The sequence below is a fragment of the Archocentrus centrarchus genome, chromosome 16, assembly GCF_007364275.1.
Source record: "Archocentrus centrarchus isolate MPI-CPG fArcCen1 chromosome 16, fArcCen1, whole genome shotgun sequence".
Classification (NCBI taxonomy): domain Eukaryota; kingdom Metazoa; phylum Chordata; class Actinopteri; order Cichliformes; family Cichlidae; genus Archocentrus; species Archocentrus centrarchus.
Window position 1 is genome coordinate 32,337,624 of NC_044361.1, and position 142,820 is coordinate 32,480,443.

Sequence of the window (142,820 nt, forward strand, 5' to 3'; positions counted from 1 at the left end):
TTTTGTCCTGTCTCTCTCCCCTCACTCCAACTGGTCATGGCAGATGGCTGCCCCTCCCTGAGCCTGGCTCTGCTGTTTCTTCCTGTTGAAAGGGAGTTTTCTGTCATGATCCTGGGTCCACTGACTTTTTGTTGTAGTTAGTTTTTTGAATTGTGTTTTCCTTTAGAGCTTCCTTTGTTTTTTCCCTTTCCTGGTTTTGCTATTGGTTATGTTTGATTACTTGTTCCCCAGTGTCTCCTGCTGTGGTGTGTAAAGTCCGTGTCTTGCTTTTTTCTTCTTGCTTCCTGTTTTATTTTGACAGTCTTCTGTTCCTCATGTGTTTTGTTCTGTTTTACTTCCTTTGTATTACTGGTATCATTGTGTTCACCTGTGTTCCCAGCTGTCTTCACTCCCCTCATCATCCTTGTGTATTTAAGCCCTGAGTTTCCTCCCTGTCATCTGTTTCCTCCTGTGTGCTTCCTGTTCTGGATTCATGGTTATGCTTTTGGTCAAGTCAGCAAGTTGTAGTTTGTGCTGCTGGCTCCTGACCAGCCCTTGCTTGTTCAACTCCTGCTAATAAATGTTAAATTTTAAATGAAGCTTTTTGCCTTGTGTGTCCTGCATTGGGTCCTCTGCCTTACCTGTCATAGCGTTTCATGACATTTTCCTTGTGTAAAACTAGTGCAATTCTTGTCTTTTGAAGTAATTAAAATATATACTGTACAACCATTCCATTCTGGAAAAAAAAACTGTTCAAAGAAATCATTCAAAGCTCCAAATTACTGTGAGCTTCATGCCCACAATGAGGAGGTGTCTGTCCTCCTGTAGAGAGATCATGGTTGTTCCACTGGCTAAAAAAAATGCTGTTAATGTCCATACAGTCCTTTGCAAATAAGCAATACAGACAAAAAAGATGTAGCTCATTCAATTATTCCAAAATGTGTGCGTGTACATATATTATTGATTGATTTGTTAAACTGAATGACTATTTTTAATAAGCTGAAGAAATTCTCACAGCTTGTGATGAAAGTCATTTTGTGTTAGCAGGAAAGTTTAAAGCTTTCTTTTTAAAGTGTTTCTTGAGAGCAGCTCAGTGGTTTTCTGTGGTTCTGACAGGACAGTGATGATATGAACATGAGGATGTTATAAGTTATGATGTACTATAACACATTAAACCACCCAGCAGTGTATATTTTTGAAGATAGTATCAATACAAAAACATTATTTAACATATCCGAACAAGACAATTTCTTATTTTTTGTTTTTTGTTTTTTTCATTTGAATACATGTTGCTGATCAAACATATTCTCTAAAGTAATGTCTTGATTGATGGACCATTAATTGTATTGGAGTCTTTTTATAGTTGTTGTTACTTCAATTCAATTCAATTTTATTTATATAGCGCAAAATCACATCAAACCGGTCACCTCAAGGCACGTTGTATTGTGGGTAAAGACCCTCAAATACCGGTGAAAACTCATACAGGCAGTAAGCCGAGAGGATACAAGAATATCTATCCCAGCTCACGTGCTGCAGTGAGTAGGGCCACTTCCTTGGCTCTGCTTGCTGTGCTGCACGATGTATCATCCCTCCTTTTTAATTACATCATAGTCATTATGGCTCACGACACGTCGCAGTACACATAGGGCCTTGGGGGGCATGTGTGTCACACAGTGGTTAGTGAGTGGAGTTGGAGTCTTCTCCTCCATTTCATTTACACTTAGACACTGAGGACGGGGAGGCAGTGTGGATGAGCGCTGTTGGTCAGTGCTCATGTTACATCTGTCCCTCCAATTTCAATAGCACTGTAGTTTTCACACAGTCATACATTCTTTTAATACACCCAATACATCGCGGTCTCTGCTTTCATAATCAAGGTTCTTGGTCCTGCACCTAATCACTCACCTATGGGCTGTTGCGGTGATTAAACCCAGACCATTAAAGCCTGGAGCTTCTTACAGGACAACACCAGATCTTTGCACAGCAAGCAGTAACAAGCTTGGCACCTTTAAACCTTCTCATTATTTGGATTATTGTGTTCTTGGCAACTTACTTATTTCTCTCCCTGCTCCAGCATGCCAGCAGCTGACTGATTCAGAGACTAGACGTGCACTTACAGTGGTGCGAGAAAGAAGAGAGTGACAGAGATGTGAGGTGACTGCTGCTTCAGTCACAATCAAATCCTGCCACTAAGATTGTTGTGTGAAAATAAAGATACCTTTAACCTTACCACCATGTTCTGCATCTGTGTCCAGGTTTAATGGAACTTAACACAATTGAATTAATGCAATTAAAAAGTAGGTGGAGCCTGAAAGGGGTTCCGACATCCAAAGTGATATTTTGCTGTGCAGCTGTGTGTCTGTGGTAAAATAGTTTGATTTTACTGTTCCCATATCACTATATATTCAGTGTATTGGTGTGTTTTGCGCTATAAGCTCACACGTTGCTAAATGCAGCACTCTGATTGGTCAGATCTGTTTGTCTGTGTAGATTCTCAGTCATCCAGGTCATAGTAGTCTCTGGAGCTTGAAAAAGGCGACTGGACTTCTTTTTGTTTCTTGAAGACGTTTCACCTCTCATCCGAAAGGCTTCTTCAGTTCTCAACCAAATGGTGGAGAGACCCAGGTATTTAAACCCCTGTGGGCGTAGTCCCCTGGAGGTGGTTATGACCCTCTATTGATCATGTGCGTGAACACATGTGCCCAGGTGTGAAGAGGGCGTGGGTCATATTTAATCAGTGGTTTCAGTTGAAACCAATTTAAGAGACTACTATGACCTGGATGACTGAGAATCTACACAGACATATTGCCTTGCACTTTGGGAGGAACACCCTTCAATTGGTGCGGGAGTATGAAAGGGACTCAAGAAAGCTAGCGGACTACAGGAACCACCTTCGCTTCAACTTGAGATGCAGACAGTCCAGACTGGTTCCCAAGAGTTTGCACCTTGGGTCCACAGTAAAAGGACATAGAGCTGACCAAATTCTATGGAGAGCACAGAACCACCTTTTAAGTGAAAGGATAAGACAGGTCCATTTCACCATAGATGCACTCCAGAACAAAATCCACCAGACTCAGCAGAAACTCTCATCACTCTTACCTCACACCATCGCAGAAGAAGTTTCTACATTTGTGGACAAAGCCCAGCTCGCACAACACATCAAAGGCAAGGAAAGACAACTACGTAAATTTCAAACTCTGCAAACCAAGGCATACCATTCATCTGTTAACAAACAGGACGACACGATAAGCAAGGGAAACCAAGGAAAGTGGGTGAAGAACCTATCAGACAGGGTCCTCACCAAACCAGAAGAAAATGTGCTAGCCAAAGGACTCAACTTTGCCATAGCCCCACAACAGCTTCCTATAGTAGACCTCATCACAGCAACAGAAACCGCTATAAGAAATAACAAACTTTCTCATCCTGAAGCAGAACAGATCAGGATGAAAGTTTCAGCCACTCTCTCCAGTGCAAGACTTCCTCCATCCAACCTCACCATTCAGGAGAAGAAGGCCATCACAGCCCTAAGCAAGGATCAAAACATCACCATACTGCCAGCCGACAAGGGGAGGTGCACGGTTGTGCTGAATTCATCGGATTACCACAACAAAATTACTACACTCCTCAGTGACAACAATACTTATGAGGTCTTGAGACGTGATCCCACAAGCAACTACAAGAAAAAAGTTGTTTGCTGCCTGCAACAACTTGAAAAGGAAAAAGCCATTGACCGCCCCACTTACTACCGCCTGTACCCTGGAGAAGCCACTCCATGCATTTATGGACTCCCAAAGATCCACAAAGAAGGAGTCCCACTTCGACCCATCATCAGCAGTATAAACTCGGTCACCTACAACATTTCCAAACACCTCGCCACCATCTTATCACCGCTTGTTGGCATCACACCCCACCACATTGAAAACTCTACAGATTTTACTAACAAGGTCCAGAATCTTGTACTGGATCCAGATGAAACCATGGTGTCCTTTGATGTGGTTTCACTTTTCACTTGCATACCCACAACTGAGGCAGTGGAGACCGTCAGAAGACGACTACAGGAAGACGATTCCTTACTGAACAGAACCAGCCTCACCCCAGATCAGATTTGTGCACTTTTAGATCTCTGCCTTACCACAACATATTTTAAATACAATGATGGATTCTACAGACAGAAGCATGGATGTGCCATGGGCTCCCCAGTGTCTCCCATTGTAGCCAACCTTTACATGGAGGAAGTGGAAAGTAAAGCTCTTGGTTCTTTCAAAGGGATGGCACCTAGCCACTGGTACAGATATGTAGATGACACCTGGGTCAAAATCAAAACCCATGAAGTAGAAGCCTTCACTCGTCACATCAACTCAGTGGATAAATACATACGTTTTACCAGGGAGGACACCAGAGATAACAAGTTACCATTCCTGGACTGTGCGGTGCTTATCGAGGAAGATGGAAGCCTCAACATTGAAGTTTACCGGAAGCCCACACACACAGACCAGTATCTCCTCTTTGACTCCCACCACCCTCTGGAACACAAACTTGGGGTGATCAGGACCCTACAACACCGTGCGGAAAGTGTTCCCTCTAAGGCAGAAGGGAAGCATAAGGAACACACACACATTAAGAAAGCCCTCAAAACATGCGGTTACCCCAACTGGGCCTTCATCAAATCAGCTAAGATGCACAGGAATGAAGGCCAAACACAAACTACAGAGAATAGGAAGGACAAGAGGAACAACATTGTCATCCCATATGTGTCGGGCTTATCAGAGAAACTCAGAAGAATTTTCTCCAAGCATGACATCTCAGTATACTTCAAACCAAGTCACACCCTAAGACAAAAACTGGTTCATCCCAAGGACAAACCCGCCAAACACAAGATCAGCGATGTAGTGTATGCTGTTCAGTGCAGTGAAGAGTGCTCGGACCTCTACATTGGTGAAACCAAACAGCCTCTTCACAAACGAATGGCACAACATAGAAGAGCCACCTCGACAGGACAAGATTCAGCAGTACATCTGCATCTGAAGGAAAAAGGGCACTCTTTTGAGGATGCCAATGTTCACATTTTGGACAGGGAAAACAGATGGTTTGAAAGAGGAGTGAAAGAAGCCATCTATGTCCACTGTGAACAACCATCATTGAACAGAGGAGGTGGATTACGTCACCAACTTTCCCCCGCTTACAGTGCTGTCCTGAGCTCCCTTCCCAGACGTCTCAACCCCCATTCACACCTTTGTTCCAGTGACCTCAATAGGCCACAGGAAACAATGGAGCGGAGTCCTAAATTGGTTTCAACTGAAACCACTGATTAAATATGACCCACGCCCTCTTCACACCTGGGCACATGTGTTCACGCACATGATCAATAGAGGGTCATAACCACCTCCAGGGGACTACGCCCACAGGGGTTTAAATACCTGGGTCTCTCCACCATTTGGTTGAGAACTGAAGAAGCCTTTCGGATGAGAGGTGAAACGTCTTCAAGAAACAAAAAGAAGTCCAGTCGCCTTTTTCAAGCTCCAGAGTCAGATCTGTTTGTTTGCTTGCAAAAGTCAGAAAACTCAAAGTTGATCCGAAAAAAGAAATAAATGCCACAAATTTGTCCTGTGAAATGACGCGGTCAGTGTGAACGGTTGAATTAAAAACAGGTGAGTGCAAAAAATATTTTTAACTCATGAAACATTTGCACAAAATTTACGAATGAGGTGTGTAAATACTTTTCGACAGGTAGGAACCAGTGAAGCTTGTGAGTTTAATTTTAGTCATAGATGGATGTAATGGAGAATCCACCCATTTTTCAAAATAAAGTGGCCTGAGGGCCAAGAGTTTGAGACTCCTGCCATATAGAAAATATAAAGGGCTTTGTGGTATTACTTTAGTAATGATTATGATTTTTTTTTTATTAGTCAAAGAAGCTAAAATATGATTAAAGACTGATGTTTTTATCTAACTTAGACTTACTTCTTCTTGTAGCATCAAACTTCAAACAGGGTTTATAAAGTTTAATTTTTTTCTTTTTTTTTTTTTTGTTGTTGTTGTCTTGGACAGTGTTTGGCAAAAAAAAGAAGAAGAAGAAGAAGAAAAAAGCTAGTTCCAAGAGTTCCAGCCATAAATGTCAAGGGCCAAAGTGACATTGCACCAACCATTAACATCCAAGGTATAGCCTTGGTAACACTCCAGGATGATGTGACCAGGATTTCTGAGGACATGTCTATTGGTACACTCATGGCACTGCTCCAAGTGTCAGATCCTGATGAGGGGGAAAATGCTGTTGTGTGGTTGATGTTCCATTTCAGTGCCAGCCTGTGAGTGCTCAGAACAGGAAATACTTCCTGCAGACAACAAACCTGCTGGATTATGAGCATGTTAAAAAATTACAGGATTTAAATTATTGCTGTGGATTCTGGCAACCCAACTCTGTCTCCCCCACTGTCCAGGTTACATAAATATAAATAAGGCATCAAACTTTACTCTGCACCTTTTGAGGCAGAAAATAAATGGACAGCTTGTCTATGGCATCATTGATTGTTTTGCCAAAAAGTGCTCTGAAATTGATGCCTACACTGGGGAGGTTTGTGCAATCTCAGGATGAGACAGAGCATTATGAGTACTGTGTCGCAGTACCAGGCGTGGGTGTTCCCAGTAAAACCGGCACTGCAACAGTGGTGATACATGTTAATGCTGATGGGCTACAGCTTCTCTGTTGTAGAGAACATGGCTCCACTCACTCCTGCTGGTGTAGCGACTGTCTTAGATATAGATAAGGATGAAATTTCCAAAATGAGGGTGTTTATGGAACCTGACAAATGGCATTCAAAATGGCAAAGGAACGATCTGCCTAAAGCCTGTCGGTGGTGGTGACCCTTCCTTGATTCTCCTGTGTGTGTAATCAAGCATCTTGGATAAGAATAATAGTGCTCCATATGTCATCAAACCAGCGAACTCCTCCTACCTCCTACCTCACACCTTTCACCCCACCAGGTGATAGAGGCTGAGGACACTGGCACTCTACTCAATGCTGAACTAGATTATTTTATTGTGGGAGGAAATCCACATGGTCTGTTTAAAATATTTCCTAACAGTGGACAGATCACACTGGCACAGGAACTGACTGGCAGGTGCAGTGGGCCACATCAGCTGGTGTTGAAAGTCTCTGATAAAGGTAAACATCCTCTCCACACCACTGCACTTGGCCATGTTTTGTCAATGATCCCAATTCTAATATCTCCCTTGTTGAGGTGCTGGTCACACACAGCCTCTCCACCCCTTTGGACAGAGATGTTGCTGAAGATCCCAACTGTCCCCTTGTTCAGCATAGCAATATCCTGTATGGTCATTAGCCTCTACAATGTTTAATACTTACAACTAGGCTGTTTTTAAAAATAACTTTTACAATCCTTCTACACAGTTCTTTTTATCATCATTACATCACTATTAAATTTCACAGCTTGGCATCAACCCCGGTGGACCAGATAGTATTAAAATCTGACCTTAAAAATGTAAAATGTATAAATACAGATTTATAAATAAATACATAAACACATTTTTATGCCTACAAAGAAAGCTAGTCTAGGGGACCCGGGTGGCTCAGTGGTGGAGCAGAAAACCGCATGTACAGGTTGCGGTGCAGTCAGCACCGCAACCTGTACATAAGTAGTTCTCCACTTATGACGGGGCTGTAGACCAGGTAGGTACCTGCGGGTGAAGTGACTCCAGAAGTGGTCGGCAAGCACCTGACTGTCTCCATTTGCGTCGTTTCAGCAGGTCGCTGGAACCGTAGACGGCTTGTGGTAGCGAAGCGTCTCGCCGCCCCATGAATAGGAGATTCGGGGTAATCGGGTCAGGATCGGCCAAGTCAGAGGATGCGTAACCAAGAAAGAAAAGAAGAAGAAAGAAAGAAAGAGCTTTATTTGTCACATACATTTACATGCAGTGAAATTCATTCTCTGCATTTAACCCATCACACACATGGAGTATGTAGTACACACAGCACAGCATGGAGCAGAGGGCAGCCAAAGGGCGCCAGGGGAGCAACCTGGGGGGGTGGGCTTGCTCAGGGACCCACAGTGATGCCAGCCCGAGGATTTGAACCAGGGTCCTCTCAGTGATGAACCCTCTTCTTCTCCCCTAGGCCACCACTCCAGGGGGCTTAGAGTTGAGGATACCCTCAACTTCAGTGAGCACAGTCATTAAGACCTCCTCTGGGAGGACTTGGTCCTTCAGGATAGTCTGGAGGGAGACCTTAACCGATTTAATTTCCCTCTCCCACACTCCCCCGAAGTGTGGAGCGAGAGGGGGGTTGAATCTGAACAGGATGCACTGTTTGGCCAACTGTTCCTTGAGCAATGGCTCAAGAGCTTCGAAAGCTTGCTGGAGCTCCTTCTCGCCACCACGGAAATTGGTGCCTCTGTCACAGAGTATCTCGTAGGGCTTGCCCCAGCGCGCTATGAAGCGACGGAGGGCGAGGAGAAAAGAATCCGTGTCCATACTCGGCATCAAGTCGAGATGGACGCAGCGGGTCGTGAGACATTTAAACACAATGCTCCAACGCTTCTCTTGCCGCCTTCCTATCTTGACCGTGTATGGACCAAAGCAGTCCACTCCGGTCGACCAGAAAGGAGGTTTGTTGAGTCGCAGGCGCGCAGCAGGTAGGTCGGCCATTTTGGGAACCGTAGGCTTGCTACGCCATCTGCAGCACTCGATACAGTGTCGCTGATGCTTCCTGATGGCTTGGCGGCCTCTGAGGATCCAATACGACCTCCTGATCTCCGCGAAGACTCTCTCGGGACCTGCGTGCCGGAGACGATTATCGTAATCCTTCACCAGGAGCTGCGTGAAGGGATGATCTGGCACAAGGATGACGGGACTGCTCTGCTAAACCGAGCTCTTCTGCCGTGAAAGCATGGCTGATGGCGTATTTCACCCGAGTGTCGGTAGGATTACACACCTCGAACGAGATGGATGCTCCCTTAAGCTTCACCACATCTTGTCTGATAGTGCGGAGTGGCAGAACTTCGTCCTCTCTCTGCAACCCAAGATACCTGGCGGCGGCAGGGAGAAGGATGGTTCTTTGAGAGCCGTCATCCCGTACGGCGTGAGTGTCCAGCGTCTTGCCTCCGCTATGTAGTTGAACAGGAACGACCTTCAGCATGATGCGACTGGAGTGACTGGACTGACCTACATAAACCAGACTGGAAGATGTAGGACCATTGAAGAGGCTCGGACCGGCTTGGATAGCCACCTCATGCAAGACAAGAAGGTGTTGCTCGTTGCAGGTGGAGCAAGGCTTCTTCAAGGTGCAGCTCTCTGGCTTGTGACCACGCCCACATCGCCAGCATTTACTCTTCTCCTTAATCCAAGCACCTTTCTCAGCTGTGCGGAGTTTAGCAAACTCTGCGCAAGCACTGAGGTAGTGTTCTTGGTTGGAGCAGAAGGGACAACAGGGCTTAAAACGCTCACGCTTCTTGGAGACTTTGCCGGGGTTTGAACGGGCTGGAGAGGTGGCAGAACCTTGTGGTGGCTCGGAGCTCTCAGACTGGTTAGTTACATAGATAGTGGCAGACTTAGACTGCTGGGGCTTGGCAGCCTTGTACTTGCGCTTGAACTGAGTGAATTCCGGTTTGGAGGCCCCGGTAGCCGATCTAGCCACCTGTATGGCTTGCACTTGGCGTTCCAGCCAATCAGAAAAGTCAGGGAGCGTGTATGTCCGATCGCTGCCGCTGCGGATGATCCCTTTAGACAGGCAATGCTCAGCGAAGCGATCTCGATAGGTGGCAGGCAGCTTGCTTAGCAGTGTGTCCACGTGTGAGCCACATCTCAGCTCGGCTCGAGAGGCACCGTCGATAGTGCTTAGTAGGCCCACTAGTGTGCTGACAGCGGATGAGAAGTCCTCAAAGGCCTGGGCGTCACCAGGCTTGATAGGGGGAGAGTTCAGGATGGCCTTCATCTCTCCTTGGACAAGCTGGCGCGGCTGACCGTAGCGCTGTTCGAGGGCGTGCATGGCACTCGTATATGGTGCTGGGTCGTGTACATACCTCTTAGCCACCTGATAGGCGTTTGGTAGTTTAAGGAGGTCGAGAAGTACTTGGTACTTGTAGTCCTCGGTTAGGTGCTTGTGTGGACTTAACACGCTGTCCAGTCCCTTCTTCGTCATGATGAAGTCACTCTCCTTTCCAGAGCTGAATGGGATAAGTTTAGGCTTGGGAATGCCGTAGGAAGAGGCAATGGCCATTTCCAGGATGCCGGGAGCTGGTAACCCCGGTGCTGGCCCCGGTGGTGGAACGGGTTGTCCATAGGGTGTTAGCGATGGCATCGTGGGCATGTGCCCGGCTGGCGGGAGTGATGTATGATAGGGGTAATACACTCCGGATGAGTAAAATGCAGGCGGGTAGACAGGGTACTGAGGGTAGGACCGGTATTGCGGTGGAGGAGGTAGCGAATGCTGAACAGGCGGAGGAAAAGGATTACTCGGTGAGGCAGGGGGTGGATGGTTGACGGGCTGTACCGGCTGAGCCTGAGGTATAATAAGCTGTGACGCAGACCTTGGTAGATAGCCATCCTGCCGTTGAGGAGTATGGGGTGCAGAATTGGGATCGGAGATCCATCCATCATCCATAGATGCTTGTGCCGGGGCCTGGAGGATTGGCGGGGTAAGCATGGCTTGGTCTTGTGCACGTGACTCTCCAGTCTGAAGTGGAAGGCTCGGCTGACGCGAAGGGGAGCTACTCGGTAACACTGGCTGCTGTGGGGGCTCTACGTCGGCTGCAGTAGTGTTGCGAGCGGGGCTGTGCAATGGTGTCGACCGATAGCTGCCGGCAGGGTTGTCAAGGGTTAGCCTTGGCAAGCTAGTGTGATGTGGAGGATAGTGATAGCAAGATGGAGGATATGATGGCTGACCAGCTGGCACACTGTGTGCGTAGGGTGGGCGTTTAGCGCTGTCCATCACAAGCTGCAACTCCCGTAGCTGTGTGGTCAGGTCATTGTAGCGTGCTTCAATGCGATGCCATTGCTCCTCTTCATCTGTCCTCTGCATGGTTGGCGTAGACGTGATAACGTCGGTAGGCACTAGCTGGCTAGCTGGTTGAGTCTCAGTAGCCTGATGAAGATGTCGCTCAAAGGGAGGCAGCTGTGTGGCGGGGAAACTGAGCTCGTAATCCCTAAGATGCCCTGGGAGCTGTCTCACTCTCTGGAGGCGGACTTGGTTGTCGTCTTCTCTGTCATCACCTTGAAGGGTCGCCATAGCGCCGTGGGCGGTCATCCGGCTCGAAGGACCACTTGTGACGGACGTGTGCGTAGATGGCTGGTCGACCCCCCCTTGGCTATGTGCTCCAGTCAGAGAACAGCTGCGACTTCAGGTGATATTGAGAGATTTATTGACAGACAAGCATCACAGTTGGATTCTTCATTGAACTGTTGCATACACTTTCTATGTATGGTGAATAAAGGTCCAAGTGCGGGTGCCAGAATACAGGTGTGTGTGTGTGTGTGTGTGTGTGTGTGGTTTCTGTGAAGTAAAAGTATACAGAAAGGTAATTAGGAACTATACAACCACGTTCTACATTATGCTAAATTATGCAGAATATACACATTGAGTCACATTACACGGTATACATAATAATACAGTTGCACCTAGTAACACTAATGTGACAGAGAAACTAAATTACTGCAAGTGGCAAGTAATGGCAGAACAATATAGGTGACAACTAGGCACCCGTAGAGCAATTCAAGCACAATACACTTGGTGACCAAAAGGTGGCGCTTTGAAACCACAAATAGCAAAGCAGTGTTGCCGTTGGAAAGCTTAGAAAGACGACTGTTCCCATGGCAATGCATCGAACCGTACTTAAGGCCAATACAACATTCAGAAGCTAATTACTGCTTCAAACACATACAGAACGGTGGAAATAACACCACAGGTCAGAAATACTAGTTAGGTACTCCCAAACCCGACTATTAATGCAGCTACAACTCAAGAAATAAGCATTTAGCGAGCCATTTAAGACTTAGACATTTCCCCATTAAAGTGAACTAGGGCTCGCGGTAGACCAACGTTACACGGTTAACAGACTAAACAGCATGTAACAAACACCAGCGGATGAAATACAGCATGAATACAGACAAAACCGATGCACTTACATCGTCATCAACGCACACGTACACACAACGATACTGCCAGTATGGTGAAATGCCGGAGCGGCACGGCAACTGTCTGCTAGCTAAGTAACCTCAAAGTCATGCGAGCACACAAGTGCGTGGGTACGTCACCACTGACGTCTCTGGCGTTATGACGCTGCTCCAGCAGGGAGTTTTCCACACAACGCATCCGGTGTGAAAGGGCCTTAAGCTAAGATGAGTGGCACTTCATAACATACACTTTCCCACTGTTCTGGGCATGTGTATGTTGTAAAATGATGTTTATTATTTGGGTATAAAGGGCCCGGCTCTGATTTGTTCCGCTAGTGACTGTGTGTAATTATCTATTGGTGTTGTTTGTTTGTCTGTTTTTTGCCTGGATATGTTTATGTATGCACTGTGTTTACGCTTTATTTACAATGTACAAAGATGTTTTCCAGCTTCTTGCAAAACCTACGAGATGGTCCGCCGCAGCTTCCGCTACAGTCAGCCTCACATTCTGGAAAAGGCAGCAGCCATTAAAAATCCTGCCCCGTGTCGTACAAGAAGGAAGCGGGTAAGACGTGTTGGATTGTATTGTTGGTCTGCTGTATTTGTGTAGTTAGCTTGTAAATGCAGTTTTATTTTTGGAAAATATTACTTATTGTTTTTTTAACTTTATAAAAAATCTGGCTTCTTTTGAACAACCCAAAATGTCTATAAAAAGGTGATGCAGTGAAGGTGAAAATAATTAACATTGAATGTTTACAGTTTTAGCAGCTGTAACATTTTGGGACCTAAAAGATAAAAAGTGTATAATCAGTTTAAATGTGCCTCAAGGGTTAATGACCAAAATCACTGAAGTACTTTTATCAATGTTACATTTTTTCAAAGTACTTGTTCATTTGTCTTTTATTCACAGGATGCACAGGAGTTGGTACTTTGTCAGATAACCATTGTTTTTGATGACAAAGATGGGCTGATTATTTTTTTTTTTTTGCATTCAGGGTCTTATCTGCTATGTGTGCATTCAAAGTCAAGAGACTCAAACTTTAAGTGTAGTTTCCTGATTTTTTACAATATTTCATATAGTTTCATAATGACTTAATGTGTGCTCTGTGTTAACAGCTGCTGAAGGCGAGGGCGAGTGTCCTGGCAGTGAAGGAGGTTGCCTTCTGGGACGGTGTCACCACTGACCTCATGTTGGATGAGGAGGATGGCGTGTGGGGCTGGATTAAGACCCCCAAGCTTCCCCAGCCAGGAGCTCAGTGACCTCTGAGCCAAACTGCAAGACAGACTAGAAGCTCACCATAAATACAACACCGTGCACCATAAGTGTTTGTATGCTGGACCATGCTCTGAGAGAAAGCCACCACCACATGGCCCAGAAGTAGCAAAGCATTATATGTCATAATGTTTTTGCTTTCTTTATATATATATATGGATTATATGATATGTGTGTGTGTGTGTGTGTGTGTGTGTGTGTATGTGCATATTGCTTTGTAAATAAAAAAAAGAAATTCAAACTTGTGCCTCACAATTTGTTTCTTTTAATTGAATTCCTTTTAGTTGAGGTTATTAGCATGGCATGAATACAACATAACATACAAGGTATATCACAGAAATAATAATTAAAAATAATTTTTATTACTGGGTTATTATTTATTAGGGAGGGGCTTACCCTTTATAAAGGCCAATGGGGAACAGATCAGGCAGCCAATCACATGTGAATGATGAATTGTGATGTCATTTTTTTCATCCAATGATAGAGAAGCCACGTGGGTCTGTTGCCGCTGCTTCGGCTTGCAGCGCTGCTATTCATATGTAAAATAGAGTCGTTAACACCTCCCCCATACCTCTACACTCCGCTGCTTCTGGTGGTACGTAAATGACCATATCAGTCTCAGGCGAACGAAAATGTGCTCCCCCGTATGCTGACGAAAGCTGCCGTTTACTAGCGGCGCCCGCGTCAGCATACGGGGACGAATATGCCTCTTTTCGTGCAGTGTACTTTCTCCTTTTTCAAATGTTTCTTGGAAAAATAGTGTTGTGTACACCTATATTATTGCATGTATAATTTACATATATATATGTTTTATAATCATGGACGTGGACAAACCACCAAACAAAATGGCTTGAGTCTTTTATGAAGCATAATGACCATGTCATTCAAGGCTGTAGGGCTTACTTTATCAGCTAGCCGCACTGGTACTAGTACAAAGGAGTATTAGGGCCACATTGAGAAAAAAAATAAATTGTGCATTTTGAGAATAAATTCAAACCTTTGAGAAAAAAAGTTGAAATGCGCAGATTAAAGTCGTTTCAAGTCAAACAACTGTCACGACACGTCTGTTATACTCTCCAGAATGTCTTGTATTATGCGTTAGTGAAACAATACTTTAGAATTGGTTTTAGTAACAAGGAAATGATTTCTCTTTTAGTACATAAACAGGATGTAGTGATAAGTATGAGGACGTTAAAGAGAGTGCAGAAAGCTGCATCTGCTCAGAAGGAAAAACCACACAAACTGGCAATGGTTAAATGGAAGGACGGCTGCACCGTCATACAGTACAGAGGGGACATGTAGAACCACAAGACACAATAACACAGCTGATGAAGTTGTTTCTACCCAAGGCATTTTGTAGAGTATAGCAGCTGTGGCCGTTATTTGACACAGTAAGAAGGCTTTATGTACACACAACATGGTGACAGCGGAGGACTTCGCTGTCGCTATATCGCTTTATGGGGCAAAAAAAAAAAAAAAAAAAAAGCTAAGTTGGCAACATGAGCCCTAGCGCGGCTTTGTTTATGCTGCTAAACTAAACCGGAAACACGTCACTGAGATCTGTGAAAAGGGCGCACTGAGGTCCATTTGCTTTTAAGGGGTTGTTCCAGCTGTCGGCACTAACCTAGTGATAGTGACAATTCAGTATTGAGCGGCACAGGAATGCTTTAAAAAAATTTGAAAACTGAAAATACAGGAAAAATACGGGATGACGCCGGGACAGAGGGGTAAAATACGGGAATTTCCCGGCCAAAACGGGAGACTTGACAGATATGGGCTGACTGTGTCGCTCTCTGGCCGTCACTGCTTCACTCGATCGCCACAAACAAACACAGCGTGGCCCCGTCCCCCTTCTTCTCTCAGCCGGGGGTGCGGGTCGAGTGAAGCAGTGATGGCGTGAGCGCTGTTATGTTTACCTAATGTGTGGAGGCGTTAGGACGGACGAGACGAGACCGTGTTATGTTATAGCGGAACTCCATCTTGTTTATTCATTCCTGCTCTGTATCAATACACAGGACAATACCAACGCAGGCAACTCAATGCTGCCCTCTACAGGCCAGGAGTGTGTAACATACATCACATCTCCCTTCTTTCAAAAGAACACTATTTAAACCTGACAATCAGAGAAACACTCTAAGCTTCAAAAGAAAGACTTTCAAGAATCTTTTCGGGCTTTGCTTTTAAATATTTCCTCCTCAATAAAACAATATTTCCACAAAGTGTTCTTGACTCTTTTCAAACAGTTTTTCTGTGTTAAACCAACTTTTTTTTTTTTTTTTTTTCAGAATTGACAACAGAACTAACAGCAACTCAACATATCTTCACTTTCCTCCTCTTTTTACATTAAATAACATTTTGGTGGTTTAATTACTCTAACAAAGCCTGATGTTTTCACTGGAACTGTATCAGTCTCTATTGGCTCCACAGTATCTTTTACAGGGGAGTTAACAGGTCTTCTCAATGCCAAAGAGGTTTCTTCCAAGTCATCAGCAGCTGTTGCGCAGTCTTCCTGCTCTGCACTGACTATTTCAGGAATCCTGTCCTCTGTTGTCTTCAGCAGATGTCTCCTGTTCCTTCTGTAGGTGCGGCCTTCAGGTGTCTGGATCACAAAGGATCTGGGCTGACCCAGGCTCTGTTTCACAACAGCTGGTTGCCATGTTTTCCCAACTCTGAATCTTACAGTTTCACCTTCCTGTACTTCAGGCAAATTTCTTGCTGTACGGTCAAAATAGTGTTTCTGACTCCATTGTCTTTTCTTCAACTGTTTGTGTACTCCCTTGTAAAGCTGAGGTTTTAGCAGTTGAGTAGCTGTTGGCAGCTTGGTTTTCAACCTGCGACCCATCAGCAGTTGTGCAGGTGACAGGTGCACCCCGTCCAAAGGAGAATTTCTGTACTCCACTAGAGCCAAATATGGGTCTCTGTCACTCTCTCTTGCTTTTTTCAACAAGTTTTTTACGGTTTGAACCGCTCTTTCACTTTGACCATTAGACTGTGGAAAGCCTGGGCTAGACGTTGTGTGTCTGAACTCCCAGTTCTTTGCAAACTCCTTGAACTCTTCACTTGCGAACTGTGGACCATTGTCAGACATTACTTCATCTGGAATTCCATGTCTAGCAAACATGGACTTCACAGCTACAATGACATGGTTACTAGTTGTTTGTGACAGTCTGGCAATCTCTGGAAATTTTGAGTAATAATCTACACACAGTAAATATTCAGCATCATCAAAGTGAAACAAATCCACACCTACTTTTGCCCAAGATCGATCTGGAATGCCATGGCAAACAAGTGGTTCTTTTACATTGCATCCTTTAAACTTATTACAGACAGCACATTTCAACACAACATCTTCTATGTCTCTAGACATGTTTGGCCAGAATAGGACATCCCTGGCTCGTTCTTTGCACTTTACAATGCCAAGGTGAGCTTCATGAATCTTTTAAAGCATTTCTGCTCTCATTTTCTGAGGAACCACAAGGCTTGAGTTTTTGAACATAAGTCCTTCAGAATAAGTTAATTCATCTCTGAATGTCCAGTACTTCTTCAGTTCTGCTGGAACACGGCTAATCTGCTCAGGCCATCCATTCTGAACTGCTTTCTTGACTCTTTGTAGCTCATCATCTTGTTCTGTTGCATCTTTGAACTGACTCGGTTTGTCCGCAGAGACCGGCAGGTATGTTGTCAGGAGGTTAATTTCCAAGTCCTCCTCCAATAGCTCTTCAGTCTGTTCCTGTAGATAAGCTCTGCTGAGTGCATCTGCAATGTACAATTCTTTTCCAGGTTTGTAAACCACATGCAAATCATAAGCTTGCTTTCTCATTAGCATTCTTTGCAGTCTGGGTGGTGCTTTGTTGAGTCCTTTTTTGAATACTGCTTCTAGTGGCTTATGATCAGACTCCACTTTTACTCTTTTCCCAAAAAGGTACTGTTTGAACTTTTCACACCCATACACAATAGCTAAGAGTTCCTTTTCCATTTGCGCATATTTCTTCTGTGTGTCAGTTAGAGACCTTGAGCCATATGCTATGGGTTGACCCTCTTGCACAATGACGGCTCCCAGTCCTTCTGAACTTGCATCTACAGACAGTGTGACTTCTTTATTTACATCATAAAACTTTAACACAGGTGTATTGCTGACCATTGTTTGCAGCTGTGCAAAACTCAGCTGTTGTTGTGAGTCCCAGTGCCACTCAACACCATTTTCCACCAGCTTCCTGAGTGGTGCGCTTACCTCAGACAGGTTTGGGATGAATTTTGATAGGTACTGCACCATACCTAAAAATCTCATCAATGCTGCTTTATCCTCTGGTTTTGGCATTTCTGTGATTGCTCTGACCTTTTCTTTGTCTGGCTTCAGGCCTTCTGCAGTAAGAGTATGACCAATATACTGAATCTCGCTCATTCCAATCTTGCACTTGTCTTTGTTCAGCTTGAGGTTGATGCTTCTGATTCTTTCCAAGAGCTGTCGCAGTCTTTTGTCATGTTGTTCCCTGTCTTGGCCCCAGACCAGAATATCATCCATGACATTCACGACTCCTTCAAGGTCCTCAAGTCTCTGAGCAATGCATTTTTGGAACACTTCAGGTGCTGATGAGATCCCAAAAGGAAGTCTTTTGAATCTATAGCGACCAAACGGTGTGTTAAATGTGCACAACACAGAGCTCTCTTCATCTAATTGAATTTGCCAAAATCCATGATTTGCGTCCAGTACTGAAAAGATTTTTGCATTTGGCATCTCTGCAATGACTTCTTCCACTGTTCGAAGTGGGAAGTGTTCCCTTTTTATGGCTTTATTAAGGTCCCGGGGATCAATGCAAATTCTTAGTTTTTTGTTCGTCTTTTGTACTGTAACCATACTGTTAACCCAATCAGTAGGCTCTGTTTGTTTTTCAACTACACCCAGTGCCTCCATTCTTTCCAGTTCAGCTTTGATATCATCTTTCAGTGCTAGGGGTACTTTCCTGGGTGGATACACTACTGGATTAACAGCTGGATCAATCTGAATGTGATGTTCTCCAGGCACACACCCTAAACCCTCAAACACATCTTGGTACTCTTTCAGGATATCCATTTCTTCCTCGAAATCCACTTTGTAGACTCTCTGTATCAGTCCCATCTGTGTACATGAATCTCCTCCTAGGATAGCAGGCAGGTCGGCCTCTATTATCTGAAACTCCAACTCACATACTTTGCTTTTGTAGTGACAATTCAGCTTTATCATGCCCAACGGCACCATCTTCTGGCGGGAATATGTCAGTAACTTAACACTGGACCCCTGCAATGAAATGTTATTTTTAGTTACTTTTCTCAAAGCCGTGACAGGCAGAACATTGCAGTCTGCGCCAGTGTCAAGTCTAAACGTGAGCTTTTGGCCATTAACTTTAATAACTTCTGTCCACTTTTTCTTTCTTTTGTGAGTGAAGCACTCATTTGGGTTTATCTTGGACTCAATTGCTCCAACAAACATCTCTTTGTCAGTCTTTCCGATCTCGTTGACAGTTTTCTCCCTTTTTTGGAAGCCTTCACTTTGTTTCTTGGTACGACACATTCGACCAAGTGGTTTCTTCGTGAGCATACTTTGCACCTTTGACCATAGGCAGGACATTTACGGGGCTCATGTTTGTATCCACATTTACTACACTCACTTTTTTCACAGAGGCTGCCTTCTTTGGGTTTTTTACTTAGCTTACTGAGCTTTTTACTTAGCTTACTGAGCTTATTTAGTGCCACATCATTTTCCTCCTGTAGGGCTTTCAGATGACTTTGTGTAGCTTCGTTGGCTCTGCAAATATCAACAGCTTTGCTCAAAGTTAAGTCATGCTCTCTGAGGAGTCTAGCTCTCACTTGATCATTTGTCACTCCACAAACAATACGATCTCTTATCAGTGAATCTGTAAGCACCCCAAACTCATAGTCTTTTGCCTTATTTTTCAGGTCTGTTACATTTGCATCGATCGGCTCCGCCTCTCCCTGGGCTCTTGTAAAAAACACATGTCTCAGATATATGATGTTCTTCCTTGGCTCCCAATATGTTCTGAACTTTTCTTTGAGAACATCCAAATCATCTACATCAGGGGTGTCCAAACTTTTTGGACAGAGGGCCACACATGGAAAAATATACAAAAGGCCGGGCCACTTAGTTCAGGACAAATTTTATATATCACAAGTTATTAAACCAAACACATGTGAATAATCATTGACATTGCCTGGATCACAGTTTTTTATTAATGATTTTTCAATTTTTCATTTATTCTGCTGCTTTACAGGTCTTTTCACTGTTGGCAGCCTCACATTGCTTCTTACTCGGGATCATGATTCCCTCTTCACACCCCTGTATAAAAATGGGGAAATATAAGGGGGAAAGAGGAAGGGTATATGTGAGCTTGTTATGCAAATATGTATGTGGGCTTGTTAACAGATTTATGTTTGTTGCAAAATGTTATCAACTTAAATTGACTGAATTTATAAATTAATTACTTATTTACACATGATTATATAATAATGTATTTTTACCTCACCTAAAATGGGAACAGTGCTGCACTCAGTGGGAGCAGTGATGCTGTGCTTTGGCCTGAAGGATGGCTGGCAGATCAGGAGTAAGTTTGGTGGTTGAGATGCGGAGGACATCACAGAGATGGCTGTCAGTCATTTTGGTTCTCAGTCTGCTTTTGTTCAGAGTTAATAATGAAAATGTTTGCTCATATGTATGTGGAGCCAAACAGACTCATCATTCTTTTTGCATGGCATCTCATCAGAGGAAACTTGTCCTTTTCCACGCTCTGATAGAAGTCAGGTAGGGACAAAAGCTGGTGTTGATTTCTCAGAGAATCAACACCAGCTTTTGTCCCTACCTGACAAAAGCTGGTGTTGATTCTCTGAGAAATCAACACCAGCCACTCTCCACGTGGCCTCTCCATCCTACATCTGTGAGTGATGTGTATTCTGTGTGTGTGTGTGTGTGTGTTTGTGTATGGGGAGGGGGAGGGGGGGGGGGCATATGACCAGGAAAAATCCTGGAAGAAGAGAGCCAGCTGTCCGCTGGCTCAATAGGCACCCCGACCTCCCACACCCCAGCACAGGGCAGGGGGAGGTGAGCCCGGGGCCGCGGTGACAGCATCCCGGAGCACTGCAGCACCCGAGGTTGGCGCCCTCGCCCCCACCGCAGAGGGCGGCCCGCTCCTCCTAGATGCCCATTCACTCAACAATAGACACAAACAGGCGACAGGACATACTGGCCTGGGCATGGAAATGCAGTGCCCAGTCCCCCCCAACCACCCCACCGCGGCCCCATCCCCCACCCCACCCCCCTGCAATGCAGGCACCCCAGGGCCCCAAAAGCGTAGACCGGACATCCCGACGTCAGGCCAACCCACCCCACCCGGCGGCGCGGCCGGGACAGCAGAGGCCCCCCCCGCGCCAGGGGGGGCCCACCGGGAGCCGGCGTGGCCCCAGTGCCGGGGCCCCAGACCCCAGCCCCCAAGCCATACAGGGAAGACCAGCCAACCGACCGAGGGCCGGCACCACCCCCCCAAGCACCCCGCCCACACCCCAGGACCGAAGGCAGCACCATCCAAGCCCCCACCACCATCAACCAGGACAGGCACACAGACATCACCAGAAGGTCGCCCCAGGACCCCAGCCTCAGGAGGCTACCAGCTACCCAGGCCCCCAGAGTCCGCCCCCACCCCCCCACAAAGCACATCAGGAGCAGAGCCCGCAGCCCACCACCCCCACTAAGTAATGGATCTGAGCAGTGGGAACCAAAGAGAGTCAAATTCCTCCAATTTGTTTTTAGAAGAAGCAGACATTCTCTCTAAACTAACATGATCTACTAATAAATTTCTGTACTGAGTAATACATAGTTTATTTTTTGTCTTCCAGTTCATGAGGATCATCTTCTTAGCGATGCACAAGGCAGTAAGAACTATGTGTGATATATTTAACTCCATAATTAATTCACTGACATCACCTAAGATGCATAGTCTGGGGGAAGTTGGGATATGACAGCTAAACCATGTGGATAGATCTTCACAAATCCTCTGCCAAAATCTCTGAACTGGTACACAAGACCACAGAGCGTGTAGATGATTATCCTCTGAATTGCTTGTACAGTGGGTGCATATGTTTGAGTGTGTAAGGCCCATTTGGAACATCCTTTGTCCAGTGTAGTATGTTCTATGGAGAATCTTATATTGTACAAGTTGTATTTGGGGTCTTTTAGTCATTTTGAAGATATTTAAACATATTTCTGTCCATAAATTTTGATCCAGGTTGACAGAAAGATCACGCTCCCATTTTGTAATTGGGAGGGAAACTGAATCATCAGTTTTTATTAATAATTTATATAATTTTGATAACAATTTTGGGGTACAGAGGTTAAGAAATTCTGTTACCCAAGTAGGCATTTCTAGATTCAATTGATTAAGGTTAAATCTTCCCTGTAGGACGGACTTAACTTGTTGATATTCCAGAAATCTACCGTTGCCAATTCTATATTTTGATATAAGTTCTTGGAACGTGATAAAATTTCCATCTTGGATAATATGTTCTAAGTTATTTATACCCTTATCACGCCATAACGGAAAATTCAGCATTTTCTTTTTCTGACAAATATCTGGATTGTTCCAAATGGGTGTTAGTTTACAGGGGATGAGTGAAGACTTAGTTATCTTTAAAAATTCCCACCAGGCTGTCAGAGAGGTATTTATACTAAGGACTTTATAGCAGTTATGATGTTTAATACTGGAACTAATGAAAGGTAAATCTGAGATTTTTATTTTTCCACAAAACGCCTGTTCTAGATCCAGCCATGGGTTGTCTAATGAATTGGATTTGATCCACTTTGAAATATACTGCAATCTACTGCTTAAGAAATAGTAATAAAAGTTTGGTAATTCTAGACCTCCACTGTGTTTTGGCTTTTGTAAAGTTTTTAAGCTTATTCTTGACGGTTTGTTTTTCCATAAAAATTTTGAGATGTTTGAATCTAGTGACTTGAACCAAGGAATAGAAGGTTTATTAGGGATCAATGAAAATAGATAATTAATTTTTGGTAAAACCATCATTTTAATGGCAGCAACTCTCCCCATGAGTGATATAGGTAAACTGTTCCAACGTGTGAGATCATCCTCTATTGTTTTTAATAAGGGGATATGATTTAATCGTACCAAGTCTGAGAGCCTGGTGGAAAAATTTATGCCTAAATATCTAATATTTCCTGACTTTAGTGGGGTCCTAGAGGTTCTCTGGAAATTACAATTCAGAGGCAAAACTGTTGATTTACTCCAATTGATAGAGTAATCAGATATAGATGAGAACTTATCTATCAGTGTGATAGTCTTCAAAAGAGAGCCTTGTGAATTCCCAAGGAAAAGTAATACATCATCAGCATAAAGGCTAAGTTTATGGTTCATATTTTCAGTTTGAATCCCTTTAATATTTGCATTTTGACGGATTGCTGCTGCTAGCGGCTCAATGAAAATTACAAAAAGAGAGGGAGAGAGTGGGCAGCCCTGCCTAGTGCCCCTCTGCAGACTGAAACTTTGTGAAATGAGATCATTTGTCCTAACACGCGCATTCGGAGAGCTGTGTAGTGTTCTGATCCAGTTTACAAAGGATGAACCGAATCCAAATTTTTGCAGAACTGCTAGTAAGAATTTCCAATTTACCCGATCAAATGCCTTCTCTGCATCTAAAGACACGATTGTCGTCTCTAATTTGTTAATAGAACAATAGTCTATTATATTTATCAGTCGACGTGTATTATTGGCTGAGTGCCGACCCTTGATAAAGCCTGTTTGATCTGGATGTACAATAAATGGAGTAATACTTTCTAATCTTTTGGCAAGGGCTTTGCAAATTATTTTAAGATCTACATTAATGAGAGAGATTGGCCTGTAGCTGGATGGGAGTGTGGGGTCTTTGCCTGGTTTAAGAAGCAGGCTAATGTTAGCAGAGTTTAAGGTTGGAGATAAGATGTGGTCATTCTGAATCTGAGTTACCATTCTGAAAAAAATGGGAGCTAGCTCAGACCAAAATTCTTTATAAAACTCGGCTGGAAAACCATCTGGGCCTGGGGCTTTATTATTTGGGAGATGCTGTAGGGCTTCACTAAGTTCAGACAATGAAAGAGGTAAATCCAGAGCTGCAGCCTGGCTGTCATTTAGTTTTGGTAGATTTATATTATTAAGAAATTCTTCAATTTCAGTATCAGATGGGTTAATCTGTGGTGAATATAAGGCTTCATAGAAGTCTCTGAAAGAGTTATTTATTTGTTGTGGGTCATGAGTAATAATACCAGTCGAGTCTTTAATAGAAAAAATAGCTGTTTTTTCTTTATTCAGTTTTAATTGCTTGGCCAGGAATTTTCCAGATTTATTTCCATGCTCAAAGTTTTCCAAACGCAGCCTCTGCAACATAAATTGTGTCCTTTTATCAATTATTTCATTTAGCTCCAGTTTCAGTTTCCTCAGGCTGATAATTGTATGTTCTTGTGGTGAAGTGGCATAGGCAGTTTCTAAAGATTTAATTTTTTGTTCTAATTCTAACACAAGTGCTTTTTCTTTATTTTTCCTATGCGAGCAGTAAGATATTATTTTGCCCCGCATTACTGCCTTTCCTGCTTCCCAAAGAACACATGGTGATATTCCTGGAATATCATTATATTCTAAGTATGCTGACCATTCCTTTTTGAAATAATTAATAAAATCTTCTTCTTTAAGTAATGATGTATTAAATCTCCAGTTCCTGATTGGTGGTGTGACTCTTTTCTGTGTCAGAGACATAGACACCGGTGCATGATCGCTAATAGTGATAGGGTGAATCTGAGTGTCTGTGATATCCATCATTATGGAGCTGCTAACTAAAAAGTAATCTAAGCGGGAATGAGATTTGTGTACTGGTGAGAAATAACTATAATCTCTCAAAGTAGGGTGATGTGAACGCCAAGCATCGCAAAGTCCAAAATCCTTCATGTACTGTTTAAGAATGTCTGCAGACTGCCAGTTCCTCTGACTCACTGCTGTACTGAGCCTGTCAATATCTGCATTAAGTACCAGGTTGAAGTCTCCTCCTATTACAAGTGTGGTGTCAGAGTGATCTGAGAGTGAAGTGAACAAAGCATGAAAGAAGGAGGGGTCATCAACATTTGGCCCATATATACTAGCAATACATAAATCTGTATTCTGTATAGATAAATTAAGTATTACAAATCTACCTTCAGGGTCTATTGTACTGTTGCTAATGTTAAAGTTTATCTTCTTGTTAATCAATATAGCTACACCTCTTTGTTTGGAGTTATAGCAGGCTGAGTACGTGTGAGGGAACTGTGGAGAGGAAAGAGTGAGCACAGATGTTTTGGACACATGTGTCTCCTGTAGAAAAACAACATCTGCTTTTAAGTCTTTTAACCGATTAAAAATTTTTAGTCTCTTTTCCCTCGAACCAGCCCCGTGCACATTCCATGAGACAAATCTGAGTGTGCTCATATTTAAACTAACTGATGGACTGTTGTGTGCTCACTAAGGATGTGTGTGTGTGTGTACATATGTTCTGTATGTTGGCGTGTGCCCTTTATATTGATGTGTGCGTGTGTATGTGCGCTGTATGTTGGTGTGTGTGCATCTGCGCTGTATGTTAGTGTAGTAAACTGTAGCATTGTAAGTGACGTAAACATATTGCTGAGTGCAGAAAGAAAAAAGACGTGTAAAAAGTGACCTAAGTGACATAAGAATGAAATTAGATGAGGGGAAAACAAAACAGAACAAACAAACAAACAAACGATCACGGTACTATGCTGGAAAAGCACTCTTGATTTCGGACAGCGTGGGGAAGTGCGCAAAATTAAAGTTGCGTAACTGTGCCTCAAAGAGACGGAGTTTCACGCAGAATGCCTTCATCTGCATATAAAGTTGTGGTACAAGCTGGTCTTTGCCTTGTAGGCTCTTGTTAAGTGAGTTAAGATGATCGGTAAGATCAACTAAAAATGCTAGGTCGGCCAACCATAAAGGATCACTCAGCTCATGAAGCGGGCGGTCCTTTTCTTTCAAAAACTGGTCAATTTCCGACCTCAGGGCATAAAACCGCTGCAGCACGGAGCCGCGACTTAGCCAGCGCACATCACAATGGTACAGCAGGTCTCCGTATTCAGCATCGATGTCTGATAGGAACGCTTGAAATTCTCTGTGGTACAGCCCTCGTGCTCGAATTATGTTTACCGTTTTCACAACAGTGTTCATCACATCGCCGAGCTGGACTGTCTTGGAGCAGAGGGCTTCTTGGTGAATGATACAATGCATTTTCACAGCCTCACCTCCACTCTCTTTAACCTTGGCACACACCATAGAGGCCATTCCTTTGCGCTCTCCGGTCATAGCTGGGGCTCCATCCGTTGTAACTCCACACAACTTGTCCCATTTAAGTCCCATGTTGTCAACTGCATCTGATACCGCTTCAAAAATGTCCTTACCCGTCGTTGTGCCCTTTAGACTTCTAAGATCAAGCAGCTCCTCCGTGATGCAAAAATTATCATCAACTCCCCGCAAAAAAATTAACAGCTGTGCGGTGTCTGTGGCATCTGTGCTCTCATCACATGCTATCGAGTAAAAATCAAAAGCGCAAGCTTTATCTGACATTTGATGTTTTAAGTCAGCAGACAAGTCTTCTATTCGCCGCACAACTGTGTTTCTGGACATGCTCACGCTGCTGAATTCCTGCAGTTTTTCCGGGCACATTATTCCTGCAACTTTAGTGAGGCACTGTTTTATGAAGTCTCCATCTGAGAAAGGTTTCCCGTGTTGTGCAATGAGTTGAGCTATCTCGTAGCTAGCCACTGTGGCATTTTCTTGTGCCTTATTAGCACGAAAAAAATACTGTTGCTGAGCTAACAGGCTGGCTGCCATTTGCTTAACTTTATGTTCTCGTTCGGCACCAGTGTAGGATGCATACGTCTGATGTTTGGTTTCATAGTGTCTTCGTAAATTATACTCTTTCATCACTGCCACAGTCTCAGTACAAATCAAGCAGACACACTTCCCTTTCACTTCTATAAAAAAGTATTCATTTGCCCACCGTGTCTGAAATCTTCTGCATTCACGCGCTACCTTACGTTTCTTCATAGACGCCATTTTTTGTCTGCCCTGACATTTTTCTTCACTTATCTTGTTTTGTTGAGAAACTGCCTTGTTCAAGATAGTAGCTCCACCTAGTGTTAAAAAAAGTGCAGTGCAGTCAAGCAGAAATTTGACGCTTGGGCCATATTGTATTATACTTATTTTAATTTGCTGCGGGCCAATTAAAAATGAACGGCGGGCCGCAGTTGGCCCGCGGGCCGTAGTTTGGACACCCCTGATCTACATCATCATCAAAGTCCATGGTATTAAATACCTTTAAAGCTTCGTCTCCAGCCACATGTAGAAAGGTTGCACATTTCACCTTTTCCGACTTTTCAGAGATCCCGCTTGCTACGAGGAAGAGCTCAAACTTTTGTAACCACGAACGCCAGTTTTCTGCCAGGTTTCCTTCCAACAGCAGGCTGTTCGGCGGCTTCTGTTGCTCCATATTCTCTGTCTTTTCCTTACTTTATTCTGACACCATGTTATGTTTACTTAATGTGTGGAAGCGTTAGGACGGACGACACGAGACCGTGTTATGTTATAGCGGAACTCCATCTTGTTTATTCATTCCTGCTCTGTATCAATACACAGGACAATACCAACGCAGGCAACTCAATGCTGCCCTCTACAGGCCAGGAGTGTATAACATACATCACAAGCGCGAGTCACTCAGCCGGGTTCATTCATTCATGCATGTACAGTTTTGGCGTGGTTACGGCCAACAGTAACAAAACTGAATTATTATAAATAAAGGCGACTTTTGCTGGCAGCCTCTCACCAAACCTTTCAATCTCACTGACACTGCCACATCAAGATTAACGCCGAAGCGTATGTCCTAATATTAAAAAGTTTTGCGAGATCCCACAAAACTTTTGCGAGATCTCGCAAAAGTAACTCGGGATCTCGCAAAAGTGCCACTTTTTTTTCTTTTTTTTCCCATGACCCTTGCCGGGTTCCGTAATTTACAGCATTTATAGTGTTTACAAAAGTAAAAATTTATGCAAAAACACACACACACCTGAGGAGTCCTGCAAGGAACATGAGGCTGAGACGGTAGATGGCTCCAGGACCATCTCTGAAGAGGCCTGTGTGGTTGCAGAGGTAGATGGCCCCTCATCAGACTCCAGGACCATGTCTGTGGCTGCTGTGGAAGTATCTGACTCCTCATTTTGGACAGTGGGTGAATGAAATACAATTTATTTTAAAGCAGTTTGTGTTGTGTGGCCTGGGATCAGTCTGTCCCTCGCCTCGCCCCCCTCCCCCTTGCCTCCTCTTACACACAACCTGTATGACTCTCACTCCGCAGCAAGTTGACGTGACAGTGAGGGCGCCCCAGCGCCCAATCCACTAATCTGACATGGAAATGAGCGGTAGTCTAACCCTAACCCTCTACCTAACCCCCAAAACTGGCAAGTTTTGTTTTGAGTTTTTTGGGGGGGGTTTTTGACGGCGCTCGTGCGCCCTCAAATAGATTGCGCCCTGGGCAGTCGCCCACATTGCCCATAGCAAAAACCGGCCCTGCATAACCATCTTAAAGATTATTCTTCATGTTCGGCTGCTTTCAGCACTGCTGGTATTTGTTTAGACTCTTTCGCTCCAGTTGATCTTTCAGAGTTAACTTCAGTAGTTACTTCCTCCAAACCAGCAACATGTTTCTTAGATCCCATTCCTACTAGACTGCTCAAAGACATTTTTCCAATTATTGATGCTTCAATCTTAAAAATAATCAATCTGTCTTTATTAGTGTGCTATGTGCCACAGGCCTTCAAGGTGGCTGTAATTAAACCTCTACTTAAAAAGCCATCACTGACCCAGCTGTCTTAGCTAATTATAGGCCAATCTCCAACCTTCCTTTTCTCTCAAAGATTCTTGAAAGAGTAGTTGTAAAACAGCTAACTGATCATCTGCAGAGGAACGGTTTATTTGAAGAGTTTCAGTCAGGTTTCAGAATTCATCACAGTACAGAAACAGCATTAGTGAAGGTTACAAATGATCTTCTTAGAGCCTCTGACAGTGGACTCATCTCTGTTCTTGTCCTGTTGGACCTCAGTGCAGCTTTGATACTGTTGACCATAACATTTTATTACAGAGATTAGAGCATACTATAGGTATTAAAGTATGGAGAGAAAATTGACTCAAAATATCTGTGTCTGTAATGCTGGATTTGTGCGTAACTTGCTGGAGTTGTAATTTTTTGTAATACACAAATCACCTGATACACACGGACAAAACTAAAGTTACCCACGAATCACCTGATACACATGCACAAAACTAAATTTACGCACGAATCACCTGATACACACGCACAAAACTAAAGTTACCCACGAATCACCTGATACACACGCACAAAACTAAAGTTACGCACGAATCACCTGATACACACGCACAAAACTAAAGTTACCCACTAATCACCTGATACACACGCACAAAACTAAAGTTACCCACGAATCACCTGATACACACGCACAAAACTAAAGTTACGCACGAATCACCTGATACACACGGACAAAACGACAGTTACAAAGTTTTTGAGACACATTTCACGATTCCAGAGAGCTCCCAGATTCGTGCGTAACTTGGTGCGTTTAAATGCTGGTGCAAAGCTGGGTCATCTGATTTTTTTTCGGGGTCTAGTGTTTTTTTCCACTGAACTTATTTCACTCTATACTTATGCTGAAGTGGCAAAGACGATTTTCTGTGGAAGATGGGATACTTCATGTACATTTCATGTACATTTGTTAACAGTATATATATGGGGAGATTCCTAAAAATGATCAGTGAATGGGGTTCAAGCCTACATGCTGGTCGACATCATAAAAATATCCGAGCCTGGAGATAAATTTAGAGATAACTTTCATAGATTTGGAATGTACTGTCTTAAGCTGTACTGTCTTAGCTACCAACAGCTAAAGTAGCTTAGCTCACATAAAGATGAGTTCTAGCTAACAGAGAAATGCATGGAGAACTGTACCAAACTACTTGACACATAAAACACTATCTGAAATAATCTAAAAATACTCATTATTATCGGATAGCAAAGTGTGCAGGTTTTAACTTTAAATGACTTCTGAGGGTAGACCACCGTGATGCCCCGCCATAACCATCTCCTACTCTTCCTTCGTGCCTCTCAGAGTTTGACTGGCTGTTTTCCCAGCCAGAGAAGCACTGCACCACCTAGTGGTCGTTTCTTTTAACCAAGTAATTACATTTGCACAGCTCACAAATATAAACAGTCTTAGAATATTAAAAAGTAGATGTAGGTGTATGTGTTATAACTAAAGGGTGCTGAGGTATCCCATCTTCCACAGAAAATCGTCTCCAGAAACAGTCTCCAGAAACAAAAACGTATGCAAAGATATAGATGTGAGTGGGAAGATGGACATGCATGGCTGAACATGGCTGATCAGTGGGGTTGAGTTTAAGGCGGGCTATCTGATATAAGGCAGCGTGGATCAGGAGAGCAACACTGCAGAAACATAAGAGGTCAGAAAAGCCAGGCATCAGTGTCACAGTGCTTCATACCACAGTCATCTCCAGACACTGATATGTACAGAACATTATGTTATTATTGATTAAGTTTCCTATTGTGCCTTAGAAGACTATTGTGATTTGACTGATTGTTTAGGATGTTGATCATTATTTGAATATACAGTAGTATTAGTATATATAGCCATTGAAAGAACAAATCATGTCAAGATTAACAGTAAACCTCTGATTCTTGAGACTTGGGCAAAATCATGCCCCACCAATAATTTTAACAAATATGTAAAAAGCAAACATATTTTTATAAAAGTTACATACTGCAGTTTTAAGAGTTACATTAAGTTCCATCCATCCATTCACTTCAGCTTATCCTGTTTAGGGTCGCGGTGGGGGCTGGAGCCTATCCCAGCTGACAAAGGGCGAGAGGCAGAGTACTTAGAGTTACATTAAGTTCTCAACTTATTTAGTTCATTAGTGCACACTCTACACAAACAGATCAGATTAGGTGCTAGTGCTACTGTCATGTGGTAGATCATACAGTATATCATTTACTGGGTTAACTGTGCAATAACTTGTGTGGAAGTTGTGTTTTGTTGCACTTTGTTATATATTTGCTTATATATATATATAAGCTTATATATATAAGTTGCTTGCATTTACCTGTAATTACGTGTAAAGCATGCAAGCTGCCCTCGCAGTGGTCGCGATGGAGAGTCTTGTCGCTGCCGGTAGGTTATTTGGCCACAAGGGGGCTCTGATGTAACACCAAATTCATTTAGTCTGGCTAAAATGAAGTTAATGTGTATTATCATTGCCTGGGTCATTCAGATGTCCTTATCTTGCCCTGTTCAAACTATCACTGTTAGATTTAATGTAACCAGATTATTTAGTTAATTATTAGTGTGTTAGGATGATTTGCTTTCCCATATTGGGAATTTATATGTGTATTTTTCTTTCCCATTCCATTTAGAACCACACACACACACCTACATCACCATGCCCGCATACTCTTTAGACTCACTCCTGTATGAAGTGCCATGCAACTTGTAAGTGATCCATCCTTTTGACAAACATTAAAGTCTATCTGGAATAAACTCTCTGTGCCATACTGTGCCTGTCTTGAGAAGAGCTATCAAACCAGCCCTCCCGGAGAAACCTCTACAACAGAAATATAATGTCACAGAGGTGTTCAATTGCATTTAGGTCAGGTGAGAGTGTGGGCCAGTCAATAGTATTACATTCTTCATCCTCCAGGAACCGTGTCTATTCTCTCCCCACATGAGGCTGGGTATTGTTGTCCATCAGGAGGAACCCAGGACCTACTGCACCAGTGTAGGGTCTGATGGGTCCGAGGATTTCATCCCGATACCTAATAGCAGTCAGGGTGCCATTGTTTGTAGAGGTCTGTGTTAAGTTGTATATAAAAAAAAAAAAAAAAATTATTTGAATGAATAATTGCTCCATTTGATTTGACTGTGTTGAAAGCTGTTTGGGCCAGTTAAGTAAATGACATACATGCTTGCTTTAATGTGAAACCCATTAGTTTAAAACTGTTGAACAAATAGATTTGATTTAGTTCTGAAATCTTTAAAAACAGTAAGGATAAAATCATGAGCATTCTTGGGTAAAAAATGTATAAATATTAATTACAGGTATGTGTTAAATAATGGTGACATTGCTTTTTTTTGTTTATCAAGAGGTACTTTAATGTGAATTTGTGTTGGAACAAATAAAGTATAATTGAATGAGTTGGCCAGTGTCCTCTGTGGAATCCAAGCCAGTTTGAGTTGCGGCTGACACTGAAACTGGGAAATTTGATAAAGCACTCGACAGTCTGTGTATCCCTCCATGGATTTGCCTCCCCAGACCATCACTGACCCACCACCAAGCTAGTAATGCTGGACGATGTTACTGGCAGCATAATGTTCTCCATGGCTTTTCCAAACCCTTTCACTTTTGTCACATGTGCTCAGGGTGAACCTGCTGTCATCTGTGCCAATTCTGGTATTCTATGGCAAACTGCCAATCAGGCTCCATGCTCCTGGACAGTGAGGACAGGGCACACTAGAAGACATCAGGCCCTCAGGCACCCCAGAAACTCTGTTTCTGATTGTTTGCTCAGAGACATTCAACACCAGTGAATACTGGAGTTCATTTTGTAGCACTGGCAGTGCTCATCCTGTTCCTCCTTGCACAAAGGAGCAGATACCGGTCCTGCTGATGGGTTAAGGACCTTCTACGGCACTGTCCAGCGGTCCTAGAGTACATGCCTGTCTCCTGAAATCTCCCAAGTGCTCTTCAGACTGTGCTGGGAGACACAGCAAACCTTCTGGCAACGGTACGCATTGATGTGCCATCCTGGAGGAGTTGAACTACCTGTACAACATCTGTAGGATCCAGTTATCACTTCATGACACTGAGTGATGCTGTCCAAATACAAAATTAGTGAAAAAAAAAAGAAAAGATGAGGAGGGGAAAAAATGTGAGTGGCCTCCACCTGTAATATCAATCCTGTTTTGGGCATTGTCTCATTGTTGCCCCTCTAGTGCACCTGTGGTTAATTTCATTAACACCAAAACAGCTGAAACTGATTAATGATGGTTAACTTAGCAGATCAGTATCCCAAAATTTTAACTGTCTTGATGCTAAACTCTGATTAAAAAAGGTTCCTTTCATTTTTTTGAGCAGTATAGAAAAGCACTGAATGAGAGAGTTAAATCCACCCACTTATAAGTATGTATGTATTTCTGTGTAAATTGACAGCTCTGTTATTAATACAGATGAGAATCTGATGGATTATATTATTCCATTAAATTCATAATTAGATGTGCATAGGATAGCTTTAGTTTTAATTCTTTCAGCTGCAGACCTCGTGGTGTTTAACAGTCTGAGAGTAAAGATTAAAGCAGAATTCAAACACAGGCTCAGTCTACATCTACGTCTAAAATAAAGTCCACAAGTTCAGACTCAGAGAGATTTATATAACAATAAAAAACTGTTCTAAAAAGAAAAATCAAGGAATAAATTTGTATCCATATTTCTCAATGATGCTCATCAGGAAAAGGTAAAGACCTCTGGGAACATTTTGAGCTGATCTCTCCTAATAAGGTATGCACATAGTAATAAATCATTACTAGTAATAAGCAGTGTAATAGTAATAAATGTGATGACCTGTCAGCTGTACCTGAGTGAACCAAACATTGGATGATTGGAGAACGCCCTAAATTATTGGGAAGGAAAGAAAACTGTACGTCCCACCTTGTATAAACTTGCTGTGTCTTTTCTCAGTACCCCAGTTTCATCTGTGCCCTGAACGCAAAATCATCTAAGAAAGAAAGAACCTGAAGCCCAGCACTGTGGAAAAGATGTTGTTTAAAAATCAAAATGAACAAATAAAATGTCCTAGTGACATAAGCACAGTTACAAACCAAGTAAAACAATCACATTCATATCACAAACCTCTCCCTAATTAGTTTACACTTTGCCCCTTGACCCCACCACTGTATCATAAATACAGACACCATGTTAATAATGTTAAATAGATAAAATTGAATTAAATTGAATAAGTTCAGAATTTATATGTTGGCATCACAAACATCATTTTTTCATTTATTCAGTTCAAAGCTTCACACACCACAGCCACAGTGATTATAATCACTCTGCTTGTTTTACATTTATTGTCCACTTGGTGGCGCAGCAGAGCAAATAAAGCACCATGAAGCTTCAATACTTCATGAAGCTTCATCTCACCATCACTAGTTGAAGGTGATGCTATCAGGAAGCTGCTGCTACGCATTCTGCTGCTGCTTGCTTCACGCCCCAAATCAAAATGGTGTTTGCCGTAAAGCGGATGATGGTCCTGAGATACCGTAAATACACAGAAAACTATTTTACTCCAGTCTAAACACGGAAGATTTATTGACTTGAAGTTTTCTGTAAAAATCTTGAGGAAAACTGCCAGAAGAATAAAGTTTACAGCAATAAATTCAGATTATTTGTGCTCAACAATCCTTTCATGAAAGCAGCTGTTTTTATCCCTTTAGTGTTTCTGCAGGTCTTCCTGTTCACTGACAAACGTCTAGTAAATAAGAGAATTACAGATTTATTCTGTCTGTGGGAAATTACAGCCATAAACCTGAGTATTCAGTCACACACAAGCGGCTCTTGTCTGTGAATGTGATGCTTCCTTTGAATTATGGAGCTTTCTGTTGTTCATTAATTCAGTGTTTATTAAATTCATTGATCTGTCATTGTTGCCTTGGGAGAGCAGAGGATAATTAAAGTTAGACAACCTCACGCTCTCTCCTCACATCTGAGCCACAGGTAACGTTGATGTAAATCCGGTGTTGTGCCAAAAAGTGATCGTCTGCCAAAAAGTGATTGCCAGAAAATGATTGCCCATATTTAAACTTTTATAAATGACTTGCTGACCCATAATCTGTGCAAAATATGTCAACGATATCTCTCGTGAATGATATCAAGTCACTCTGAGTAAGAAATAACATTTCTGTCACAAGGTAGAAGCTGCAATCAGTTTTTGAGTGACCAAAGAGGACTGGATTTATTATAATGTACGTGCAATAATGCAGAGTCATAAACATACGTGAATAACAGGTAATTTCTTCATTTTATATCTAAGCCCTTCATAAATCCTATTGACTACACTCTATTCACCAATATGAGCAAAGACATTACACATAAAAGCACATAGAAACATCCTGGCAGATGATCACTTTTTGGCACAACACCGGTAACATCTGTTTCTTCCCGTTAGTCAGGCGGGCTGACTGATGGGAGGAGACAGAGAGACGAACGCGGAAGTTTTTTCCACCTTCAGCATTAAGAAAAAAGTATCAGAGAGCAGCGGCTCACACGAAGCTCCTTCACAAACACTGAAGGATGATTTTCCATCAACGCTGACTGCAGGTGTGCAGATTTAAGGTGAATTATTGAAGGTAATTATTAAGTTCTGGTTCCTTTAAGTTCACCTTCGTGGTTCTGCCTCCTTGTTGGACTCGTTTTCCTGCGTGTGCAGCGGGGAATAAGATATTATAATAATAAGTGATATTAGATAACGTAACTGTTGCTGGTTCTAAGCAGAGGTGCAGAGCTCTGTGATAAAGAACCGCAGGCCACGATCACGGTTCTTCGCTGTGGGAGACCGCAAATAAATCAGCCGCAGTTCTTCCGCTTTCCAAGTGTTATGTTAGCGCTCCTCTGTTGCTGAGACTTTTCAAAGGACCGAAAACAACCTGTGATAGTTTTATATATGTCAACGTTATGTAGAGCACTTTTACACATCACAGTTTGATTTGTTATATCATGTTTTTTAAGACAAAGTGAGTGTGTGTGTGTGTGTGTGTGTGTGTGTGTGTGTGTGTGTGTGTGTGTGGTGGTGTCTTGTATTATTTGAAGAAATTAAGAGAAATGAAGCTCCAGTTGCATTCAGGATGTGTTCCTTTACTCTTCTTGTGAATTTTGCTGGTAATCCACGTCTTCATTCATGATTCACTTGCATTAGAAATTCGTTCAAATCTTCAGTGTGACCTGCACTACGATCCAACTGAGTTTCACTCGATGTGTGTCTAGTATTCTGCAAAATAAATAAATAAATGTTACACATAAAATTAATGTATAAGGTGAGGTAAATTGTTTCAAACAAAAGAAACCGCCTGAAGCCCAGCACTGTGGCAAAGCCGTTATTTCTAAATAAAATATCCCTAGTGCCACCTATCGGAACTACGGTGAAATGCACCAAAGCCTCGCTTTGCCACGGTCTCGTGTTGTGATTGTTTTGAACCAGGTTTCGGAGCAGTGTTTTGAAACATCTGCTCTTTGGAGCCTCGACACCAGGGGCGTGGTGGCCATCGGGAGGTTCGGGAGTTTTCCCTAACAGCCGATTGTTTCCAGGCCGAACCGGCCGGTGATCAGAAGTTTTTTTAAAATTTTTTTTACCCAATTAAGCACAGCAGCGCTCGCGCGGCCACAAGTGCAGACAGTGATGGTTGGTTGCGAACGTTTCGGCTCTAAGAGCTGGCTCTTTTTTCATCAGGAGGAGCTATAAACACAACAGCCCAGCAGTGTTAATCCGGTCTTTAAGTCTGACGTCATTTCCGGGTCCAAATGCTCCTAAATATACAGCCAGGGGCGGGGTGGCCATCGGGAGGTTCGGGACGTTTCCCGAACGGCCGGTCGTTTCCAGGCCGAACCGGGCGGTGATCAGATTTTTTTTTTTACCCAATTAAGCACAGCAGGGCTTGCGTTGCAGCTCTCGCGGCCACAGGTGCAGACAGTGAAGGTCGGTCGGAGCTGGCTCTTTGAAGTGAATGACAGGAGCTGGCTCTTCACTGAGAGCCCAGCCAGCACGTCAGAGGTGAAGAGCGAGACACCCATACCTACCTGTCAAGTCTCCCGTTTTGGCCGGAAAACTCCCGTATTTTACCCCTCTGTCCTGCCGTCTTCCCGTATTATTATTTTCCTGTAAATTTCCCGTATTTTATATATTTTTAAAAAGTATTCCTCTGCCGCTCCAAACTGAATTGTCACTAGCCTCGCGAGAACTGCCACCTGCAGTAGCCTTGGTGGCAGTTTTCGCAAGGTTAGTGCCGACAGCTGGAACATCCCCCTAAAAGCAACTGGACCTCGGTTGGGCTATCGCCGTGTTTTGCGTACACAAAGCCTTCTACCTACGTCTCTGTATGCTTTGGCATCGCCCAGACCTCACTTTGTCTCCACCCTCAAACCCCCGAACCTCACTTAAACACCGAGCCTGCCCACCCGCTTTCTTCTGCTCCCATCCCCGGTCTTCACTTCGGCCTTTGAGAGAGGCTACAGCGAGACCTTACACAAGTTGGCAACAGTGGCCCAGTTAAAGGAGGAGGGTTGAACGTAACTAACAGTCGCACACCACAGTGTTTTCGTTAAATTTGATATTCTAACATTAAACAATACGGGACAAAAGTTGATCTATGTAATGAGGGTCTAGGCAAAGCATTAAAGTTATTAAAGTTCATTTGTAGTTCTAAACATATTTAGGGTGTTTTTTTTCTTCACTTTTTGTCTCTCCAAAGATGTTTTTCCTCTCTCCCTCAGCCTCGACTGCAACTACAGTATATGAACAATTATGCAAATTAGGCCTTGACGTCACAGCAACTTTCAGCAGCGTAAAATTTCCCGTATTTTTATATAGAAAATTTGACAGGTCTGAAGACACCAGACTGGGGCGGGGGCTTGGGGGGGGGGGGGGGGGGGGGGGGGGGGGGTGCGATCGTATAAAAGGCCTCTCCAAAGCAAGCTCCCGGGCTGATTTTCAACCCCAGCCCGCCCCTGTATACAGCAATGGCGTAACCAATGACTGTTTGTTGCAGGTCAAAGTCAAAATAGAGTGGCATCCTGCTTTCATTCATTTCTTATTACACAGAACTAGATGCAATTACAACTTTTCCACCTCCAGATGACTCTTAGAAATGCTGGTAAACAATGCATATATACTGTAATTTTAATGTACTAGGTTCTTATTTAAAAAGTGCAAAACTCAGTGCATGACCTGTGCTTCCACATAAGCATGTTAAGCTCATTTATAATTGGACTTAGCTCTTTGAAATTTTACTTAACTATAAACTCTCTGGGTTGTAACATACTTCCCTAATACATAAAGTTAACACTGACAGTCTGGCATTAACACAAAAACACTGATAATCTGGAACTATGCATCATTCTATGCTTATAAAACTCATCAAGCCACATCAGGAGTTATACAAAGTAGATTGGGAGACATCTGCTCCAGCCTCTGACGGGGACGGTCGCATTCTATCTCTCTCCCTGCCCTCCCTATCTTTCCTGCTTGCTGCTTGCTGTGAGAGCGTCTCTTGCACACTGTTCGAATAAGAATAAGATTGAGAGCAATATGGATTTGGCAAACTGGGCCTTCAAGACCATGGATCGAATTTTTTCCACTATGAGATCTGGGAAAGGGGAGCCTGCGTGTCCGAGTGGAACAGACCCGGTTGGATACGTCATCGACTCTTGGAGCTCGTGGAGACCTGTGTGCTTCTCGGCCCTAGAGGTGGAAGACGTGGAAGACGCTTACATATTTGGCTATCTGGTAGCGGTATCTTTTCTGTTTGGGCTTGGAGGATACCTGATTTACCGTGAAATCAAGAAAACCTGGACGGCAGTTCGACATCTGCAGAGGCTGCCGACCCAGGTGGATGGGCTGACCAGAATGGTACAGACTCAGACTCAAAGCCTGATGAACCTGAGCCGTAGACTTGGGGAGTAGCAGGTGAGAGGGGTTCGATCTGGAGATAAGGTACGGTTCTGCTCAGTGAGGACGGTAACTAATGAATTTGGATTATTGGATTTATTGAATGGTTTCCCAGTGAGACTGAAGGCTGTTGAAAAAACAAGCAGCCTGTTCCAAAACAACACCTGCATTATCAGAATTCGGCTCCCTAGCCGGCCTTGGCTGGCAATCATATCTCTCCAGAACTATGTGTGAAGGCCGCACTCCCCCTCAGCCCTCTCTGTGATTTGTGAAGCTGGATCTGGTGTACCAAGGCTGCTGATGAACTTCCATCACTATCAGCAAACTGTTTGCCTGGGAGCTGGCATCTGGGCTCCACAATGCCCCCACCCTCTCGTCTCCGTCTGCGTCCCCTCCTGACCCTGACCCTACCCACCATACTGCTATCCCGGCTTTATATGTGCAATATGCTTTTTGCTGAGGTGTTTTTTGGAACCTCGTAAGGTGTTCTTTATGAACACAGTATGAGATGATTTTTTTGAACCTAACTATCCCAATGTATCTCTTTCTGTCTCTCTGCTAAAGGTAGCGCCGTTGTGAAACGGTTGCATGACCTCAGACATCTGTCCCCCCCTGTCTGTGTTATGTTTTTGTTTTGGATGGATGTTCTGTTAACTGCAATTTCCCCATTTGTGGGACTAATAAAGGCATTCTTGATTCTTGATTCTTGATACATATGAATGAGGTGATCAATATGATAATTTCGGTCCTTTTAATCACATTTTAAGCGTGAATTCAACATCGAGAGGAAAATGCTCATTATCGCAAGAAAGACGATCATTAACGCGAGACTAGCAAGGCAAGCGGCGCGGCTCAGCTCTACCGCTTTTTCCGATCGCAGCTCAACGGTCCTCAAAAAAACAGTCATCGCAAGTCACACCAATCATCCTACGCAGTGACTAAGCAATCTGAGCATGATGAACAGCTTAAGGCTTTAACTCGCAGTTGTTTCAACTGGATACCGACCTGTAAAGCAATTGTAGAGTGGAAGAGTAAGAAGCACACCAACACTCAGGTCTTTCTCCAGACTGCGTATACGCGGGAGCAGGAAGTTGCACTAGCTTATGCAGCCGGGACTGAGAGGTGCACAAAGGTTCCGCTCCTCCACAATATCATTTAAACAGGACTACTTATGCAAAGTAAACAATTATAAACTCAATGCTCATGTAGGATATAAGGGAACACTTTTAAAGTGACATTTAGAATTGTAACTTTTAAACACTAATGTGGTTACATCATTTAGATGGGCCACACACTCCCCAACAACAAAAGTGACTCCTGGCACTTGACTTTAATAACTCAAAAACCTCTTATAACCCTTAAGAGTCTCTTATCATAAGGAACGTCTCAAGAAATATCTTTTCAAGTGTCTTTTTGTCCATTTCTCTTTTTTTTTTCACAGTTCAAGCACAGGGGATGGGGTATGCACCTGGTAAGTATGATGTTAGGAGTGTAGAGTAGAAGGGTTGGGGGTAAGAAGAACAATAATATAAAAAAGGATACTGTGCACGCTGAACGCCGATTGCGTTTACCATCGGGCGAGGCTGGTATGTGGGGCGACCCAGTGATGGGTATGTGAAGACCATGTGTGGACGCCTCTGTAGTTCAGGACTGGACACTGGCTCGGGATCGGGTACTGGTCGAGAAGCAGGATCTGTGATATCCTCCTCTTGATGAAGGGGTTGGGTTTCCTCCAATCTGTCATCCTGTTCACTGTCAGAGTTTTCCCCTTCTATAGCAATGTCTCTTATTTGTTCTGGTTGACGATAAGGTCCCTCCGATCGACATGTCTGACTTGGGATGGACCTGTTTTGTGATTCACTCCAACCTTGTTGACCGGGATGCTGACTCCCGATTTGTGCATGTCTGGTCACACGAAGCCAGTAGAGAGGCGCATCATCTTCAGAGTCACTTGCCTCGGGACTTAATATCTGTGCAGGAGTTTTTTATCTTTCTGCTGGGTTCCTGTTTCTCTTTTGTTTTCGTGAGGCTTCGTGAGGGTCTTGGGCTATATCTGCTGGTAGGTCATTCACTTTTAATAGCAAGTTTCTATGCAGAGTAGGAATGGGATGATTTCCAGTTTCTGGGCTTACTTTGTAGACCGGGTTCTCTGCAACTTGCTCTCTCACAATGTAGACCATCTGCTCCCAATAGGGCCTTAGTTTGCCAGGGCCTCCTCTTTCACTAAGATTACGTACAAGTACTCTGTCTCCAGGCTGCAAGGTTACTCCTTTGCATTTCTTGTCATAGTTTGTTTTTCCCCTGAAACTTGACTGTTGACTGTTTGCACATGCTATTCTGTAAGCCTCTGTCATTTTTCCTGCCCACTTCTCGGCATATCCCTGTGGCGTCTCACCTCCATCTTCTGCCATAAGGCCAAAGAGGAGATCTGCTGGGAGACGGGGGTGTCTACCATACAACAGGTAATATGGGGAAAGCCTGTGGCCTCGTGCCTTGTGCAATTATAGGCATGGATGATATGGGGGAGGTGGTCTTTCCAGTTATGCTTTTCTTTCTCCCCTAGTGTGTGGAGCATTTGCAGCAATGTCCGGTTTAGTCTTTCAGTAGGGTTGCATTGTGGGTGGTAGGGAGACGTCCGGGAGTGACCTACACCTGCCAGCTGTCTGAGAGATTTAAAAAGTTAATTTTCAAATTCCCTGCCTTGATCGTGGTGGAGTTTGGTGGGATATCCAAATTTGGGAATGAAGTCGTTGAAGAGCCGATCTGCTGCTGTTTTAGCTGCTTTATTCTTGGTGGGATAGGCTTATCCGAACCGGGTGAAGTGGTCAACCACCACTAAAATGTACTCAAACCCACCTTTGGAAGCTTCTAAGTGTAAGAAATCTATGCACACAAGCTCCAGGGGTGAACTGGATGTTATACTACCCATTGGGGCCCTCTCATGTGTTGCTGGCTTTTTCTGTTTGCATGGACACTTTCTGGTGACGTACTCTTCTACCTCTTTCTTCATAAAAGGCCAATAAAACCGCTCTCTGGCTAGACCGAGGACTTTTTCCACTCCAACATGACCCATGTTATTATGAAGGTGTGTCAGAGCTGTCTGCGGATAAGTAGCTGGTAGGACAAGTTGTTTGCGTGTTGTTGTCTTTCTGTACAGGAGGCCATTGTCTATGTGCAATCTGCTCCACTCTCTCAAAAGCGTCTTAGTGTTTGTATCAAGTTTACCTTTGTTGTCCTCATTTGGTGTAATATTGTCTTCCTTCATCTTCAGGACTTTTCCAATGACAGGATCTTGGCGCTGTCCCTGAACCAATTCATCATGGCTGATTGTGTGGAAGGACTCTCTGAGAGGCTGGCTAGATGAGGCTAGGTTGAGGGCTGCTACCCAAGGCACATCTCCCTGCTTAGCTCTCCTGCTCCCTTCCCATACTGCTCCAACTGCTTCCTCTGAAAGCTCCTCAGAACACTCCTTCATGAAGGTATTGACGTCAAGGGGGCAGCGAGAAAGCACATCCGCATCAGTGTTGGCTTTCACTGATCGATACTTTATGTCAAATTGCTAGTCTGCTAAGTGCCCCACCCAACGGTGTCCCACTGCATTTAGTTTTGCTGTGCTTAGGACATACGTTAGAGGATTATTGTCCATGAAAATGGTGAAATGCGGGGCATAGAAAAGATAGTCCTTAAACTTGTCACAAACTGCCCACTTGAGGGCTAAAAACTCGAGTTTGCCGCTATGCAAGTGGTAGTTTTGTTTGGCGGGTGTCAATGTGCGGGACCCGTACCCAGTTACTCTCATCTTGTCATCCTGCTTTTGATAAAGGACTGCTCCCAGGCCTTTTTGAGATGCATCCGTGTGGAGTATGAAGGGACGGGTGAAGTCCGGGTATGCTAACACTGGTGGTTGGGTCAGCATGTCGATCAGCTGTTCGAGTATCTTTTGGTGTTCCCTGTTCCATTGTACTGGAGCTTGAGATGGTTGTTGAGGGTGCTTCACCCTACCTCTGAACGGTTTAGTCTGGGCTGTGTCAGATTGGATTTGGAGTAGGTCGTACAGGGCAATGCGTGAAAAGTCCTGTACAATGCGTGAAAAGTCCTGTACATATGCCCGATAGTAGCTCAGGAACCCCAAAAGCTGTCGCACAGCCCCAACTGTTTGTGGTCTTTTGTGTTTGAGTGCCTGTACTGCCTCAATGTCTTTGGGATCCACCTTCACGCCATCTGCAGACACCAAGCGCCAAACATATTGGACCTCTCTGCGGAACAACTTGCACTTCTCAGGTTTTAGTTTTACTCCATGACGCTGTAAAGCTTGCAACACTTTGCGCAACACTTGGACATGTTCATCAAATGACTTGGAGAAGCATAACACATCGTCCAGATAGGGGATGCAGCATTCATCCCTGAGTGTATCGAGCATCTCCTCCATGTTCCGGTGGAAAGCTGCTGGTGCATTTGACAGCCCGAAGGGTATTCGTACCCACTCGTAAAGGCCCCATGGTGTGGTGAAGGCAGTCAGGTACCTGGACCCTTCTGCTATGAAACCCTGATGGTAGGCTTTACCCTGATCCAGGATTGAGAACCAGCTGTAGCCCCCAAGTGAGTCTGTGAGATCCTGGATTCGAGGGAGTGGATGACGATCTGGCACCGTTTTGTTGTTAAGAAGGGGGTAGTCAATACACAACCATAGAGTTCCATCCTTCTTTCTCACGCAGATCACAGGGGCTGCTAAGGTGACTGTGACTTTTACGATCCATCCTTTGATTAGTAGTTCTTGGATATACTCCTTGACTTCACGGTAAAAGGGCTTCGGGATGGAGGCATAGGCCCTTTGGACTGGCGTGTCGTCTTTGAGTCGGATGTCCATTTACAATGACGGGATACAGCCTATGTCGCTGCTGTCACGGGAAAACGCTTCACACTCTTCCCTCAGCACCTTCTCCACTGCCTGTTACTGGTCTGGACTCAGGTGAGGAAGATTGACTGGTGGTGACCAGGACTCAGCACGAGAGGCCTTAGGAGAGGTAGATTGGTCCACCTCCAGAGATGTTACTGTGGCTGGCATGGTTTGGGGCAACTCTACAGTGTCTTGTGCTATTACTTTAGCGACATGCTGGATCGTGCCTAGTGTGGTTCTTTTTGGTAAAATTACATCATGCTTTGAATGGTTGGAGATGGGGATCCTAACGACGGGTTTTAGGTTGTTATTAATCTCTAGGAGTCCTTCTCCAACACTCAAATGTCTTAGGGCGACATTCTCTTCTGCAGGTTCATAAAGCGCAAGGGGGTCAGAGGTATCAAAGTTCTGGGGCACCCTACACCAAACCTGTACTGCTTTACCTGCTGGAATGGTTACATTGTCCTTACCAACTCTTACTGTGACTGGGTCACAGTCACCATTTTGTGGCACTCGAATAAAACTAACCATGGCCACAACTTGTTCTTCATCCACACCAAAAGCTCGGCGTAGGAGACTCAGTAATGTGACATTAGCATCTTCATCTGGGGGAGGGTCAGACTACTTACAGTACTAGGAAGGGGGCCTACACAGTTAGATTTGGATCCTCGTGACCAGAAAGAGTGACTGTGAGTTCAACCCACCCATCATAAGGAACGGCTTGGCCATTGACTGCATACACTTCTAGTCCATCATCTAGAAGCTCTTGTAGTGGTCTAACTGGATATCTGGGAATGTGTGTTTTCGCCCACTGTCTGTCTACTATGCTCACTTGGGAACCCGAGTCAAATAATGCTGACACTGGATAACCATTAATCAAACATTTCAGGAGACTCTTCTTCCCGACCAAGGGAACTTTACAACCCGCAGTAGTTCGACGGGGGGGGCGTATAGGATTTGTTCCTCTTGCGTTTGGTTTGTTCTCCAGTCTGTTTACGAGGTTGCTTGACAGACATTACTGGCTGGGACTGGGGCCTGGTACCGGTCTCTGGCTGTCCCTCAACAGAGACCAATTCCAGTTTCCCTGAAACTTGGTGCGCTTTAAGCATCCAACTGCTCTATGGCCTAGTTCACCACACACAAAGCAGTGACTACAGTCCTGTAACTCCTGTTCACTGCACTTTGGGCAAAGGGCTCCCCTCTTAGTGGAAGCTGTAGGCCGATTGGTTGAAGGCTGGTGGTGGCTACTGGGTTGTGGTGGAGGAGAATATGGATGGGTATGAGGAGAAACTTGGACAGGCGCTGATGGGGAAAAGTGGTGGGGGTTCACCGCTTTCAGTTCCATTAGACTGGCCACCATGTTGGTCAGAGTCTCTACTTGGGCAGTGAGTTGTTTGATTGTCTGAGAGGTTTGGTGTTCCTTGGTTTTCTTTTCCTCAGTTTCAGCCGCTACACTTTGAGCATGTATTGTCTTTTGACGGGGTGTTTGGCCTAATCTCCACTGGTGTTCATTCTCATCACTAATTATTTTTGTGACTTCGCTAAGGATCTCTTCATCTATGACATTCTTATTCAGGGTGAGGGGTCTCAGTCTCTGTCTCATGTCAGCATACTTAACCCCCAGGCCTTGGTAGACTGTGTGCAGGAACACTTCCTGAATGGTTTTCGGGTCATAGGAAATGTCTACGTTGGCCTGTCTTGACTGGAAGGTTAGCTTTTGTTTGAGCCCAATCATCCGATACAAAAACTGCTGGGGTGATTCTTGCTCACTTTGCCTAGCACACATTAACTCCTGAAACATCTCAGTCGTTGCCTTTTCTCCCAGGTGGGACCTGAGGAAGCCTTGGAGTTCAGGGAGAGACAGTTCATCTTTGAGCATGAGCATGTCCCTGAAGGTGCCAGGTTTGACGATTCTAAGTACTCCCCTGACAATTTCTGTTTCGGTAACCCCTTCTTTTAGTCCCTCATTGATTTGCTTTGTGAGGCTGTTATAGCTGATTTCAGAACTATTGTCTCCTATTTGTCCTCCAAATACTTTGAATTCTCTACGTGGGAGGTAGGAAAGGTCTCTTATGTTAACTGCTCTCTCTGGGCTGAGGTGTGAGCAGCTGAGGGAGTCAGGGTGGTTTTGACCACCGGTCATTACAGCTGGTCAGGGAACGGCTGCTTCGTACTGTTTCAGTCTCTCCCCCAGATCCTCATACACTTTCCTCAGGTCCTCTATCGACTGTGTCTCTGTACTTACATTTGCACGGATGTCTGTTTGGTTTTCAGGGGAGGCTGGTGGTTCTGGTGGCAAATTTGATGGATGGGGACTAGGCATGTTTGGCAGTGCAGCTCCAGAGGGATTATCTACTGCTCTGACTTGAATGGCTTGGCTGACTAAGTCGTTTAATGACAGCAGATGGCTCATGCCTTCGTCCTCAAGTCCTAGGAGAGTCTCTGACTGGATGTAGGAGGTGAGATAGTCCATGCAGCCTTCAATATCATCCTGGCTGAAAGGTGCTGTGTCTTGGCTGTCCGCAGCTAGGTTCCTTGCTAGCTCAAAAAGTTTAGTGTCTGAGAGCAGGAACAAGTGCCTCCTAATGCTCCATGCGAGTTCCTTCCGTGCAGTTGACATGTGTGTTTTCTCTGGTGTAGCTCTGTAGCAAATGGAGTGCGTTGCCTTTTTGTTGCAGCTGTGCAGCTCCCTGATGAGGCAAAGATCCTTCTCACCTTGATCTTCCTCCGTGGACACTCACTGGCTTGCGTGGCCAAAGTAATGCCTAGGTCGTGGTTGTCTTGTGGTTCTGTTATCACTGGATCCCCCTAAGACTCAAAAGGAGGGATCCCGGACGAACCCCCACAGTTTGTTGCAGGTCCCAGCTGACACAGGGACTCCGGTAACAAAAAGAGTGTCTGTAAAGCAATTGTAGAGTGGAAGAGTAAGAAGCACACCAACACTCAGGTCTTTCTCCAGACTGCGTATATTAATAATTTTCTTTCAACTCATTTACAATACATTTCAGTGCTTTAAATGTCCAGTACAAACCATCAAAATAGATAAAGTCAAAATGGAGTGGCATCCTGCTTTCATTCATTTCTTATTACACAGAACTAGATGCAATTATAACTTTTCCACCTCCAGATGACTCTTAGAAATGCTGGTAAACAATGCATATATACTGTAGTTTTAATGTACTAATGTACAATGCATATATACTGTAGTTTTAATGTACAGTGCATCACCTGTGCTTCCACATAAGCATGTTAAGCTCATTTATAATTGGACTTAGCTCTTTGAAATTTTACTTAACTATTAACTCTCTGGGTTGTAACATACTTCCCTAATACATAAAGTTAACACTGACAGTCTGGCATTAACACAAAAACACTGATAATCTGGAACTATGCATCATTCTATGCTTATAAAACTCATCAAGCCACATCAGGAGTTATACAAAGTAGATTGGGAGACATTTACATATGAATGAGGTGATCAATATGATAATTTCGGTCCTTTTAATCACATTTTAAGCGTGAATTCAACATCGAGAGGAAAATGCTCATTATCGCGAGAAAGACGATCATTAACGCGAGACTAGCAAAGCGAGTGGCGCGGCTCAGCTCTACCGCTGTTTCCGATCGCAGCTCAACAGTCCTCAATAAAACAGTCATCACGATCATCCTACGCAGTGACTAAGCAATCTGAGCATGATGAACAGCTAAGGCTTTAACTCGCAGTTGTTTCAACTGGATACCGACCTGTAAAGCAATTGTAGAGTGGAAGAGTAAGAAGCACACCAACACTCAGGTCTTTCTCCAGACTGCGTATACGCGCGAGCAGGAAGTTGCACTAGCTTATGCAGCCGGGACTGAGAGGTGCACAAAGGTTCCGCTCCTCCACAATATCATTTAAACAGGACTACTTATGCAAAGTAAACAATTATAAACTCAATGCTCATGTAGGATATAAGTGAACACGTATAAAGTGACATTTAGAATTGCAACTTTTAAACACTAATGTGGTTACATCATTTAGATGGGCGACATGTTCACTATTAAAGATGATCGTAACATACCTTATCAACTGCAGTTATTTCCGCTTCTCTTTCTCATCAGTAAAGTGACAGTGTTTTGTTTTTTTTAAAAATAAATGTTAGTTTTCATCAACGGCCCTTTTTTCATGACAAAAATGAGACGATAACTAAATAAAAACTACCTAAAAGGATAAAAATGAGGATCGGGGAAAGGGGAACCTGCGTGTCCAAGTGGAACAAACCCCGTTGGACACGTCATCGATTGGCGACATGTTCACTATTAAAGATGATCGTAACATACCTTATCAACTGCAGTTATTTCCGCTTCTCTTTCTCATCAGTAAAGTGACAGCTGAGTGTTTTGTTTTTTAAAAAAATAAATGTTAGTTTTCATCAACGGCCCTTTTTTCATGACAAAAATGAGACGATAACTAAATAAAAACTACCTAAAAGGATAAAAATGAGGACAAAATTAATTGACACTTTTATCAACGAATGAAAACCATGCTTGTTGGGGAGGGCATCCAATCAGAACTGATTTCATTTTGTGACAGGGCGGGGCAAGTTAGGAAAACATCCAATCAAACACACAGTTGTACAAATTTGCTCTAAACCCAGGAAGGACAAACTAGCCTGTGATTTATCCTTCCTTCCGATAGAACTAAACATTATATAAACAATGTCAGCAGGGAGAAAGAGAAGAGCCGATGTATGGACACATTTGTCCTTTGACGTTGTTAGAAACAAAACGATGTGTAAACCATGTGGGGCGACTATCTCGGGTAAAAACACGACAAATCTTAAACAACATCTGCAAACCAGTCATGCAGATCTCCATGCAAAGGTAAGCATTTTAATGTCATGCAGGGTAAAGTGTTTTTCCCAGTTTAGGTTTGTGTTTAGATAAAATCTCCACACCGCGGTGGATTAGCCTGTCCTAATCTTAGTACTGAACACTGCCCTGTACCTTTCAGAGCGCGTCCTGCTGTAAAACGCTCGTATTATCTCAGTAAGGTGGTGTTAATGATCAGGTGTGTGGGAAGCAGGTGAAACACTAATGTTAATATTATTGATTTTAATAAATGTTTAATTTTGTGTAAGTGTGTATAATGACTAATTCAAGGGAATAGAAGAAAAAGCATTTACATTTTACACCCTGTATATTTTAGTCGACTATATTCTTAAGATAATTAGTCGACTAAAACTAAAACTATTGAGATGACTAAATTATGACTAAAACTAAATCAAAATTTGCTGTCAAAATTAACACTGCATCCCAGCCAGCACACCATTAGGAGAGGTGAAGGGCGAGACGCCAACTGGGGGGGGGGGGGGGGGGGGGGGGGGGGTGATCTTTTTTCCCCCTTTTGCTGCTCTGTTGTACGATCTAATAAAAGGCCTCTCCAAACCAAGCTCCCGGGCTGAATTTCAACCCCAGCCTGCCCCTGCTCGACACAGTGTAGAAGAGTCTATGAGGGGCCGTGAGGGACATTATTACTGAAGCCCTCTCACACACACTACTGAAATGTTCTCACACACACTAATCTCCCAAATTTCCCCTCTGTGGGACAATAAAGGCTGTTCTTCTTCACACACACTACTGAACCACTCTCACACACACTGCTGACACGCTCTCACACACACTGCTGACACGCTCTCACACACACTGCTGACACGCTCTCACACACACTACTGAAACGCTCTCACACACACTGCTGAAACGCTCTCACACACACTGCTGAAACGCTCTCACTCACACTGCTGAAACGCTCTCACACACACTACTGACACGCTCTCACACACACTACTGAAACGCTCTCACACACACTACTGATGGCGACGGCAGCATTGCAAATCATGCTCTCACATCACTTGTCACCAAGAAATTAGATTGCGACCGTCCTTGTCAGAGAGCATAACCATTCTATCTCTCTCCCTGCCCTCCCCATCTCTCCTGCTTGCTGCTTGCTGTAAGAGCGTCTCTTACACACTGTCTGAGTAAGAATAAGATTGAGAGCAACATGGATCTGGCAAACTGGGCCCTAAACACCCATGATCGAATTTTCTCCACTATGAGATCGGGGAAAGGGGAACCTGCGTGTCCAAGTGGAACAAACCCCGTTGGACACGTCATCGATTCTTGGGGCTCATGGAGACCTGTGCACCTCTCAGCGCTGGAGGTCGAGGACGTGGAAGACGTATACATATTCGGCTATTTGGTAGCGGTATCTCTTCTGTTTGGGCTCGGAGGATACCTGATTTACCGGGAAATTAAGAAAATCTGGGCAGCAGTTCGACATTTGCCGAGGCTGCAGATCCAGGTGGATGGGCTATGCAGAGCCGTACAGACTCAGACTCAAAGCCTGGTGGTCCTGAGCCGTAAGCGGACGGGTAGTCCAGCTGAGAACGTGCTCACAGGCGAGAGGGGTTAGATCTGGAGATAAGGTTCGGTTCTGCATGGCGAGGACGGTAACTAATGAATTTGGAATATTGGATTTACTGAATGGGTTCCCCAGTGAAACTGAAGGCTGTTGGAAAAAAAACAAGCAGCCTGTTCCAAAACAACATCTGCATTATCAGGAATTCGGCTCCTTAGCCGGCCTTGGGCTGGTAATCATATCTCTCCGGGACAATGTGTGACGGTCGCTCTCCCCATCAGCCCTCTCTGTGATTTGTGTGAGCTGGAACTGGTGTACCACAGCCGCTGATGAACTTCCATCACTATCAGCAAACTTTTTGGCTAGGAGCTGGCATCTGGCTCCACAATGCCCCCACCCTCTCATCTCCGTCTGCATCCCCCTTCTGCCCCTCCCTTACCCACCATATTGCTATCCTGGCTTTAAATGTGCAAATAGGCTTTGCTAAGGTGGTTTTTTTTTTTGGACCCTGGTATGGTGCTCATTTTGAGCACCGTACCAGATGACTTTTTTTTAACCTACCTACCCCATGATGTGTGTTTGTTTCCTTTTCCGGGGACTGATTGTTGCGGCGGCGCCAGTGAAAAACGGCAGCGGCTGCGGACACCCATCTCCCCTATGTCAGTCTTGTCTGTTTTTTTCCTCTGGATGGTTGTTCCGAACCCAATTTCATTATATTATGACGGAATGTCGTTATATAATTTGTTGTATGATGATTAATTTCATTGTATGTATAATGACAATAAAGTTCTATTCTATTCTATAAATTGGAGCAATTTAAAAATTTTCAAAGCAGTCAGTATCAGACAAGGCAATAAAGATGAAGAGTCAGAAGATTTTACTGGAACTGACAGAAATCTTGCTGTTAGGTCTCCTCTACGAACTCGAACTTGAAATTTCAAGTTTCCCCATGTGTCGAGCCCATTACACAATTAAAAGGTGGAAGAAAAAGTAGTTCCCATCAACTTCGATGACTAATCAACTATGAAAATAGTCATTAGTTGCAGCCCTACTTCAAAACATGGCTAACACCACGCTGATGTCTAATAACCACCTACAAGCAGTCTAAGTGAACAATATATTGGCCTTGTGACCATGCAAATACTGTCGTGTAGCACCAGCCTATTGTTGCAACTACAAGTGTGGACATTCGCTTCACTTAGGTTGCTCGTAGGCTATTGAGTAGACATCAGCTTGGTGTTAGCCGTGTTTTTTTTCTTTCAGATGCCTTCCTGTTCACACAAAATCCTCTTGGTTTTCAGTAGTGTGTGTGAGAGCGTTTCAGTAGTGTGTGTGTGAGCGCATTTCAGTAATAATGTCCCTAACGGCCCCTCATAAGAGTCTGTCTCGAGCGTCCATCCCTAGTAAATAATAATGAAGTAATTATATAATAAACAACTATGTAAGATCATGAATAATATTGCAAAACAAAAAACAAAAATTTACATAACATAAATATAACTAAGGTTACGGTCTTCCCTTGATTTGAGCAGAAATGTCCTCATTACATTAAGTCACGTACAGAATAGTACACATGAAACTTTGTCAAACTAGGCCAATATAATTGAGAACTACTGAGTCAGAAACTCATAAGATTAAATCAGAAAGTGTGCAACATCATACTAGTAAAACTGCAGTTATATGTAAACAGTTAACATGAAGCCTCAGCACAGTAATAACAGCATCCTTTATGTAAGAAAATCTCTGTAGTTTACTGGTGGTCTTATACTGGTCGTGAATGTGAGTGGGGTAGAGAACAAATGCCCTGTGCATCATGGGAAATTCTCCAGCAGCCTGAGCCTACAGCAGCAGAGATGGTTCATGGTCACCTGATCCAGCTGTAACTAAAAACTTTATCACGAAGGAAAGTTTGAAGTCTGATCTAATAAATCAAGCTGGTTCCACAGGAGAGTCTGATAGCTGAACGTTCTGATTCCCATTAAACTTTTGGAAACTTAGGGAACCACAAGCCTGTTCTTTTGGACAGAGATTGGCACAGATTTTTTTTTTTCAATGTGTCACAAATGAATTTCATTCCTTCTTTGCAATAATCTGAATTATATTTCTCACTTTGTAAGAGACAGTCTGACATGACCTCTGTTCTACATGGGAACAATGTTGATACAGTTCGGTTTTTGCCATCGTACCACCACCAGTTTTGACCAAGGAGATAATGTCGGGGTTTCAGCCATGTTTGCTGGGTTGCCGTTTGTGCATGCTGAGCTTTGCACAGAGGAATAGAAGCAGACTTTCTGCAACCTGCTTTTCAGCAGTGTTTAGGTCAGAGGAGCTTATGCTGCAGCTACGCGTCTATCATCCATCTGTCCATCCACAATTCACAGGAATCACTCCTCCTCCTAAAGTATTGGTAAAATTGCACACAGTGATCACCTGATGGTTTCCACCCAAACTTTGCTCAAAGTCAAGGTCATATTTGTTGTTTTACAGGCAATAACTTGTGAATTTGATGGATTTGAGTCAGATGAGCTACTGCACTGTTGATGTTTTGGTTTTAAGTTTGTCACTAAAGACATCATGAGAAGGAGAAATCCACTGACCTACTCTGTGCTCACTGCTGATTGGCTTTCACTCATGACATGTCAACAATCAGATAGTTCTGCAGGTGGGGCATTGCCATTGACCTCAGAGTGGTGACTGCAGAGACAAAGTGCTCACTGCAACAAAACTAACTGAATGTATTTTAAAATTCATTCAATTATTGTAAGTCTGTTAGTTGTTTAACAAAGGATAACATCAGATCTGATAATTGGATGTTCTCTGATCGACAGTCACACTCGGGGAACTTGATTTCCTTCTGGGGACAAAAACTAATCCTCTCAGTTTTAGACTAGGTTTAAGGTGGTTGTTTGTCATTTGAGTGATAGAAATGCAACAAAGTTCATGTCAGTAATGTTGTCATGAGTGAAATGCAAAGCAGTCAGTTTGCATCCATCAGATAACAAACAGTAACATCCTGTCCTGCATGTGTGATGAGATTTATTCATTTTCCAGGTGGTAACAATGACGACTAAGAAGCTGCTCATTGAAACACTGAACCAGTTGAGTCCAGAGGACTTTGCTGAGTTCAAGTCAATCACTGGAGTGGAGAAAAAGTTCAGATTCTTCTTCAAGAGGAAACTGAAAGCAGAAAACACGCAGGATGTAGTGGAGCTTATGAAGAAGAAGTACGGCCAAGGGTGTGTGGAGGAGACCAGAAAGGCTTTAATGAAGATGAGCAGAACTGATCTGGTGCAGAGATTATCAGGTATGACCTCAGGATCCAAATGTAAGAGAGCAAAGAAAGAAATGTGTGAAAATACTGCATAGATATAAGAAAACAGGAAGGACATCAGCTGAGTTCCAGTATTTTAAACAGATCAGAACAAATCCATTCAAATCCATTCATCATGGTTGGAAAGTCTTTAAGCAGCTCTACAGATTATAATTATGTCACTGTTAACCTTCATCCTCCTGACTGGAGTCCATGCAGTCCTCAGTTTATTTCAACTACTTTATATTCTTTAGATGACATTAATTACATATCTGATATAATGCTTTAATTAAAATAATCATTGTTCTATTATGATTGTTTGTGCCAGTAAATTGGGGTCCTCAGGGACTCCAGTCGGTGGTCCATATGTGTTAAATGTGTGGGTAGGATGAGGGTTGATGAGGTTTAAGTGTCACTTTGAGGTGAAATCTTTTGTGTTATAAATGTTCATAAAGCCTGACCATAAAGCAGTTTCTAATCTGACTTTTCCTGTTTCTGTTTTCCTCAGACAAACAGTTTCCTGCACTGAGTCAGAGAGTGAGTAATGTCACATCAGTCGACTTCACACAGTTCAGCTTTGATTCAGTAGATGAAGACTGGAAATCATCTTCATCTTTAATATAAATGATACACATCAAATTCATGCTGGAGCTGTGTCATGTTGTCATCATTTTCTTTTTTATGTTATTATCAAAAACATTAAGTCGGTAATCACAAGGTTCATCCAAATGACTCTGATCCATAAAATTGGGAATCCTGGTGCCTCACCTGCCTAGAAACAGCAGGTAAGGCACCTGTCCAAACTGAGGTGAAGCACTAAGACCTCAATGAGCCACGGTCACGCAGGTGTTTCCAAACAGCTGCAGTGTTGAATCATCAGTATCCAGTGTCCCTGTTTCTAAGCAGTAAAGATGTGAGCAGTTAAACCTCCCTCTGTTTGTAAAATCAGGAGACTTGCTGCAGTTTTTGCAGCAGTCTTTGAAGGAGTTACAGTCAGGCAGTGAAACAATGTCACAAACCTGTTAATGAAAATGAAATCCTTCAGAAGGAGGAAACAATGAACCACCTTCTGGTTACTAAAGAAACACAAACTAATGCAAGCAGGTACCCACCAAGCACCAGATGTTCATGGACGTTATTTTCTGCTCTAAATCTGGTCGACCCCTCATGGCGTTCAAAGAGACTTTATGTCTGAGTTTGGTTCAAAGGTCAAAGGTCATCGTTTTACAAAGACTTGAATTGAACCTAATTTCAGCTTTGGATTTATGTTTAACAAACTGAACAATTTTGTGTTAATTAAAGATCAAACAGACCTTTGAATTGTACACAGCTGTCATTTGACCTCTGATTTTACCAGGTAGAAACGATGGAGTCTCTCATTGAGCTGCTTTTGGAAACACTGGCTGATCTGAGTGACAGCGAGTTTGAGGACCTCAAAGAGATCCTCAGGAGGAACTGTGGCTTCTTACAACTGATGGAGATAGAGGAGTCAGACCTGCAGGACACAGTGTTTTCAATGGTGCAGACTTATGGCCACCAGTCAGTGAAGAAGATCATGGAGCTGTTAAAGGATATTGAGAGGAGTGATCTGGCTCAGAGGCTGTCAGACTGCAGCTCAGAACCTAAAAGTAAGATAATACAGACAAAACATGTTAAAGTCATTAAAGTGCTTCAGTTTTATAAACAGATTTACAGTGAGGAAAAAAACATATATTGTAAATAAAGCTCTATCAGCTGTTGTCAGTCACTTATTTCTATTTTTTTTTTTGTCTTTTTCTCAGAAAAACATCTGGATGAACATCTGTCTGCAGTGATCCACAAAGTGAGTAACATCTCATCCATGTGACTCTGCAGAGCTCAGCTTTTATTCAATAAGCTGCAGGATGAAAATCATAATTTCATCATTTAGATTGGACTGAGTTTAGATTTAAAATATTTACTAAGTGAAAAAGTGTGTTTTTCAAAATAAAAGACTGATGAGGTAGTAAAAGCTAACAGAGTGGCTCAGCTGATCTTCAGAGGATTCAGGGATCCTTTATTGTCCTTCACGTCACATTTACATGCAGCACAACAAAATTCTGTCCTCAGGTCCTCGTGTTGCTCTTGTAACAGTCATGACAGTTCAAACAATATTAAAAAAGAATAAATATAAGGTAACAATAAACACAAAAATAAAACACAATATAAAACAGACACTTTAAGATGTAGAATAAAGCTGTAGTGACACATGTGGTGCCACAGCAGTGACTTGTGTGACTGACAGCAGCAACAGCAGCATGAGTGTGAGCAAGGACTGATGGAGGAAGAGCAGTACAGCTACACAGCCCCACCAGAGTTCAGCAGTCTTACAGCTTCAGGGAAGAAGCTGTTCCTCAGTCTGCTGGTCCTGCTCTTGATGCTCCTCAGCCTCCTGCCTGAGAGGAAAAGTGTGTGTGCTGGGTGTGTGTAATCCTTCATGATGCAGGTGGCCCTTTTTTCCTGCATGTGGAGGTGTAAATGTCTGTGGTGTCTGGATGTTCAGTGTCTAAAACAGCTGCAACAACATAAATCTTTAATTCTCTCAGTGAAACAACATATTTTCTTTATGTTTACTTTGAAATTTCCAGGTTGCAACAATGGCAGCTGTTAAAGAGCTGCTTTTAGAAACACTGCAGGATTTGAGTGAAAAGGATTTCTGGGAATTCAGGTGGTTTCTGAAGTTCACGTGTTTTCAGAAGAGTGTTCTGTATGAGTATCTGTGTATAAATGTGTACACGGGTGTCTGGGTGTGTTTGTATGTATGGCTGGACCTGGGTCTGGGCCTTGTGCCTTGCCTCCTGGCCGCTCCTTGCTGGTTGCCTCCTCCCCCCTACCCCCCTGGGATGGGGGTGCCTCGGGGTTCCTGGGTGGGGCTGGGTGTTCTGGCGTGGGTACTGGCCTGCCCCTCTTGGGGGTGCGGTGCGGGGCTGCGTTGGCTTCTTCGGCGTGGGGGGGGGCTCTGTGGAGGGTCGGGCGGTCCTTGGGTGCCGTGGGCCCGGGAGCCCTGCCGCCGGCCAGTGCAGGGGGCTGGCCGCTGGGGGGGGGCTGGCTTCTCATCGCCTTGGGTTCCCTGGAGCCCTCGCTCCTCGGCTGGGGGGGCTCCGTCTGAGACCACCCTCTCCCGTCTGCTGGGGTAGGTGTGCGGTTGTCTTTGGACTGAGTGGCCGGGGGTCTTCCTGGCCCTTGGTGGGCTGCTGGTGGCCTGGGGTTCTGGGGGCTTTCCGTACCTGCCTCTGGCTTCTGATGGGTGGAGCTGCAGCGTTTTGCCCTCATTGGTAAGTACGTTCCATGACACAGACACAAACATGACACAGACACAAACGCCCACTCAATCACAACTCAACAAAATTGTTGGTGTGCGTAACATGCTTTGTTAGTTTTGTTTTTCACACACAAATTTATTTTTGCAAGTATTGATAGTATTTTTTTTTTATATGTTAAAGTGATGAACTATCTGATTAATAGACTTGTGCTCTTTCCCCTTTTTTTTTTTGCTCCCTTTCTCTCTCCCTTTTTCTTCTCTTTATTTTCCTCTTCTTCAGCCTGTCAGCTCTGGCTGTTACATAGTATGTGGAAAAATAACTCAGATAAATAAAATAAAGGGTTAAAACAACAACAAGAAGAGCCTATTGAGAACCTATAGAGCTCATCTTGAAATAGCAAATATGTTTGGCACAACAACGCATTCAGATCACAGTTCTGCTTGCAAGATCTACCAGACATGACAGGCTAAAAAAAAAAAAAAAAAAAAAAAAAAAAAAAAAAAAAAAAAAAAAAAAAAAAAAAAAAAAAAAAAAGAAGAGTGTTCCACAAATCAGTCTGAATACAGACGCAGCACAAATCGTGAACCATTTAATGGATAAACTTGGTCAGCAGTCTGTGGAGGTGATCATGGAGGTTTTGACAAACATGATGAGAACTTATCTGGTGCAGAGGCTGTCAGAGAGCAGCTCAGGACTCAAAGGTAAGATAAAGTAATCTGTCAGAGTGATCTGTAATAATGTCAATGATTATGGTGTGATTATTCTTAACTGTGTCCATCCATCCATCCATCCATTCTCTCCCGCTTATCCGGGGCTGGGTCGCGGGGGCAGGAGCCTAAGCAAAGAAGCCCAGACTTCCCTCTCCCCAGCCACCTCCTCCAGCTTATCCGGAGGGACCCCAAGGCATTCCCAGGCCAGCCAAGAGATATAATCCCTCCAGTGTCTACCACGGGGCCTCCTCCCGGTGGGACATGCCCGGAACACCTCACCCAAGAGGCGGCCAGGAGGCATCCTAATCAGATGCCGGAGCCACTTCAACTGGCTCCTTTCGATGTGGAGGAGCAGCGGCTCTACTCTGAGCCCCTCCCGGATGGCCGTACTCCTCACCTCATCTCTAAGGGAGAGGCGAGCCAACCTGCGAAGGAAATTCATTTCTGCCACTTGTATTCGTGATATTATTCTTTCGGTCACTACCCAAAGCTCGTGACCATAGGTGAGGGTAGGAACGTAGATCGACCGGTAAATCGAGAGCTTCGCTTTTACACTAAGCTCCCTCTTCACCACGACAGACCAGTGCAGCGTCTGCATCACTGCAGAAGCAGCCCCGATCCGCCTGTCGATCTCCCGCTCCCTTCTCACATCACTCGTGAACAAGACCCCGAGATACTTGAACTCCTCCACTTGGGGCAAGAACTCGTTCCTGAGCCAGAGAAGGCACTCCACCCTTTTCCGGCTGAGGACCATGGCCTCAGACTTAGAGGTGCTGATTCTCATACCGGCCACTTCACACTCGGCTGCGAACCGTTCCGCGCTGGAGGCCACCCCCTGATGAAGCCAACAGGACCGCATCATCTGTAAAAAAGCAGAGATGAGACTCTGAGGCCACCAAGGAAGAAGCCTTCCGCCACCTGGCTACACCTAGAAATTCTGTCCATAAAAATTATGAACAGAATCGGTGACAAAGGGCAGCCCTGACGGAGTCCAACACCCACAGGAAACAAATCTGACTTATTACCGGCTATACGGACCAAGCTCTCACTGCGGTTGTACAAAGACTGAATGTCCCGCAACAACGGGCCAGACACCCCATACTCCTGCAGGACCTCCCAAAGGACACCCCGAGGGACAGTGTCGAATGCCTTCTCTGAGTCCACAAAGCACATGTAGACTGGTTGGGCAAACTCCCACGCACACTCGAATATCCTTGAGAGGATAAAGAGCTGGTCCAGCAACCAGGACGAAAACCGCATTGTTCCTCCTGGATCTGAGGTTCGACTAACTGACAGTCCTTCCTTTCCACCACCCTGGCGTAGACCTTACCGGGGAGGCTGAGGAGTGTGATCCCCCGAAAGTTGGAGTACACCCTCCGGTCTCTCTTCTTAAAGATGGGGACCACCACCCTGGTCTGCCAATCCAATGGCACTGCCCCAGATCTCCACGCGATGTTGCAGAGGCGTGTCAACCAAGACAGCCCTACAACATCCAGAGCCTTCAGGAACTCAGGGCGAATCTCGTCCACCCCAGGGGCCTTGCCATCAAGGAGTTGTTAAACTGCCTCAGTGACCTCACCCCCAGTGATGGGCAAGTCATCTCCCTCGTCCCCAGACTCTGCTTCCACTACAGAAGGCGTGTCAGTGGGATTCAGGAGGTCCTCGAAGTATTCCTTCCACCGTCCGACTGTAGCCTCAGTTGAAGTCAGCAGCACCCCACCCGCACTATAAACCGTGTGAGTGGAGCACTGCTTTCCCCTCCTGAGTCGCCTGACGGTTTGCCAGAATCGCTTCGATGCTGTCCGAAAGTCTTTTTCCATAGTCTCACCGAACTCCTCCCACACCCGAATTTTTGCTTCGGCCACTGCCCGAGCTGCATTCCGCTTGGCCTGCCGATACCTGTCAGCTGCCTCCGGAGTCCCACAGGCTAACCAAGCCCAATAGGACTCTTTCTTCAGCTTGATGGCTCCCTTCACCTCCGGTGACCACCATCTGGTTCGGGGGTTACCACCACGAAACAGATGGTTACCCCACCAGTGCTGGGGGTTACCAGCACTCTCAACAATGGAGGTGCGGAACATGGTCCATTCGGATTCAATGTCCTCAGCCTCCCTCGGAATGCTGTCGAAGTTCTGCCGGAGTTGGGAGTTGAAGATCTCCCGGACTGGGGCTTCTGCCAGGCATTCACAGCACACCCTCACAATACGTTTAGGTGTGCCAGGTCTGTCCAGCATCTTCCCCCGCCACCTGATCCAACTCACCACCAGGTGGTGATCAGTTGACAGCTTAGCTCCTCTCTTCACCCGAGTGTCCAGAACATACAAAATCAATCATCGACCTGCGACCTAGGGTCTCCTGGTGCCATGTGCACTTATGGACATCCTTATGTTCGAACATGGTGTTTGTTATGGACAAACTGTGGTTTGCACAGAAGTCCAATAACAAAACACCATTCAGGTTCAGATCGGGCAGGCCGCTCCTCCCAATCACGCCCCTCCAGGTCTCACTGTTATTGCCCACGTGAGCGTTGAAGTCTCCCAGCAAGACTATGGAGTCACCAGATGGAGCACTCTCCAGCACCCCACCCAGAGACTCCAAAAAGGGTGGGTGCTCTGAACTGTCATTTGGCGCATAAGCGCAAACAACAGTCAGGACCCATTCCCCAGCCCAAAGTCGCAGGGAAACTACCCTCTCATCCACCGGTGTAAACTCCGACGTACAGGCAGCAAGCCGGGGGGATACAAGAATACCCACCCCAGCTTGCCGCCTCTCACCGAGGGCAACTCCAGACTGGAACAGAGTCCAGCCCTTCTCCAGGAGACTGGTTCCAGAGCCCAGGCCATGCGTTGAGATGAGCCCAACTATATCTAGCTGGTATCTCTCAACCTCACGCACTAGCTCAGGCTCCTTCCCCACCAGAGAGGTGACATTCCATGTCCCAATAGCCAGTTTCGATAGCTGGGGATTGGTCCGCCTGGGCCTCCACCACCGCCCAACACACACTGCATCCGACCCCTACGACGCCTCCTGCGGGTGGTGGGCCTACAGGAGGGCGGGCCCATGTAACCTCTTCGGGTTGCACCCGGCCGAGCACCACGGGCTAATGCCCGGCCACCAGACGCTCTCACTCGAGCTCCCTCCCCAGGCCTGGCTCCAGGGTGGGGCCCCGGTAACCCTATCCCGGGCAGGGTAAACTGTTCCCTTGCTTTTACGATCATAAGGGTCTTCTGAACCGATCTTTGTCTGAACCCTCACCCAGGACCAGTTTACCATGGGAGACCCTACCTGGGGGACAAGCCCCTGGACAACATAGCTCCTGGGATCACTGGGACACACAAACCCCTCCACCATGATAAGGTGGCGATTCACGGAGGAGTTAACTGTGTGTAGAAGAATTTAAACCATAATATTCCAGCTGACACTGAAAGAAGAATCCAAAGAGTTGAATCAGTATCTGGGAGGGAAAATCACAACAAGATATCAAATTTATGACCATCTTCAAATGAAGGAATGTGTTTTCTCTCAGTGTTTTTGGACAGAAGTGGATAAATTAACACATTCAGGTTTACAAACACAATCAAACTACAAAGATTTTAAATCAAACATACAGCGGCTTGCAAAAGTATTCATACCCCTTGAACTTTTCCATATTTTGTCACATTACAACCACAAATATAAATATATTTCACTGGAATTTAATGTGAAAGACCAACACAAAGTGGTATACAATTGTGAAGTGGAAAGAAAATTATACATGATTCAAAACATTTTTTACAAATAAAAAACTGAAAAGTGTGGTGTGCAAAAGTATTCAGCTCCCTTTTCTCTGAATGCAACCAATTGCATTCAGAAGTTGACTGATGGCTGCAAATGACTAAACAGAGTCCACCTGTGTGTAATCTAATCTCAGTACAAATACAGCTGCTCTGTGACGGCCTCAGAGGTTGGTTAAGAGAATATTGGGGAGTAAACAGCATCATGAAGTCCAAAGAACACAGCAGACAGGTCAGAAATAAGGTTGTGGAGAAGTTCAAAGTAGGCTTAGGCTATAAAAAGATTTCCCGAGCTTTGAACATCTCACGGAGCACTGTTCAATCCATCCAGAAATGGAAAGAGTATGGCACAACTGCAAACCTACCAAGACAAGGCCGTCCACCTAAACTTACAGGCCGAACAAGGAGAGCACTGATCAGAGATGCAGCCAAGAGGCCCATGGTGATTTTGGACGAAATGCAGAGATCCACAGCTCAGATGAGGGAATCTGTCCACAGGACAACTATTAGTCATGTACTGCACAAATGTGGTCTTTATGGAAGAGTCAAGAAGAAAGCCATTGTTTAAAGATAACCATAAAAAGTCCCGGTTGCAGTTTGCCAGAAGCCATGTTGGGGACACAGCAAACATGTGGAACAAGGTGCTTTGGTCAGATGAGACCAAAATTGAACTTTTTGTCCAAAATGCAAAACGCTATGTGTGGCGGAGAATTAACACTGCACATCACTCTGAACACACCATCCCCACTGTCATATATGGTGGTGGCAGCATCATGCTCTGGGGCTGCTTCTCTTCAGCAGGGACAGGAAAGTTGGTCAGAGTTTATGGGAAGATGGATGGAGCCAAATACAGGGCAATCTTGGAAGAAAACCTGTTGGGAGTCTGCAAAAGACTTGAGACTGGGGCGGAGGTTCACCTTCCAGCAGGACAACGACCCTAAACATAAAGCCAGGGCTACAATGGAATGGTTTAAAACAAAACATATTCATGTGTTAGAATCAAAGTCCAGACCTAAACCCGATCGAGAATTTGTGGCAAGATCTGAAAACTGCTGTTCACAAACGCTCTCCATCTAATCTGACTGAGCTTGAGCTGTTTTGCAAAGAAGAATGGGCAAAAATTTCAGTCACTAGATGTGCAAAGCTGGTGGAGACATACCCTAAAAGACTTGCAGCTGTAATTGCAGCAAAAGGTGGTTCCACAAAGTATTGACTCAGGACTCAGGACTCAGGCTCAATACTTTTGCACACCACACTTTTCAGTTTTTTATTTGTAAAAAATGTTTTGAATCATGTATAATTTTCTTTCCACTTCACAATTGTATACCACTTTGTGTTGGTCTTTCACATTAAATTTCAGTGAAATATATTTATGTTTGTGGTTGTAACGTGACAAAATATGGAAAGTTCAAGGGGTATGAATACTTTTGCAAGTCACTGTATTCAGGTTATTGAATCAGTGACTTTCTTGTGTAAATGTTGTTTTAAAGCTCTTTGAACATCTTTCCTTTGAAAACATTTTTCTTTCTTTGTTTCTGCTTCATTGAATTCTTGCATTTTGAGCTCATTACTATCAGTCTTGTATTGTAAATGGTTCTTTATGTGCAGCTTTGACTGGACTTAAACTCCACTATGGAGACAGACAGACGACCTGTATGAGGTAGATTATTAAAAAGTCTTTGCAGTGATTTCTCTGTGATTGTGTAACTATGGCCTCCTCCTGCCTTCAGTCAGCACAGCTGAGACTGAAATATTAAAGCTTTTTATTGTCAGGACTCAGTGTTACACTCAGGATGAGCTCACATAAAGGACACACACAGTGTGTGTATTATGTAGTTACAGTTTGGATTCAATGTGTTGCAGCTGCAGGAACATCAGCTGAAGGATTTGATGTGGAGGACACAGAGAGAGGTCAGTGCCCTGAAAATCAATACATTTAAACAATAAAGTCATTGATATAAAATTATTGAGTGAAACTGAACTGGATCATTTCCTCAGAGTTTGATAGTTTTCCATTGATGGCAAATATGACTTTATGTTGACAAGTGTAATGTTATTAATTGAACTTACAAAGATAATTAGGATTAAATAAAGTGTCAGTTATTAAAAAGGGTCTGATTATTAATGCTGACGTTAAATCAGTCATGAATGAAGCTTTTAATATTTCTTTTCTCTCAGAGAAACACTCTGAGGATGAACGTTGGCCTGCACTGATCCACCAAGTGAGTAACGTCACATCTGTCTGACTTCAAATGATGCAGCTTTCACTGAACAAATGCACGTTAGAAATCTACAATAGAAAACAGATAAAAACTGATTTGATTTGATTTTCAGTGTAAAAGTAGAAATGTCAGAGCTTCAGGCTGTCCAGTGAGGTCGGTCTTCAGTAGATCAAAAAGTCCTGAACTTGTTAACAGAAGCAGAGTAATCAATAATCAGGTGTTTGTGACCATTCTGACAAATATGACCAATGACATCATTACCTTATGTGATGGCTGATGGAATTGAAACACATGTACATTTCTAAAGTGTTGATGAATGTAAACAGAAAACCTGAAACCAACTGAGGAATTACACATTTATCTCATGAAGATTTTCTTTGAATTTTGCAGGTAGAAACGATGGAGTCTGTTATTGAGCTGCTTTTGGAAACTCTGGCTGCTCTGAATGACCAGGAGCTCAAAGAGTTCAAGCAGGTCCTGGAACAAATTCATCATCTCAGATATAAATATTATTCAGACTTCCCACGGATGTTGCACATGAGGACAGACCTGCAGGACACAGTGTTTGTAATGGTGCAGACTTGCGGCCAACAGTCAGTGAAGAAGACCATGGAGCGTTTAAAGAAGATGAAGAGGACTGATCTGGCTCAGAGGCTGTCAGACTGCAGCTCACTGCCTAGAAGTAAGACAACAAAAACAAAACTCATTAAAATCATAAAACTGTTTTTATGACACATCTCAGAAGCTTCTCAGTAACGTCTTCTTCTTCTTTTATATTATAAATAATAATATTTGTAATACTTTGGGAGAAGGAGAGAAAGTGACTCCTTCATACTGTTTATTATTGCTGAGGAGGTTTAAGTGTCATTTTGCATATTGTGCATTTTTACAAAGTCATATTTGCTGAATAATTGTCAGTCAGTTGTTAAATGTGTTTGTCATGAGTCACTTTTCCCACTTTTGTCCTCAGAGAAACACTCTGTGGATGATCGACGCTCTGCACTGATCCACACAGTGAGTCATGTCACGTCTCTGATTCAGTACAAGACAGCAGATGCAGGCTGAAAGTCAGAGTACTGAAGTATCATCTGCTCTCATTTCCATCAATTTCTCATGATTTATGCTGGATGTTTGTGAGAAACTGAAGCTTCCTTCAGTTTGAGTCCTTCAGCAGTAATTAGATCCAACACTAATGACAGGATGTCTTTACCACTGAGGATGAGCTGAGGAAATGTCAGCATGTACATTTGTCCTGACTGTTCTTTTCAACAGGACAGAGAAATCTGAAAAGGTCAACCACTCTGAGATTAAACATTCAACTTTATTGTGCTTAAAATATTTGATAAAGAATTAAAGATCATCCGAAAGCTGAAATCATGGAAATAGTGTTGAGTGATATTTTTCAGTTTTTAGCTGCACAGTATGTGAGAAGAACTGCAGCCTGTAAATAAACACTATTCAAAGTCATAAAGAGGATCACTGGTTTGTGCTTTCTTCACAGTTCTGATAAACATGCTGTAATCAATATAACAGCCCATGTTTGGCTAAATATATGAATAAACTTCTGACCCATGAATGTACTGACTGTTCCAGGTGGCAACAATGGCAGCTGTTAAACATCTGCTTTTAGGAACTCTGAATGATTTGAGCAACAAGGAGTTCAAGAAATTTCAGACTTTCGTACAGATGATTTTTCTTCCTTCTCCATGGAGGTTTGAATCATCAGTCAGAGCACAGTTTGTGGATCTGATGGTGGATGAACTTGGTCAGAGGTCTGTGGAGGCGACCAGGAAGGTTTTCTTGTACATGAAGAGGACTGATCTGATACAGAAGTTATCAGAGAGCAGCTCAGGATCCAGAGGTAAGACCAACAAAGCTGCATGAGTTTAAACTCTGTGTCATCAACAATGTAAAATCTCTGAAATCTGAGATCAATAACTGATCTGATTTATTGATTTCATCAGATGACCAATAAATCCTGATTAATGTTGCAGGTTTTTTATGTTGGTGGTGGCATGGTGGTGCAGTGGTTAGCACTGTCACCTCACAGCATGAAGGTTCTGTGTTTGAGCCTCCTGGTTGGCTAGAACCTTTCTGTGTGGAGTTTGCATGTTCTCCCTGTGCCTGCATGCTTTTCCTCAGAGTGCTCTGGTTTCCAGTCCAAAGACATGCTGGTTGGGTTTATTGGTGGTTATCAGTTAGCTGTAGGTGTCAATGATTCTGTCTCTTTGTTTATTACCCATGATGGACAGGTGTATGGTCTCTCTCCCTGTTACATCTAAGATAGGCTCCAACTTTTCACTAGTTTATTAGATGATGAGTGGATGAACAGTTTTTATATTGGGTTGTGTGTCATTTTGTTGTGTGTCTTCTTAAAGTTGATTCTGCTTGGATGTGTGATAAGATTTGAATCCTCAGAGTTCATTTGAAATGTCTTTTCTCCTCAGAGAAACTCTCTGTGGATGAAGATGAAGCTGCACTGTTGAAGAGAGTGAGTGTGACTTTACACAACTCAGCTTCATTCAGTAGATTCAGGTTGTAAATCCTCCTCATCTTGAACATTAAACATGATGAAACAGACAAACCATCTTTAAACTGGATGGTTCTCACAGTGTTAATGTGGAGCTCTGCAGCAATAATGTTATCACCACTGATGACAGAATGAGTGATCTACTGCTGAAGATGAAATCAGGAAATGTCATGTTAGATATTTGTTTGTCTTTGAACGAGGTGTAATTTACTTTTTAAAGGTGTAATTTACTTTTTTCTCTCTCTCTCTCTCTCTCTCTCTCTCTCTCTCTCTCTCTCTCTATATATATATATATATATATATATATATATATATATATATATATATATATATATATATATATTAGTTTTTTGAGAATATTTATTTATTTACTGTTAATCTATTAGCATAACTGGTGCCTGTAGGCAACCGAAACTGCAGGACGCTCAGGCAGCACCGGGAAACCACATTTAACTGCCAAATAACAAACGATTGCTTATTTATAGTGACAGGTTGCAACCCTGGATATACTCTAAGGACCTGATCAAGATTAGAGCCTAAAGACATTCTATTTGCAAAGCAGAAAGGTCATGTAATGTTAGCTAGCTAACAAACTGACTAATGGTATCCTATTAATTAACAGCTAGAAAAGACAAAAACACGTACCTCCATAATGTTCAATGAAGAATTTGTAGCCTTTGTCCAGTTTTGAACATGTTGTCTGTGAAAACTTGTCTGCATGTCATAGTATATCCTAATACCGTATTTGTGGCAAATGTATTAGACGGCGTAAACTCCATCCACCGGAAGTAAAGATCCCCAGCCTCGAGGCCGAACGGAAGTTGTGTGACGTTATGTGAAAAGGATCTATACCAAATAAACAACGCAGATGATACGCAGTAAAGATAACAAGATTATTTTTTGTTGTGTGGATGAACTTAAAAAGATTGGCTCTCAGTACTTAAACAATTTATTTTCTGAAAAAACCTACAATGTCTTGTATCTTGAACAAATGTTTTTGACCTCAATACTATGTATATTTGTGTAAAGATACTAACTTGATTTTTTATTGTTGATTTCATAGATTCAGTTATGTTAGATTTACTTCACCCCAGAATCATTTTTATCAGTGTAGTGAGCCATTTGTTTTTTTTTCTTTTCGTTCGTTTCTTTTTTTTTTTTTTTTTTTTTTTTTTGCGTGTGAAAGCTGCACATGATTGGTAGCATATGACCGTCTACACCAGGGATCCTCAAGTCCAGGCCTCGAGGGCCGGTGTCCTGCAACTTTTAGATGTGTCTCTGCTTCAACACACCGGAGTCAAATATAGAAGTCATTAGCAGGACTCTGGAGAACTTGACTGCAGACTGAGGAGGTAATTCAGACATTTGATTCAGGTGTGTTGGATCAGGGACACATCTAAAACCTGCAGGACCCCGGCCCTCGAGGCCTGGATGTGAGGACAACTGGTCTACACGGAGCGGGAAGGGAGGGGGCACGGACACACTGCGCAGTGCAAACACCAGAGAGGGAGGGGCTCCTGCAAATTTCACTGGGAGACAGGAAAGAGCTAAAGGAAGTTGCGGGTTACATAGAGGCTACACGCGGGAACGGTGAGGAAAATGAGTGACGGAAAACGTAGTAAAGACTGGACAGTTTAACCTTATGCCTCCAAACGTGTAGAAGCAGACACAGATTACTTCAAAAGTGCCGGCGTTTGCGGACTTCCGGCAACAAATACCATAATACCCCTACTTGACTGTGAAGTGCAATTTCTGAGCTTTCAGGAACAGTTTGATTTTTTTCGAAAGCACGATTGGTCGCGGAGTTATGGTAAAAAGTCAGCTGATCAAGTTCCTTTGACCAGCTGACTCTGCGGTGATACGTCTTAATCAGCTGTTCGCGGCTAGTAAGGTCAGGAAACCCGCGATTCAGCAGCTATCACCTGGCATTAAAGGATTAATCTGATAGACTGACAGAGTGTAGACTGCAAATTTAAAAATTATTATCGAGCAGGCTCCACAAACAACCTACATAGGTATATACAAATTGTTCATCCCTCAATGCAAGCAAAAGAACAAAACAGGGCAGGTCATCAGGCAGGAGAAACAGGATCAACTCCTTAAAGGCCCTTGTTTTTTTCTGATTTCCAATCTTTTGTTTTATCATTTGTATTTGGAGCACTCTATTATATGTTGAGTACTTAAAGAAACGTTTGGTATAAGCCTAATGTATGTTTTTACATTAGTAATTGATTTTACAGGTTTTTTTTTTCAATTAAAATCTGAAGAGCCACTTGGGAGCCGAAAGTGCCGGCTCTTCTTTGGGAGCCGTGCCAAAAGCGCCAGCTATCTGAAAAGAGCCGGAATTCCCATCACCTCAAAGTTCCTGTATTATCCTAACGTTACTACCTGCTTACGTACTACACTTTCCTATGTTAGGGACATTATTACTGAAACGCTCTGACACACACTACTGAAACGCTCTGGCACACACTACTGAAACGCGCTTACACACACTACTGAAACGCGCTTACACACACTACTGAAACGCTCTGGCACACACTACTGAAACGCTCTGGCACACACTACTGAAACGCTCTGGCACACACTACTGAAACGCGCTGACACACACTACTGAAACGCTCTGGCACACACTACTGAAACGCTCTGGCACACACTACTGAAACGCGCTGACACACACTACTGAAACGCTCTGGCACACACTACTGAAACGCTCTCGCACACACTACTGAAACGCTCTGGCACACACTACTGAAACGCGCTTACACACACTACTGAAACGCTCTGGCACACACTACTGAAACGCTCTGGCACACACTACTGAAACGCTCTGGCACACACTACTGAAACGCGCTCACACACACTACTGAAACGCTCTCGCACACACTACTGAAACGCGCTCACACACACTACTGAAAGGCTCTCACTCACACTACTGGAACGATTAGTCGACATTGTCGACAATAATCGACAATAAAAATACTTGATGACGAAATTAATTTTTGTTAGCAGTGGTTTGTTTTTCCTGATGTTTTTTTTTTTTTTTAACGGAGTGAGACATCTTCCTGTCCCATATCTCTGGTGAGTAGTGATGTTCAATACCATAGATTTCCTCTCAGATCCAATACTGAGTAAAAATCAACCTGGTATTAGCGATACCGATCTGATACCGACATTTTGGGCAAAAACACCTAAAAAAGTGGTGTAATTCAAATCTCGACTTCATAAAGAACACAAGATATCACTTTCATTCATTTATTTTAAACTCAGAAGTACATGGAGGTAGTAGCCTCATTTATTACTCATTCACAGATCACGTCTTAGCTATTTGTGGAGCTGAAAAAGCTCCACGTGTGACTTCTTGCATCTGAGTGAGCAGCAGCCGTACGCTGCACTTAGGCATTATGTCCTTACTCATTATTGGCAGGACCCACGGGGTGCGACAAATGACACATGGGACGCGATGGCAATGACAGCATTGTGAATCCCGCTCTCACGTCACTAATCTCCAAGAAATTTGATTGGTTATGAAATTGGAGCGATTTTAGCATTTTCAAAGCAGTCCCTGTCAGACAAGGCAATAAAGATGAAGAGTCAGAAGATTTCACTGGAACTGACAGAAATCTTGCTGTTAGGTCTCCTCTGCAAAAGAAAAAGACAACCTTGGGTTCATCCTTTATTATCTATTTCCTATTATATAGGAAAGTCAAACACAGCAAAAATTATCCTTTCGACCATGTTGAAAGTGGTTGCAAACTTGAGAGTGTAGCATACTCTCTGCTCATTTGTCGCGTTGCCTGCCCGTGTGTGGACATCTACCTATATAAAAATATACACTGCTCAAAAAAATAAAAGGAACACTTAAACAACATAATATAACTCCAAGTAAATCAAACTTCTGTGAAATCAAACTGTCCACTTAGGAAGCAACACTGACTGACAATCAATTTCACATGCTGTTGTGCAAATGGAATAGACAACAGGTAAAAATTATTGGCAATTAGCAAGACACACTCAATAAAGGAGTCGTTCTGCAGGTGGGGACCACAGACCACTTCTCAGTACCTATGCTTTCTGGCTGATGTTTTGGTCCCTTTTGAATGTTGGTGGTGTTTTCACACTCATGGTAGCATGAGACGGACTCTACAACCCACACAAGTGGCTCAGGCAGTGCAGCTCATCCAGGATGGCACATCAATGCGAGCTGTGGCAAGAAGGTTTGCTGTGTCTGTCACCATAGTGTCCAGAGGCTGGAGGCGCTATCAGGAGACAGGCCAGTACACCAGGAGACGTGGAGGAGGCTGTAGGAGGGCAACAACCCAGCAGCAGGACTGTTACCTCCGCCTTTGTGCAAGAGGAACAGGAGGAGCACTGCCAGAGCCCTGCAAAATGACCTCCAGCAGGCCACAAATGTGCGTGTGTCTGCACAAACAGTTAGAAACCGACTCCATTAGGATGGTATGAGGGCCTGACGTCCACAGATGGGGGTTGTGCTCACAGTCCAACACTGTGCAGGACGCTTGACATTTGCCAGAGAACACCAGGATTGGCAAATTCGCCACTGGCGCCCTGTGTGCTTCACAGATGAAAGCAGGTTCACACTGAGCACGTGACAGACGTGACAGAGTCTGGAGACAGCATGGAGAGCCATCTGCTACCTGCAACATCCTTCAGCATGACCGGTTTGGCAGTGGGTCAGTAATGGTGTGGGCTGGCATTTCTTTGGAGGGCCGCACAGCCGTCCTTGTGCTCGCCAGAGGTAGCATGACTGCCATTAGGTACCGAGATGAGATCCTCAGACCTCTTGTGAGACCATATGCTGATGCGGTTGGCCCTGGGTTCCTCCTAATGCAGGACAATGCTCGACCTCATGTGGCTGGAGTGTGTCAGCAGTTCCTGCAAGATGAAGGCATCGAAGCTATGGACTGGGCCGCCCATTCCCCAGACCTGAATCCGATTGAGCACATCTGGGACATCATGTCCCGCTCCATCCACCAACGTCACGTTGCACCACAGACTGTCCAGGAGTTGGCAGATGCTTTAGACCAGGTCTGGGAGGAGATCCCTCAGGAGACCATCCGCCACCTCATCAGGAGCATGCCCAGGCATTGTAGGGAGGTCATACAGGCACGTGGAGGCCACACACAATACTGAGCCTCATTTTGACTTGTTTTAAGGACATTACATCAAAGTTGGATCAGCCTGTAGTGTGTTTTTCCACTTTAATTTTGTGTGTGACTCCAAATCCAGGCCTCCATTGGTTAATAAATTTGATTTCCATTGATGATTTTTGTGTGATTTGGTTGTCAACACATTCAACTTTGTACAGAACAAAGTATTGAATGAGATTTATTCAGATCTAGGATGTGTTATTTGAGTGTTCCCTTCATTTTTTTGAGCAGGGTACAAAATTTCACATGCACAAATTTGGCTGGTTGCTTGGCGGGAGGAGGGCAAGCGATTGTCGCCTCATCGCACAAACTCCATAGGAAATGAATGAGAGGGAGCAACATGGCTCCCCGTGTGTTGAGTCCATTACACACTTACTAGGTGTAAGAAAAAGTAGTTCCCATCAACCCCGTCTCATTTAGGCAAGATCTCAATAATTGAGTTACTTTCACAGCGTGCTAAACGATCCAAGGTTTGGGACAATTTCACCCTCGATAAAGGAAAAAAATGGACCGTTAAATTTATATCAGTAGCAAACTTGATTGAAATTTTTGAATGAAGTATCCATCTTCCATGTGTTTACTACCACATTTTAAATAACCTTAGTGTGTGTGAGCACCTTTCAGTAGTGTGTGTGAGCGCGTTTCAGTAGTGTGTGTGAGCGCGTTTCAGTAGTGTGTGTGAGAGCGTTTCAGTAGTGTGTGTGAGAGCGTTTCAGTAGTGTGTGTGAGAGCTTTTCAGTAGTGTGTGTGAGAGCGTTTCAGTAGTGTGTGTGAGCGCGTTTCAGTAGTGTGTGTGAGCGCGTTTCAGTAGTGTGTGTGAGCGCCTTTCAGTAGTGTGTGTGAGCGCCTTTCAGTAGTGTGTGTGTGAGAGCGTTTCGTGTGAACAGGAAGGCGTTTCAGTAGTGTGTTAGTGTTTCAGTAGTGTGTGTGAGAGCATTTCAGTTATGTTAGCTTTTTTTCCCCTTATCAGTGTTCATTCTGAATAGTAAACCTCTGTATGAACTGAATCGTCTGTAAACTTTGTAAATGGAAAAATCTTTTTTGATTTAATTTGGAGCCTTATTTGAACTTTTGGACAGAGGCCATTTTTATTTATTTGCACATTATATTTTCATTTAAAAATAAAAATTGCATTTACTTTAATATGCATTTTATATTTGATATTTATTGTCAGGGTCACATTAATGTTAAAAATACATTTGATTAGTTTCAAACTCGTATTTTTATGGGTCATTATTTTAATTGTGAGAAGAGAACAAGGTGACGTTAACAGGTGGGCAGGCTTGAACAGGTGAGTTAAGATTGAAATAATCGTTGACTAATCGATAACAAAAATGACAGATTATTCGACTACCAAAATAATCTTTAGTTGCAGCCCTAGTGAGCGTGTTTCAGTAGTGTGTCTGGCCTGTCAAATTTTGGTCCAGAATTGCTCAAATCAAATCATATCATAATTATGACTGATGTTGAGGATTCTGAGAATTTCTACAACAAAACTAACACCAGACTACGATGCACTGGGAAAAGAACACTGTTCCCTCTAAAAGTAAATGTAAGTATTAACACAGTAATGCTTTTTTTTTATGTTTGTTTGATATGTTTGCATCTGGTGCTGGCCCAGCTGTCTGTCAAATTTCAAAAAGTCAGTGTGGCCCCAGAGCCAAAGAGGTTGCCCACCCCTGGTATAAAACATGCATGGAATGGCAGAGTGTGTAGAAAGTAAAAATAAGAGAACAGGCTGTCATTAAGCTGGTCCAGTTCAGAAGGCTGTTTTTTAAAACCAGGACAGGAAGTAATGAGGAAGACAAATGCAGGAAGGAGGAAGCATTTATAGCAAAGCTCACTGAGCCAAAGTGGAGCTCATGTGTATACCAAGTGTCTAGGGGTCACCACATCCTCCCCCTTAAGAGGGAAGTCCCACTTGGAAACCTGGAGAGAAGATAATAAAAAAAAAAATCATTCATTTTTCCAGAGTTACATCAGTCAGTGCCAGCAAACAGCCGGCCTGTGGCTGGTTTTTGACAGGCCTGCTGCATGTTTTCAAATTCTTCACTCCTATTTAGTTTTGAGTGCAAAAAATCCAATCACAGATAAAATTTTCTTGGCTGTGAAATGATGTAACTTTGAACAGAAAATGTTTTTTTTTTGTGTGTGTTTTTTTTTAACTCTTAGTTAAAGATTTACAATAGTTATTAAAATATATAGATTTACAATGTTAACATTGCAAAATATCCATTTACAGTCAAGTCCAGACACACATACATACCTCTATACATAGAAGCATGTAGAGGTAGGCAGTGCATGCAGTATACAGTAACTTGCAATAAAAAAAAAACAAAAACAAAACAATACATGAACTCTTACAAGAGGATTGCTTAAGACATAACTTTGTATTTTTTGCATAGGCCAATAGTTTTAATCAAGTTTTTACTATAAATTTTCAGATGTGATAATGTTTTGAAATATAAGTTCAGATTGGTTCGCTTAAAAACCGAATAGAAGGGTTTTTTTTTATTTCATTTTATGTATGTAGAATTCGGCTAGGATAATTAACAAATTGACAATATATTGCTCATTGCTGGAAAAACGTAAATTGGAATAATATGTCATGTTCTCTAAATACAACTTCTTTACCAAAGTATGTTTTCAGATCTACCTGGAAATCTTTCCAAAACAGAGTCACATGCACACACTGAACAAATTCGTGTTCTAGAGTTTCTACCATGTAGTTACAAAAAGAACATTTGTCTATAATGCCAGGGATATATTTACAAATAGCTGAATTCAGTGGGTAATATTTATGTATAATTTTAAACAACAGTTCTTTAATCTTGTTGGGTTACACATATTTATAAGGGAGAGTAAAAACAGAGTTCCATTATGCTGTCCTCAATGGTTTATTCATTTGTGTTTGACTGCTGTTCCTGATCTGGGATTGAGAGGCTTTCTGATGAAGGTGTTGTTGAACTTTTTGTCCAAGATGAAGATGCCTTCAACTGTGATGGGAAAGTTATTCAAATTAATAGAGTCACACAAATCTGTACTGCATCAGTTAATCAAGTCCAGAACCAGGTGAATATTGTTAGAGATATGGCGTCTACTCATAAATCCACATTGAGATTCCTGAATTATTTCATTTAGGCCTGTTTTTAAACGCTTGGCAAGTAAGGAGGTCATAATTTTATAATCGCTATTGAGGAGTGTAATTGACCTCCAGTTATCAATAAGTAAAGGATCTTTGTTAGTTTTGGGGATTAGAGTAAGAAGTCCTTGCTTCAATGATGGGGGCAGTTCTTCTTTAGAGAGGGCCTCATTAAATACAGCCAGTAAAAATGTAGCAAGTTGGTTGGCAAATACTTTATCAAATTCAGCAGAGAGCCCATCATTACCTGGTGATTTATTGTTTTTAAGACTTTTTATGCTTATCAAAACTTTGTCTAAAGTGTTCTCTTTAGAGCATTCTCTGCTGAAATGAGCACTTATTGTTTTGACATTTTTGATTGAATTCAGAATATTAGAACTTTAAAGGCAATTAGTAGGGAGATAAAGATTGGCGTAGTATTCAGATATATATTTAGATATAGTATTACTGTCTTCGCAGATTATGTCTCCAATTTTAAATTTAGTTATCATGTTTATTTTTCTGAATTTCTCTTTTCTAAACTAAAAAAGTACCTGCTGTTCTTTTCACCTTCCTCTAACCATTTTTGCCTAGAGTGCACAAATGCTCCTCGAGCTCTTTCTACATAAATTTCTTCTAGTTCATATTGTAGTTTTTCTAGTGTGACATCATGGCTTTCATCCTCTGCATTATCATATAAATTTAGTGCAGAAATGTCATTAACATTTTCTATTCTTAATGTTTTTTCACATGCATTTTTTTTTTTTTTTTTTGCCATAAGTGGTGGCTATTCTTCTGTTTTCAAATTTTAAACATTCCCAGTATTTCCCATATTCATTGCTTGTCAAGGCCATATTCCAAAATTTTCCTATAAGATAATTTATATCTGAAATTTGTTCTTCACTTTTTAAAAGTGAGTTATTATGAGTATGTCCTCATTAACTAGATGCTCAAACACAGTCTGACGTTTTGGACTAAAGCTGATATAACTTTGAGACACTGGACAGGAAGAGAACACAGAGAGTTTTGACATTTTATGAAGTCTGACATGAGACAAACCACACATACTCCATCCTAACCTTCAGAAGTTCAGTCAAAATAAACACTGGTGAATCATTCTTACAAAATCCATGACAGTAGTGTCCCACCAAGCCTGGAGAACCAAAAGTCTCTCCTTGATTAACAGCAGTAGATGTTGTTTGGTGGCAGCGTTCTTATCATAGCCCAACAGAATGAATGATGCAGTCGCAACTTTTCCTCTGTTTCAAAGAACTGAAAAACTTTGGTCTAAAATGGATTAACTAGATTGACACAGCAGAACTGAGTTTAGGTGGAAGAGGAAATAGTTTGATAGTCTGGGTTTGTTTATGAGTCAGTTGATACATTTGGCATGTTTTTATCTAACCAGAGACCTCTCTGTTCAGACGAGGCCAAGTAGAGTTCTTCAGAATATAGTTGGAAATCTTATAGAAACCCAAATGCTCTGATTGGCTGTGAGATGTTCTCAACATGTTGAAACAACATCTAACTGACACAGCCACTCAAAACACTAGGATACCAGCACAATGTTCCCCATGTGGAACCCATTTCCTCATGAAGCAGAGAACCTTTGTCAGCACTCTTACTGTCTGCATCAGAAAAGAACACAATCAAAAAAGTCACTCAGAGAAGAATCAGCCTGTTGTTTGACTGCTAGTTCACTGTGGGAAACAGCCAGGAGTGAGTCAGGCACAGACACGGCCACATTCTCAGGTCCACCTCGCTCAACTTCAGGTTCACCTTTAATGTCGCGCATCATTTGATTACACATGGATGACTTCAGAAACACACTGGACAGCATCAGGCACCTCTGCAGCAGAGATAAATGTCACAACAGGAGGTGGTGGTTCTCTACAGGGCGTATCCAGCCTGCACTCCACCACACACACACACACACACACACACACACACACACACACATTTTTCTTCTAAGATATTTGCTTAATTTAGTGAATTTAGGTGAAAAAGGAAGTTCAGTTTTATTTGATGCAAACATTATAGAGATGTTAAAGCGATGCTCTGTTTACATGACAGTGCAATAAAAACATTTTTGTCACTAAAATCAGTGAATAATCGTGACTGATAGTCGAAATCTCAGCACTGAACAAAATAATTATGATAATCATTTTAGAAATAATCATTCAGCTTCTGCTACAGTGAGACAGAAATATCAAAGAAAAAAATCTTTAAATCTCCAAAGAAATTATGAAGTTATTTAACAAATCTTTTGTATTTTTCAGGAAAAAGCTGTTAAAAAGCTGCTTTTGGAAACATTGAGGAAGTTGAGTGAACACGAACTCAACAAATTCAAGCTGTTTCTGAAGTTCACGTGCTTCAAGATGGACCTGCCACAAATACAGACCTATAGAAACACGGCAGAAGAACTAGTGGATATGATGGTGGATGAACTTGGTCATCAGTCTGTGGAGGTGATCATGGAGGTTTTAACAGACATGAAGAGAACTGATCTGGTGCAGAGGCTGTCAGAGAGCAGCTCAGGATCCAAAGGTAAGATAAAGTCATCTGTCAGAGTGATCTGTAATAATGTCAATGAATATGGTGTGATTATTCTTAACTGTGTGTAGAAGAATTTAAACCATAATATTCCAGCTGACACTGAAAGAAGAATCCAAAGAGTTGAATCAGTATCTGTGAGGGAAAATCACAACAAGAACTGAATAATATCAAAATTATGATCATCTTCAAATGAAGGAATGTGTTTCCTCTCAGTGTTTTTGGACAGAAGTGGATAAATTAACACATTCAGGTTTACAAACACAATCAAACTACAAAGATTTTAAATCAAACATACAGTGGCTTGCAAAAGTATTCATACCCCTTGAATTTTTCCATATTTTGTCACATTACAACCACAAACATAAATATATTTCACTGGAATTTAATATGAAAGACCAACACAAAGTGTTATACAATTGTGAAATGGAAAGAAAATTATACATGATTCAAAACATTTTTTACAAATAAAAAACTGAAAAGTGTGGTGTGCAAAAGTATTCAGCTCCCTTTTTCTCTGTGTGCAACCAATTGCATTCAGAAGTTGCCTGATGACTGCAAATGACTAAACAGTGTCCCCCTGTGTGTAATCTAATCTCAGTACAAATACAGCTGCTCTGTGACGGCCTCAGAGGTTGGTTAAGAGAATATTGGGGAGTAAACAGCATCATGAAGTCCAAAGAACACAGCAGACAGGTCAGGAATAAGGTGGTGGAGAAGTTTAAAGCAGGCTTAGGCTATAAAAAGATTTCCCAAGCTTTGAACATCTCACGGAGCACTGTTCAATCCATTATCCAGAAATGGAAAGAGTATGGCACAACTGTAAACCTACCAAGACAAGGCCGTCCACCTAAACTTACAGGCCGAACAAGGAGAGCACTGATCAGAGATGCAGCCAAGAGGCCCATGGTGATTTTGGACGAAATGCAGAGATCCACAGCTCAGATGAGGGAATCTGTCCACAGGACAACTATTAGTCATGTACTGCACAAATGTGGTCTTTATAGAAGAGTGGCAAGAAGAAAGCCATTGTTTAAAGAAAACCATAAAAAGTCCCGGTTGCAGTTTGCCAGAAGCCATGTTGGGGACACAGCAAACATGTGGAACAAGGTGCTTTGGTCAGATGAGACCAAAATTGAACTTTTTGGCCAAAATGCAAAACGCTATGTGTGGCGAAGAATTAACACTGCACATCACTCTGAACACACCATCCCCACTGTCATATATGGTGGTGGCAGCATCATGCTCTGGGGCTGCTTCTCTTCAGCAGGGACAGGGAAGTTGGTCAGAGTTGATGGGAAGATGGATGGAGCCAAATACAGGGCAATCTTGGAAGAAAACCTGTTGGAGTCTGCAAAAGACTTGAGACTGGGGCGGAGGTTCACCTTCCAGCAGGACAACGACCCTAAACATAAAGCCAGGGCTACAATGGAATGGTTTCAAACCAAACATATTCATGTGTTAGAACGGCCCAGTCAAAGTCCAGACCTAAACCCAATCGAGAATTTGTGGCAAGATCTGAAAACTGCTGTTCACAAACGCTCTCCGTCTAATCTGACTGAGCTTGAGCTGTTTTGCAAAGAAGAATGGGCAAAAATTTCAGTCACTAGATGTGCAAAGCTGGTGGAGACATACCCTAAAAGACTTGCAGCTGTAATTGCAGCAAAAGGTGGTTCCACAAAGTATTGACTCAGGACTCAGGACTCAGGCTCAATACTTTTGCACACCACACTTTTCAGTTTTTTATTTGTAAAAAATGTTTTGAATGATGTATAATTTTCTTTACACTTTACAATTGTATACCACTTTGTGTTGGTCTTTCACATTAAATTCCAGTGAAATATGTTTATGTTTGTGGTTGTAATGTGACAAAATATGGAAAGTTCAAGGGGTATGTAAACTTTTGCAAGTCACTGTATTCAGGTTATTGAATCAGTGACTTTCTTGTGTAAATGTTGTTTTAAAGCTCTTTGAACATCTTTCCTTTGAAAACATTTTTCTTTCTTTGTTTCTGCTTCATTGAATTCTTGCATTTTGAGCTCATTACTATCAGTCTTGTATTGTAAATGGTTCTTTATGTGCAGCTTTGACTGGACTTAAACTCCACTATGGAGACAGACAGACGACCTGTATGAGGTAGATTATTAAAAAGTCTTTGCAGTGATTTCTCTGTGATTGTGTAACTATGGCCTCCTCCTGCCTTCAGTCAGCACAGCTGAGACTGAAATATTAAAGCTTTTTATTGTCAGGACTCAGTGTTACACTCAGGATGAGCTCACATAAAGGACACACACAGTGTGTGTATTATGTAGTTACAGTTTGGATTCAATGTGTTGCAGCTGCAGGAACATCAGCTGAAGGATTTGATGTGGAGGACACAGAGAGAGGTCAGTGCCCTGAAAATCAATACATTTAAACAATAAAGTTATTGATATTAACATAAAAACATGAAGAAAATTATTGAGTGAAACTGAACTGGATCATTTCCTCAGAGTTTGATAGTTTTCCATTGATGGCAAATGTGACTTTATGTTGACAAGTGTAATGTTATTAATTGAACTTACAAAGATAATTAGGATTAAATAACGTGTCAGTTATTAAAAAGGGTCTGATTATTAATGCTGACGTTAAATCAGTCATGAATGAAGCTTTTAATATTTCTTTTCTCTCAGAGAAACACTCTGAGGATGAACGTTGGCCTGCACTGATCCACCAAGTGAGTAACGTCACATCTGTCTGACTTCAAATGATGCAGCTTTCACTGAACAAATGCACGTTAGAAATCTACAATAGAAAACAGATAAAAACTGATTTGATTTGATTTTCAGTGTAAAAGTAGAAATGTCAGAGCTTCAGGCTGTCCAGTGAGGTCGGTCTTCAGTAGATCAAAAAGTCCTGAACTTGTTAACAGAAGCAGAGTAATCAATAATCAGGTGTTTGTGACCATTCTGACAAATATGACCAATGACATCATTACCTGATGTGATGGCTGATGGAACTGAAACACATGTACATTTCTAAAGTGTTGATGAATGTAAACAGAAAACCTGAAACCAACTGAGGAATTACACATTTATCTCATGAAGATTTTCTTTGAATTTTGCAGGTAGAAACGATGGAGTCTGTTATTGAGCTGCTTTTGGAAACTCTGGCTGCTCTGAATGACCAGGAGCTCAGAGAGTTCAAGCAGGTCCTGTGTGAAATTCATCATCACAGATACAAATATGACTCAGGCTTCCCATTGATGCTGCACATGAGGGCAGACCTGCAGGACACAGTGTTTGTAATGGTGCAGATATACGGCCAACAGTCAGTGGAGAAGACCATGGAGCATTTAAAGGAGATGAAGAGGACTGATCTGGCTCAGAGGCTGTCAGACTGCAGCTCACTGCCTAGAAGTAAGACAATAAAAACAAAACTCATTAAAATCATAAAACTGTTTTTATGACACATCTCAGAAGCTTCTCAGTAACGTCTTCTTCTTTTATATTATAAATAATAATATTTGTAATACTTTGGGAGAAGGAGAGAAAGTGACTCCTTCATACTGTTTATTATTGCTGAGGAGGTTTAAGTGTAATTTTGCATATTGTACATTTTTACAAAGTCATATTTCCTGAATAATTGTCAGTCAGCTGTTAAATGTGTTTGTCATGAGTCACTTTTCCCACTTTTGTCCTCAGAGAAACACTCTGCGGATGATCGACGCTCTGCACTGATCCACACAGTGAGTCATGTCACATCTCTGATTCAGTACAAGACAGCAGATGCAGGCTGAAAGTCAGAGTACTGAAGTATCATCTGCTCTCATTTCCATCATTTTCTCATGATTTATGCTGGATGTTTGTGAGAAACTGAAGCTTCCTTCAGTTTGAGTCCTTCAGCAGTAATTAGATCCAACACTAATGTCAGGATGTCTTTACCACTGAGGATGAGCTGAGGAAATGTCAGCATGTACATTTGTCCTGACTGTTCTCTTCAACAGGACAGAGAAATCTGAAAAGATCAACCACTCTGAGATTAAACATTCAACTTTATTGTGCTTAAAATATTTGATGAAGAATTAAAGATCATCTGAAACCTGAAATCATGGAAATAGTGTTGAGTGATATTTTTCAGTTTTTAGCTGCACAGTATGTGAGAAGAACTGCAGCCTGTTAATAAACATGATTCAAAGTCATAAAGAGGATCACTGGTTTGTGCTTTCTTCACAGTTCTGATAAACATGCTGTAATCAATATAACAGCCCATGTTTGGCTAAATATATGAATAAACTTCTGACCCATGAATGTACTGACTGTTCCAGGTGGCAACAATGGCAGCTGTTAAACATCTGCTTTTAGGAACTCTGAATGATTTGAGCTACGAGGAGTTCAAGAAATTTCAGAGGTTCCTACAGACGATTTTTCTTCCTTCCTCATGGAGGTTGGACTCAACAGTCAGAGCAGAGTTTGTGGATGAGATGGTGGGTGAACTTGGTCAGCAGTCTGTGGAGGCGACCAGGAAGGTTTTCTTGTACATGAAGAGGACTGATCTGATACAGAAGTTATCAGAGAGCAGCTCAGGATCCAGAGGTAAGACCAACAAAGCTGCATGAGTGTAAACTCTGTGTCATCAACAATGTAAAATCTCTGAAATCTGAGATCAATAACTGATCTGATTTATTGATTTCATCAGATGACCAATAAATCCTGATGACTGTTGCAGGTTTTTGTGTTGTGGTGGCATAGTGGTGCAGTGGTTAGCACTGTCACCTCACAGCATGAAGGTTCTGTGTTTGAGCCTCCTGGTTGGCTGGAACCTTTGTGTGTGGAGTTTGCATGTTCTCCCTGTGCCTGCATGCTTTTCCTCAGAGTGCTCTGGTTTCCAGTCCAAAGACATGCTGGTTGGGTTTATTGGTGGTTATCAGTTAGCTGTAGGTGTCAATGATTCTGTCTCTTTGTTTATTACCCATGATGGACAGGTGTACGGTCTCTCTCCCTGTTACATCTAAGCTAGACTCCAACTTTCCACTAGTTATTTAGATGATGAGTGGATGAACAGTTTTTATATTGGGTTGTGTGTCATTTTGCTTTGTGTCTTCTTAAAGTTGATTCTGCTTGGATGTGTGATGAGATTTGAATCCTCAGAGTTCATTTGAAATGTCTTTTCTCCTCAGAGAAACTCTCTGTGGATGAAGATGAGGCTGCACTGTTGAAGAGAGTGAGTGTGACTTTACACAACTCAGCTTCATTCAGTAGATTCAGGTTGTAAATCCTCCTCATCTTGAACATTAAACATGATGAAACAGACAAACCATCTTTAAACTGGATGGTTCTCACAGTGTTAATGTGGAGCTCTGCAGCAATAATGTTATCCACTACTGATGACAGAATGAATGACCTACAGTCATGAATCAGGAAATGTCATGTTAGATATTTGTTTGTCTTTAAAATCAAAAGTTTATGAGTATTTATTAGTATAGTTCATTCACTCGTTCTACTTTTTTCATGTTTTACAATAAAAACAAACTTTCTGTCAGAGAAATAAGAACATTTTTTGTTTTGTTAATAAAGTTTAGCAGATACATCTGAAACCGTTCATATCATCAGTACCACAGATATTACCAGCTGTGTTTGAGTGATCCTTCTGAAAAATATAAATATTAATGAAGATATATTTTCATTAATATTTGATACGTCTACTACAGTGACTCAGAAAATTTAAAGAAAGAAATCTTTAAATCTCCAAACTGTCACGGTGGGGGCTGTGTGCTGGGAGGGGTGGACCCAAATGCAGGACTCAACACAGACTTAACTGAAACTGATTTATTTTCGAAACTCAAATAATACATAAACACAAAAACTCGAAATCTCCCCAAGGTAAAAAACAAACCGGAAGCCTGGGAGAAAGCAAAAGACAAAACACACAGTCAAGAGGGAAACACTGGGGAAAACAATGAAGACGACGCAACAACGAACAGTGGAAAACTACGGGCTTAAATACACACAAGGGGATTAGGGCAAGCGAAAACAACAGGGGACGACAGGTGAACCAAATGAACCTAATGACAAAGGGGAAGCAAAACACAAAGCACAGAGAACACGAGACTGTCAACATAAAACAGGAAGCGACTGAACAAAACAGATGCAGACCTAACACTGAAAATTTGACAAAGGGAACATAACACAAAAAACAACAAGCGAAACCAAATAGCATACTCAAACCGCAAACAGAGAAACCAAAAGAAACACTAAGAAACAACCTGAAAAGTACAACAAAAGAAAGCTACACAAAAGAAACTCAAAACACTGGGCCACCGGCCCAGGACCACGACACAAACAGAGAAATTTCACAGTTGATTAACGAATCCTTTGGATCTTTCAGGAAGAAGAGCTGGAAGCTGTGAGACAGATTCTCTTTGAAACACTGAAGGATTTGAGATTTGAGGATCTCAATGAATTCAGGCTGTTTCTGAAGTTCACGTGCTTCAAGATGGGTCTGCCACAAATAGAGAGATATAGAAACATGATAGAAGAACTAGTGAATCAGATGGTGGATAAACTTGGTCAGCAGTCTGTGGAGGTGACCCGGGAGGTTTTAACAGACATGAAGAGAACTGATCTGGTGCAGAGGCTGTCAGAGAGCAGCTCAGGACTCAAAGGTAAGAGCAGAAAAATCCTGTTTCACAGTTGTGTGTCACTCAAAAATGTTTCATGAATGCATTTTTATAATTTCCAGTAAAAATGTTCAGATTACTTTTAATCGATGACAAACATCAAAATCAGTGGTCAATGCAACAGCACTACAAAAATAACTTTGCAGAAATCATCAGAACTGAATCCAACCTCTCTGTGTTTTCATGATGTCACTGCTGAGAAGATTATAATTCATCTTTAAACATGTACATGGACAATTTTCGACATAAATATAATCAGATTACTGTCAGACTGCCTGCAGCTGCTTTTAAACAGTCATTTTTCCATCAGTGCGCCTGATTACAACAAATGCTTGGTGGTTGATCAGTGTATTTTCAGCATTAATGTGCTGAGTCTGGGATGATTCATATTATGCAGTTTTGTGTATTTTGTGTTTTTGGACAGTGAAACATTTTTGTCATTTTGCCTCTGAACACCACCACAGTGGATTTTAACAATCCAGCCAAACTATCAAGATGTGACTGAAGTGCAGAGCTTCAGCTGTTTGTGAATTGCAGCCATTTTAATATATAGTCCCATATTTTCAAAAGACAATTGAGTGACAGGCAGTTTGATGGCCAGGTGAGGTCTGCTCCCTCGTTATTTCACCACAGACAAACAGATGAAAGATCTGGAGTTGATTCTGACTGTTGAACTTGTATCTGGTCGCTGTTTGCTGGAGCTTGTTCTTAGTGAAGGAGGCGATCGTGAGGCTGAACAACCAAAACAAACTCTGCTTTAATCTTCCCTAGTTTAACTGTTCATAATTTATATCATTCAGTCTTTTGTTAATGTTGTTGTGTTTTCGCTAATGTTGTTGTGCTTTTATAATTCGTAATTGTGCTTAGTTAATGTTGTTGTGGTTTGCACTTCAGGGCCATCATAATAAACCCACAAAAAGACGACGGCGCACTAATGCTGCTAATGCTAGTGAGGAACACCGCTTACACCGAGACAGCTGAGCACTGCAGAGTTTAAACGATGCATCGACACAGTAAAATTTGTCGATCATTTTTTAGAATCGATTTAATCGATGAATCGTTGCAGCCCTAGATTGATGGTTGATCAGTGTGTTATGAGTCTGAAACATCTTTAAACAGATGAGTCTTCTTTACACAATGATTGCAGTCAATTATCCAGACACTCAAACACACAGAGGAATAAAGGAGGAAAGGAACAGAGGAGGGAAGTAAAAACGCAGAAATTACACGAGGAAATAACCTTAAAAATGAAACTGGAATTAAAAAATAAACTCACACATGTAAACAGTCAGAATGCAGAGTGGAAATGCAGGAAACACAGAAAAGATGAAAAACAACCAGAAGCATGAAGATACAAACTATTGATACAAGTGTAGAGCAGCTGGTGGAGTGACGTGGTGTGACGAGCTATAGAAGAATCCACAGCAAACACCGGGCTCAGGTGGACTGAAGTGTTCACACTGCTGAGACTCCTCCGGCCCCACTCGCCTTCCTGTGACCTCAGCAAACTAAAAATACGGAGCAGTCCTCATGAAGTGTTTCTGATTGTGAAGCTGATCTCAGGGCTTTAATATTGGGTACATGCTGAGACGGACTCTGAGTCTGATGTTTGAAGCATCTCCATCTCAGACTCTTTTCTGATTGTCAGCAAAGTTTCTTCCACTTTATGTCCTGAGTGTTTGATCACAGATGGATTCAAGATTTCATTTGCTTCACTCGCTATTTTGTGGCAAAGAAAAACATTATTTAGTTCACACATCGAGGCAGTCTGTCATTATTTATTGTTTTCTTTCTTCCTCAGAGAAACACTCTGTGGATGAACATCTGTCTGTACAGATGCAGACAGTAAGTAACAATAATAATGAATTAATTAATAATCCTGATTAAATTGGATTAATCTGTCATCTACAAATAAAGTTATTACCAAATCACATCACTTTTTTGTGTGCTTTGAATTTTGTCAGGCATTAACAATCCAATCAGACAGAGAGAAGCTTTTGGGAATGTTGGAGGATCTCACACAGAACGAGCTGGAAAATTTCAAGGGGTTCCTGGGGAGCAGCGATGCTGTGATGGGGCTGCCACGTATCCCAAAGAGCCGATTGGAGGAGGTCCCCACCTATAACCTGGTGGATCTGATGCTGCAGACTTACACAGAAAAGTCTGTGGAGGTGACCAAGAACATCTTTGAGAAGATTAACAGGAATGATCTGGTGCAGAGGCTGTCAGAGAGCAGCTCAGGACTCAAAGGTAAGTTCCATGAAAAAGAAATAAATGTGGTCTGCAGAGCGTGGTCTGTTAGATTTTATGGTTACAGCTGCCATGAAATTCAGTCAGACATTGATGGTCCCCACAGGATGAATCCCAGTGACTTTAGTTAGTCTGGACTTTTCCTCTCGTACCACCAGCAGGTTGACATTTTCATTTCCAATAAAATATTTCAGACTGTTGGCTGATTGTCATGAACTTTGGTGCTCAGAGGATTTAACAACAATGAGTTTGGTGGGTCTCTGAGTTTTGAGGCAGCTCATATCCACAGCTGATTTTGTCCAGTACTGCAGTTTTTCACTGTAGTCTGTAGAAGTGATCAAAAACAAGTTATCTGACTTTTTGTTTTTTTCATTAATTTTGTTTTTCTTCAACTTAGACTTCTCTCAGCTGCACGTCCTGCTGAACATGTTGCTCTCATGTTTGAGCAGCACTGCACAGCACAAAGTGATCAAGCAGCAAAACATGTGCACAGTTAGAGCATGATTTTATATGTCAGCATAACATCATTGATTTGCATGATCTGTGTCTCAACAAGGACGAGAAACTGGAGGAAGTTCAGAGTCTGAGGATTGTGGAAGTGTGATGGTAATCCCTCACACTCATCCTAAAGTTTATTTGTTTTTATTTATGTGATGTTACAAAAATAAAGTTGTGTACATATTTCCTAAAGTGAGTGTCCTCTACAGCAGGACTCCAGTGACTGGACTAAACTTGAACCTGAGGTGAACGGTACAGATGCAGACGAGGCTCCAACTTACAGGTAAATTAACTTCCTGAATCCTGCAGCACAGTAAATTCAATGTTTCTGTTAGCATCAAATAAATTCAGCACAGCTATTCATATTCATTCTGTTGTCTCCCTTCATGAACATATATTTGATTCCCATGTTAGCCTTCAGTCTGAAGAAGGACACTTTGAATGCAGTGTCTCTGGCTTGCGCTGGGTCTGTAAGAAAAAGGCCAGCTTTCAGTACCAGTTTGGTTCTTGGGAGGGACACATGGAGAGGATGGAAAGCAGAGGATACATGCCTGCAGGTCCCCTGATGGACGTCACAGTCACTGCTGGGAAGCTAAATGAAGTTCACCTTCCACACTGGATCTGCACAGGTAAGAGGACATGAAGGAAATCATTTCAGATGTTTCAAATTTGTGACAGTGAGTGCACAAACTGTTAGAATCTGTTCATCTCCCTCAGTGTGTGTTGTTGTGTTCTCATGCAGATGACATCCCTGACATACTGGACAAGTTTGCAGTCCTTCACATAGATGACTGTGGAGATGTTGTGGAGAAAGTGTCTGAGGTCACACCATCACATGTCAAGATAATGGAGCCAAATTTCTCTCTAATAGGAGCTCTGATAAGTTTCTTCTTTCCTTTGAAAATCAGCTGTTTTATGCTGATGTACTATAAACCCAACACATCGTTCCTCAAACTCCACGTTTATCCAATCCGACAGGATCCTGCTCTGGAACAGGTAACTGAGTATCTCAATGTGGTAACACTTTTTAATAACCACATTAGTAAGATATAAGTAAACACTCAGTTCATTTATAAACCATGAATGTTATTTTAGTGGACATTAGTGTGTAATTTATAAACAGTTATAAATGCTTTATTCTTTATTAATAAGCTCATATTTTAATATTTTTAATGACAGCCTTTAAATACTTGATAAATGATGGATTAACAATTTGTACTAGGGGTGGGACTTTAACGCGTTAATTTCAATTAATTAATTGCGGGGAAAATAACGAATTAAAAATTTAACACATTTTAATCGCACTTTGCACCATGGAACAGTGCTCAGTGCTCGAGATCCAGGCATACAGATTATACCGACGCACAACGTCCAAATTCAGGGGCCACATCCTTTGAAGGACCGGGTCCTTTGCAGCCCACGACGACCGCAAAGGCCAGAAGTGAGCGGCTAGCCTTCATATCAGCATCACCTGCCCTCACCTCTGCGTAGCTCATGTCACCTAGCAACGGTGAGTGCGAAGTACAGCTGTTTAAAAGCAGCTGGTTAAACGGAGAACGAACTTTTTCTCCTTTTTGTGGTTTAATTTTAAATCTTTAATTTAAAATAAGCTGTTAAAACAAGCATAACACATTTCAACATCAAGGAATACAGCTGAGCTAATGATTAATTTCCAGTTATATTAAGTGAGACATTAATGTTGAATAAAACTATCCAGTTATGATGCTTAACTTTAATTTCATTAGTTTGCTTATCACAAGAGCACTTCCACCTTCGTTGGTCTGTGTAGTAGACTGGTGGGAAAATAAACCAAATTTTGAAGTTTAAGCTTATGTATATTGATTTATTCATCAACTAAACTTAAATTAATATTTATCATGTCAAATATTGAAATGTGATTAAAATGCGATTAATTAATTAATTACAAAGCTTCTAATTAATTAGATTTTTTTTTAATCGAGTCCCACCCCTAATTTCTACACAAAATATTACATGAAATGCAAACAAGTTATTTATGAGCTGTTAATGGTTCATGTATCAGTTAGAAGGTCTAATTAAATGATTACTTAAACATGATGATTAAGATATGCACTAATTAGTGAGTGCATTAACAGAGGTTTTATACATGCTTGTTAATTATTGTAACTCATGGTTAATTCAGGCAGTTACTAGTTATTAATTTAGTCTTCTGTGTGAGCTCATCTACAGTGAGGACCATCTGTGCCTTATGAAGCATTTATAAATGAAACTGAAAGGTCAGCAGGACCTCGAGACTCCAGAAAGTCTTAGATACCTTTACAACAGAGAACAGAAGCAGACGAAGCACAAAGTGATGCAAATATACAAATATTTATTGCAACATATGAACATGACTCACTTCAGGTTTACAGAATACTGAAATATAATCAGGACCAGAGTCTGAGTTTGTAGGAGAGAGACACACTGAGCAGCTGGAGCCACAGGGTCACTGTTGCCAACTCCTCAGTAAGGAAAGTAGCTATAGGTTGTCCTAAAAGTCGCTAGAAGTCGCAATATGATGTCATCATCTAATTTGCATAATTGGTTATTTGCATGTAGTTGCAATCCCGGTTGTAGGAAAGAGGAATAACATCTTTGGAGATACAAAAAGTAAAGAAAAAACACCCTAAATATGTTTAGAACTACTCGGGCTGGGGAATATGGACCAAAATAATATCTCAATATTTTTTTTACCTGAATGGCGATATACAAAATATATCTTGATATTTTTTTCTTCCCAAAGGTATAAACAAAAAGGCACTTTTGAGTCAAAGGTACAGGTCCCTAATGTCACACAGACACTTTTATTAACATTCAGCTGTAGATGTACATGAGAAATTACTCAAAAATAATCCACTGGCATATTTAAATAATAGTGCTTGTCAAATAAATAGTTTTATTTCTCCATAACAAAAGACTCACAGCCGTGCTATTAAAATGTAAACAGAGAAGATCCAGAGCAAAAATAGCAAACGGCTGACTGATTCTTTAAAAAGCCAGTCTGCAGTGAAGTAGACTTCACCAAAGTGCTTCCTCCTGTGTAAGATAATAAAACATGTAAACAGACAGAATGAACAAACTTCCATCCTTCAGTCAGCAGGATTTCAGCCAGCTCAGTAAATCCATAGACATATGCGCTGACACTAGCGGAACAAATCAGAGCCGGGCCGGGGGCGGGGCAAATGACCGGGCCCTTTATACCTAAATAATAAAGCTCATCATAACATCACGATGAACAAAATGCATGTCCAGTTTTTGTAACTTGGCTTTTCCTTGCTCTCGTTTTTCCTTTTCTTTTCTCTTTGCTGCTCCACTTTTATGCTTATATGAAGTGCCACTCATGTTAGCTTAGTCCGTAAAAATGCTCGACTTAGTTTACAATCTTTTGCCAAGTGACCGATGATGATGATGTTGGTGGACGGTTGGTGATGAGTTTTACCCACAATACACTTGGAGAAAATATCGGCGATCCACTTGAAAATGTGCGTGTCATAAAAATTAAATGTAAGATTGAAAATAAAGCCAATCATGCAGCACAACATCTTATTCAATATTTTACACCTACTACATCACTATAGTCAGTCGGTCTTGTAAAGTTTTTAGCAACCATGACTCAGTCCTGACTGTGGGAACCTTTAAAACCCCCCATGTAAAACATGAATGATGGGTGATGTAAAATAGGCTATACTTTTGGCCATACGCCCTGCTCATCTGGATACAATCAGGAGAGGGTCCGCCTTCTCCAGCTCTCCTCGTGCGTGATAGAGACCTGGCTACCTGAAATCTTATTCTCTCCTCTCCTCTCTCCCATCTGGGCCCCCTCTAGGCCCGGGTTGGGGGCGTGAGCCCTCCCAGCCCCCCCCCAGAAGCTCCGCCCCTGTGTGCTGACATATCACAGCAACGGGCCCATCCGCTCAATATGGCGTCGTATCCACCAGCTGCATCACGAGGACACGAACAGACCTACTCCCGCTATTAAGGTCACGTGACTTACAGTACATACCAACAGCCAGGTACTCTTGGGGGTCCGGGTGATGCCAAAGCATCTGAACAGACACAGTATGAAGGCTGTATGTACACAAAACACAGCGATAGAGGAGGATTTCAGGTTAACAAAAAACTCTCCAAAAGTCACCGACGTCACCGGGAAAACCCACTAAATTTGTCGTTAGTTGCTTTTATGGAAAAAGAGTCGCTAGGTAAAAACTGCTAAATCTAGTGACAAAGTCCCTAAGAAGGTAACCCTGTGACAGGATTACGTTCAACTTCAATATATTCATCCATCCATTCACTTCCCCTTATCCTGTTCAGGGTTGCAGGGGGGCTGGAGCCCATCCTAGCTGACACAGGGCACCATCCACACTCACACCTTTGGGCAAGTTAGAGTTTCCAATTAACCTAACCCCAGTAAGTGTATGTCTTTGGACTGTGGGAGGAAACCCACACAGACATGTGAAGAACATGCAAACTCCACAGAGAGTGAGAGGGAGGGGCCTGGGCCAAGGTGGAATCGAACCCAGACCTTCAAGATGGTATTCTAACTGTAAGGCAGCAGTGCTAACCACTACTATTTTGTAGTTTGTATACTGTGCTTAGAAACAACAGTGCCCCTGTTGGTGCGATGTAATCGACAGTTATTTTGATTTTTAACCATATTTAACATTTCAAAATTTCACTGATGCTTACATTTAAAGAAATGTACAACAAACTGTACAAAAGTTGGCTTTGTATTAAAAACGTAAAATTTATAAAACAGTATAAAAGCAAAACATGTTTAAGTATTAAGAACTAAGTACAGACGTACTAAACAAAAAACAGGTTGAACCAACTGTGTCTATCAAACTGGCAGGTTCTTCTAAAGCTGCATCTGTGCCTTCAGGGGCAGCTGGTTTATAAAAACATTTAAAAACTGTAGCTTGTTTTCTCTTCATTTTCAGTACATTGTAAAATCCTCTAGCTGCCGCATCTCTCCACTCGTGTCTGTCTGAGCTGTTCCCGCCTACATCCCCAGCCAATCATAAAGGAGCAGCTGAATAAGAAACCAATCACTAAGCAGAGAGCTGTGGTAATGAGCTCAGCCAATGGCTGTGAGCCTCAGATAGAACCGGAGGGAAGGGGAGCGTATGGCAGCAGGTGACAGCGTCGGAGAGGAGCAGTAAAGAGTTTTCACTGATCTTTATAAAGAAATTACTTATCAATGGGCACTTTTAAGTGGTGATACGGAAATTCAAAAGCTTTTCTAGTTGGTATATGATGTATTCCAGTGCATCACGTAGACTACACCACTGGCTGCCCAATCTTAACATTATATTTAAAAATGTCTTTCAATCAAAAAACATCAATAAGGTTATCATGAAAATGTGAGTATTTCACAGAGCTTCACAAACAAGTGTAAACACCATAAACAATCACATTAAACTGATAAACTTGCCTTTTTTGTTAAACAGAGAATAGACAAGGATGAGACCTCAGATGGATACAAAAGGCTCAAAAAGCCACACCCAGACGGGTACCTGCAAACTGAGCGTGCTTTCAGCCTCAGAGCCGACATGGAAACAGCAGAAATCCAACCAGAGGTAAAGTTTGTAACATTTGTGCTGGATGAAACCTTCCTGCTGACAAGATTTAAGCCCTCACTGTAGGCTTAGATCCACCTGTACTCTGAAACATACATGTGCAGTCATGTCTGAAGGCTGGTTAAGGACACATGCTGCTGTTTTGATCACAGACATGACCACTTGATCCTGAGCAGATAGCAAACAAGGACTCCATAAATGTGATGCATTCCAAGTTTGCTCATTAGCATAGACTGTATATAGAAGATGACCGTAGGCTCTGAGGGAGGTGTACTATGAAGGAAGTTCATCACAGCCGGCTGTAAATGCTAAATGGACTAGTTCTTATATAGCACTTTTCTACTTTAATTGAGCATTCAAAGTGCTTATACAACATGTTTGCATTCACCTAAGCACTTACATATGTAACTAATCTAAGTGCTTATTATATAATATTCACACACATTCACAGTCCAATGCTTGCGTCGGAGAGCAACTTGGGATTCAGTATCTTGCTCATTATACAGCCCAGAGCAGCCGGTAATCAAACCACCAACCTTCCGATTAGTAGGTGACCTGCTCTACCAACTGAGCCACAGCCACCCAGCTGTTTGTGGTTCAGTGATGATAACAGGTATTACAACAGTGAGCATCAGCTGTCTGTGCTGATCCAGGCTCTGCTTCAGGCTCTGCTCGCTCACACAAAAAGACGTGTTTGAAGCTTTATTTCAGTTTTCTTCTGCACAAAACTGAGTGAATGAGTGCTGCTGCTGCAGAGACAGTATCAGAGAGAGTGAACAGGTGACACAGATAAATCCAGGATAAAAAACAATGACAAATATATGTGAAGAGAGCAGAGCTGCTCTTCCACTATATGTGTATATATGTGGGTTATTTTACACATTTATTTATGTATTTTTATGAATTTGTTCCACAGGAGTTAACCTTCAGATATAACAGCCTGAACTTCTATGAAGTGTACATTGAGGATCCAGAGAGAAAACTCAACCTTACCCTCATAGACACAAATGATGGTGAACCAGAACATGAACCAGTTTGGAAGTGCAAAATTCATAAAAGTCAGTGGTTAATAAACAGTATAGACAACATTGTCATTATGTGAAACATAATTGTGTGTCTAAATTAACTTTTTGTGGTGAATGTAGCATAAAACACACAGTATATCATATTTATATTTTCTTTTGATTCCAGATGATTATTCAGCATCTGGCCGTGTTGAAGGTAAGAAATTACACTTAATGAGTACAAAGAGGAACTTTGTGTTTCATTCATTATAACCTCACATATGCTGCAGTTTGATTAAAGTGGAGCAGAGCTGAGTCGAACAGTTTTCATTGGAGTGTTGTCGTCCTTTGGTGGGACTGCTGGAATATTATCAGCATTAATGTGCTGAGTCTGCGATGATTCTTATTATGCAGTTTTGTGTATTTTGTGTTTTTGGACAGTGAAACATTTTTGTCATTTTGCCTCTGAACACCACCACAGTGGATTTTAACAATCCAGCCAAACTATCAAGATGTGACTGAAGTGCAGAGCTTCAGCTGTTTGGGAATTACAGCCATTTTAATATATAGTCCCAAATTTTAAAATACAATTGAGTGACAGGCAGTTTGATGGCCAGGTGAGGTCTGCTCCCTCGTTATTTCACCACAGACAAACAGATGAAAGATCTGGAGTTGATTCTGACTGTTGAACTTGTATCTGGTCGCTGTTTGCTGGAGCTTGTTCTTAGTGAAGGAGGCGATCGTTAGGCTGAACAACCAAAACAAACTCTGCTTTAATCTTCCCCAGTTTAACTGTTCATAATTTATATCATTCAGTCTTTACTGATAGATGATGGCTCTCTTACAGCAGAGCAGATGTTTCAAACAGAGTTCAGTGATAGTGACACATTTAACTGAACAAATGCAAAAAAGTCTGTAATGAATGTAAAGTTTGATCAGTGAAGTCAAACATGTTAAAAGAAATGTTTCAGCTTTTAGGAGCTGTTTACATGTTGGCTTGATAAATTTGAAATATCTCAGTATTATTTTGGACGGATGATCCAGTTTGAATAAGGAATACAAATAAATACAAAATACACCAACATTAAATGATCCCAATCGGACTTGAACAGGATGAGGTGGGAAATGACTGGATCTGAATCTGTGTTTCTGGTCTGTTTGGATCTGTCCCGCCGTGCAAGCGGACTCTGATCTGGACACAGTTTGCTGATCCTTATGGAGCATACGATTCCTCCACTGAGACTGATTTAGATGATTTTCAGTGGAAAACATGTCAAAGTTCAGACACTGTGTGTTTAAAATATTGTTTTTGATTTATTTAATAACTGAATCTCAGTCTGTGAACAAGTGTCAACATAAATGTAATCAGATTACAGTCAGACTGCCTGCAGCTGCTTTTAAAAGTCATTTTTCCATCAGTGCGCTCGATTACAACAAATGATTGATGGTTGATCAGAGTGTTATGAGTCTGAAACATCTTTATACAGATGAGTCTTATTCACACAATGATTTCAGTCAATTATCCAGACACTCAAACACACAGAGGAATAAAGGAGGAAAGGAACAGAGGAGGGAAGTAAAAACACAGAAACTACACGAGGAACTAACCTTAAAAATGAAACTGGAAGTAAAAAATAAACTCACACATGTAAACAGTCAGAATGCAGAGTGGAAATGCAGGAAACACAGAAAAGAGGAAAAAACCACCAGAAACATGAAGATACAAACTATTGATCCAAAACAAGGATCACAACAGTGAGCGTGACGAGAACCGGCTTCACTTGATGAAGTGTTAAAGCTGCACAGAATCAAAAAAATGTTTTTGAAGCATTTGGGGCAATATTTAGACAATAAAGTAGATCATACAAATTCAGCTTTTCCTGACAGTTTTTCAGGTTTTAGTACTGAAACTTCTCTTCCTGATCTTCTTAAGTTTTTGTCCTTTACTAAGAAAACTGGAGGGATGAATTTAGCAGAATTTGATGGTTGTTCTGTGTGTAGTTCATAAGTGTAGAGCAGCTGGTGGAGTGACGTGGTGTGACGAGCTATAGAAGAATCCACAGCAAACACCGGGCTCAGGTGGACTGAAGTGTTCACACTGCTGAGACTCCTCCGGTCCCACTCGCCTTCCTGTGACCTCAGCAAACTAAAAATACGGAGCAGTCCTCATGAAGTGTTTCTGATTGTGAAGCTGATCTCAGGGCTTTAATATTGGGTACATGCTGAGACTGAGTCTGAGTCTGATGTTTGAAGCATCTCCATCTCAGACTCTCTTCTGATTGTCAGCAAAGTTTCTTCCACTTTATGTCCTGAGTGTTTGATCACAGATGGATTCAAGATTTCATTTGCTTCACTCACTATTTTGTGGCAAAGAAAAACATTATTTAGTTCACACATCGAGGCAGTCTGTCATTATTTATTGTTTTCTTTCTTCCTCAGAGAAACACTCTGTGGATGAACATCTGTCTGTACAGATGCAGACAGTAAGTAACAATAATAATGAATTAATTAATAATCCTGTTTAAATTGGATTAATCTGTCATCTACAAATAAAGTTATTACCAAATCACATCACTTTTTTGTGTGCTTTGAATTTTGTCAGGCATTAACGATCCAATCAGACAGAGAGAAGCTTTTGGGAATGTTGGATGATCTCACACAGAACGAGCTGGAAAATTTCAAGGGGTTCCTGGGGAGCAGCGACGCTATGATGGGGCTGTGTATCCCAAAGGGCCGACTGGAGAAGGCCAGCACCACCTGTAAGTTGGTGGATCTGATGCTGCAGACGTACACAGAAAAGTCTGTGGAGGTGACCAAGAACATCTTTAAGAAGATTAACAGGAATGATCTGGTGCAGAGGCTGTCAAACCTCTTTCCCACCAACAGGGTTCCGGAGCCGGTGCCTTTATTTGAACCTTTAGGCTGGTTTTCCACCGCAGAAGCACTCGGTGCTCGGCCAAAAAACGGGTTCAACTCCGGCCCTGCAAACTAGCTGGTCTCGAACCAATAACGTGTGACAAAAGCAGCAGAAGAGCGTGACTCTGCCATCTCAACATCAAGTTTTCTACCATATTACATGTGTATTACATGAGAAAAGCGAAGCGATTTTCATGGCTGTGAATTAGGTTGAGCTCTAAGGCTGAACTTGCTGCTTTGTATCAGTTCATATCACAGCTAAAAGGACACTGTTAGGATATTCATGGTATATGCCACATATATATCTTGTGTACATTTATGTACATGTACACTTCTGTACATGAGAAATTTGTTTTTGATTGGAAGATAAACATAACTGATTAAAAATACAGAAGCTTGTAATGTTCTGTGTCATCATGAACTTTGTGTTCTGACTGTACAATGAACCACACTGATGAAGACTACACAGTGATAGAAATGGAGACTTCGAGGTCACCCTGTTGTTGAAATTCTGTTTTCCACATTCTGTTTTGTAAATGATGTAATCAAGACTGATATGCTGTGACTATATGAAACTGTAAGCTGAATTAGAATGTGCCAGTACTTCATGCCATCTCACAAGGGCATGGCATGCAGTCTGACCCAGATATCTGTAAACTGTTTGAAATGGTTTTATTAAATTTAATAATTGGACTCCTTATTCTGTTTGTTTGTGTCATTCCTGTTCGAAAAACGAACACGCAGAAACCTAAAGGCTTAAGCAGCACACACTCTTATTGTTTAAATTCCTTCAACACAAAGTGCGTACTTGTCGTCTTGCTCTAATCGCTGTCTGTGTTTCCCTCTGTGCTGCACACAGATGCTGCAGTAGTTTGGTTCGGACCGTAAAACGTATTTGCAGCACAAGAAAGGGGTGCGTGTTCTCCCACGTTTGTGCGCTTCGGCTTCCATGTCCAGACGAGGACCCGCCCACACTCATACGTAAAGGAGCAGTTCACAGAAACGCGTTGGAAATGTGGGCCCGTTCTTAAGCGTTTCGCTGGTTCATTGCACGAGCACTGGCACGCGAAACGGCTCAGCGCCGGTAGGAAAGTAGCATCAGAAACAAAACGGCATCATTTATTTTACTTCATCAAAAATAAAAATTATAGTTAATTGTGTAGCTTCTGAATTTATTTTTAATACATGAACAGCAGCAGAGAGTCAAAGTGAAACTCAGAATGAGGAGACTTCAGTTTGACACATGAGGGAGAGCTGCTAATGTGGAGGCAGATTTGAGGTAAAGGTTTCAGGAAGGAAGCTCCTCCACAGTTCTGCTGTCCTCTTTATTCTGTCTCTTCATGTGTTCTCAGGCTGACTCCAACACGATGCTGAGGTCTGGACTCTGTGTGGGTCTGACCATCGGCTGCAGGACTTTTTGTTCTTTGTGTCTCTGGTTGTGTGTTTGGGCTCGTTAGACAAACATAATTCTGAGGTGATGCATTTGACATAGAGCTGAACCTTTGATCAGGTTTATCTGATATTTTCTGCATTAATATGACACTGCTCTGCAGCTATGATGAAGGTCACAGGAAATATAAATATGTTATCAAGTGTATCCAAGTATTTTGATTTTGAAGCAGTTTTTTTAAAGTTCTATAATTGATGCTTCTTTCAGAGAGGATGAGGGGCTTCAAAAAGACTCAGTATAAGACAAACAGGGATTATTTTGATCTGTGACCCATACAAAGCTACTCTAGTAAAGTCCAAAGATAAAAATATGGAGCTGAAAATGCCAATGTTTCCACATTTTAATCAGACAGATACATTTTGATGCTGTTTTGGAGAAAAAATTGAGAATTATATATTTTTAAAATCCTGTTTTAATCTTTCTTTTTTACTGCATTTGTCTCGAAATATTCTTTTACACATCTCACACAAAACACTTCACATGTCGCCTTGTTACTGAAAAGTGCTGTACAAAAACATTTGTTCTTTATAAATAAAATATTCCTTTGAAAGCACCAAAGAACAACAGCAGTGTCTGATAACTGTTTACTGTCAGAGGCTCATTCAGTTTTTAATCGATGATAAATACCCCTGATGTTTATATGAGGGTTGAAGCTTTTGATAGAATGAAGTGGCCTAAAAACAGCATATGAAGCAGGTACAATGAAGATCACTGAGCAGGACGATCACTGTGAGTTTTTGAAGAGTTGTTTAGTTCAGTCTTTATTTTCCCACAGGAGAAATTTGGCTTCCAGCATCAGTCAGTAAAACAGAAATCTCAGCAGTTAAAGAGAAATACAGAGTAGAGAGATCAGCACATATATAACAGTAAGAAAGAGAAATAGTTACAGAAATGAATAAAAATGATGCGACAGGTCAAGAAGAAGAAGTTAAGCACACAGAAATGTAAGACAGGGACTGGTCTGCTTTATTGTCACATTTGTACCTGACTGAGGACTTTATTGCTCCAAAGAAGCGGCACAAACTTTTCCTAAACCTGCAATTCCTCACATATTTATACATATAAATAATTTATGGGTTAATGAGCATTAAAGACTGATTTTAACCCTTGTTATCTGGTTCACTGGTATTGACACTATCAGTGAAATTTAATGGATTTAACCGGGAGCCTTGCTGGAGTTTTGGTTGCATAAAGCTGGTCAGTGTTGGGTCAATCAGCTCCATTTTAATCCAGTGGGCTGATGAATATGAATGAGTGTCACTGAGGACGGTCTGATTGTTTAACCCAGCTTTTATTTTCCTTAATAGATAATAAATGTGTAACCTTAGCAAGTTTTATTTTATCTTGTGTTAAGTATTCAGATGTAACTTCACAGGGACAAACTGAAGCGACAATAACTGAAGATATGAAAATGTAACAAAATCTACTTTTGCACCTGTGATATGAGACATCTTTCATTTCAGAATCATTTAAGGTGTGAGAAACAGTTCACCTCTGCAACTGTGATCCCACAACAAGATTTTAACAAGTGAAATTAAAATGATTTATCTTTCGAATTTGACATAATTTACAAGTCCTGCCCGATCCGTAAATACGCACATCACGCTCATGTTTCTTCCATGTGATCCTGCAGGTATTTACAGCAGTACAAACGCAACAGGAGTTTTAATCCACGTATTTGTTCAGTCCATAAAGTATGACTGTGCAGTGAAATGCTGATTTGAGGAGGGGCTGGAAGAGGCTGGGAAACTGTAGGCTGACTATGGAGAGAAAATTGACTCAAAATATCTGTGTCTGTAATGCTGGATTTGTGCGTAACTTGCTGGAGTTGTAACTTTTTGTAATACATGAATCACCTGATACACACGGACAAAACTAAAGTTACGCACAAATCACCTGATACACACGCACAAAACTAAAGTTACGCACGAATCACCTGATACACACGGACGAAAAAAAAGTTACGCACGAATCACCTGATACACACGCACAAAAATAAGTTACGCACGAATCACCTGATACACACGCACAAAACTAAAGTTACGCACGAATCACCTGATACATACGCACAAAACTAAAGTTACGCACAAATCACCTGATACACACGCACAAAACTAAAGTTACGCACGAATCACCTGATACACACGGACAAAACTAAAGTGACGCACGAATTACCTGATACACACGCACAAAACTAAAGTTACGCACGAATCACCTGATACATACGCACAAAACTAAAGTTACGCACAAATCACCTGATACACACGGACGAAACTAAAGTGACGCACGAATCACCTGATACACACGCACAAAACTAAAGTTACGCACTAATCACCTGATACACACGCACAAAACTAAAGTTACGCACAAATCACCTGATACACACGGACGAAACTAAAGTGACGCACGAATCACCTGATACACACGCACAAAACTAAAGTTACGCACGAATCACCTGATACACACGCACAAAACTAAAGTTACGCACGAATCACCTGATACATACGCACAAAACTAAAGTTACGCACGAATCACCTGATACACACGCACAAAACTAAAGTTACGCACGAATCACCTGATACACACGGACGAAACTAAAGTGACGCACGAATTACCTGATACACACGCACGAAACAAAAGTTACACACGAATCACCTGATACACACGCACAAAACGACGGTTACGAGTGCACAAAGTTTTTGAGACACATTTCACGCTTCCAGAGAGCTCCCAGATTCGTGCGTAACTTGGTGCGTTTAAATGCTGGTGCAAAGCTGGGTCATCTGAGTTTTGTTCGGGGTCTAGTGTTTTTTTCCGCTGAACTTATTTCACTCTATACTTATGCTGAAGTGGCAAAGACGCGACATGATCCGACTTTCCTCTGCCTGCTGTGTCGACGGTCACGGTCCTTTACGATTCGCATGACACAGCTTTGTTTGCTTTAGTGTGTTGTTTGTTATGCAGTGACGGAAGCAAAACTTGGCTTGGGGCTATCGCGTTGCAAAGTCCGCGCTTGGTGGTGCGTGTTTTTTTGGGCGGTTTTGGGGTTTTTTGGGGTTTTTTTAATCTCAATTGCTATCGAGTGTGGTTGTTTGGCGATGGTGATGATGATGGTGATGATGATGGCGATCGTAGGTTCGCGTCGTGTCGCCTCATCGATAAACGAAGCCGGCCAACCCCACGAGTGCGATTTTTTTTTTATCGCAATCGCGATCGAGTGTGGTTGTTTGGCGATGGTGATGATGATGATGATGATGATGATGGTGATGATGATGGCGATCGTAGGTTCGCGTCGTGTCGCCTCATCAATAAACGAAGCCGGCCAACCCCACGAGTGCGATTTTTTTTTTTATCGCAATCCCGATCGAGTGTGGTTGTTTGGCGATGGTGATGATGATGATGTTGATGATGATGATGATGGTGATGATGGCAATCGTAGGTTCGCGTCGTGTCGCCTCATCGATAAACGAAGCCGGCCAACCCCATGAGTGCGATTTTTTTTTTTTTACCGCGATCGAGCGGTTGTTTGGCGATGCTGAAGTCGATGACGATGGCGATCGTGAGCGCGATCCCCGGGTTCGCGTCGTCGAGTCCTCGACCTGCGATTGCAGCGGCCTTTGCGTAGCCTCGCTTTCGGTCCGGTCTGAATTATAACAAACCCTTCTCAGAAGGCTGTTTGTGAAGCTGACTGGCTTACTTGGCACTCTGGTCTTCAATGCAACATCATGCAACTGGATACTGGACTTCCTGTCAAACAGGCCACGGTTCAGATTGGTAATCACACCTTCTCTGCTCTAGTGCAAAACACTGGAGCCCCCCCAGAGTTGCATCCTCAGCACCCTCCTGTTCATATTGAACACCCATGACTGCACTCCCATACATGGAAAGGATCCAATTGTGACGTTAGAGGACCACCTCTGTGATCTCACCCCCAGTGATGGACAAGTCATCCCCAGGCGTGTCACTGGGATTAAGGAGGTCCTCAAAGTATTCCTTCCACCGCCTGACTATAGCTTCAGTTGAAGTCAGCAGTGCCCCACCTGCACTATAAATCATGTGAGTAGAGCACTGCTTTGTGCTCCTCAGTTGTCTAATGGTTTGCCAGAATCACTTTTGGGCCATCTGAAAGTCTTTTTTCCATAGCCTCACCAAACTCTTCCCACACCCAAGTTTTTGCTTCGGCCACTGCTCAAGCCACATTCTGCTTGGCCTGCTGTTACCCTTCAGCTGACTCCGGAGTCCCACAAGCTAACCATGCCAGATAGCACTCCTTCTTTAGCTTGATGATGTCATGGTCCAGGGTCCATTTGACCCTGTGTGTTGTTTTGGCTTTATTTTGTCTGTTCTGGGTTTTTCTTTTGTTCTGGGGTTTTGGTTATGTTTTGATTTTCTAGTTCCTTGTGTTTTCCAGTGTTCAGAGTCAGGTCTGCGTCTCTGTTCCCTTAAGTCACTTCCTGTTTTATTTTGACAGTCTCGTGTTCCCTGTACTTATTGTTTAGTTTTGCTTTCCCTGTGTTATTAGGTTCATTTGTTTCACCTGTTGTTCCCTGTTGTTTTCACTCTCCCTGATTTCCTTTTGTGTATTTAAACCCTCCATTTTTCTGTGTTCCTTGTTGCAGTGTCGTCAGTGTTTCCCCTTCGTAGCTGTGTGTTTCCTAGTTTAGTTTTGATTTTCTATTTTCTCCCAGGCTTCGTGTTTATTTCTGCCATGGTTGAGATTTCAGGGTTTTGTGTTTTTGAAATATCTAAGTCACCTGCAAATAAAGCAGTTTTAAGTTCAGTTCCATCTTCTGTGTCCTGCATTTGGGTCCACCCCGCCCAGCACACAGCCCCAACCATGACAGATGACTCCTTTCATCTCCAGTGTCCATCCGCCACAGTTCTCAGCAGCAGCCTCAACAATGGAGTTGCGGAATATGGTCCATTTGAACTTAAACTTTCTTCAGCCTCCCTCGGAATGCTGTCGATGTTCTACCAAAGGAGGGAGTTGAAGATCTTGCAGACTGCAGCCTCTGCCAGGTATTTCCCAGTCCACCATCACTATACATTTAGTTTCACCAGGTCTTTTCAGTATCCTCCTGCGCCACCTGATCCAACTCACCACCATGTAGTGATCAGTTGACAGCTCAGCTCCTTTCTTCATACAGAATTTACAGCTGCAGATCTAATTATATGTTTACAAAATTGATCATTGACCTGCAATCCAGGGTGTTCTGGTGCCATGTGCACTTATGGACATCCTAATGTTTGAACATGGTGTACGTCATAGACAAGGTGTGGCTTGAACAGAAGTGCAATAACAAAACAACATTCGGGTTCAGGTTAGGCAGTCCGTTCCTCCCAATCTCACCCCTACACATCTCATTGTCATGGTCCACATGAGCATTGAAGTCTCCCAGCATGATGATGTAGTCACCAGATGAAGCACCCTTGAGCACCCCGCCCATGACTCCAAGAAGGCTGGGTACTTTGAACTGTCTTTTATGTGTAAGTGCAAAGGACTGTCAAGATTCGTTCCCTGGCTTGAAGGCACAGGGAAACGACCCTCTCGTCCACAGGTGAAAACTCGTACAGGCAGTAAGACGAGGGGATAGAAGAGTATCCAGCCCAGCTCTCCGCCTCTCACCAAGGGCAACTACAGACTGGTTCCAGAGCCCAGGCAATCTGTTGAGGTGACCTGTATCTTGCTATATTGGTATCTCAGCTGCTTCTCCACCAGAGAGGTTAAAGGCCTGGTGCCAGAGTGGAGCCCTGGTAACTTTGTCCCTGGCAGGGCAGACTGTTCCCTTGATTTGTTTTCCATAGGGGTTGTCCTAGGGTAGACAAGATTCACCCTAAGTTCCTGAATGCTCTGGATGTTGTAGGGCTGTCTTGGTTGGCATGCCTCTGTAATGTCAGATATCTAGGGCCGTGCCACTGGACTGGTGACTGGGGTGGTGAAGGGGCTCTGGAGGGTGTGCTCCAACTATTGGGGCATGACACTCCCCAGACTCCCTGGGAAGGTCTATGCCAGGGTGCTGGAAATGAGGGTCCATTTGTAAGTCAAACCACAGATTCAAGAGTAACAATGGGGTCTTCGCCCTGGTTGTGGAACACTGGACCAGCTCTTTATCCTCTCAAGGGTAATTGTCTGTACATGGGAGTTTGCCCATCCACTCTATATGTGTATTGTTGATTTGAAGAAATTCAACGCCGTCCTTTGGGGTATCCTGTGGGGGGTGTTGTGGTAGTATGGAGTGTCTGGCCTGCAGCTGGGGGCCATTCAGCCCCTGTACAACCGCAGCGAGAACTTGGTCCGTATTGCCGGCAATAAGTTGGACTCATTTCCTGTGGGTGCTGGACTTTGCCAGGGCTGTCCTTTGTCACTGATTCTGTTCATAAGGCTCCTCCCTTGGTGACCTCAGAATCTCATCTCTGGTTTTTGCAGATGATGTGGTCCTGTTGATTTCATCAGGTGGTGGCCTCCAGCTTGCACTGGAACAGTTTGCATCTGAGTATGAAGTGGCTGGCATGAGAATTTGCAACTCTAAGTCTGAGGATATCCTCAACCTCAACCTCCAGTTGAGGATATCCTCAACTGGAAAAGTGTGGGGTGCCCACTTCGGCTCAGGAATCAGTTACTGCCCCAGGTGGAGGAGTTTAAGTATCTCGGGATTTTGTTGACGAGTGACGGAGAAGGGAATGAGAGACTGACGGATCGGGGCTGCGTCTGCAGTGATGGGATTGCTGCACTGGTCCATCGTGGTGAAGAGGGAGTTGAGCGTGAAAGTGAAGCTGTCGATTTACTGGTCAACCTACATCCCTACCTTCACCTGTAGTCACAAACTTTGGGTAATGACCAAAAGAACAAGATCACAGATACAAGAAGCAGAAATTAGCTTCCTCTGAAGGGTGGCTGGCCTCTCTTAGGGTGAGGAGTGCAGCCATATGTGAGGGGCTCAAAGTAGAGCCACTGCTTCACATCAAAGAGAGCATTTGAGGTGGTTTGGGCATCTGATTAGGATGCCTCCGGAGTGCCTCTTGGGTGAGGTGTTCTGGGCATGTTCTACCAGGAGAAGGCCCCAGGGCAGACCCAGGACATGCTGGAAAGATTATATCTCTCTTTTCAACAAAACCATGAAGCTAATTGTCAAAGAGCAGGCGATTTTACTTACTTTTACTTCAGGGTGAGACAAAATTTATCTTTCACACTTTACCGTCAGCAAAAGCTTTATTTTTAGGACCAACTTATTTAGTCATTCACTTCTTTGTTTGTATACAGCATAAAGAGATCATAGAAACATTTCGATCTGTATTGCATAATGGTCACTGAAATTGATCTTTAAAATAAACATGGTACAGTGATGATAAAAATCTGAAAGAAATGCTAAAAGCTGACCTTTCCGAACTGCACGGGTCCATACTGGCCGGAGCTGTTTTTTTGGAGTGAGTGTGAGCTGAAGGTCATTGTCTGGATTCTTAATGTACACTTCAAAGAAATTTGGAGTTCTGCTTTCATATCTGAGCTTTAACTCCTATTGGGGGGGGCAGTAAAATATTCAGTTTTCAATTGATGATACTCAGTTCACTTCATTTAAATTACTGATCTTGCAAAAGATTATAAATTATTTTTGGGATCAGACGAAATACAATTTTAAAAAGACATAGAGACATACTTCAGGACAGATTTCAGCACCATCCAAATTTGCTGTTAGGATGAAACGATCAAACATTTTCAAGGACTTTTCTGGATGTGGCTTTCGGATTACTTTGTATCCACAGGATACTTGCCTCCGGTCCAGTGCCTACAGAAAAAAAATAAATAAATCTGTGTACAGTCACTACAAGGATCCAATATTGCTGGCTGCTTTATTTGTTGTGCATTCTCCATCTTATACTGTAAGGCATGTAATAACCTGCTGTAGACCAGAATCACGTGGGACCAGGTAAACATGCAGTGTGAGGAAAGCTGTGTTGGTCTAATATATCAATACGTTACAGTTGATTTTCACAGGAATGCCGACTTTCATCAGGACAGCTCTTGGAGAGAGAATTGGTTCGATTAACTTGACATGTGATGGTGTGACCTCAGACACTTTCTCCACAGTATCTCCACAGTCATCTACGTGAAGGACTGCAAACTTGTCCAGTATGTCAGGGATGTCATCTGCATAGAAAACCCAGAACAAATAAACAAAAATTTGCACCAGAAATGTAAATCAATTTTCCAGAATAACTCCATGCCCTCTTACCTGTGCAGATCCAGTGTGGCAGGTGAACTTCATTTAATTTCCCAGCACTGACTGTGATGTCCATCAGGGGACCCGCAGGCATGTATTGTCTGTTTTCCATCCTCTCCATGTGTCCCTCCCAAGAGCTAAACTGGTACTGAAAGCTGGCTTTTTTCTTACAGACCCAGCGCAAGCCAGAGACACTGCATTCAAAGTGTCCTTCTTCAGACTGAAACCTAAGATGGGAATCAAATATATGCTCATGAAGGGACGCAAGAAAATGAACATAAATATAGAGTAACTCTGTAGTTCCCTTTAAGTTGATTCATTTGATATAACACACATAGTATGGGACATCACGCCCCTGCGTGTCCTGTCTTAAGACACTTCTGTTCATGCCTTTAAGGCTCTTGTAAAAGTTGAACTGGTTCAACTCCTTTAGTCAAGTTAAAATGAAATGTACAGGCTCTGAAATGTAGTGAAAAGTAGCTTTTTGAATGATGTTTCTACCAGCTGGTTTTGTACAAAGCTGACTGAACCTTGTACTATATTAATGTAATAATAAAACAATATTATTACATGAGAATGCAAACTTTATTTCAATCTAAATTTTAATTCTAATGGATGCACGCAGCTTGAACACTGTCATATCAAACATGAGCAGAGAAAAAGAGAGAATTTAAAAAACCCATTTGCTGTTACCCACATTGTAGAGGGTGACTGCTTCACCTGAACAGAAAAATCAGGGGTTACAGTGGGATTCAGCAGGTGTGGGAATCCTAAGATCAGCTGTAGTGGCTCAGTGTGGGGAAAAGAATCACAACTAACAATAATTTCTATTGTGAGCTCCAGTCGATTTTCTGTGTGCAGGCTGTGATCAGCTGCTGCTAGTCTGAGGTTAACTGCTCTGTGTGAATTTACACAACTGAATTCAACAAAAAGTAACCCAGTATTTCACGAGCTATCTTGGATTTCCACCCCCTACACTGATAGTTTGATGTTTATACTGCAGGGAACGTCAGCTGGTGGCCCGCAGGCCACATCTGGCCCACCAGAGCTTTCCATCCAGCCCCCCAAATAGTACTGCCACAAGTACTATATGCAAATTACTCGTCATAACCTGGTAAATACCATCTCTGATTAGACTGAATTATCAAAAGCCTAAAACTGCAATTTCGCTTTGCCCATTAATGCCTTGATCTCCCTAGAACCAATCAGAACGCAAGATCGGACCATGTGACTGCAAGTTCTTTTGCATGCGCTACACTGAGCAGCCAGCTTTTGCTGGTGCTGATCAGGTTTTAAACACAGCTGAGTCTAACCTTGTTTTGTGTAGAAAAAATGTTGAGTGCTCAAGCTTGTCTAACTAAAGGAAGTCATACCAAGATTTCTGTCAGTGAACCTGCAGAAGGATCATCTCCTTTGCTGTGAGGGTCTCTCACACGTCTGCTCACAGAGGGATTGGACTGGTGGGTGGCTCGGCGTGTACCCGCATGCGGTCACAGCCCCCCGTATGTGTCCGTCCCTCGGTTGTCACAAACCCTGTGGCCTAGTATCTGCTATTCTGTTATTGTTAAAATAAAGGTGCTGCCACTTTGTGCCATTGCAGTGGAACTGTGTGAGCCTATGTCGAAATCTTTTATCATCGTCTGATATTTGTGCCTTTTGCCTTCATTCACACTGGGCAGAGGATGGACTGAAGATTTTGCTGGTTTTTCCTCAAAACAAAATATTTATTAAAAAGTAGCTAAATTACCATATTTACATTTTTGAACCTCACCTCACCATTGCCCGTGAAATGAAATTACAAAAATTTACAATAAGATCCAGATTTTTTAAAAAAAGTGCACAAAAAAATTCTCTTTTAAAAGAACAGTTACCAGGCAGATTTAGAGGGTTTTGCATCTCAACTCTTGATGTTTCTATATTAATTTAAAAAATCTACAACAAAAATGCCTTCTTAAAAGTAGATTGTGCATAGTTTAACTCGTTGCTCTCACGTAACATTTTATTGTTACATGAGCTCTTTTAAATGGGGTTGCTGTGGCTCAGGAGGTAGAGCTACTAATTGGAAGGTTGGCGGTTCATTTCCTGGCTGCTCCGTGCTGCATGCCAAAGTATCCTTAACCCCAAGTTGTTCTCTGATGCAACTGTCGGAGTGTGAATGTGTGTCAGTGGTAGATAGAAAGCACTTAGCTACAGAAGGTAGTGCTTGTATGAATGGGTGAATGCAAAATGTGTTCTATAAGCGTTTTGAGTGCTCAGTTAGAGTAGAAAAGCACTATATAAGAACTAGTCCAACTAATCTATTGTTTCCTGGGCTCATTATATCTATAATGAGCACAACTGCGCATAATTGTGGTGTCTCCATAACCATCAACATAACAGAGAACAACATGTAAGTGCAAGACTTGCAATAATAGTATAAATTTGAAAGGAAAATTGATATTTCAAATGATAATATATTACTTAGGACACAATATTAATTTTACTTTACTTTACGAGAGCATCTGGACCTCACACTGTCTGCCCAGAAAAATTCCGGCCCTTGAACAAATATAGTTGATGACCCCTGTTATACTGTCTTTATACTGACAGTACACAGTTGGTATAAAGTTGAATTCAGTGAATGATCTGCTTAAATTCATACATCTGTGCGACACTTGATGTAACCTAACTGTGAGCATATGAACACCAGAGCTGCTCTGCACCAGTCCAACAAAGAGCTTTACTGTAAAATGACCACAGTACAGCAAACTGACCTGTTTATCCTGCGCTAAACTGCAGTAATTTGAATAACACAAAATTTTGCAGAACATTTCACAATATGAAAAAACATAACTTCACATCAGATCCAAGATCTTATTTTAAAATGTAAGCTCTAAATTTCCAATTTATCAGATGTCACAGAGCAGTCCTTACATTTAAATCTAACCTCTCTTCCTCTCCTCTTCCTTCCATCTTTCTCCATCTCTGAGTGAACTTCTCTCTCATTCTTTTCTCTCCCTGGAAAAACAGCAGCTGTCCATTTAGCCAGCAGACACACTGTGTGATGAAGTGCAGACAATTTTTGTTTGCTGATATTTGTTAACCATTTAGAAATAGAGCTTTTGAAATTAGCTGCCACGACATGTTACTCCCTTTATTTTTGCTCCACTTCTGTAGCGCTAGTTAGATACTGAAGTACCATGACCACAACTTATGGACCAAAAACGCCGTTCAAGTCGGCTTTAACGCCTGAGCACAGTGCTGTAAATGATGATAACATAAATTATCTGTTTTTGCCTCTTTCATCTCTTTGTATGCGATAAGCCCCCAGGACAGATATGTCAGTAAGATTTGTCCCTTAATGTATTATTATTCCTCCATTTAGGTTCAGATCGGCCTGATGTTTGAAGGCACTGGAAATAAAAAGTCCCCTCAGATGCTAAACCTAAAGTAACAAATCTGTTTTGAAAATGTCAGGAGTAGAAAGTACAGATATTTTCATATAAATGTAAGGAGTAAAAGTAAAGTTGTCAGAAAAATAAATACTCAAGTAAAATACATATACCTGAAAATTCTACTTAAGTACAATAACGAAGTATTTGTACTTTGTTACTTCCCACCTCTGTTAATCATTAGTTATTATTAATCTCTGGCTCTCTTCCACAGTGTGACTTTTGTCCTGACTCCCTCCCCTCACCTCCAACTGGTCAAGGCAGATGGCTGCTCCTCTCTGAGCCTGGTTTTCGTTCTTTCTGTTAAAAGGCAGTTTTTCCTTACCACTGTCATCAAGTCCTTGCTCACAGGGGTTGTTTTAATTGCTGGGTGAGGTAGGAGTGTGCAATATATATTGTCAACATTATTTCTTAATTGCCGTGTTAACGATGCATGACCTGACGTTATCTCGTATGCTAATGACTGGGAAAAAAATAATCAGAAAGTCTCAACTTTCTGTTTTGGTCATGTTTAGGTTCTCTCTGTGTCTAGTCTGCTTGTATCTTGTTTGGTTCCTTCCTGTTTTATTTTGACAGCCCTTTGTCCTGTGTGCTTGTGTTTAGTTTTGCTTCCCTTTGTCTCGTCAGTGTAATTATGTTCATCTGTGCTCCTCACCTGTTTCCACTCCCCTCATTATCCATTTGTGTATTTAGTGTCTGCATTTTCCCTTGGTCAGTGTTGCGTCGTCTGTTTGTTTTCCCCGCTGTGTGCCTTTATGCCTCATGTTTATGGCTCTAGTTTATGTTTACGCCTCAAGCTCATGCTATGTTTTGTTCAGTGATGGCATAGTTACCTTGAAAAAGTAATTTGATTACTGATTACTCCTTTAAAAAGTAACTTAGTTACTTTACTGATTACTTAATTTTGGAAGTAACTAAGTTAGATTACAAGTTACTTTATTAGTTACATTCAACAGCTGCCGGTGTTGTACCAAAAAAGTGATCATCTGCTAAAAAGCAATTTTTGGTGTTTGCCAGAAAATGATTGCCTGTATTTGAAGAGCTGTAAATGACTTGTTGACCTATAATCTGTGAAACATGTGTCAAACATATCTCTCATGAATGATATCAGGTCATTTTGAGCAAAAACAGCATTTCTATTACAAGTTAAAAGCTGCAATCAGTTTCTGGCAAAGTGACTTTTATATATATTTGTTGTTTGACACATTCTTTTCTTCCTGCCCTTGTGAATACAGATGCTTTCTTTTCCTCTCTCTCTCCCTCCGTCTTGTTATCTATTCTGCTGTTGCTTTTCGCTGCTTAGAGTGTCTCTTCACACATCCCTGAACTGGAATTAAATTATGGATCTGGTCAGCTGGTCTCGCAACACTATTGATGATCAAATTCTCATCAAGAGGAGATTGGAAGAAGGAGAACCCTCTTTCCTCTGGTCCAACTGACACACCTGGCTGGCTACATTATGGATTCCCGTGGAGAATGGAAGATAATGTGTCTGGCTTTACTGTCAATTGTGGACGTGGCATATATTGATACCAGGATTTCTCCTGATTGGACTTGGGGATACCTGGTTCATCCTGGGCAGCCATTTGGGCCTTAGTAAGGCTGCCTGTGAGAGATGCAGAAGCTGTACGAACTCAGACTCATTAGAGACTCAGAGCTGAATTCAAAAGGGATTAGATCTGGAGGAGTGTCTGAGTGTCTGTTTCTGCGCAGTGGAATAGAAACCAAAAAAATTCGGATGATTGGATTTCTCACCACTGAGAGGTACCCAGAAAAACTGTAAGGTCTGTCAGCAATCAGTTATGACAGCCTGTACCAAAACAATTGCAGTATTTGGAATTTGGCTCCCAGACGGCCTTGGATGGCTGTGTATCTCCTGGAGATCTTATGTAAACAGATGCTCTACGCCCCTGCCCCGTCATGTGACCTGTGTAAACTGGTATCCTGGCGACCAAGGCTGACTATTCCATCTTATCATGAACATTATCATGAACTGCTAGCCGAGGAAGCTGGCTTGCCTCCACAGTATCCTGGCTCACTCATCTCTGCTGGCACATCCCCTCCCCTCCCCTCCCCATCCAGTGCTCCTCATGCTGTTTATGTGCTTCTACTGTCATGGTTATGGGCCGGTGGCCCAGAGTCTTGAGTTCCTATTTGTGTAGTCCTGTTTTGATGTATTTTCGGCTTGTGTTTCTTACTCTTTAGATCGTCAGTTTGTTATGGTTAGGTGTTTTGTTTTAGTTATTTGTATGTTATTCAGGTTTCCCTTCATCATGTTCCTGTGTCTGTTTTGTTCCCGTGTTTTGGCCCTTCTGTGTTTAGTTTCCCTTCCCGTTGTTTCCTTGTGTTATGTTTAGATGTCCTCTGTCAGTTTTTCTTGTGTTAGGTCTGTGTGTGTTATGTTTAGTCACTTCCTGTTTTATTTTGGCAGTCCCGTGTTCCCTGTGTTTTGTGGTGAGTTTTGCTTCCTGTGTTGTTTGTTTCATTCATTTTGCCTGTGGTGCCCAGCTGTTTCCACTCACCCTTTGTTCCCTCTGTGTATTTAAGGTCTCAGCGTCGTTTAGTTCTTTGTTCGGGTCCTCGTCATTGTAATGTCTAGGTTGATGTCTGCTGTGTGTTTTGTGTTTTCGAGTTTCGGGTTTTGAGTTTTATAGTTTCCAGTTTCTTTGTGTAGCTGGCTCCTTACCACCATGTTTGTGTTGAAGTATTTACAATAAAATCTAAGTACCAATTCAGCTCGGCTTCGCACCATCTGGTGGGACTTGCTCTGTAAGTCTGACTGTGCCGTGCTGCGACTCCAGATGTTTCTTCAAATCTGATTTAGTGTTTTTGAAGCTAGACAGCACTTTGTCACCAGCACAGAGTATACAAGAAACCTTGATATTGTCATCTTTATCTGACACAAACTCAAAATAGTGCTTGTATTTCAGCTAAAATGCACATCTCTCTCCTCCCTCCATTGTTTACGTTTGTGTCGCTGTGTGCTGTTATTGTCCTCATGCTGAAAATGGGACTTAATTGTCACATCGGCCAGATGTCACTCCCCAAGATGCAAGAAGAAAGCAAAAATATATCTTTTTACTAAGTCAAATGACAAATATAGATGCACTGGTGACCTGCCTATGGTCTTCTGTTTGCCCCTATTCTCAAGGGTGCGGTTTCTCTTTGCAGGACAAGGATTCAGCAGACCAGCTTGTGTTTGGATAATGTGAATTATTATAGGGATAAATTCTAATTAAAGGTATCTGTCTAAAAGTGGTGGTGAAGCAAAGGCTTTTTGATTGGAGGAGGATCTATTATTTATTATGCCTGTCAGAATTGGCATAAACTATGGGGTACTCCGGTGACAAGTCTGCATTTTTTTAGCACACATTAGACCGTAGTTGGCAGTACGCCCGGAGACTTACTGGTCTGTGATCAGGTTTCAGGGGATGACATTTTATGCAAGTTGAGAGGGGTCAAAGGCAGTTGGGCAGAGTTAGAATAGAATAGAATGCCTTTATTGTCATTATACAGGATGTACAATGAGATTGGAGGGCCACTCCTGTTCAGTGCCATGCAACAGAAAATCAAACTCTCTAAAATAAAAATAAAAATATTATAATCTAGTATAATCAAGAAATATACAGAAAATAACAATGTATAAAATATACAAAAAATAGAATGTATAAAAATATATACATACATTGGTGCATCTGTACATTGTAAGAAAAGTAAATAAGTGTATACATATAATAATGAAGATGATGAATATTGCACTAGTGAATGAATACTGGATAGTACACAATATAGGAATGTTGGATATTGTTCAGTATGAATAATCTAATATTGCATAGAGATGTGAGTGTTGCACAGTTACGGTGGGTGAGTGTGTGAGTTCAGGGTGGTGATTGCTCTGGCGAAGAAACTGTTCTTGAGTCTGTTTGTTCTGGCTTTGATGCACCTGTAGCGCCTGCCAGAGGGCAGCAGGTCAAACAGGTCAAAGCTAAAGTGTGAGCTGTCCTTGATGATGTTCCTGGCTCTGCTGATGCAGCGAGAGGTGTAGATGTCCATCAGGGAGGGGAGAGGGCAGCCAACGATTCTTTGTGCTGTCTTGACTACCCTCTGAAGCCTGACCCTGTCTGCCTCAGTGCAGCTGCCGTACCATACTGTGATACAGTATGTCAGCAGGCTCTCAATGGATGAGCGGTAGAAGGTCAGCAGCAGGTTTGAGTCCAAGTTGTTCTTCCTGAGGACCCTCAGGAAGTGAAGTCGCTGCTGAGCCTTCTTGATAACAGCTGTGATGTTATCTGACCAAGAAAGATCAGCAGAGATGAGGACACCAAGAAACCTGAAGGTGTGGACCCTCTCCACACGCTCGCCGTTGATGTAGAGGGGAGCTGGGTCAGTCCTGTGCTTCCTGAAGTCGATGATGATCTCTTTGGTTTTCATGGTGTTCAGTACCAGGTTGTTCTCTGAACACCAGGCTGTTAACTTCAGGACCTCCTCTCTGTAAGCTGCCTCATCTCCCTTTCAGATGAGTCCGACCACTGTGGTGTCGTCAGCAAATTTGACGATGAGGTTGTTATTGTGGGCCGGACTGCAGTCATGGGTGTAGAGGCAGTACAGGAGGGGGCTCAGCACACAGCCCTGTGGGGAGCCAGTGCTCAGTGTGCGGGTGGAGGAGAGATGGGGGCCAAGTCTCACAGTCTGGGGCCGGTTGGTTAAGAAGTCCTTGATCCAGGAACATGTGAGAGGGGGGAGGCCCAGGGTGTGCAGTTTGGTGGTGAGAATGTCCGGGATGATTGTGTTGAACGCTGAGCTGTAATCCACAAAGAGCATGCGAGCGTAGCTCTGCTGCTGCTCCAAGTGGCTTAACACAGAGTGGAGAGCTACAGCGATGGCGTCCTCTGTGGATCTGTTTGCACGATATGCAAACTGATGGGTGTCGAAAGTGGGGGGCAGATGGTCTTTGATGTGCTGGAGAACCAGCCTCTCAAAGCACTTCATGATTACCGGTGTGAGGGCCACAGGGCGGTAATCATTTAGGCTGGTGACAGATGACCTTTTGGGCACGGGGATGATTGTGGCTGTTTTTAGGCAGGGGGGGATGACTGCTTGGGCCAGGGAGAGGTTGAAAATCCTGGTGAGAATCAGGGTGAGCTGGTGGGCACACGCTCTGATCACCTTGCCAGGTACTCCGTCTGGTCCGGCAGCCTTCCTGGGGTTCACTGCCAGGAGCACGCGCCGTACCTCATGCTCCTGGACAGTGAGTGGGGTGCAGCCTAGTGGGGGGGGGGGGGCAGGACTGGAGCAGATGGGTGGTCCTGAGGTGTCTCAAAGCGAGCAAAGAAACAGTTAAGTTCCTCTGCTAGTGACACACTCAGGTCTCCTGCAGTCACATCACAGCCTCTGAAGTTTGTGATGTTCTGAATGCCCTGCCACACCTCCCGTGTGTTATTGCTAGACAGATGAGATTCTATTCTCCTCCTGTAGTCCGTTTTGGCTTTTTTAATTCTTCTTTTCAGGTCAGCTCGAGCAGCACTGTACAGAGCTCTGTCGCCTGACCTGAAGGCAGCATCACGGGTTTTGAGGAGTGAACGGACCTGGCTGTTCATCCAGGGTTTCTGGTTAGGGAAAACCCGGATGTTTTTGCTAACAGTCACATTTCCGATACAGAACTTAATATAGTCCAGTACCGTCCCTGTGAATGTTTCTAGGTCCTCGTGTTCGAATAAGTCCCAGTCTGTGTATGCAAAGCAGTCCTGTAGGTCGGAGAGTGCGTTTTCAGGCCAGGTTGTAATGGTTTTTACAGTAGGCCTGGCTCTCCGTCTGAGGGGGGTGTATGCTGGGGTGAGCAGCAGGGAAAGATGGTCGGACTGGCCGAGGTGGGGGAGGGGTTTGGCTCTGTAAGCGTGCTTAATGTTGGAGTAAACATGGTCAAGAGTGTTCTCCCCTCTTGTGGAACATTTGACATGTTGCTGGAATTTCGGGAGTACAGTCTTTAAGTTGGCCTTGTTAAAGTCTCCCACGATAATAAGAACACCGTCGGGGTGGAGCCGCTGCTGTTCGTTAATGGCGTTCAGCAGGAGAGAGAGCGCCATGCTAATGTTAGCATCGGGAGCTATATACACAGCTGTGACGATCACTACTGTTAGCTCTCTGGGTAGAAAAAAAGACCGACATCTTACAGACATGTACTCGAGGTCTGGGGAACAATGTTTGTCTATGATTGTTCCGTTGTTACACCAGTCCTCATGCACGTAAATACAGAGACCCCCTCCCCTGCTCTTACCGGAGTCCTTGGTCCGATCTCCGTGTAGCAGAGTGCGGCCTGCTAGCTGCACGCTAGCATCGGGAATGTGGGGGTTTAGCCAGGTCTCGGTGATAATCATTACACAGCAGTCACGAACATAGCGATTTACAGCCAGCTCTAACTCTAGGTTGTCCGTTTTATTTACCATGGACCTGGCGTTGGAGAGATACAGGCTCGGCAGAGGAGGCCTGTGTGGTTGGCATTTCAGCTTCAGCTTAAAGCCGGACCTGCAGCCCCGCTTCTGCTTCCTCTCCCTCCGCCGTCGGCGGCGCCTTCCAGACCCGATAACAATCCACGGAGCACCCGGCGGTCTCGCTATAGCATCTGGGATGTTATGAGTGTAGTGAAAATCACTCGATACTGATATCTTGTGCCGGTAGCCAATGTCCACAAGATCCTGGCGTGTGTAGCAGTTGTTTGCAGAGACAAATGCACCAAAACTAACAAATATGAAATACAAAAAGTACAAAAAAGAGCACCGAAAGGAAGAGCCGTGAGCCGCTGCGTCTGTGCGCGCCGCCATCTTGAATATGAGTGAGTCCCATCGGACTCCACCAACAGACCCATATCAGGCTGTGAATCTGTATATGCATTTAAAAGAGGCCATCATGGCATCACTGTAAAACGTGTGCAGCACAGAACATTTCTTAACATTGACCTCAAGGTGCTGTATGTATGAAATCAAACACCTGGATGTAAAATGGACTCAAGTTTTCTAGTACACAGCCATGTTTGAGAATGACTTATTGCACAAGTATTTCATTTTGTATTACAGGAAGGTCAGTGGTAAGCTGTGAAATTACTTCTATAGTAATGTTTTTTTGTTTTCCAGTAAGTGAGTTGGCATTTATTGACTGGAATGTAGTTAGCTATGGTGTCTAGAATATAATGGGTAAAATACAAATTCTGTTCTTTGTATCTGGCAGGCCACACAATACTGTATTATGGGGCATCAAGACCCCAGGGGCTGCAGTTTGAGAAACTTGACTTTCAGGATCAATACAATCTAACAATATTTACTTTTTTTTCAATTTAAATGATTTAAGACTTATTGGTGTGCAAAGCTAAATAAAATGCTGATCTTTTGCAGTGTTGGGGGCTCTGAGGTACATAAACACTAGGTTCTGGTCACCAAATTATTCAGAAATGTATTTTTCGAGCAGAAAATTTTCTGAACACACCTGTCCTGATGAGCTTTAATAAAATGTAAATTAATTCAAATGATACTTTGACATTAGTCACCACTTTTATAATGAAGTCATGGTATATGTTTTTGCAATATGGGACAAATAAACTGAAATATAATCAAACTTTTGTTTCTTAACTTGAAATATACACTGTACAGACAACAAACACAAATGACTGAAAATCATCAACATTAACTTTAAATCTTTTTTACTCAACAAAAAACTAAAAGTACATGGACCTTTCACCATGAAATCAAGTGTATATCTCTTTCTACTTGCCTGGATTCTTCAACAGTTCCTATAAACAGCTAGACACAGCAAAATGAGTATAGGTGGTTTTCATGTGAGCCGAACTTTGACACCAGCCTCAAACATGGTGTCAGCAGTGGTGAAACCTACAATCAATGTACGAGCATATTAGAAATTAAAGAAAATCTTATGAAATGCAACAGAACATAACATTACACGATCTGAAAATAAAACCGATGACTGATCACTATATGGCAGAATGCATTCAACATTTCAATAACAAATTTAAATAGAAAACAGTGAAATCAAGGGTAAACATATTTGTAATCAATTACAGCTGTAATTATTAATCCAGAAAAAAGACTTCCAGCAAGTTCAAATGATGTCCATTTCCAAGTAATTGCTGGAAAGGATGTTGTCAAACTCCGTGCGAAAATCAGGATAGCAAGTGTAAGTGCACAGTACTTCAAGAGTAGCTCCACAGGTATGAGCAACAGGCCTTCTGTTCAGCCCTGTTTCAGCATTGAAGCACACCATAATTTTGTCAACACAGATGACAGAAGACCCTGTGCAGAAATGCAGGATTTTCTCAGCTTTGCTTTCATCAGCATTTTTGACATATCACTGAAGATGGTTAAAGGTTGTTTGTTCTATTTGAGACAGCATCACCTTTGTTGTTTGAAATAGTTGTGATACTCTTTTGCCTGTGGCCTTCTTTGTCTCATACAGAGACACCACACTTTCCCTGTTTGACAGTTTCAGTTGTACACATGCCATGGCTGTGGAGAAGCAATCAACTACATACTTTGGCTCTTGGAGAATCGCCTTATGAGCCATTGCCTCAATGGCAGGCTGCATGTTGTTCTGAGGAGGTAGGGAGTGGGAACCTATCCTTGTAAAAAGGTTAAGCAGGTCCTCTTCATCACTTTCATCCATTGTGCCATTGAAAGCCTTCTCAACAGCTGATCTCTCAACAGGAGGGAGGTAGTTTAAAAACGATGACATCAGGATGTCTGCATCAACTGACTCGATCCCATGAATGCATGCTAAAATGAAAGCCTTTGATAGTCTCACCGGAATGACACCATAATCCAGCAATCCTTTCACCCAAATGTGTCCAACTGCTTTCCACTCTGCCTCACCAAAGTCTGGCCTCAGCCTTGGAACTCGTTCTGTTTCACCTTCACACTGTTCCAAAAATTGCTCCCAAAGGGCAGTGTAAACCTCCCTTGACACCCCAGCATCATCAACAGCTTTTTCATTTACAAAGTCCATCTTTAAAGTCACAGTAATTATGCTGCTGTCCATAAATATAGCCAAAAGATCTTCAACAACATTTACCCTGTGAACAGATATACGTCGGGGGCTCTCTGGATTTCCTGGGTTGCCAGCTGAATTTGATGGAGAAAGTTGGCTGCTAGAAACCAAGGGCAAATCTTGTGCTGTGAAATTCAGTCCATTGTCGTGGAAAAAAACCAAACAAAAAACAAACACACACATGCCATAAACAATATCAGTGATTTGAATGTTTCACAGTTTTAGGTTAAGTTGTCTGTCCACTCAGAAATCAATGTTACCTTGACAACTCATGTTATTTGTCATTATTTGTTATTTGTGAGTGCACAGAATAATGCAGTACAGAAAATATTGGACCTGATTAATTATTTTCAAAGCACTAATTCATAGCTGATGTTTTTGAGTTGAGACTCTAAAACTATGCAAGTTATTGTTAGAGTATAATCATATTTTTATATTTTGTACTTTTCTACCTTATCCAAAACTGTTCGTGGTCTTACCTGTATTAGATCGTCACTGTTGACACAATTCAGCATTATCTTACCTGTATTAGATCGTCACTGTTGACACAATTCAGCATTATCACGACTGCCTCATCAGCATCGGCTCTGACAAGGTCCTCTTCAGGATTCCATACAACTGTATCAGCCTCATCTATACCTGGATCAAATTCAGAGGCCTCATGATGGGTGTGAGCTGACTCTAGCTGGGGATATTCTTAAGGGACTGCACTGGTCAGATCAATAACTCCTGAGCTGTGGTCATATAAATCGCTGCAAAGCTGAAGTTGATTCCAAGCATTCTTATTACCATGATCACTTGAGTCAGTGCCCTGCCACTGTCCCGTGACAGTTGTTTTAATTTCTGTTGGTGTTGAATGCATGTAATGTGACTGTCCTGGACTGTGTTGTCACTGTCTCACACGCTGATCTCTTTTTTTTTGGTCTTGGTTGTATCTGGAAATCGTGATTCTGCAAACAAGAAAACAAAACAACATAACGCACAAAAACTAACAGAACATAATTATTGTTTCTGGCAGCCAAGCATTTAGTATATGTTAATAAATACAAAGCTGGGAGTCTTTCAAAGATATGTGAAATGTACCTGACCAACCAAGTCAAAAAGTTGTTTTTTTTTAAATTATAAAATAGTTTCATCCTACGTAAGTGCAAATGTATGTAGATGTACTGAAAAGACCTAGAACACAATGGAAACATTCTTTATCAGGAACATATGCAATTAATATCCCAAGTACATTGTTACTTTAAGGTTAATCTTTTAGCACTGCCTTTTTCCATCTTTCTGAAAAAGTTTTTATTATTTATAATAGATTTTCTATTGCCACAAACCTGTTCGCTATTATCACTGTCAGATGAATCCCCACGGTCAACGAGATCTGTGATAAAATCATCCGACTCTGTGTGAGGTCCATGTTTAGGCAACTGTAACTCTTCCTTGATGATACTGACAGAATCCTCCTCAGATAAGAAATCTTCCCCGCATTCATCCACTTCAGATGAGGAAAGAACTGTTAAAGATGTTTCTTCTTTTGTGCAAATGTAAAACCTTAGCAGCTTCAATTTTGTCTTTTCATAAAGTCTGCCAACAGTGTCATCTAAAGGAATTGGATTTTTTTTTCACTAACAGTAAATATAAAGTCTTCAACTCTCCCTTTTGTAGAGTTACCATCTGGAAAAAACAGGTCCTTTCCCATTTCCAGGATCTGTGCAACAGTCGTGTTTTTTTCCACCGTTGCATGTCTTGTTCCACCACCATTTCTGGTTCTCACTTGATGATATTCATTGTCAATTAAATGAAGCCATCCAATTTCAATCCTTCTGGATGTCTTCTCTGCTGCACTATTTCTATGTCTTGACATCCCTTCACCTCACTTTTGGAACAGACCAGATGTACCACACAGTGCTCCTTTAGTCTTTGATCTCATTTTCCGTGCTCCAATTTTTTCTCTTAGATTCTGCAGAAGAGTCTCTTTATCCGTGCTGTATGTAGATTGTTGACAGAAGGACAGGACAGCTACTCGGTCACCATATGAAGTAATATATTTTGACATTTGATCATCAGTCATGATGGATATCACTGCCTTGTCCACCTGTACACAAAAAAATTACAGAAAAAAAAATTATTACATTGAGTTTGTAGTTTCATCCTAACAAGCCACACAGCACACACTAATTGTATTTTTTTTCAAGGAATTTATTAAGTTTCTACTTGTATTATTTTCAATGGCACAAGTTACTTTGTCAATTTTTGTCTTCTTCATGTGCTGTAACTGTAGTAATATTTGTACACCGTGTAACTACGGTGCCCCTGTACATGTTTCCAGCCTGTCACAGGGCTAACACTGAGAGACAGACAACCATCCACTCACATTCACAACTATGGACAGTTTAACCTAGGTAACCTAATCCCATAAACTGCATGTCTTTCGACTGAGGGAGGAGGCCATAGAGAACCCACGCGCAAACGGGGGAACACACAAGCGCCGCGCAGGAAGGTCCCGATCTGATGGATTTGAACACGGGACCTTCTTGTGTGGCAATATTGCTAACCGGGATGAAAAAGAATTAAGGGTCCGCACACCAGCAAAGCTCCTGAATAATATTTGATAGAGACAAACCTCACATGAGAGGGACGTTTCGTGCCGTAGATTACCCTTCCTCAGACTAAAATACCATTGCTAATAGCAAAATATAACAAAACATTGCTAACCACCGCACCACTGTGCTGCCCGCTACAACCATCTATAACCTTAATGAGATGAACTGGCATGTAATGACGACAATTAGTATCTAATGCTTGTAAATGCTGCTTCTGTTGTTACCAAGTTAGCCACCTTCTCAACCCCCGCATTTTTAATGCTATCTTGTTTTATAACTTAATGAATTTTATAAGTACCTTGTCTCGTTGCATGCGCATGATGTCCTCCTGTGGGACCTCTCTTGACCTCAGGAGATCTCGCAATGCTTTTGCGAGATCTCGCAAAAGTAACTCGGGATCTCGCAAAAGTATTGCGAGGTCTCGCAAAAGTATTGCGAGATCTCGCAAAGGTATCTCGGGATCTCGCAAAAGTTTTGCGAGGTCTCGCAAAAGTGCCTCTTTTTTTTTTTTTTCTCCCATGTTTTTTTTTTTTTCCATGTCCCTTGCGGGGTTCCGTAATTTTTGAATTAATAGAACATAAAGCCTAACGTGTGCTAGCCTGTGTGTTAGTGAATTAATAAAAACTGTAACAGGCTCATGGATGTTAATAGAGCGAAAATAGTTGCTGCTGTTTTAACAGTCTCCTCGTTCCTCCAGACCACGTGTTGATCATTATTATTGATACTCAGGTATAATCAGGAGCTTTGTTTGGACTTGTGCAGCGCGTGCCTGTGTCATTGTTTCATTGAACAGCATTATCAAGATGTGACGATTACAAAATTGTCCAGCAGGTGTCACTGTGCAGATGGGTTTCAGATTGTTTCGAAGCTTCGATACAATTCTGGCACAAATGCTTCGAACGCTTCAGTGTTTCACAAAGTCTCGTTTTGCCCATCACTACTCAATGCTTTTCTAGACTGCTCAAAAAAATCAGAGTTTAGCATCAAGTCAATTACACTTCTGGGATATTGATCTGGTAAGTTAACGATCAGAGGGGGTTGTTGATCAGTTTCAGCTGCTTTGGAGTTATTGAAACTAACAACAGGTGCACTAGAGGGGCAACAATGAGACAACCCCCAAAACAGGAATGGTTTTACAGCTACAGCTACATTTTCCTTCCTCATTTTCATTTGGACAGCATCACTCAGTGTCATGAAGCAATAATTGGACCCTACAGAGGTTGCACAGGTAGTTCAACTCCTCCAGGATGGCACATCAATATGTACCATTGCCAGAAGGTTTGCTGTGTCTCCCAGCACAGTCTGAAGAGCACTTAGGAGATTCCAGGAGACAGGCAGTTATTCTAGGACAGCTGGACGGGGCCGTAGAAGGTCCTTAACCCATCAGCAGGACTGATATCTGCTCCTTTGTGCAAGGAGTAACAGGATGAGCACTGCCAGAGCTACAAAATGACCTCCAGCATTCACTGGTGTAAATGTCTCTCAGCAAACAATCAGAAACAGACTTCATGAGGGGGGCCTGAGGGCCTGACATCCTCTAATGGACCCTGTGCTCATTGCCCAGCACTGTGGAGCTTGATTGGTATTTGCCATAGAATATCAGAATTGGCAGGTCCACCACTGGAGCCCTGTGCCCTTCACAGATGAGAACAAGCTCACCCTGAGCACATGTGACTGATGTGAAAGGGTCTGAAAAAGCCGTGGAGAACATTATGCTGCCTGTAACATCGTTCAGCATTACTACTTTAGTGGTGGGTCTGGGGTGGCAAATCCATGGAGGGATACACAGACCTCTACAAGCAACAGCACCCTGACTGCCATTAGGTATCAGGATGAAATCCTTGGACCCAACAGACCCTACACTGGTGCACTGGGTCCTGGGTTCCTCCTGGTGGATGACAATGCCCAGTCTCATGTGAGGAGAGTATGCAGGCAGTTCCTGGAGGATGAAGGATTAGATACCATTGACTGGTTCCAACACTCACCTGACCTAAATCCAACTGAACAACTTTGGGACATTATATTTCAGTCCATCAGTCATCACCAGGTTGCACCTCGGATTGTCCAGGAGCTCAGTGATCCCTCGGTCCAGATGTGGCAGGAGATCCCCCAGGACACCACCATCATCTCATTAGGAGCTCCAACTTTGTCAGGCATGCGTACAAGCATGTGGGGGCCATACAAACTACTGAGCATCATTCTGAGTTGCTGCAATAAAAAAAATGGACTAGCCTGCTGCATCATTTTCACTTTGATTTTCAGTGCCTTTGAATTCAGCCTCTGTATGTTGATCTCATTGAGATCTGATGTTTTCAAAGTGTTTCTTTAATTTGTTTTTTTGAGCAGTGTAGTTTAACTGAAATTGCTGATCTGAACAACCAATGATTTATAAAGGAAAATCATGAAAACTATCAGGGGTGCCCAAACTTTTGAATACCACTGTAGCAGCAGAACAGTATATAATAGACTTAAATAATCTGCTCCTGCAACATTAAACTGATATTCACATTAATTAATCAATCATTATGACCAATAATATCATATATATGATCCTGAATAATTAACAGTTTCTTTTAGGTGCTTTAGGTGAAGGTTGATGCTCAAACCTTTGTAGTATTACTTAAGTAGGATTATGACTTTTGTGTCTAAATGTTTAAACTCAGAAATAGTATCCACTGTTTTTACCACTATGGTCAAAATGACCAAATGAAAATAAAAAAGAACCCTGAAAATCAGAAAAAAATAATTTCATAATCAAATTACAAACCACTTTGAATTAACCACCCAAACAAATTCTCAGGACAAGGAAAAGTTTAAGTTTAGGTTTATTATTAAGGAAAATAAATCTTTTCATTCTGTTTTATGTTACAGAAGATGATTAAATTCAAAAACAGACCCTTTGGCTGACAGATGGATAAAAACATGACATCATAAATTCATTTTTAACTGATACATATTTACATGTAAAAATGTTCAAAGTGTTTCCTATAACAGTTAAAGAGACTCACAGGTGAGCAAAGGCAATACATAGCAAAACAACTTCCTCAAATTTAAGTGTAAAAAAAGCACAGGAAAGATTTTTATAAAACCCCCACAGAGAAAATACTTTTTTCAAGTAAACATGTCCAGGTGGATTATATCGATTGGGTCTAAAATTTTTTTTTGTTTGTTTGTTTTTTTATTTTACTTCTTTGCATGGAGCTCTTCAACGAGAAATTTCTCATTTGCCGAAAGAACCTCATAGAAGATGTCTTTGGATTTTTCAGCATTCAGGGAAATCTTGTAGAGCTCCCTCATCTGTTCCTGACAGGTAGGCAGAGCTCTAATTTTGCCATAATTTTCTTGGCTGATAACGTCATTGTCATGGAGCTCATCCAAAATGAGTAAGATGTTCTTAACTCTCTGGATCAGGTCGCGTCTGTGTTCATCCACAAAGTGTTTGCCTGAAGAGAAAAGAAGGAAATGACAGAGACAGATCAGGATTGTTGATTATATGAAGCTTTCATTCACTACATTATCAGCTTTCATGACAAAATGCTTGAAAACTTTGATTTATTTCACAATAAAAAATTCATTCACTGTTTATTTCCTATTTAAATGTGACATGAATGATGTATTTACTTTATTTCCCAGGGAAAGAAAAAAAAATGAGAAGTTCACTCAGAAATGGAGAAAGACAATATGTTGCTGGAATGACATTTTTTCATATTGAAAGACGAAATGAAGTTTACTTTGATGTAACTTTGTGCTATTGAAAGTCTGCATGAACATACCAGGCAGTTTGATGCAGACTACACTGGTAGTTTGCAGTGCTGTGGTGAAGTTTACAGTAATGTTAGATTGTGCAGAACAGACTGTGTTGCTCGTGGTCAGTGTTAGGTTACATCACGGACAGTAAACATCAAATTAAATTTGAGGTGATGATGCAGATTAGATCCACTCACTTAACAAATAGAGCCAGTTTGTTTTGTTTTGTTTTCCATTCCTTTTGTTTTTCTCTGCTCGTGTTTTGCATAACTGAAGTTCAAGCTACATTTATTAGAATTTATGTTTAAATAAAGTTTGTATTTCCTTGTATTAAAATTATTTTGTATTAATGATATTAATGACATGAGGCTTAGTTAGCTTGGCAAAACAAAAAACAAAATCCTGGTAGAGAAGTCCTCCAAAGAGCTACTTCGAGTAAAGAAGGTGAACAAGCACTTTAGCTTTTACCAGAGTAATTTGAACATATGTACTTTTACTTAAGTGATGAGTGTTCTTTTGCCACCTCTGCTAACTAACAACCTCTGGATATACAGAATAAAGCCCAAGCTGAACTGCTAAAAGCTAATGGCCACTTCAGGCTCTCTTCAAATGTGTCGGTTTTCACACGCTCCAATGTTAGGACATTCAGTTTAACAGCACAGGAAACCACATTTAGCAGCTGGTACAAAGCAACCATTTTTGTCTCTATAGCAATTTTTTCCTTCACAACAACTGTACAGAGGCTTTTTGGATAAGTCACCCATTTAAATTTCATTATAGCTTAAAGTTTGTATTATTAACTGACAGGTCACAGATGGCTGTAGCTGCTTGGCATCACCTCAGCAAAAGAGAATCATTGAACTGGATTTCTAAACTGCATTCTGGAGCATTTTCAGCACAATTATCTGACAAATAACGTGGTTTGCCATGTTCGTCTTTGCTCCAGTTTTAATTAATTATTGTTTTAATGTCATTTTCTCTGTCTCTGTGTAACACACCCAATGTATGCATGGATGCCTCCTATGTAATACTAGCTTGCAAAATAGTATTAACTGATAAATCTGCACTCCAACCGCATAAAAAATGGTAACTTCTGGCTAGAAAGAAAGACAGAAAGAAAGCAAAAAGCTCTATTTTGGTCTCATCTGACCACGTGACCTTCTCCCATGCCTCCTCTGGATCATCCAGATGGTCACTGGCGAACTTCAATTGGGCCTGGACATTTGCTGGTGTGAGGACGGGGACCTTGCGTGCCCTGCGGGATTTTAATCCATGATGGCATAGTGTGTTATTAACAGTCATCTTTGAGACTGTGGTCCCAGCTCTCTTCAGGTCATTGACCAGGTTCCCCCGTGTAGTTCTGGGCTGATTCCTGACTTTCTCAGGATCATCCCACGAGGTGAGATCTTGCATGGAGCTCCAGACCAAGGAAGACTGACATCGTCATTTTGTGTTTCTTCCATTTTCTAATAATTGTGCCAACAGTTGTTGCCTTCTCACCAAACTGCTTGCCTCTTGTCCTGCAGCCCATCCCAGCCTTTTGGAGGTCTACAGTTTTGTCCCTGGTGTCCTTAGACAGCTCCTTGGTCTTAGGCATGGTGGAGAGCTTGGAGTGTGATTGAGTGCGTGGACAGGTGTCTTTCATACAGGTAACAAGTTCAAACAGGTGCAGTTAATAAAGATAATTACTTTTTTGCCCTAATCTGCACTAACAGGTCTGTGAGAGTCAGAATTCTTGCTGGTTGAAAGGTACTTATTTCATGCAATACAATGCAAATTAATTATTTAGAAATCAAACAATGTGATTTTATGGATTTTTTTTTTCAGATTCTGTCTCTCACAGTTGAAGTGTACCTACACTGCTCAAAAAAATTAAGGGAACACTCAAATAACACATCCTAGACCTGAATAAATGAAATATTCTCATTGAATACTTTGTTCTGTACAAAGTTGAATGTGCTGACAACAAAATCACACTAAAATCATCAATGGAAATCAAATTTATTAACCAATGGAGGCCTGGATTTGGAGTCACACACAAAATTAAAGAGGAAAAACGCACTAGAGGCTGATCCAAATTTGATGTAATGTCCTTAAAACAAGTCAAAATGAGGCTCAGTATTGTGTGTGGCCTCCACGTGCCTGTATGACCTCCCTCCCTACAACGCCTGGGCATGCTCCTGATGAGGTGACGGATGGTCTCCTGAGGGATCTCCTCCCAGACCTGGACTAAAGCATCCGCTAACTCCTGGACAGTATGTGGTGCAACTTGACATTGGTGGATGGAGCGAGAAATGATGTCCCAGATGTGCTCAATCAGATCCAGGTCTGGGGAACGGGCAGGCCAGTCCATAGCTTCAATACCTTCATTTTGCAGGAACTGCTGACACACTCCAGCCACATGAGGTCTAGCATTGTCCTGCATTAGGAGGAACCCAGGGCCAACCGCACCAGCATATGGTCTCACAAGGGGTCTGAGGATCTCATCTTGGTACCTAATGGCAGTCATGCTACCTCTGTCGAGCACATGGAGGGCCACCCCACGCATTACTGACCCACTGCCAAACCGGTCATGCTGAAGGATGTTGCAGGCAGCAGATCGCTCTCCACGGCGTCTCCAGACTCTGTCACATCTGTCACATGTGCTCAGTGTGAACCTGCTTTCATCTGTGAAGAGCACAGGGCACCAGTGGCGAATTTGCCAATCCTGGTGTTCTCTGGCAAATGTCAAGCATCCTGCACAGTATTGGGCTGTGAATTAACCATGAGTTACAATAATTAACAACCATGTGTAAAACCTCTGTTAATGCACTCACTAATTAGTGCATATCTTAATCATCATGTATAAGTAATCATTTAATTAGACCTTCTAACTGATACATGAACCATTAAGTTAGTCTAAAATTGTTATAGTATTATAAATCATGCTTACTGTATTTTTTATTTTCATCACCTTCTTGGCAAGGGCATCAACTGGCTCTTTGAAAGCAGAGGCAGTTAAGGAGCTTCCTGAAAATTCATTGGAAAAACATTGTAAATAGGGAGTTAACTGTGCCATATGACAAGTTTGGGTTTATCAGTATGAGTGTGTGTGTGTGTGCCAACCTTTAAAATGCAAAGCAAAACTGTTTAGTGTGTCTGATGAAACCAGAAAAGCAGCAGCTCCTTTGCTGCTCACTTCATGGACTTCTAAGTTGGATCTCTGCCAGTCAAATGACATAACAGCTGTTTCCACCCCCAGCTTCTCAAGACTGGATACCTTTAACAATGTTTAGGACAAAAAAGGCATGTATAAATATTAAGCATTCATAAAAATATAACAGTTCAGAAATTTTTCATTAACATTCAAAGGTACCTGTACATATTGATACAAAGTACTGCAAAGAAAATGGGTGTTCCATGTAAACATAAAACCAATTCCACAATGTAATTGATATAAAGATTTGTTTATGAAACTGTACAGCTGTCAGTGATGGAGCAAAATTATAATTATTAATTGAATGTCTTATAATGTTCAGCACATGATCAGTACAGGAATCTATTTAAACATGACAACGTTTTGAATGTTTAGTTAAATTTTTTCCATTAAATAACCATGTCTTGTTCATGTGAGAATGGCTGAAAAGCATCTTTAATTATATGATACCAACAGTTCCCAGCATGGATGGCAAACCTCAAACTTGAGCTGCTTGAGGTGCTTTTTCACTTTAAGCTCCCTCATCTCAGGGCTAAGATGCTGCGTTTTTCCTTCAGCTTTAAGAGCAGCTGCCTCCTCATGGTACTTGTTTTTCTGCGCTTCTCCTAATGAGGAACATTTTTGCTTAATATCTTTAAGTTTGCCTAAAAATGAAAGATAAATAAATAAGTAAGTGTGTCTGAGTTTTCTTCTTTCATGTACAATATTGAGACCATTATTAGACAAAGCCAATTGGCTCACCCACAACCTACACTCACTAATATAAACACATATTTTAAAATCTTTTCTCCAATGATCTAGTCACTGTGTTGTTTGATCAGTTTGAGAAATTACAAAGGGCTCAATGTACTTTACATCCATAACATAATATTAGATGTTTAGCCTAAATTGTTGTTATAAAGATTTCACATAGCATCCCTTTGTGATGAAGAATAAAGAGCAGAGATAAAATAATGACCAATATGAATAGTCATGGCATGATATGGGGATGTGCCCTGCAAAACTGAAAGCAATAAAGCAAGCTCATTCCAGTGTGCTTTTTTGTTTTGTACCATCTATGTCACAAATTAGGCAGATAAGCACCTCCCATAATTCCATGAGGTCTGAAATTGCTCTATTTTCCTCTTAATGAGACCTTAGTTTCTCAGTTATATTTATACAGCATAAACTATAAAACATATTTAGTTAGAGTCAGATTCATTTGATACGGATGGTGTAACAGATGGCTTGTAAAGTTACTGAGGAAAGGAATGTCTAGTGTGACTAGAGAATGGGCTAAAAAGCAAATGTAATATAGAGCAATACACATTATATACAATAATGTAACAAGCATGATAATACTCTTAAGAGACTTAAAGAAGTAATAACTTTAAGCTCTGATATCAGCCCTGTTATATGCATATGAGTATGTTTGATATATGATGCAATACCTGTGAACATGACAGCTATAAGAAATATTCTCACCCTTGTTTCGCAGCAGATCCCTGCAGAAAAGATTGTAAGCTGAAAGACCACGGCTGTAAAGTTTGGTCTTTTGAGGTGTTGGTCCAGAGGGCGCTTTAAGAGACCTTCTATGGTTGCCAATCCAGTTCTGAAAGACAAATAAAGATCAAGACAACATCCATGCATTTTCTTTCCACGTATCCTTTTCAGGGTCACGGGGGGCAGAAGCCTATCACAATATAATAAAGATAATATACTGTAACTGTGTTCCGGGTTGATGCTATTTTCATATCACAGTAGTTCACTAGATGTAAAATGTATCTGCAGTAACAACATATATGAAGCTTACATCTATAACGCGTGGTGCCAAACCAGTGGCCTCTGCTGCTGTGGGGATCATTGGAGAGCCAACACTATTCATTCCTTGTTGGAACGCAGATTTGAGGAGTTTCTGTTGCTCCTCTGTTATAACTGTTCTGTCTTCTCAATAAATGATAAAGACAAAGCAAATCAGCACTAACAAAAACAATATTAAAGAGAAGCACAAATTTTATATCATTTTGCAATATAAAACACCAAAAAAGCAGCTACACATACCTCTGCTTGACATTGGGTCTAAAAGAAAGAGAGAAAACACTTACATGACTAAACAGAAGAAACAAACACAGATTTTTCTGTTATATGCTGCATGTATATTTGTCAGATATGCTACTCATTTTATGAAACAGGTATTAAACTATAAGGGCAACCTACTATACAGATACTGGACAGCACGTGATGAAGCAATACACAAACACTGACAAGAAAAATGGATTAAATTGGGACCAGCCTTCCTGGTCTAGCTAAAGGCTAGCAGCAAGGACCTGATGAAACAGAGGATATTTTTTAAATAATTTATTTAAGTGACATATCTGACACATGGGAAGTAAAGTCTAACTGAACATTAGTGACACTATTCATTTTAAAAGCATGTCATGCAACGGTTTGACGTTAGCATCACTTAAAGTAATACAGCAGTAACAAACAATTTCCAGGCTGCACTAGCATAAAAATACTAAGGTTTGAACACATTTTCTTTATGATAACCATTTCTGTTAATGACAAAATAATGTTAAAAGAGGCTAAATGCACACTTTTGTGGTTACCTGCCATGCCCCGGGCTCTGTTCCGGTGTGACGTGAACTGGAGTGAATGTCTGGAGTGGATCTGGATTCACCGTAGTCCCTCCCAGCAGCCAGCTACCGATTTAATTAGTGATAATCGCCTACTGAGCCGGCTAGTAGGTGCAGGAGGGCCAGTCTGAACTACACTTATGGGACTGATAATTGTTAATAACGTCCATTTAATGGACTGATAACATTCGAATCGGGTGAATAAACCAGTGATTGTACTAATTTAATTAAAACAATAGTTGAAGTTTATTTATCCAAAACAAAGCGAGGATTAACCATCAGGACCTGGTTTAAATCAAACATAGCAGTGTTAGCTGGAAGGTGTATGAAGGAGTATTAGGGCCACATTAAGAAAAAAACAACTGTGCATTTAGAGAATAAAGTCAAAATTTCAAGAAAAAAATACTTTTTGAGAAAAAAGTCAAAACTATTTTGAGATTAAAGTTGTCATTTCAAACCAAACAACTGTCACACTGTGCCAGTCTCACTATGTGTTACGTCTGCTAGTACCATGTTTGGTTACTTCCTGTTTTATTTTGACAGTCCTTTGTCCTGCACACTTAGTGTTTAGTTTTGCGTCCCCTTGTCTCATCTCTGTAATTATGTTCAGCTGTGCTCCTCACCCGTTGTATTTTCCCTCATTGTCCCTTCCCTTGTTCCTCGTTGTTTGTTAATCCTGCTGTGTACCTTTGTGCTTCACATTCATGTTTATGCCTCAAGTTCACGTTAATATCTCAAGTTCATGTTATGTTTCGTCAAGCCAAGTTTCATCATTAAAGCTTTAATTTTAAATTAAGCTCCTGACCTTGTGAGTCCTGCATTGGGGTCCTCTGCCTTGCCGGCCACAGCATCACCTCTGACAGTTTCAAAGGCATTTTACTTAATGTTCTGACTCAGTCGTATAAAGTGTACAGAGAAGGTTGGTAAGAACCTGCAGCAATATTGTGTTCACAGAGCTGACAGGCTTGATTATGGTCGCATAAACATCAGAGGTATGACTGACACAATTTCAGCTAATACTTTTAACTGCTGCAATTCAATATAATTTACTCATAAAAACATCCCCTGGTACCAAATCCCATCTTTTATTCACCATTTCATAGTAAATTTGATGTTTTGACTGAAAGGTGCAAAGTCTGTTTGAGTAAATAAATGATCCTTTCGAGTTGGTTGGTTAGAACATAGTTTAAGCTTCTTTTTATCCTGTGGTTCAAACAAAATCAAATAGGAAGTGTTATACAAAGTGTGTAGATTAACAGGATACATGTGACCATACAGTCACAGGTCCTGTGTGTGTGTCTCAGCTTGGAGTGAGTGAAATAGTAAAAGATAACAGCTGTGATAGTCTGAAGGTATATATTTTATGAACACACACACACGCACACACACACACACACACACACACACACACACACACACACACACACACACACACACACACACACACACACACACACACACAAAGCTCCTTAAGTCTTTATGGCTCATGATCAGATGGATAGGAAATTACCTTTTAAGCATAACACTAATACAGTGGAGATGATGCAGCAATGCTGAAGTATTAAAATAACACATTTAGTCTTTATGAGCACTGATGTGTATGTGTGGACTTTTAAGATCAATGCTCATTGGTTCCACACAGCAGGAATACAAAAATATGACTTGGCCATATTGGCAGCTCGTCCGCTTGAATAGTCATCTAGATGAGATTATCAGGAACAGGTGTGTGTTTAGCCTCTGGGTGACTGACTGCTCAGAGGGCAGAAACCAGAGTCGGGCCCAGGCCTGAACCACAGGCCAGGAGACCAAAACAAATGAGAGGGAGAGAGAGAGAGAAGAAGCTGGCACAGGGAGACAAAGGGCCATGACAAAATATCCTTACAGTAGGCTTTGATCTTCGCAGCATGGAACACAACTAAATGAACCACTGAATGTCTGCTCCATACTTTGACACATGATAGTCTCCGATATGATACTCAGTCAAGTGAAGCCACATTAGCACAATGTTACAGCTTTTATTTTTAAAACCATATGTTGCAGACTTTGTCCAGCAAACACAGTTGTGCTACAAAGTAAAACACACGGTCTTGATGAACACTGGTGTCTCTGTGAACTCTTTTTTTAAGAGTCCCATCACATCCACAAATACACAATACATGAAATAGTCTAAAGATCTTAAATAGTTGTTAAACATGTTGCAGATTCGAGTAGATGAAACACATACACAAACCCTATAAGGAGGAGGGGGGATGATTGAGACAAAGCACCATACACATCAGTGTATTTTCAAATTAAATATGATTTTCATGTTTCTTTGTACCACACACTAACCCGTAGAGCCCTGGAGGGTTTTGCAGTATTAACACAGAGGGAAGAATTATTAGAGAAATATAAAATCCTAAATGGAGTGTTTAAAATGACCTCTTTCAGTAAATACCCAACTGTGCAACTTTAAAAGGAATAGTTAGAACTGCTTCCCCTTTCAAGGCCATGCAGGGGGAACCTGGCTTCACAATCATTGCAGCAACAACAACAACAACAAAACTGTTCAGGGAAACAAGTGGTGGAAACAACGCCACAGCATCATCCCATCAGGGAAGATCTGGGAACCGTACAAGAAAGACCAACCAATGCAACTCTCTAGTACATGAGTGTATTTATTTCAAAGGCTATTATTAAGACATTCAATTCAGTCTGTATGAAGAATTTATTATGAAGATAAATTACAGAACATTAGAAGCCATAGCTTTTTATTGAACTGGAGAAAAGTGAAAGTTCAAAGCTGATTTATCTGCATAATAATTCCAGTTATTTTGTTTAATTTTACAAAAGGTAAAAAATTAAAAACAGTCTCTCTATTATTTGTTGCATGAATACATTATACATAGAAAAAAAAAATCAGTATTAATTTCTACGTGATAAAGACTTCAAATTCAGATTCAAAGAGACAAAAAATGCTGCATGTTTTAGTCACTCAGCCTCGTTTGTGTACTACAGTTCCTGCATATGAGCAAAAAGTGATTCAAGACAGAACAAATGTGATACAAAACATCATTAAAAAAATGCAACACAGGTACGTGAAGAATGAACCACAATAAAATGTCAACAAATTTAAACATAAGGTGTCACAGTAAACACTGTAAGCCCTGTTTTAAAGTAAAATGCTGATTTTCAGTAGATTTTTAGTTTCTTTTGTCTGAAAATGGATTTGACCTCATATTTCTTTCAGCAGAGGTCATTAACGAGCCGTCTCTCGTGTGTCTGAAGGATTTGATAGAAGACGTCTTTTGAGGCATTGCCAGCTTTCAGGGGACCATTGTAGAGCTCCCTGATCTTCTCCTGAGAGGTTGGCAGACCTCTGATTGTGTCGTAACTTTCTTGGTGGATCACTTGTTCTTTTAGGAGCTCATCCAGAATCGGTCCAGCGTTGCTCACTCTCTGGATCAGCTCCACTCTGTGTTTATCCACAAAGTGGTTTTCTGAGGGAAAAGTTACAGTGATTGGTTTCTTGATGCTCCAAAGCTGCAGACATGTTCCTACAAATGTTCAGGCTTCATTTCAAAATGCAAGAAAACTGCATTTCAAAAATGTTTATCACTGAAATTCTGCAAACGAGTTCGTTAAGTTCTGTTAATGAAACTTTAAGGATAATTCTTAATTCTGGAATATTTCCCATAATCATGTCTGTTGTGGCTTTATGGGTCTTTGTAAATTTTTACTTTAGTACCAGAAGCTCAGGGAAACACACAGTTGCACAAAACAGAGGACAGAGCAAAACCAGCTGCATATTCATGAAAAATATGATTTACTGCATGAATCAGTTTTTAAATATTTGTTTGTAGTTGGACTCAGAATAAAAAATAGGTCATTTTGACCTAATTGGAATTCTAATTATTATGCTCATACTGGCTGATTTGTTAACATTTTTAACAGACCAGATGGCCGCTCCATGCAGCTTGAGTCTAAAAGAAATTGTTAAAGCAAAAGAAACACACACACACACACACACACACACACACATACACACACACACACACATACACATACACACACACACACACACACACACACACACACACAGCTGATTGTCAAACTTGGGCTCCTTCACACTAGAGTTCATGAGAACTTTTCAGGCTTGTATGCCCAGCCTGCTGCTCTTCATGCAACCATGACTGCATCCCCTCACATGGAAAGAGGTCTTTTGTGAAGTGACTCTTTTTGAGCCTCTGAAAAATGGGGGGCTCTGTTTAAATATGGTTATAATTCCTAAACAATTAGTGCAATACTTTTATTGAACCCCTTGAATTAAAGCTGAAAATGTGCTTTTGATTCAGAATCCACTGTGGTGGTATACAAGTACAAAATTACAAAAAGAAGGTGTCATTGTTCATGAAAATGCAATAGAATAGAATTAAATAAAGGAGGTCTTAGTTATTGGGCCACCACAGATCTAAATAACAGCCAAACTGCTTATTGCCAGAGTCTCTAAGTGCTTCAAATCTACTGCTTCATTCTTTTTTCCATTGCAAACTTTATCCAAAAATAAAAAGTGCATATTACGTAACATCTGAAAAAGAAACAAAAACAATTCCTCCCATAAAAACTCCTAAACCTTGTGGAAAACCTTCCCGGAAGATCTGAAGCTCTTATACGGCTACAGTACAGCTGTAGACTACATTTTATTTATTTATACAATAAATGTATTTTTTAAAAATAAAGTGTAGTGTAATGTAGTGCTAAAAAAAATAAAGAATTTTTATGTAACAACATCAGTGTTTCCACGGTGACCTGCTGTGTTATGAACAGAGAACTCATCAGGCAGTTCTAGAATTCCACTTCAGACATCCAAAACAATTCATTTGTGCAGGAGAGACGATCGAGTTCAGAGGATTTTTGGTTTCTGTCTTTGAGTTGACAAATGTTTTTTGAGTATATTTGCCTGTTTCTGTTCCCTCTTGAGATACACAACAGCGGCATTTCCATGGAAGCGAGTAGAGGAATCTACAAACCCATCAGGGTATGAGAGAGTTTTTCTTTGTACTGCATTTAAACATTTTAAAGAGGTTGATGTTTTTTTTAAGCTAACAAACTGAGAATCAAATGAACTAATGATGAGTAACTTCTTATTTCTATGCCAGGTGTTGTTTAACACACCAATATATGAAACAGCTGTTAACACCTGTTGGCACGTTCAAGGATACAAGACTCAGGTAAGATCCACTATCCATCCAAGCCCAAACTGACATCAAATATGTTGAAGTCTGCAAAACAGTGTGGTCTTGATTGAATATCTACTTTTATTTTTAGATTGCAATAATGAGGGAGTTCCTCAGGCTGACACTTGTATTGATTTGTAGATTTTTTTTCACTAAGTTCACAAAAGCTCAAAACAAAAGTGCACTTTATGTGTTTTTGTTCCAGGTGTGGGCAGTAAACGTTATCAATAAAATGAGAGACGTTGAATTTCAAGCCCGGATGCTACTCGAATTTCCGAAGGCCACACCTCCTACATTTCAGTGAGTCACATTTGATAAACAATCATTAACAGTTCAACTACAGTGTTTCACTGTTTCTGGGTTTAAAACAACACATATAAACTTCATCTACAGAAACCCTAAACTCCTCCACCTGGCCAAAACATACATTGAGCTCCTGAAAAAGAAGCAGCAGGAAAGCCAGACCTCCAGACTGCACACTGCAGAGGAAGTGGTGATAGAGGTTGTTCCCAGAGTCCTGCAGGGCTTCTGGCAGCTTTCTCCCAAACCCCTCTTGAACATGGAATCCCAAAGTCTGAGCATAGTCTGCACCAGTCTTACAAAGGCCACTTTGGACAAGGTCGCCAAGACTGTCAGAGTAATGGAAAGCCAGGCCATCTTCTCCTGCTCCATTAGAGACGACCTGGTCCAGACCATCCGGAGAGAAATAAGGGAGAAATACCCACTCCACATTCTGCTCCACAACATTTCGAACTTTGCACCAGAGCTGCTCACTACGATTTCTGCTGTAGCAAAGAAGTACATTTGCAAGCTCTTTGAGGAAACCCCTGCTCAAAGTCTGCCAATGTCTGAGGTTCAGAAGAGTGAGGAACCCCCTGCTGAAAGTCTGCCTTTAACTGAGGTTCAGCCCAGTGAGGAACCCTCTGCTACACCTCTATCCTTGACTGAGCTTCAGCCTCGTGAGGAACCCTCTGCTACACCTCTATCCTTGACTGAGCTTCAGCCTCGTGGGGAACCCTCTGCTACACCTCTATCCTTGACTGAGCTTCAGCCCAGTGAGCAACTCCCTGCTACATCTCTATCCTTGACTGAGCTTCAGCTCAGCGAGGAACCCTCTGCTACACCTCTATCCTTGACTGAGCTTCAGCCCAGTGAGGAACTCCCTGCTACACCTCTACCCTTGACTGAGCTTCAGCCCAGTGAGGACCCCCCTGCTAAACCTCCATTGTTTAAGAAGGCAAAGAAGAAAAAAATGGGTTTTTTCCAGAAACTCAAATTTCTGTGTTGTTGCTGTGTCAGTTCTACAGCAACTGACTGATTATCGTTCTCCTTTCACCTCCTTTCCCCTTTTCTACTTTCACCTTTCACCTCCTGACTCCTTTCACCCACTTTTTTTTCCCTCTATCCTTTATTGTTGATATGGTGCTATGCAAATGAAACTGAATTGGATTGAATTAAATTGAATTAATTGAACTGAATTGAGTTGTATTTTATTGTTTTGAATTGAATAAAGGTTAATATTGCTTCATATGTGCTACATTTGCTTTGTTAGTGTTCAGAATTAAATTCTGTTCATAGCAGGACATCAGTATATTCATCAGGACTTAGGAGCATGAGTAAAAGCAGCATTTAGACTCTGCAAAGCTGATAAGAACCACACACATCGTCGAGCATTTCCAGATGTGTGTTTTACAGTGGTTTATTTAGGAACATAGCTGTATCAGTCTAACATAAAAGTGTCAGCACGAAGGGATGTATGGGGAAAAAAATGCCCATTTAGATAAAGACCCTTGTTGTATAACTTCAGAGTTTCACTCATTAATTGTTACTTAGACTTTAAAGTTACAATTTGCTGCTGTGTTAAAACAACAAAATATTTGACCAATTACAGCTTACCGAAACATTAATTTGACAATTAAAAAAAAACAAAGATAAAGAATGATTATCAGAATATCAGTATGCATCCTATATTTAAATGCATAGAGGATGTATGAATGAAAATGTACCAAAAGACTTTGTCAGCCAAGCAGCCTCCAAGAGGACCAAAAAGGAGTCTCCCGTAGGTTCAGGCAGGGATGCAGCACACCTGAGCTTGACCTGCTCAGGTGTGCTGCATCTGAAATTGGGTGGGCTCCAGCCAGTAGCTACCTGAAAAAGGTAGACACCAGCAATAAGAAAACAAGGCCAGCCCAGTGGCCATTACAGTCGTGTTTTTCAGTATTTCAACATTTTTTCCAGTTTGCATTTTATTATGTGTGTTGTGCGTTTTTGAAAAGCATTTTTAACACTGATTTTTGTGATCTAAAAGCAAACCTGATTACTGTAATTCATATTATTATGAGCTGTCTTATGAGTGAGGTTAACTAACCTCTGGGGCTGCTAAATCAGACTAACCATGACTGGATTCATGAAGTGTAGATAACTTACAGCTAGCTGGTTGACCTTAGCCTGATTGCTTGATTTTGCATGCAACACTGTTGCATGCAAAAAGCCTTCTGAGTGGATGCTTTCGGTATCCAAACTAAAGGGACGAGCAGCCTGTCGCAAAAAACCTACAATCTGTCCCGATACTTTTAGCTCAGTCTATGAAAAATAATCGAGTTTGACAGGAATAAAATTGTATTTTTTAAACAACAACAAGGTGATTCCCAAAAACTTGGGATATCTCAGCATGGTGTCCAGTGCCTTCCTGAAAAAAAGTGAGGAAACTGGACAAGTGGAGGAGAAACAAAGTAGTGTCAGGCCTTTAAAAAAAAAAAAAATTATCTGAAAGTCACATTTCTAAGAAATAGAGCAAATTCCAGCAAAGGCACAGCAAAACTTGCATTTCATTGAATTATTTTTAATACTCAGATACTGTAGTGTCTGACACACCTGTGTGAAATTGCATGTATGTTTCTCTGGTAAACATATAGGAGAATTCCAGCAAGGGGCCTCTCAGGTTTGGAAGCTCATCTTCCCTGTTTATCTTAAAGGTGTAAAACTGAAGATTCTCTGGTTTCTACCAGCTTTCTTGGGGGCTCAGTCTATTGGTGACAACGTGTGTACCAGATGTTAAAGCCTATATAAGGCTGTAGTTGCCTTTGTTCGGGGTGTAGAAGATCATTGGCTTTCTCTCATCCAGATGTCTCGAGCATCTGTATTTTGACATTGTCGTTTTGTAATAAACCTTATTTATAAAGACTGTGTTGACCAAGAATTCCTTCAATCACTACATCATGGCATCAATGTCAAGAAACCACAATACTCAGTGAATCCTCCACTAATGGCTTATGCCAGGGATCCTCACATCCAGGCCTCGAGAGCCGGATTCTGCAGGTTTTAGATGTGTCTCTGCTTCAACACACCTGATTCAAATGCAGAAGTCATGAGCAGGACTCTGGAAAACTTGAGTGCATACTGAGGAGGTAATTCCACTGTTTGATTCAAGTGTGTTGGATCAAGGACACATCTAAAACCTGCAGGACACATCCCCGACTCCGCGGGGATAGGCTACGTCTTAATCAGCCTTTCACGGCTAGTAAGGGTATTTAATCGGCGCTTCAGCAGCGATCACCCGGCATCAATGGTTTATTTGGCAGGTGCTTTTGCAGAGCAGGTTTGCCTATACTGACATTTTTAAGATCCCTCTATGAAGGCTCATTTTTGTAGAATACTACACTAACTCAGGCGTCAAGTATAAAAGCCACACTGATTGCTCGGTTCAAGTCTGATCAAGGCGTACGTTTAAAAATGCCACAACTCAGCCTTAAAACGGCAGCCAGCAGAAAGACACAAGCAAATACAATGAAGCCTACAAAATCCGTGGTTTTACTGTCAATGCAAAAATGTTATGCCCTTTTTATTTCTTCTGTTAAGCTGAGCTATAAGTTATATACTGTTTTGAAAAAGGAATAAGCTGATAAAGCTGACAATTAACCAGTGTTTATAGTTTTAACAAGTTTTACTGTGTTTGGTCTAAAAAAATGCACATACCAGTGAATCATTTGCACTTTTTCTCTTTTGAGAATCACACAGACTGAGCAGTCTCGATTAAACATTACAAGTCGAACTAATAAACTGAACTTGGACATTGTTTTAATACTTTGAAACAATAATAAAGCTGCAGCAAATAAAATTTGAGTCTGTGATGGCCAAACCTATGGCCACACTCCATCAAAGTCGGTAACACTCTTATGCACCATTCATACAAACACAACATCATTTTAGTTTCAAATAAATTGGTTGGTTTAAATACATTTGTTCATTTGTAAGCGCGCACTCGTGTATTTTTCTTAACCTATGCTTCATTTTTGTTTATGCTCATGATTAGGTCTTGTTTGGTTTTACCGCTGCTTGCCTGCTGTGATCCCTGGCAGTTGCCTGACAAAAGAGGTTTTCAGTTTGGGAATGTGTGAGAATCACTACTTTTCCCCTCATCTCCAAATTTTTCCCACAACATTCACACCAGAGAGTTCAACCTTTGTGTCATCAGACCCAAGAAGCTTGTTTCTCAAGTGCAATCAACTGAATTTACCACAGGTGGACTCCATTTAAGCTCTAGAAACAGCTGAAGGATGATCAGCATAAACAGCTCCATTTTGAGCTTCATGGCAAAGGCTGTGAATACTTACGTAAATGTGATTTCTTGGTTTTCTATTTTTAATAAATTTGCAAAACCCTCAAACCATTTTCCACATTGTTGTGATGGGGTATTTGTTTTGTAGAATTCTGAGGAAAGAGATTAATTTAATGCAATTTGGAATAAGGATCTAATGTAACAAAATGTGGTAAAACTGAAGCACTGGGACACTTTTGGGATGCAGATGTTGGGCTTGTGGTTGAAGGAGTTGAACTTCTCCAGGACCTGGGTGATGTTGCATCTGCATGTGCAGTCTTAATGGGTTTCATATATGCAATGAATCTGTGCTACCTGAAAGAACTAAAAGTCTTCTTGGAGGTGCTTCAGAAGATCTTCGTCCAACTGGATGCTGGAAAACTTTCAACGAAGGGACTGATGCTCAGCAACAAACTATATGAACAAACTGTATTTTGAGCTTGTGTAGCACTAATATTTACCATTTTAAATACAAAAGAAATGCAGCTGGGGACACTTTAAATGAGAGGGCATGATTAAATAAATGATTAAAAGCATGAATGATCCATCATTATACATGTCATAAAATGGCAGGTGATAGTTTCAATACACCAATTTGGATAAATTGTTGCATGGATTTGGTTTGCATTTTTCAGTTGAGTGAAATGTATTTTTGTTTTCTGTTTTTTCTTTGTTTGTTTTTATAATTGACACATTTCCAAGTTGTGAGTGTGAATCCTCAGAATATTACACTATGTTCTGCATTACTATTCTCATGACTGACGTTTGTACTGTGAATTGTCCTTTAAGACTGCATTTCTTTGACCTTGCTAAGGCTTAATGTTGTAAAAATATGAGACATTTGAACATGAAAGTTTATTATTTTTTGTCAGTTGATGCTTTTGTGACTGTTAACTTGGTTAAAAGAATGTTATGTTTAAGATCTCTGGTGTTAAATAAAGAAGATAACAAAATTACATTAGACCTACTTCATTCATTTGTGTGGAACCTGTTGACAAACTTGAATTTAACTAGAAAAAAATTTGTTACATTTTTTTTTTTTTTATCAATTCATCAGTTGATGGAAAGCAAATTTTAGTTGTTAAAGTAACATAATTTGTTTATGTTGAGGGGGAAAAAATGCAAAATAAGTTCACTGAATGTGTGCATGCTTTGTCAAACTAACACAAAAAAGTATAGTTAGTTCAGCTAACTTCTCTTTTATCAGTCTGAAGTGATTTGAAGTAGTTGGGTTAATTCATTCATTTTATCTTAATTAAACTCAGGGTCATAAAGTCAGGTTACTATATATTTTTTTTCTTTTCAACTAACTAAATACAATTATGTAGAACCAGTTGGAAAGAAAAAAGTATGTTAAGTCAACGATTTTTTTTTTTCTCAGTGTAGCAACCCTTCTGATTGGAGGAGTCGCCTCCATACTCATCCTCGCTGTGCCTGAAGGTAAATCTGTTGTTACAGCACAATGACAGTTTAATTTTTACAGTCTGCTTATCATGTTTGCTTCTTTCTTGTTTTACGCCACATCAATTATTTGTATTTTTTTATTTACACAGTGAACATCCCTGCCAGCACTCCTAGGTGGGCCCCATATGGGATAATCAAGGGCAAACATTATGGGCCCCAAATGTTTTGTCCGCGGTTTCCATGGTGGCCCTACAGGGGTTTGTCCAGATAGATTTTAACCGGCCCTGAATAAGTGTTTATTCGGACCCATACGGTCCATGTATGCATGGGCTATGCATGGACCCTGCATGGGCCTCATGTAAGTCAACCGTCTGGGTAAGTGACCTCGGTCCAGATGTGGCAGGAGATCCCACAGGACACCATCCTTAATCTCATTAGGAGCCCAAACTTTGTCAGGCATGCGTACCAGTATGGGGGGGCCTACAAACTACTGAGCATCATTCTGAGTTGCTGCAATGAAAAAAATGGACTAGCCTGCTGCATCATATTCAATTTGATTTTCAGTGTCTTTGAATTCAGCCTCTGTATGTTCATCATTTTCATTTCCATCAATGTGGCATCCTTTCATTCCTAACACATTAACTGGTCCATATCAGTATAGATACCCAGCATGATTTTGTTCTCACTGAGATCTGATGTTTTCAAAGTGTTTCTTTAATTAGTTTTTTTGAGCAGTGTAGTTTAACTGAAATTGCTGAACAACCAATGATTTATAAAGGAAAATCATGAAAATTATCAGGGGTGCCCAAACTTTGAATACCACTGTAGCAGCAGAACAGTATATAATAGACTTTAATAATCTGCACCTGCAACATTAAACTGATATTCACATTAATTAATCAGTCATTATGACCATTGATATCATATATATGATCCTGAATAATAAACAGTTTCTTTTAGGTGCTTTAGGTGAAGGTTGATGCGTAAACCTTTGTAGCAGGGTTATTATAGTTAACGAAAACGAACGAAATAACGAAATCTGAAATTGAAAAAACATTGTCGTTAACTGAAATAAATAAAAACTACAATTAAAAGGAAAAAAACAATAACTAACTAAAACTGTATTGTGAGTTTAAAAAACTAACTAAAATTATAGATAAAATGACCTTCCTTTTCTTGTTTGTCATTTTATTTAAAAGCCTTGTGGATTGATCATTTTCCGCTCTCCGAGTTTAAGCTGGGAGCGCCGTCAGGCAGCTGTGTGCCTGCGCTCACCGAGCTGGTCCTTAAAGTAATGGCAGCGGTCTGCTGAGAAAGCAGCAGAGTCCCATATGGAGTTTCTTTGAGTCCGATAATACAGATAGAAGAGTGTCTTGTTGTGAATGATGAAAAATGTATGGAACACATCTCAGTGAGGAAAAAACACCAACAAGTCCACCTGAGAAGTGCACACAAGGCAGCTACGAAAATGTGACTACTGTCGGGTCCACACAGCCGCAACGTTGTGATGAACCTGTTCCCTCCTTGTGTTTCCGGCTACTTTATCAATGAGAGAATAACAATCAGGAACAATCAATATAAGGACTCACAAATTTCAGCAAATTCCTGGAGGGAGACTGCAGAAATTATCGGAATGGACGCGATGGAATGAAGAAAGTGAAAAAAAACACGGACAAATATGTTTGCAGCCAGAAAACTGAGCACAAAAAGCGAGGACCAAAAAAAAAAAAGTCTCGGCCTGCACCGCATATAAAATACCTAACCAAACTAGCTCCAAAACAGAAGCAGCTTCAGGTGGTGGAGAACATCAGGATGCAGCTGGATTTGAGCTTTGAGTGTGTTGTCAAACACGCACGTAGGTGTTGTTAATCTGCTGCACTGACGCTGAACTTTATTGGGAGTTTATTGTAGAATTTATTGAGTTTGGGAGTTCATGTTTTTCTTTGTTTCTCCCTGCTGATGTTCATGTGTGTCCTTAATATTACACACATGTAGCCTGTAGTGCTGCTGTCTTGTGAAGCGTTGGTTGTTGAATCTATTTCTTTAAAGGGTGTCTTTTTGCTGAGTTTTTATTACACATTAGTCACTCTTTTACCTTGAATCTTACACCTGACAAAGTATGAAAAACTAAAACTAATACTGAAACTAACAAAACTAAACTGAAACTAAGCATTAAACC

General features: G+C 41.9%; 3 protein-coding genes across 5 annotated transcripts; 2 read left to right on the forward strand and 1 right to left on the reverse strand.

Moving 5' to 3' along the window:
* Nucleotides 1–34,790: 34,790 nt before the first annotated feature.
* LOC115794946 (uncharacterized) lies at nucleotides 34,791–55,590 on the forward strand. 2 transcript variants are annotated; one of them, XM_030750658.1, is made up of 6 exons: nucleotides 34,791–34,925; nucleotides 52,582–52,834; nucleotides 53,349–53,377; nucleotides 54,198–54,468; nucleotides 54,622–54,662; nucleotides 55,104–55,590. In XM_030750658.1, exons 2-6 carry the CDS (start codon nucleotides 52,591–52,593, stop codon nucleotides 55,287–55,289), a joined length of 771 nt encoding a protein of 256 aa, XP_030606518.1. In that variant the 5' UTR covers nucleotides 34,791–34,925; nucleotides 52,582–52,590; the 3' UTR covers nucleotides 55,290–55,590. The 2 variants fall into 2 exon arrangements, with proteins under 2 accessions (XP_030606518.1, XP_030606519.1); XM_030750659.1 differs by having other exon boundaries at nucleotides 55,107–55,590.
* Nucleotides 55,591–56,640: 1,050 nt separating this feature from the next.
* On the forward strand, nucleotides 56,641–95,585 carry LOC115793839 (uncharacterized). 2 transcript variants are annotated; one of them, XM_030748981.1, is made up of 26 exons: nucleotides 56,641–56,822; nucleotides 62,468–62,515; nucleotides 62,783–62,826; nucleotides 63,217–63,508; nucleotides 63,797–63,840; nucleotides 64,420–64,687; nucleotides 65,274–65,317; nucleotides 75,928–76,195; nucleotides 78,541–78,588; nucleotides 78,874–78,917; nucleotides 79,308–79,599; nucleotides 79,885–79,928; nucleotides 80,508–80,775; nucleotides 81,360–81,403; nucleotides 82,568–82,844; nucleotides 84,661–84,704; nucleotides 84,824–85,109; nucleotides 85,666–85,715; nucleotides 85,817–85,890; nucleotides 86,022–86,236; nucleotides 86,350–86,603; nucleotides 91,073–91,201; nucleotides 92,118–92,259; nucleotides 92,393–92,422; nucleotides 94,645–94,688; nucleotides 94,808–95,585. In XM_030748981.1, exons 1-26 carry the CDS (start codon nucleotides 56,714–56,716, stop codon nucleotides 95,195–95,197), a joined length of 3,792 nt encoding a protein of 1,263 aa, XP_030604841.1. In that variant the 5' UTR covers nucleotides 56,641–56,713; the 3' UTR covers nucleotides 95,198–95,585. The 2 variants fall into 2 exon arrangements, with proteins under 2 accessions (XP_030604841.1, XP_030604842.1); XM_030748982.1 differs by lacking the exons at nucleotides 84,661–84,704; nucleotides 84,824–85,109.
* Nucleotides 95,586–123,049: 27,464 nt separating this feature from the next.
* On the reverse strand, nucleotides 123,050–128,734 carry LOC115794224 (uncharacterized). Its single transcript, XM_030749600.1, has 7 exons — nucleotides 128,602–128,734; nucleotides 128,274–128,400; nucleotides 127,287–127,453; nucleotides 126,719–126,872; nucleotides 126,567–126,622; nucleotides 125,114–125,219; nucleotides 123,050–123,309 (listed from the first exon to the last, which is right to left on the reverse strand). The coding sequence occupies exons 1-7, from the start codon at nucleotides 128,671–128,673 to the stop codon at nucleotides 123,050–123,052; spliced, it is 942 nt and encodes a 313-aa protein (XP_030605460.1). The 5' UTR covers nucleotides 128,674–128,734.
* Between the last annotated feature and the right edge of the window lie 14,086 nt (nucleotides 128,735–142,820).

Excerpts from the sequence above, each read along its gene's own strand:
- LOC115793839 (XM_030748981.1), top strand. The coding sequence starts at position 56,714 with ATGGATAAACTTGGTCAGCAGTCTGTGGAGGTGATCATGGAGGTTTTG. Across the intron at positions 78,918-79,307 it reads GGCCTGCACTGATCCACCAA|GTAGAAACGATGGAGTCTGT; the intron begins GTGAGTAACGTC and ends TGAATTTTGCAG. Across the intron at positions 85,716-85,816 it reads AGGATTGTGGAAGTGTGATG|CAGGACTCCAGTGACTGGAC; the intron begins GTAATCCCTCAC and ends TGTCCTCTACAG.
- LOC115794946 (XM_030750658.1), top strand. The coding sequence starts at position 52,591 with ATGACGACTAAGAAGCTGCTCATTGAAACACTGAACCAGTTGAGTCCA. Across the intron at positions 52,835-53,348 it reads TCTGGTGCAGAGATTATCAG|ACAAACAGTTTCCTGCACTG; the intron begins GTATGACCTCAG and ends TGTTTTCCTCAG. Across the intron at positions 54,469-54,621 it reads CTGCAGCTCAGAACCTAAAA|AAAAACATCTGGATGAACAT; the intron begins GTAAGATAATAC and ends TCTTTTTCTCAG.
- LOC115794224 (XM_030749600.1), bottom strand. The coding sequence starts at position 128,673 with ATGAATAGTGTTGGCTCTCCAATGATCCCCACAGCAGCAGAGGCCACT. Across the intron at positions 126,873-127,286 it reads TCAAGCAGCTCAAGTTTGAG|GTATCCAGTCTTGAGAAGCT; the intron begins GTTTGCCATCCA and ends ACATTGTTAAAG. Across the intron at positions 123,310-125,113 it reads GACAAGAGGCAAGCAGTTTG|GCAAACACTTTGTGGATGAA; the intron begins GTGAGAAGGCAA and ends TTTTCTCTTCAG.